The sequence below is a fragment of the Aulonocara stuartgranti genome, assembly GCF_965226115.1.
Source record: "Aulonocara stuartgranti genome assembly, chromosome: 7".
Classification (NCBI taxonomy): Eukaryota; Metazoa; Chordata; class Actinopteri; order Cichliformes; family Cichlidae; genus Aulonocara; species Aulonocara stuartgranti.
Window position 1 is genome coordinate 47,656,993 of NC_138945.1, and position 136,001 is coordinate 47,792,993.

At 39.4% G+C, this 136,001-nt stretch overlaps 4 protein-coding genes and 1 long non-coding RNA gene across 16 annotated transcripts; all 5 read left to right on the top strand.

The window, feature by feature from the left end:
- The first annotated feature begins 3,689 nt into the window (after nucleotides 1-3,689).
- On the top strand, nucleotides 3,690-62,252 carry LOC309711658. 10 transcript variants are annotated; one of them, XR_014278051.1, is made up of 10 exons: nucleotides 3,690-3,920; nucleotides 7,869-7,896; nucleotides 8,359-8,484; nucleotides 13,985-14,219; nucleotides 41,412-41,488; nucleotides 54,427-54,602; nucleotides 55,384-55,641; nucleotides 59,102-59,177; nucleotides 59,734-59,767; nucleotides 61,267-62,252. It is a non-coding gene; the product is annotated as an uncharacterized lncRNA (long non-coding RNA). The 10 variants fall into 10 exon arrangements; XR_014278053.1 differs by lacking the exon at nucleotides 3,690-3,920 and adding an exon at nucleotides 4,845-5,039; XR_014278054.1 differs by lacking the exon at nucleotides 3,690-3,920 and adding an exon at nucleotides 7,239-7,353.
- Nucleotides 62,253-63,041: 789 nt separating this feature from the next.
- Nucleotides 63,042-81,427, top strand: hsd17b12a (hydroxysteroid (17-beta) dehydrogenase 12a). Its single transcript, XM_082542471.1, has 11 exons — nucleotides 63,042-63,370; nucleotides 72,607-72,653; nucleotides 73,885-73,960; nucleotides 75,712-75,819; nucleotides 76,690-76,754; nucleotides 76,949-76,993; nucleotides 77,419-77,453; nucleotides 78,312-78,393; nucleotides 78,565-78,630; nucleotides 79,341-79,490; nucleotides 79,636-81,427. The coding sequence occupies exons 1-11, from the start codon at nucleotides 63,067-63,069 to the stop codon at nucleotides 79,774-79,776; spliced, it is 1,119 nt and encodes a 372-aa protein (XP_082398597.1). The 5' UTR covers nucleotides 63,042-63,066; the 3' UTR covers nucleotides 79,777-81,427.
- Nucleotides 81,428-82,200: 773 nt separating this feature from the next.
- On the top strand, nucleotides 82,201-93,158 carry alkbh3 (alkB homolog 3, alpha-ketoglutarate dependent dioxygenase). Its single transcript, XM_082538946.1, has 10 exons — nucleotides 82,201-82,301; nucleotides 84,403-84,488; nucleotides 84,696-84,805; nucleotides 84,901-84,935; nucleotides 85,073-85,120; nucleotides 85,794-85,897; nucleotides 88,339-88,427; nucleotides 88,675-88,884; nucleotides 89,245-89,343; nucleotides 91,749-93,158. The coding sequence occupies exons 2-10, from the start codon at nucleotides 84,413-84,415 to the stop codon at nucleotides 91,866-91,868; spliced, it is 891 nt and encodes a 296-aa protein (XP_082395072.1). The 5' UTR covers nucleotides 82,201-82,301; nucleotides 84,403-84,412; the 3' UTR covers nucleotides 91,869-93,158.
- A 15,806-nt stretch (nucleotides 93,159-108,964) lies between these two features.
- Nucleotides 108,965-110,517, top strand: cUnh11orf96 (chromosome Un C11orf96 homolog). The gene has a single exon (XM_082541832.1). The coding sequence runs from the start codon at nucleotides 109,312-109,314 to the stop codon at nucleotides 109,690-109,692; it is 381 nt and encodes a 126-aa protein (XP_082397958.1). The 5' UTR covers nucleotides 108,965-109,311; the 3' UTR covers nucleotides 109,693-110,517.
- Nucleotides 110,518-117,286: 6,769 nt separating this feature from the next.
- On the top strand, nucleotides 117,287-131,356 carry ticrr (TopBP1-interacting, checkpoint, and replication regulator). 3 transcript variants are annotated; one of them, XM_082541068.1, is made up of 21 exons: nucleotides 117,287-118,347; nucleotides 119,498-119,735; nucleotides 120,051-120,283; nucleotides 120,969-121,203; nucleotides 121,579-121,717; nucleotides 121,882-122,006; nucleotides 122,185-122,388; nucleotides 123,125-123,270; nucleotides 123,531-123,631; nucleotides 123,750-123,843; nucleotides 124,187-124,269; nucleotides 124,607-124,837; nucleotides 125,048-125,135; nucleotides 125,935-126,007; nucleotides 126,351-126,482; nucleotides 126,608-126,698; nucleotides 126,805-126,863; nucleotides 127,256-127,530; nucleotides 127,666-129,808; nucleotides 130,143-130,271; nucleotides 130,558-131,356. In XM_082541068.1, the coding sequence occupies exons 1-21, from the start codon at nucleotides 117,673-117,675 to the stop codon at nucleotides 130,671-130,673; spliced, it is 5,610 nt and encodes a 1,869-aa protein (XP_082397194.1). In that variant the 5' UTR covers nucleotides 117,287-117,672; the 3' UTR covers nucleotides 130,674-131,356. The 3 variants fall into 3 exon arrangements, with proteins under 3 accessions (XP_082397194.1, XP_082397196.1, XP_082397195.1); XM_082541070.1 differs by having other exon boundaries at nucleotides 130,561-131,356; XM_082541069.1 differs by having other exon boundaries at nucleotides 130,146-130,271.
- Nucleotides 131,357-136,001: the final 4,645 nt, after the last annotated feature.

Genomic DNA, 136,001 nt, shown 5'->3' on the forward strand with positions numbered 1-136,001 from the left:
TGCCTAGCGTTATGTGTGTGTGTTTGTGGTGGTGGTGTGTGTGTGTGACAGAGAGAGTGAGAGTGTGGGAGGGGGGTGTTCTATAAATAGCACTATAACTCTGCTTCCATTGACATCATTTAGGCAGGAGAGATGGAAAAATAAATAGGTGGCAGGGAAGGGAGGGGAGCAGAGGGTGCTTAATCTGGGCTTGAAATTCAAACAAAACCTGGCCAGCCATCCCTGTGTACACACTCTCAACAAAAAATGGTTCTACACAGTAAACATGGAAATGCATCTTCTGGTCTAGACTCTCCTTTGATTTTGGGCTTCATTAAGTTTTTGAACGAATCATTAGAACCAGAAACTTGAACTGCCGTCACCCAAATGTTACATGGATTGTATGCTACCAACCATCTGCTTGGACCTGGCAAAATAAATAAATAAATTGCGATATATATATATATATTTTTAGATCCTTATTTTTCTCTTAATTTCACTTCAAATTCATACTCCTTTATACATTATCTTCATTTTTTATTTATGTTTAGGGCATTTTTTTTAGACAGACTTATATCAAGCCGTCTTTCTATATTTGTGATGGTTGCAGTGCCTAAAGCATTGCAACCATCTTGCTAAGAATCTTTTGCAGCCCTCTTTTTTTCCATGTGCATGCTTGCTTTCATCTCCAGGGCCCAATAGTAAACATCAGATCAAAACACCGACTGTTTCCTAGAGAGACTGCAGCCCCCAAGTTGAAATGGAAAGCCATGAGACATCAAACAAATTAAAAGGACCTGTGTGTATACAATGGATACACAGCCATATACACACATAAGATCCAAGTGGAAAAGATGAGGGGCCATCACACACCCAAAGCTGATGTTTTTGGAAGGTATTATTGTTGACATGCCCTAAAAGGGGACAAGGCGGAGGGTTGAAGCTTTATAGGCTACAGTGAGAGAGTGGTCTTTTCATTTTGCTCAAGACTAACATTTCCTCTCAAACAGCCTGAGTCGTGTGTTTATGTTATTATGGAGGAGGAAAGGACAGCACACCGTTTTTTCCATGATTGGAGTGTCTTAGTCACACCCAGGATCACTCTCTGTCTTTCTATCACTGTCGTCAGCCTTGGCACTGACCCCTGAGTGCTGCGTGACTTCCACTGGTGCTGATGACGTCTTCTGTGATACATTTCTCCCCATGTGGGTTCCTCAACATGTCCTGTGATTACACATATCTGAGCCCCACATCCTGTACCTGTGACAATACTTCTTTCCATGTTGTTTCATTTTGGATTTCTTATTGGATAATGAAAGGAAACATTTCATGCGCACAGAGGTTGAAGGTTAGGTGCAGCTACAGAACCTCCAGAGCAAAGATTCTTAACCTCCTATAAGACCCGAGCTCTTCCATTGCATACATTTGTAATTTATCTTTGATATTTGGGCATATTGGGACCCAATGAATGTAAAAACAAAGAATTACTAGATTTTTGTTTTTAAGAAAAATGAGAGCCACATATGAGGATATTCGTTTAAAATTTTGATAGAACAGTGGAAGTATAATGTCCTCGTAAGTGGATATCAGGCCCTTCCAAAATCTTGTATTTTGGTCTAGACAACCCAAAATGTCATGTCCACATATATGGACGCCAGGTCCTAGGAGGTTAAGGACACTTAAGATGACCTATGTTTTCTTGATAAACCATTAATCTGCCATTTCTTTTTGGTAGTAACTTAAGCTGCTTAATGACACATTCACAAATTTAGGTGAAGATATAAAATCTTTCTTCCCTGTTGAAGATTACATACCTCACCTTCCTCCTCCCAAATAGCACTTACACCTTTTTTTTTTTTTTTTTTTTAGAATATTTGGCACACGATTTCTCACAGGATAAACCTAAGAATTGTAGTGTTAAATTGTTACAGTGTTTGAATTATGTGCTTCTCAGTTCAAGATGATGAATCATAAGGTCTAATTCAGTTGTGATAGTGAAGTATTTTAGCCATGGTCTCTTGGTTTGCCTCTTTTTCTACCTCTTGTCATCACATTCTCTCTCGTTCGTTTTTTCCTTCTCTTTCATGCTGACTTACTGAAGGCTGCGTGAATGGCAGAACAACCTTTCAGAGGAGACATGAGTCTAAAAATTCTTAAACATCATCTGTTTGCATTTGTGTGCTTTATAGCCACGCATGTGTCATTGACGCAAAAGTTGGCAATTACTTTTGATATCCTTAATGTTGTATAATGACAACAAAGATAGCAGCTTGTTGTCAAAACTTACTGGAATTTCTACTGATGCTTAATGGAAATGTTGTTTTTGCCCTCTGTGCTGGTTAAAATGTCCCACTGAAAACAGGACAGTACCCTTTAGAGATCCAGCATCTTAAAGGACCTGTTAAGTGCTGACAGTAACAACTGTCCTGTGGTTGCAGGCATACATTAAGAATTTAAGCCAAAGTTAAAACAGTGAAAACAATCAGTCCTATTTTAAAAGGAGTTGCCTAATTACATTGCTAAGTGTCCCAACAGGCTGTAAAATTATTGTTAGTGAGACCTGTTTGTCTCTCTCTCTATCTGTCTTTCTGCATGGTGTTCCGTCCTTGGGCCTCGAGAGCTGCAGGTTAAATGGGGAAAAGGTTGTCAACATAGTCAGCTTGAGGCTGGAGGATATATTTAGACTGGAAAGACCAGAGGAAGGCAGGGAGAGACAGACAGGCAACAAGGAGGGAGAAATTCATTTTTGACCCACTTTCTGAAGCTGTTACTACCTGTATATCTTCTGAATCATTTGTATTTGAATCAGTGTTCTGCTTATTTGTGCTGTAATTTATCCATGCCTATTTGTGTATTTGCGGCAACAGTGGCTAATAAGGGTATATGAAATTCAGTTTGAATTAGAGTTCGTTTTTTGTGTCTCTCCCTCCCCACTGTTTAGCACTCAGACATGAGGTGCCGGGTCTAGCGCTCAGCCCCAGTCATGGTGGTGAATGGGGGTAAAAATCTTCGAATAAAACATGCTGGTACATCTCATCCACACCTACCCACCAACCCCCCACCCCAAACGCCCCAACCCCAAACACTCATAAGCCCCACCCCTCTCTTCTTGCCAGCTGAATTAATCTGATACTATTTTTGAAAGACAGTGTTTCTAAGGGATACCTAATGACGCAATGACGTCAATGCAGGTCAATAGCACACTGCTGGAGAAGAGGACCAGGGAGGAGGAGAGAGAGAGAGAGAGAGAGAGAGGCACAGAGAAATGGAGAGGGGGAGAGAGAAAGGAGTGGAAGAGAGGTGCTTTCAGATCTCGTTGTCGAAACACCCAAGACAGTTCCCAGTGTTTTTACACTGACTGTTTTTCTCCTCCTGAATCATTTATTCATTTTTTATATACTTATTTTTTTTTGAAATTCCAATAACTGCACGAGCTTTCAGTCGGGCTTACCCTGCACCATTCATGCTTTCCGTCCCTGTCTGGAAGTAATTCACACACGCAGACCAACGCACGCCTACGCATAGACAGTAAGAAAAAAAAAAGAGTATTTGGCGTGAGGTGAATCGTGTGGCGCGCCTCCCCGAATGCGTGAAGTCCCCCTGATTTGGCGGGCTATTTCTATAATCAGGCGCACATTTGTAACTCTGTGCTCTTCCCCTCCTGTCCGGCTACCACCGCCACCTTTACATTTCCAAACCCCTCACCCCTCCCCGAGACCATCCATCCAAACCCACCGTTCTTTTGAGCAGGGTCCTTGAATCTTGAATGCAAACACCAAATATTTTACCCTCCGACAACAACAGGGAGAGGACGCGCAACGGACTGACTTTCTCCATCCTGGCGAAGGAGGAGAGACTGTAGGCTGCCCTGTCCCCCTTTCTGCTCAAATCATGTATTCAAACAGAGTTTATAAAGACACAGAAAGCAAGAAATATTGCAGGTAAGTTTTTTCTGTTATTTGTTGCGCGAAACCCAATTCGTGGGCAGCTAGTTAGGGAAGTTTTTAGCCTGACCGTGCTTGGATATTTTGGGACTTAGTCACCCCCATCATAACCGGTTGATCTGAAGACAAAGGTAACAGCATTCTCACGAGACGTTCTGTAGTGGCAGGGAACGCCATCCAAAGTGAGGTTCGCCTTCACTGGGACTCAAAAAAAAAAGACCGCAATGTTATGCAGATCATTTAAGAGGACGTATTCATTGTTGCCTATCCGTTTACATGCTGCTTGTAGTCGTGAATGTTTGCCTGCTAAAGCTTAACCTCACCACTTGTCTTTATTCCCTGCAAAGGGGATACTCAGCGCGACTTTTTTTAAGGGTCATTGCAGGGGATGCCGTTTGGTGTCTGCGCACTGATAACTTTGGGAACGTTCAGAATAGGGTATTAAAAATAGCAGTGAGACGTTTTTTTTTTTGTTTTTTTTGGTTGTGTCTGTGTGTGCATACTGGCAGCAGATGGGATTTTGCAAACACTCAAAGAGAGCGGGCTGCGGTAATGCGTAGGAGTATTCACGTGTTGGGGATCCTCTGCTTCAGGCTGCCTGATCTACTGAGATGCCTAGTAACTACTAAGAGATAGACAGAGAGGGAAACTTTGGGAAAAAACACTTTTTCCCCCAAGGCTGTGTTTACATAATCTGTATATATTTATGGATTTTTCTTTTACGGCCTCAACAACGGCGTTCTCCCCCGTCGTGACAAAGAAGTAGAACTGCATGCTTATAGGTTATGCGTCCTTAGTCCTCCACTTGTAAACAACTTTCTGCAGCGGACTTGCGTCAGCCCACACGTGTCGCCAGCTGCCTCGGAGGTACATGCTGTCTTGTTTTCTTTCATGGCCGCGATATAACCGCATTTGTTAGTCCCGTGAGTCTCAAAATGCTACTTGCATTCGCCGGAGCAACATAAGGTGGCGTCGTTATAAAACTCAAGTCTGGGAGGGAAGTTAGAAGATTCAGCAGAACAGGCAGGTTGAGCTGCCCTCACATGGCTCAAACAGCGACTGAGCTGTTCAGCACCACGGAGAGCTCCCTGTTCGTTTACGCACTCACATCCTAAGGTAAATTAGAAACTGTGGTCCAAAATGTTTAATGACGTGAAAATAAACGCATAAGGCTGTTTTATTTTCTATAGTTTGTTATTACTTCTTTGATGCTGTGAAAACGAATATTTTAAAGTTGTGCCAATGCGGAGAGGTTGTTACAGGTTGATGATAAGTTTACCTCGTACAAAAAGCGGTAATCGGAAACTGAATCAGTAAGTATTTTGTGTAACATTTGGCTTCAAGTCAGCACCACTTCACCTACGTTCATTTGTGTACACATTTTGAATATCCTTGACAAAAACTTGCCACAGTTACTCTGTGGTTTCAGACTGTCATAGATCACAGTTCTCTGGATGCCACACCATCGGTGCCAGGACTTTTATTTCTTCTGGTTGCCGTAGATAGTTCTTTATATCCTTGACTTTATGGTTGAACTCGTTGGCATGCGGGGGGGAGGAAATGACTCAACGAAAACTGCTTAGAAGCAGCTAATCGCCTCGAGTGGCTAAAGCCGCTGCACAGTACTGTTCTTTTGCCTTAAAGGTCGTTTAAAAGTGAATCTTTTGTACTTTGTGCAGGTGTGGCCGGTAAAATTGAGAAATCCATTTGACAGACTTGGTGTACAAAGATCTTTGTGTGGTTTTTGCAGAAGGCACGCCTCCTGCCTGTGTCGGAGTAGTTGTGATAGTGAAAGGAACAGAAGGATGAGCAGTACCTTCTCGTTGTGATGTGAACTCGGACAAAAAGTGTGTTGTGTCTTGGTTTTCGCTGGAGTCAGGAGTGCCGGTTTTTTTTTTTAATGTTTTATTTTTTTTTTTAATTTTTTTTTTTGGAAGGGTGGAGGGGGTAGACAAAGTTTGGGTTAAAATTAAAGGAGGTTCTCTGGTTGGGTTTGTCGACACCACGCGGTGATCACCGTGCACTGCGCTGGCAAACCTTGGCTTCATCTCCCACTGACACTGCTTATTCCTTGATTGAATGATTGTAGACCACTGTATGTGCTCATACGTGCTTGCATGTAGTGTAGCCAATGTTTGTTTTGTGTGAGCTAAATCAGATATTTACTTGCTGTGTCATGTTTTATACTCATACATTTGTGATAAGAGCCAAAGAGACTACAAAATACGCAAAGAATAAAACTCCTTTTTTCATTTTTTGATTACTCGGGGTGCATTTTTGTCATCTCGGTATTCAGGATATCCTAAATCCCTTCTCTGAGCGTGTCCCTATACATGCATTCGCCAGCAGTCACGGACATACAGTTGGCCTACAGGCAGGGATAAAAATAGCACAAACCGATGCGACGGGCGCAGCCCTTTTCTCTTTCAGAGCCGACTTTTCTAGGTAGCTGCCACTCAGTTGGTACTCACTGCCTTCATTTCTAAAACCCTAGCACCATCCACCATAGGCCAGCCCGCCCCATCGGATAAAGTCTCGTGAATGTCCACGCGGCATGAGTGCAGATGGACGGCCTGGTGCGCGTAAAGAGGGTCTTACAGTAAAGATGTTATAGATACAGAAGAGGGCTGGGAGAGAGATTGAGCATACTGTGGAGGGAGGTTTGTTTGTACACCTTTGCACCGACAAGTGTGCGCTCCCGGGGGTTTGTTCCGTGGGCGAGCGGGGTCTGGTGCGTGGGCACGACCGGTGGAAAACAGGAGATTAAGGTTGTGTTTTCCTCTCCTTTGCTGTAGAGATACGGGTGTTTTGCCCGCCAAATGCACTGGATGCTGGGATATAAATTCTCCAAGACCAAAACAGCACCGACACTTGGTGTGTGGGGAGGGGGGGGGGGGGGGGGAGACATGGGTGGGAGGAGGGTGGCTGGAAAGCCAGATGCTTAGAGGAGGGTTTTCACCAAGAGATAACCTACTCTAAAGCTGCAGTTTCCACGAGTCCATACCATATTACCCACCAGTATATCCTCGTGTTTTATCACTCATATTTTTTCCTTCCACATGGCAAATTTTCGAAGAGAGCTGATGACAGAAAGGCAGCCTTTAATCAGACTCTCCGGGCTGTAAAGTGAGAGAATCTGAACGTGACGTCAATGCCTAGTAACTGACGCAGCCCTTAGAAAAAAGAAAAGAAAAAAAAGGCTTTTTATTTATTATTTTTCGTCTTCTCGTCAGCAAAGCTTAATTATTAAATATAAGAGTGCTATGTCGTATGTCGACTAAAAGAAAAAATAAAATCCTTCAGGGACCGCCGGGCAGTCCGTGCTGATCAGCATTTGGACCTATTTAGCGTTCATGAGTTTCAGCTGCTGAAGTGACACTGGGACGAGAAGATTCTGAAGAGGGCGACAAGACATCAAATATTGTCGATGGTAATGGCAGCGTCGACGAGTTCCAGATTTCAGTTGTTAGGTGCTGAAAGTGGCGTGTTTTAAGGAAGAGACGGACGTGGTGGTGCTGTTGAAGGCACGCTGGGTTGAGAGGGGGGGGGGGGGGGAAAGGAAAAAAAAATCACTGCAATGATGCAACGGAGGGGACTCGGGGATCTTTGCAGAGTTGGAGAAGCAAAATTAATTTCCATTACATGCTCTTCACGTAAAGATCCCAAGCAGTGCCTTTTTTGTGGGTGTTTTTTTTTCTTCTCCTTCCTTGTACTGTGACCTAAAAATAGCATCATAGTTTTGATCGTGCGCCAGAAATAGACAGACGGGTATCACTTGTATAAAAAGGAGGCGATCCTGAGCAAACTTGGACGTGCCACTGTAAGCCTACATAACAACAAATGGAGGACTTAATCTGTTGCATTTCTACCAGACTCTTGTTGCGGCTTCTTCTTTTTTCCCCTCCCTTTACTAAAATCTCAATTCTTGTCTTTCTCTTTCTGCAGTGTCGAACAAGGACGTGACTGCAAACTGGTGAGTGAGACGTTTGCACACACACTTATTTAATTCCGTGTACTTTTTGTTGTGTGGTAATTGCTTGTGCATGCTGCCGAGTGTCTGTGCGGTTTCTATTCCTCCAATTTTGCCTTACACTTTGGCTCATGCACAAAAAATAAAAAATAAAACTTACAAAAAAACAACCCCTTAACTTACGGTCCTACGCATGGATTTTGCTGGCATGCTTTACTAGCCATGTTTGATTGTAGAGCCGAAGCAACCCTTCCTGCAGAGTAGGAATCACCCCTTTTAGTAAATAAGCTAGTGCAAAAACTCCCTTTGTCTATTGGCGCTGTTGAGTCTCTATCACATATTTATTTTATTCCCTCCCATCTCTATGCTTAACCGCGAAAGCGAGGGGAACCCTTCTCTGATGAGCGCTTAAGGACGCCTTTCCCCCCGTCTTCTCCCCCCCCCCCCCCCCTTTTTTTTTAAAAGAGGAATCTTACTGACAGAAAAGCGACGCTGGAAGAGGAAGAGGAGGGAGTGATGTGAAGGAGCTGTTGCTGCAGCAGAGACCAGGCACACCGCATGGGGAAACCCGGGAGCTGTCCAGCAGCAATGGTGCTGAAACCACACCAAGTGGCAGTAGTGGGCTGTTGCTGGTGTGCTTCACTGTATGTGCGTTTGTATGGATGCGTGTGTGTGTTAAGGGGGCTTGTTGGTGTTGATCCCGGCAGCCAGAAGCTTTGTTTACTCCTGTTTGGAAACCAGGAGCTCGTATACTGAGCGAATCATCTGTCCTGGAAAGAGTATTGAAGCACCCCACCTTATCTAAGTTGCCCAAATCTACTAATGAGGGACACTCGCAGCCGCCACCCCCCCCCCCCCCCCCCCCCAAAAGAAAGATGTTTCTAATACAGTTCCTCCCGCCTGTATAGTTTGAACTGGCTCGACGGATGCCATGGGCAGAGAGAAGGAGAGAAAGAGGTACAGCCGGACTGACTTGGATCAGCTCTTCTCCTGCTGGCGTCAGCCTCGTGATTTCCTGGCGTGCCAGTCAAAATCATAAAGGATATATTCTCGCATCTCGCATCCCTACCAATCCAGCGGTTTGAACTGAAAGAGTTTGCAGTGCTCTTAAGAGCAGTTGCGAAATAGCTGAGGGTTTTCTGTGGGTTTTTTTTTCTTTCTTTCTTTTTGAGAGCTCTTCCCACGATAACTTTTCATCCCGGCGAGGGCTTCTATCAGAGCCATCTACTCCACGACAAATTGTGAAGGAATCAGCCCGTTTTGTTTAAGGTAGCTGTGTTAAATTAGCGAACGGAAAGATCACAACAAGGCTACAGGCGTCTGCACAGCTCTGCAGCCCGACTGGGGACTCGACGAGCGCGCTCACCCCGAGTCTGTGCACGACTTTGGCCAATTTCCTCAGTACATTTGCATTCTGGCTAAAGAGCTACAGTGGATTAAAACGAGCAAACAAACAAAAAAATAACAAAACAGATAAAAATCAACCAGCCACCGGTATTTGTCATACAAAAATCCCGTTCACCTGCGATACACTGCTCCACCTCTCCAAACCCCCCAAAAAGAAATTCTCATCAATTCTGTCGTTCTTCTTCGGGCAAAACCCGCAAATACGCACTCGAGGGACCATATTTTGCTCAATAATTCAACGCCAAGAGTGTAATTTCGGTGAAAAAAACACGGATTCCCGAGTCGTGACTGCTAAAGTGAGTAATGTGCGCGTTGGCTGCGTCAAGAGAGGCAGTCACTGTGCAGTGCAGACGGTGGGGGAGAATCGTGACTGACTGGGTTGCAAATGAAAAGACCACCCAATAAAAAAATATCTACACCGGGAGGAGGGGAGGGTGGGGGTAGGGGTGGGGTAGAGGGCGCATGGCGAGAGGGAAGAGGATAGGAGTCTGGGGTTGGATTTGCACTAACCATTGCCCCCCCCCCCGACATTCCAAATACCTCCTTTCTCCATAAGCGTGTGATTAGTGTGTGCTTGCTGGGATGCTGGGAGCCAAGTTGAATGCAGACCAGTGTCATCAGTGATAGTGGGGCGGTGAAAATATGAGGGGGGTATACAGTAACTTCCAGGTGCATGGAGTTGAGGGGGTTATGTAGAAAGGGGGGTGGGAAGGGGGTGCACTGAAAGCTGCAACTTAGAAAAAACAAATTAAACATGGAACTTTTCCAGAGAAAAGAGGTAAGTTGTTCTTTTCATTTTATTTGTCCTTCCTCTAAAACGAAGATCATTAAAGATTCTTTCAACTTTTTGTATGTGTGAGGACGAGTGGTTTACGGTCGTGATTAACTCTTTGACTCCTGACGCCATGCTCAGCAACGTGTTGTTGTTTTTGTTAAGTTAAACATTTGTTGCTGTGTGAGCTGTGAACTACTGCAGTGAATCGCATGCCATATGGTTAATGTCATGTTCGCTTCCCACCTGTAAATGACTGAAGGATCGTAGGGACTGAATTTGTTACACGGAGACCCCCGTGTCGGTTTTTGCAGTGGTACCCTCCGGTGAACTCTGTAGGTGACCATGAGTCGCCTCAGATGCTACTTGCTAAGATGTGACGCGATGTAGAGGGCTGTACAAAGCTTGTTCGCACTTGTCCAAAGTCCGGTTGCTATTATTGTTAGCTTTGTTTTTGTACCATATTTTCGTTTGTGTGCATTCCCTCATTATTTTGTATACAGCTTGTAGCTGGCGCGTAAGGAAAGTCCAGGATGCCTTTACTTCTGATGAGGTGAAAATAGCTAATTTCTGTTGTCACGTGTCATGTTTATTATTATCGTCAGCGTTTGATACGTTTGTTATTTATCACACTATAAAACGCGTGGAGCGACGGTTGTTTTCGCAGTCTCGTTAGAGGCTCTGCAAACGCAAAAAGGCTGAAAAATAGAAACTGCTAACACTGACATAGTCGCATCAGAGTCGTAGATCCTAATATAAATGCATATATCCAAAGTATAAACTCTGCCATAGACCACAATTTGGTTAGCCATCTTTTTTTTCCTTTCTTTTTTTTTTTTTTTTTTTTTCAAAAAGGGGGGTCCCTATATGAGCGAGAAGCCGATTGGCTGATGACGAGGTTTAGTTTGCTCCAATAAGATCCCTCCCTGCTCTCTATTTATTGCCAGCAGTTTACAGCCTTGCTCCCTCCTCACCAAGCGCTCTGGAGCGGCTGCAGAGCGCCAGCGCTTCACTATAGGGAGACACACCACGGACCAGGGAATATAATACAGAGCACACTGACAACAAAACGCATCGATGCACAGCTCCCGTGGATCACACGGGCTTTGCACATCCGAGCGTTTGGATAAAAAATAATTATAGCAAATAGGAGAAAATATGAAAGAAACAGAGTAAGAGGGGAAGGGGAGAGGAGAAAGGATTGGTTGAGAGACGAGAAGGGAGATAGAGGAGGATTTAAATTGGAGGAGTGGGGAATCAGAGCGAAAGGACCTTGGACAGCTCTCAGTTGCAGCAACCGCCTTGGCATCCGGAGACCCCCCTCTTTCCACTGTCTTTCTTCCTTCCATCCTTTCTCTTCCTAATGTGTGTGTGTGTGTGTGTGTGTGTGTGTGTGTGTGTGTGTGTGTGTGTGTGCGCGTGCATGTTGGAAGGATACACTCGCCTCGGGTTTCCGAAGGCTGGAGATATAATCAACCGAGTCGGGATGGGAGATAAATTCACGGAAGCAGAGAGCAGAGGTGTCACGGAGTCTCCGTAGGACGGCAGCAGCAGTAGCAGCAGCAGATAATGTCCTTCACGAATCTTTTTGCGGTCTGGGCTTGCTGTTCATAACTATTAATCTGGGAAGCCCTTACCCCAAAAAGCATTTGCGGAGGGCGCAATCGCCGCGCCGAGACACCGACATCAGAAGACAGCACTCTGGAATTTTACAATCTTTCCTTTTAAGGGACTTCTTTTATTTTTTCTACTCAGATTTTCCTTTTGGTTCATATTTGTCTTTATTTACTCTTATCGTTTTTATCATTGCCACGGCTGTGGGGTTTTTGTTATGTTTGTTTTTTCAGCCCTAAGTGTGTCCTTTTTTCGTAGTCAACAGTTTTCTTCTTTGTTAGAAATTGTGTCGAAGCTCTGCAGCCACGTCGCACCCAAGTTTTCTTCAAACTCTTGCGTGCCTTTGTGCTCATAAAACAAAATAAATAATACAGTTTTGGTAACAAACATTTCGGCGGACCCCAAACTTCGAGCAGTGTAACATCAAGTCATTATTTCAGCCAAACACACCCAAACCCAACCCCGTCGACCACGCTGAACAAGTGACAGCAGGCCCAGCAGTGCAGAGTGTAAACATGGGGAGACCCTTGCAAGTTGCACGTGGAGGTGTGTGTGTGTGTGTGTGTGTGTGTGTGTGTGTGTGTGTGTGTGTTCTGGAGGGTGTGGTGCTTGGACGTCACTGAACCCCTAACTCCCTTCAAAAAAGAAACTGTGGGAAACATTCAAACACACACACACACACACACACACACACACACACACACACACACACCTGTAAGCAAAGTGCATATGCAAGGGATTCCCCAACAAGACCATCCAAACTGGCAGATGGAGAGGAATAAGGAACAGCTGCATCCCTGTCTCATACACGTAGTTACTCTGTGTGTGTAGCGTCCGTGAACATTCAAACAGCCTCCTCTTTAACACACACACACACACACACACACACACACACACACTGAAAATGCACGTGTCTCCCTCACAGTTTTGTGAATAGTAGTTAATCCACCTCAAGCATCGCCCACCACTGTTCCCCTGTCAACGTTCCCCACAAAGAGCACACAGAGAGCCGGCCACGAACACGTCCTTCCAGTACGAACCAACAGATTACAAAATAAAAAATAAAAAAGATGAAAAAGATCAACTTTAGTCTCGTCAGCTTAGCGATTGGGTCATTATACTACCAACTTCAGTAGCACGAAACTATGGCTCATGAAGCTTCGTGTGAATGCAGTAAGTGGTTTCTGCAGCAAAAGTAGTCATGCCGATGAAAATAAAAGCAAGACATGAGCACCAGCTCTTTCAGAAGACACAGTAAAAAGAACGAAAGGAGATTCAATTCATTTTAGGGCGGAGAAGAAAAAACACACGCGACTTTGTGCCCTGTTTCCTCTCTGCTGTCCCATCACAGGTAAAGGGAATGAAAAGTGTGAATGATCAAAATCAAGTGTACTAATGATCCTAATAAATAAACATTTCCGCGTATTTGCAGTACAGATCCACAGAGCAGCAAGTGTAACCCTAGGATGGAAAAAACGGTTGGCTAAATGTGCTGAGTCCCACTCACGCTGACAGGAAAATATAGTTTCAAAAAACGAGGAAAAAAGTGTAGTTCAGGGAACAAAAACGACTTAATCACAAAGCGCTCAGTTGCGGCCCCGTGTCTTTTGGCTAAAAACGCAGAGTTCCCAGAAAAATGAACTGAGATGGGGGTGGGGGGGAGGAAAAAAAGTTCGTGACGTACTAGATAACCCACCGTGTAAAAATACATTTCCCAGAACATGTTTCTAATTTCGAGAGTGACGTTTGACCCAACTCTTGAGCAACGCATAGATCTCAACGAGGCACTCTTTAGATAATCCAAATTATCTAAAGAGTGTAAAACATAGAGCAGGGATTAATGAACTGGCAATAAAGTGTAAGAAAGCATAAACACGTATTGAAACGACCACAGAGATTACGTAAAACAAAAAAGCGTGACCTCTGACCCTCGGACTCGCCTTCCGTTTTTCTGCCTTAATAGCCATAATGATAAAAAGCCACACCTGTCTACAAGAATACGGGGCACTGGCTTGTCTCCTGCTTTCTGGGTGGGGATGTGAATGAAAACTTATCTTGGCACCTTTCAAAGGTGGCTTAATTACTGAATATTTACTGCGAGGATTCGCGTCATTTCAGCGCGTAAAAGCGGTTTTCTCAATGGTTTGTGGTGGTGCGTCTGATGATAAGTTGCCCCCCCCTCCCTCCCCCCGTCCCCAAATCCCCCGTTCACATTATGTCTTCCGTCTGTCCCTTTAGGCCTGCGAACTTTTAGACGATTAAGTCTCACCATGTGCGCTTTGTCCATTTGTCTTGCAGGAGAGAACAATGACAACATGAGTGAAGATGGAAACGGGGTGACTTAGGAGCTCAGGTGGACTTGACTGCTGCTGCTGGAGCCTTCAGCTGGGCGCCGGTGAGAAAAGGTGACCTACGATTTGGATGTATGCACCGAGGATCGACTGAAAGAGGGACCGACCGATCGACCTTCCTTCCTCCCCCTTTCCTCTGTCCTCCCTCACCTTCTCTCTCTCTCTTCTCCATCTTGAGACAGGTAATTGCACGGGCTGAAATGTGTTTGAGGATGACGTCAAACACAAATCACCCTTCAAATTGTGTTTTGCGTAAGGCTCGTAATGACAGCTCGGTGCATGTGAGCAAGAGTTGTGTTTGTGTAGGGTCTCGTGCTTCTAGATTTCTATCATTTATATGTTAAAGTTATCATGGAGCTTTAAGTCAAATGGAAAATAATTGCCGTGATCTTGTGATTTATTGAGAAGCTGGAAGTAGCACAATGTAAATTTGCACTATACATCTGCATTGTACTTTGTGTATTAGTGAGTTAGTGGTTTTTCGTGTTTTAGTTTTTGCTTTTTTTCTGTTTAATCTGTCACACGGGTCCGTCGTGCTTTTTAGCTATATCACCTCTATATGTGCAATAGTATGAAAGAAGCCCATGCGCAAGTTTTAGCTGTCAGTCTGATGTTGTAATTGTCGAGTTCACGTGGTTTCAAGAGAACCGATTAGATACTCAGTGGTATTTGTGGTATGGGTTTCACAGTTGGATGTCAAAGTATATGATGAGCATTTGCTTGTTTGTAATTTCTTTTATTTTGTTTTCTATCATAATCTATATTGGAGTTGGTGTGAGCGTGGGTGTGCTTTAATCCTGTCTATAACTTGCACTGTATCTGGCTCATACTGTATGTTTTTGGCACCAGAAGATGTAAATTCTTACCTGCTATGTCACCTCTCATTGTGAGTCATCATATCGTACACAGTTCAGGCAAAACCTTGGCGTCATGTTAGATTTACTTGCCTTTGTGATAACTCTGTAAAGAGGGGGGCAAAAAAGTGTCATCCAGCTTCTGAAAATCCATTGTTATTGTTGAAGTTATTATAAGTTATTATATGTTCCCACTGTAAACTGAAAAATGAGATCAAGTTAAATGTTATGGAGAATACAATCATGTCTGATCATGTGTAATGACTGGTGTTTGCCCTCTGGGTAAATTAGTTCTTCCCCATGGGGAACCTATGGAAAGCTTTATTTTTTCATCTCTGTTATATAACAGATGGTGTATTCAGGTGTTCCACAACTTTTTAGACAGGAAGTGGTAGTTCAAGATTGAGAAATATGCTGTAACTGTCAAAATAATAATATGGCTGTTTAGCAGGTGTAAGTGTGTGTGTGTGAGGATAAAAACCTGAAAATATGATTTTCACACAGCTTAAAGTAGCACAACAATTAGTTTCACAGCGCATTGCAAATTTGAATTTCTTACAGCTGTTTCTTTAGCCTGATATTAGTACAAAATTGTCATAATTTCTTCGTGTTCAGTAAATGATCATGGCTCTGAAAGTTAGGGAATTTCATGTGGGATACGTGTGTGTGTGTGTGTGTCTGTTTAGTCAGAAAGACATCTTGGTTTTTATTTGAACATATTTTGAAATTTCCATCTCCAGTACTTTTGCCTCCATACAGCAAACCTGTATGAAATAATTTATCATAATAATCTGCAAAATACACTATTTCTTTGGTGGAAAAATGTTGACACATAACACCAAGTCTAGTAAGTTGCTGTTGCAATTTTCTAATGCTGTGACCACAGCAGAACTCCACTTACCAGTAGTTTCCATTTGGGCGGTGTCAGAAATCTCACAGAAAAATCTCAAAAGCAAATACACCTGTGGTGATGATCAGACAGATTTGTGGGAAAATATCTCTATTTGAAATCTAGGCAAACAAACCAGTTAACTGATAACTTATGGCCTCAGAGTTCTCGTCACACCAAATTAGAATAAGGGAACGTCTGAAAAATATAAGCATCATTTTCTCTGAAAATTGGCATGTTCTTTTTCTTATTTTTAATCACACCACAAAACCATTTGATGTCTTAGCTCAGTGTCGTATGATGCTGTTGGGACTGTAGCCGTATCAAACTGTATGCTGACATTGCTTCCCCCCTCTTGTGCACAGAGAATCAGAATAATGTTTCAAACAGTAAATCACCACGATGGAAAAGTAAATTGGTAGGGGTAACAACTGGCAATGAAAAAATGTGATTGTGTTCATGCTGTGGAGTGTAACATAATTTGTCATGTGATTGTCACTGAATGTGTCCATTGTTTTAAAAAAACACAAGCCAAAAATCTCATCGCATTTTAAAAACTGTATACATATCAACTACAGGTCAAAATACACACTCTGCTGTGATCATATACTCATAATTTAATAGTCTACTCACCTTCATAAGAGTCACGTGATATATTTTACCTGAAATGAGTGGTGAGCATTTTTTCCTGACATCATCCCACCTGTGTATGACAAATCACAGCATGTTCCTAAATTTCCTCTTGTAATCTTTTCTGTTGTTAGCTACCAGTGCGGAGCTATATTTAGGGGGATGACGTCATGGTTAAAAGTGAGACCAAAGGGCTTTGAAGACATGTGCTACAAAAAAGAGGGAGTTATGTTAAACTCCGGATGCTAATAACACATCGGGTGTGTGCTTCATTATAGCTTCTCATCAAAAACAGATAATAAGCATTTATCCTTGAGGATTATCCCATGGACAGCAGCATCCATTTGGTTTCAGCAGTCTTGAAAACCACATGTGGATGCACTCAAAATTTATGTGGATTGACTCAATAGGCTAAGCTATCGTTCAGGGCTTTATCACAGACTGCATTTTATTTTTAGTGTAACCTCAATATTTGCCGTCAATCAACTATTTGAAATACAAACACTAAAGGTAGTCATGTAACAGAACTAAACAACAACAAATGGTTTTTTTTTTTCATGACTTTTGTTTTTATCCTTCTATCTTTTTTTGCAGGGGGATTCATTCATAATTTTCATCATTCGTTTCGCAAGCAGGAAAAATAACCACGTCCGTTTCATATATCTATCAAATCTGTTTTATTCACAAGCGCTGTAAATGGCAGCACGTTTGTTCTGTCTACCTTATGCTGGACTGAAGCCATATCAATCTCACCTTTGAACATGGATGAGTTATCTCTGTTTATTTGTGTTTCTGTGGTTAAAGATTGTAGCTTCTCTGAACAAGGCTTGTGCAGCTCCACATTTTCCTTGATGGGAATGTTCATAGTGGAAAGACCAAAATCCCCGAATGACATTAATTGATGCTAATAAAGAGTGTATGCCAAAGCCTTCCACTGTATATTTTCTATCACTGTCTCATAGTTTCTTAGAAAATGGTAAAAACCCAATGAGTGACATGTTTGCACTAAGCGACACACTCCTTCAGGATGAGGAAAGTGGCTACTGTAGTAAAGTTTGAGTCAGTCCTGCAAAGGCATCCCCTATGCGAGGAATATTGCATTTAGCAAAATGGTTTGTGTTTCAGTCTTGAAATGGAAATAGTCACCAAATAAATTTTTTTGCTATTCTATGCCAATTAATATTTGTTTTGGAGAATGAGAATAGATGGTTTACATTGAGTGCTTTTGTCTAGGCTACAGAAGCTTAGTGCTTCTGATACCTTTGATTTTGTTGATGCTATTGTTGATGTTTATTATGGTTATAATAATAAGCATGGATAAAGTTCGAGGGCAATTGCGGCAACACAAAAATGAACTTTTAATATGAAACAGAAAATGATTCTCAGTCTGCGCAAGCTGTGCGATTTATTGACCTGTCCATCCATCTGTTGGGCTGCTAAGTTTTTTAAGATCACTATGTGAGCAGTGACAACTTCAGTGCATAGTTTATAACGCTTTATTTTAGAACTCAGTCAAATGTAGCACTGATATAAGTCACTAACCTAACCTACTATCCCCAGCTAATGGTTAAATTTGCATCCATTAGAGAGAAAAAAGGTTTCATAGGAATTTTTTATGCTTTCTTAAAAATGACAGGTGTATGTAGTCTTAAAACATGCGCATATGTTTTTACCATGTAACATCCTACAGTTACGTTCCCCACTCAGGAGGTGTAATAGTGCAAGAGACTGCCACGGACATCACTGAACTATCACCATTATGCTACATTAGTGGAAAAACCCCAGATCCTCCTTTAGATACTATTCTAATGGAATTTGGAATTTGAATTAAAAACAGAGCTCCTTAGTTAATACCTTCAAAATCAAATTAAACTTCATTCATTCTAATGCTTATTCATATATTTTTGTACGAGGCATATGGAGTCTTTTTTTGTGTGTGTCACACGTATGATTGTGTTGTGTTGTAGTGGTATTAGACGCAAGTCTTCCACAGCTTTAAAACACTGAGAGCTGACGTGATGAACACTGATCATGTCTTTAAAATACAGTGTGCAGCTGGGGCCTTGGCATATATGTGCATATTACTTTGACATGCATTAAGTGCCATATTCATAAACAGTGACCAAGCACACACCACACGGGAGAGCTTCCTCCCCCAGCAGGGCTGTTCTACCATCCACACAACTCAGGAATGGCTGAGAAAAGCTCAGGGGATTACTTGACCTTCAAACTCCCTAGTCCCAGTCCAGTTGAACAAATGATCGACCCAAAATGACCACAGGACACCCTAAGAACTCTTGTGTTTCTGCCCTGATAAGTCTATTTTGAGTCATCCCATATGTAGAGTATGTTAACATATGTCAGTTACAATTACTGTTGTTGTTGCTGTGACCAAGTCAGTTTTTCTCATAAATTAATCACAAATTAATCAAGGTATCTCCTTCTGTTCTTTGTCAGTCTACTAACATTAATGTAATTCAAAAGTTGTACTTGGCAGATGTATTTGTGCAGATCCAAGTGACCGAGGCGACAGTCTAAACCACTGCGCCACTGAGTCCCAACCAGTTGTGCTGTCAAATCTGCTGCTGGTATCTTTTTTGTTTTTCTTTGAACTATTACTTACAGATAAAATCGGTGTATTTCAGCAAATCCAAAAGGGGGAATTAGCTGTTGTAATAATTAACTCCACAAGAAAATCATAAAAGCACAACTCATCAGAAGCTCGTATTGGCCCCTTTGGTGCAAATAACTTCTTATATGGTTACCATTCTCTTAATTCAGCTTTCTAAAATTTTTGACTACTCTTCCAAAATCCCTTCAGTTGCAAGATGTTTCTTTGAAAGTATTGCTCATTTCAGCAAGATTGAACAAAGAACATAATTGTTGTTGTTTTTTTTAACCTTTTCTATTTTTCCTTTGATGGATGCTTTTGTGTGTTTAGGATCATTATCTCAGTAAAAGCCTCACTTTTGCTTCGACTTTGCTTCAACTTCAACTTTCAGACATCAAGTGCTCTGTGTATTTTGTATGATACAGAATTCATAGATGAGTCAGTGACTGCAAGCTGCTCAGGGACAATGAAACAAATGCAAAGGCATGACTCTGTTGTGTAAAAACCCATATTGACTTCCTTTATTTAGCTAGAGCACATTAATCCGATTAATCCGGGGCGATCGTGGCTCAAGAGTTGGGAGTTCGTCTTGTAATCGGAAGGTTGCCGGTTCGAGCCCTGGCTTGGACAGTCTCGGTCGTTGTGTCCTTGGGCAAGACACTTCACCCGTTGCCTACTGGTGGTGGTCAGAGGGCCCGGTGGCGCCAGTGTCCGGCAGCCTCTCCTCTGTCAGTGCGCCCCAGGGTGGCTGTGGCTACAATGTAGCTTGCCATCACCAGTGTGTGAATGGGTGGATGACTGGATGTGTAAAGCGCTTTGGGGTCCTTAGGGACTAGTAAGGCGCTATATAAATACAGGCCATTTACCATAATCCAAAAGTAACGGTCTTTGTCTAGATGTTCGTGAGAAAACTAGTTTTATCTGATACACTTTGACACAAATAGTTGCCAAAGATTTAAGTGCAGATCCTGTGATGGAAACTATGGGGCTCTAAGAAAGTCTGCTCTTGAGCTGCATGTGCAGGAGTGGCCGGTCATGAACAAAGTGACAGTCACTGCAGCATTAGCACAGAATTAAATACTGTGCTGGTGTTGGCCAGTCAGTGTTGAGTGTTGAAATTCATTCAGTTTTACTAATTAAATTCAGGTTGTAACTGAACAGTTTATAGCTGCCAGAAGAAGAAAACATTTTTTTTGTAGATCAATCTTATATCAATATGTTGGCTAAAATTCTCTACAAAATCCATTTTTCCCATATATCCAACTGGTGACTTTTTCTCTCTTTTTTGTTGAGAAAAAAGAAAAAAATCCCTGCTTGTCATGCAAAACTAAAAAACAAACAAACAAACAAACAACGAGTCCACCCATGGTGATGGTGATGAACCTTGGCATACTGACAAGTATCTATCTAAGAAAACATGCATAACAAAGTGATAATAATCCTCCCTTCAAGTGAAATTTCGCTACAGGGCTTAACTTTTTTTTCATGGGTTCACAATTATAGTGTGTTTGATTGTTTGTCCCATTTCATTAATTTTTGCGATGCGTTATCCATTTTTTAGGTAACTATTCATATGAATAAAATGTAAAAATAAATCTAAACTTCAATATTATAAACCTTAAATAGAAGTAGCGTGAGTTTAACGGGGACCTTCAAGAGACAACACAGAAATGAGCCCTTTCTGCATAATTGATGCTTTTGTGTATTTTGTTTGTCTTCTAATAATGGCTGAATATTTTTGTCTGGCTCGCTGCAGTGTGTGTCTCACTGTGTAGAGCAAAGTCTTTTGGTGCTTCTGGAGATCTTGGTGTGATGATGCTGAGAACCGGATGGTTCAGCATTTGAATGGGGAGGAGAAAGTGTGATTTTGGCTCTGTGTGTGTGTGTAATGGGGGGAGTGTATCGTCACCACCACTGCTGGCCGTGACTCACAGCGCACAATGCTTTTCGCTTCTCTCTCGAGCCCTTTATTTATTTTTAGCTGAGCAACGTTTTATACGCCCGAGCTGTAGGCCTGCACACAAGATGAAACACACATGTGATGCAGAACATACATTAATTTATCCACACCAAGATACCACAGTGTGTGTGCATTTTGTACTTCTTTTTTTTTTGCATTGATATCTGAGCCTGATGAGCTTTGCTGTTAATCACATTACTTGTATGATAATTATTTCAGCCTGTGAACAGACACTGGAGTATGGCTACAATGGATTATCTTGAATATGAAATGAATTCTTCAGATTATAATTGCAGATTGAGTGTATGCATTGATTTGGAAATCTTCAGGTTAAAAGTCTTCTCAATTTCTTACAAACACCAGCCTATATTTAGTTAAAAAGTTTAAGTAGTTGTATTCTGGTTCTCATTAAATTATAGACATTAAATGGCTGTTGTAGCAGAACCCTAAATATGTGGAAGTGTTCAACCTGCACATTACTACATTAGTTGTATGTGGCTGCACACTGGGTTAATGTGCGTGTCTCAATTAAAATGTCACCATTATGTACAGATTAAGTATCTATCTGTAATAATGTATAAATGTGTGTCAGCATGGAAAGATCATACACAAACCTCAAATTTGTACCTCCGTGCTCTTTAAGTAAATACAGTCAAGTACGTACTCACATATCTGGACATAATAACAATAAAAAAAAACTTCTGGTCCTTAAATTTAGGCAATTAAACTGGTTCTTAAATAGCGCTCTTCTACTCCACTTGAGCACTCAAAGTACTTTATACAACATGTCTCATTCACCCGTTCACACACGCATTCATAAAAACACTGTTTTTCTACAAGAGCTTTCTAACCTTAACACACATTCACACTCCGATGAACGCATTAGGGAGCAACTCAGGGTTTAGTATCTTGCCCAAGGATACTTTGGCATACAGAGTGGTGCAGCCACCAACAACCAGCCTTCTGATTTGTAGATGATCTGCTGAGCGGCAGCCACTGCATCGACAAACTGTCTCATCTGAGTTGACCAACACATGACATACCACATTATTTCATGTAATTGGCAAAAAAAATTAAGAGAAAAGGTGCATCCTTACCACTACCATCGGAATTAAGACAGTAAGGAGAAGCTTGTAGTGATCTTAGAAAGACTGGAAATACATCAGCAATGAAGGATATTAGAGGAGCAATTGTTGCTTTCTCTCAATCTGGGAGGATTTATCTGGTCATTTTCAAATGATCTGATGTCCATCATTCTGCAGTGAAAAAGATTATTCAGAAGTAGGAAACATTCAGACAGTTGCCAATCTTGCCAAGAGTGTACATCCCAACAAATTCAAGGTCCCAAGGTCAGACTGTGAAATGCTCAGAGAGACTACAAAAAAGCAAGAGCAACATCTCAGTTAGCATTTTAAATGATAAAGTCATGATGGTATACTAAAAAAAAAATGAACAAGTATGCCTTGTTTGGATCTTTTCTCTCTAAAAAAGTGGCTTAGGTTTGCAAAGCAGAATCTAAATAAACCACAAGACTAGAACAATGTCCCTAAGACAGAAGAGACTAAGTGGAGCTGTTTGGCCATAGTACCCAATTAAAACCAAATCAACACAAACACCTCAGATCAACTGTCACGCAGGATGAATGGTTTGGGCTTGTAGTGAGGCCATCTGTCCGATAGCTAAAGTTTAACCAAAACTGGGCCATGCAACAGGACAATGATTCCAAGAACATCAGGTACAACAGAATAGCTGAGAAAAAGAGTATAAAATGCTGCAATGGCCCAGTCAAAGGACAGACCTTAACCTCAGAGCTAGTTGTCGGACACAGAAGTTGACAGTTCCTCTCTGTGTATTTTTGAAGTCCACAACGAAACTGCAAATGCCCTCATGAAAGTGGTCAGAAAGAGAGTTCAGGATAATATTCTAAAGGCATAGGAAACAATACCTTCAGCCTCTGGCTCTACTGAGGAATTTCAGAGATGCGTAAGGAGGCAACCTTGAAGTGGACTTTAGCCAAATTTAGAACAAGTAAATATTGCTAAAGATGGGCAGTAGAGGAACCTCTTAATCACAATCATGTATGTGTTCATTTTCACCACTATATATAAATTCACATATTTTATGATTCCATGTATCTTACAGCAGTACATTATCACAGCACAGCAGAGCACAGTAAAGCTGGTCACTTTTCTGAGGAGGTAGAGGTATCCAGCTTGCCTCCTGCAGTGCATTATTTAAGAGCTCACTATAGCTACTCCTTCTAGTTATAGTAGTGCCTTAAAAAAGTGCATATGCTTATGAAAAATACCATATTTTGGTAGGCAAAACAAAAAATATGTTACAGTCCTATTTGGCTCTACAAACCTTCATATTGCTTTAGTTCCTTATTCCGTATTATGCGAAGTTGCAGAGGTAGGAATTAATTAGATTATGTCAAATTAAAAGCAAAGTAAATTACAAAATGATTCAAAATAAAAATGGCAGCTTTTATGTGGTGTAAGAAGTGTCAGTTTTGGATTAGATAAGTTGCTCTGGATAACCTATATCTCATCATTATCGGTCAATTCCCATATGTGCAGGTAATCAGAATACAGGACAGGTGTGGAAGACCAGTGCCGGTGATTGCATGTGATTACACTGCTGACCATGAATGACATATAAAAGGTTTGAGGGTTTAGGGACATTAGAAAAAGACATATCATCTCATCTGGTAGCTACACCGATGCTACCTGTAACTGTCATCTAGTCCATCCCGTCCCTTATCACCATCCTTTCTACTTTGATCTGATTTACAGTTTCATACTGCTTTCCTTTCTTATCCTTTTTTTCTCCATGTTTTCAAGTTTTTGCCTGTATCCCTCATCTCTTCTGCTCCTGTTTCCAAGTTTCCATCTCACTTGTGATTCCCCTCTCTCCCCCTTCCCTCTCATCTGTCTCTGTCTCTCCCTCTCTTTATCCTTCTCTCTCATTCACTCCATCTCTCTCAGGGGCCTGAAATGAGGATTGACAGAGGGGAAATCCTGACTGACTGAAACCCAGCAGATGAGTTCTTCTCTTCTCTTCTCTTCTTTCTTTTTTTTTTTTTACCTCCCACCCCTTCGCTTTCTGCTCTTCCATTTCTCCACCCTGAATGCCTGCTACTTTGTCTCTCTCGTCTCCTTCACACCCGTGTCCTTCATCTCCTCACCCCGTGCAGCTAATTGTTCCTGATCCAGCCTTGGCTTCTTGGATTAAGGTACATACATACTCCCCCTAAAAACAAAAACAAAAAACAAACAACAAAAAAAGAACATGTTTTTAGTTGTAAGGTCAACGCTGTCATCCTGTTAATCAAAATCAAACATTTTTGTATCATCACCAGATACGTGTCTCAAACAAAGTAACAAACAGACACTAGAAAAAGGAGAGATATTAGGGAATGGACTACATTGACAAATCACACCCTCTTTTTTTGAAAACATTAAAATTATACTCAGGGCTAATTTTTACCAGGTACAACTGTACAACCTAAAGCAATCCAATGCCATAACCTGTTTTACAGAGCTCATTGTTCAGTTAGCAGTGGGGCATTGTTGACTGCCAAGTTTAAACGTGGTAATCTAGTGAAACACGATCATTTTGCCTTTCCATTTATATGTGATTAGAAACTTGTTGTATGTGTGTTTGATGTACATGACCTTTGTCCTGAAAGACTTCTGTATCAGTAAAAACAAATTACAGGCATCTGAACATCGAGGCATGTTTAAAAAACTGGCCACAAGCTGTATGTTACAATATTTAAGACAGTGCATAACTGAACTGTGGTGACAGATGGAATAGCGTTAGGAAAATTCTCAATATTTGAATTACACAGGTTTACCTCAATGATGGAGATATTACACACTGTGAGCACGTCAGTCCTGTTTGTGAATATGTTATCATGAAATCAGGCCAGTGTTTAAAGATGTGTTACTGTTTTTAAAATGATATGCTTAGCGATCATCATTATGAAAAAACCTCAGATGTCCATCTCATTGGACTTTTACACTTGCTCTGGCCTTCCTTTGTTCAGTAACTTTTATACCTTGACAATACTTTCATAAGAAAGATCCATTATTTTAATCCTTTTAATCCTGTTTTGAAGCTAAACAATTTGTTAAGTTGCTTTTGTTCCTAAACTGAAACAAAATAAGGTGAAAAATATCTATCTCCTGTTTTCTGGTTGGATAACTTTTTGAGGTTGACTTCCAGTTGGAAGTTAACTTGTTTTCTGTATTGAAGTGTCTATGCCAAAGGTCTTTGGTTTTGTACTCTACAATTCAGAGACTAGAAATAAACCATGGTCTTCAAATAGCAGACTGAAATGTGTCATTTAACTAGACACTGAATGAACGCTTTTAGCACACTTTTGATATTTTTTTTAGCAAAACAAACAAGCTTTATTATTTGTCACGTAAAGTATCATGCAGAGTACAATGTGTAGTGAAATGCTCTTGCAGACAGGCTACAGATGTAGCTGTGCCATTCCAGGGCTTTCTGGTTAGCATGAGGGGTCTAGCCAGGACCCTTACTGGGTACTGGGTGGGAATCAAACTTGCGACTCCTGCTCCAAAGATGTGTAGTCTTACCACTACACTATCTAGCATGCATAACTGTAAACTGAATGCATTTTAGTTTTGCACTGTCTGACATATAAACTAATTTTCTATGTCAGTTATATGTCAGTTTATATGTGCATTGATGATGCTATATTTTCTTAAAGAGCTTTAAGAAAAGTAAGACCCTCTCTCTCTCTCTTTGCTACTAAATCCATGGAAAGTTGAAATTGCCTTAGCATCATGGTTTGATGACATCATAGAAAAACAGCAAAACATTTAACTGACCAAAACATTGGCTTGAAGGGCTGGTTACTCCAGTTTGCTCTGTGTGTATTCACTACAAAGGATTCGTATTTGAACAAGACTGGATTGTAATATGATCTCATCCTATGTATATACACAATCAGAAATCTGCATTTTGTTTTCATCGCTCTTGCTAAATTTCAAATAAAAACAAAAACCCCAAAAAGGTGACACAAGAGGTGATTAAAGTCTAAATATTTTAAATGAGTATTAGGCTACGTTCAGACTGCACGGCGAAAGCGCATCAAATCTGACTTTTTTGACCCTATGTGACCCATATCCGATCATGGTATGACAGTTTGAACAACACAAATCCGATATTTTCAAATCCGACCTAGGTCACTTTCGTATATCGTACCAAATCCGATAGATATCTGATGTTTTAGAAAGCAACTGCTGTTTGAATGGTCATGTCGCATTAAATCCATCTTTTACGTCACTGACACAAGACAGCTGCCAATTATCAGCGCCAGAGAAGACAAACGAGAAAGCATGGCGGCAATTGTTAAAGCACAGGCTCTCTTTTTTTCTCTGTGTCCTTCTTTCTCTAATTAATTTGTCAAAATTCTGTCGGTTACGACTGTGCAGACACTGATAGACTGCTGCAACAACACCTACAAGCTCTGTAGCTGCCATTTTTACTTCCGTAAACAGAGTGTGTTGTGTGTGACGTCTTCTTTTGTGCATGCGGCCCGCTTTAAGGGCCATGAACCGTTCACACTAGAGCGCGTTTGCTGTCACATTTTATTTGTAGCGTGAACAACCAGACAAAAAAAAATCGGAGTTGATCAAAAAATCGGAATTGAGCATTAAGACCTGCAGTGTGAACGTAGCCTTTGTTTAGCAAGTTTGTACTATGAGAGAGATTGTATTTGAATCTCACAAATTTCTTGCATATGTATATTTCTATTTAATTTTTTTTTCTTTTTTTCGTAGGTGTATCTTATTAGCTCAACTTACAATACCATGGGAGGATAGGCTAGCAATTTTAAACCAGCAAAACAAAGCAAAGTACCTGGACTTGATAGGTGAAGCTGTCATCAAAGGGTGCCATGCAAACATTTTTCCCATTGAAATGGGCTGCTGAGGTCCTATGCAACATCCATACTTTCTGCAAAAGCTCTCCTTGCAACTGAAGCACTTAAAGAAAGTCATTTAGGGAAATAGCCTAACCGCCTTTTGAAGAGTACAGGTTAAGGAGCGAAATGCTATGAACCTGAGATACCTGCTGATGATGCAGAAGGGTCCTCAGCATACAGGAAGCTCCAACAATCCTCCCACCAAGTGACATCAAGGAAATCTTGCTATGGTCTAGCTCCACCATATTTTGTAGCTACAAAGACGTCAGCTTGTAGCAATGCATTGTCAATGTTTATCTCACTTGCATTCTTGTGACCACGGGGAAAGGCCCACTGGCAGTGGGGGAAGACCCACAGACATCTGTGAAAAAACAGAAAACAGCTCAGAAAGGCAGCAGGCAATAGTGTTAGAGTTAGCACTCTGCATGAGTAAACTACAAGTACTAAAGAAAGAGAATAAGGCTAGGCAGATTGGGGGTATTACTCTGCCAGAATGGACAGACCATGTAGCCAAAAACCCGGAAAGCAGCGTAAGAACTACAAAACTAAACTGGGCAAAAGAGGTACGTGAGGTAAAACGAAGTTGCTCCAGCTATGGCAGAATATTTAAGCATCAGACTTCACCAACTGCAGCAATGCAAAGGACCCAGACGGCAATCTCTGAGTATATGAGTTATGCTTGTCAGTCAGTGGAGGACCTGAGCCAGGAGGCACACCACAGTGCTCTGGCCCTCTGGCAACTCATGTTGCTCAAACAAGGAATGTGAATGGAGAGAGTGTAGTGGTAGCACATGATGATCTCTTCAGAAACATTCCACTGGTGGAATATCCTTACCAGTTACCAAGGCTAAAGCCACACATCCAGTTTAACATAGCAGGATTTACTATGGACAAAGTGAGACCAGTTGTGAAAAAAGCCCAAGCAGGGTTCACCCCTGGACCATCAGGGACCTCATATAAGATCTACAAGAACTATCCTCAGCTGAAAAGTTTATACAAACCCTTACACACACTCTGGAAAAAGAGGAAAGAGCTCAACCTCTGGACACTTGCTGAGGGCTGCTTTGTACCTAAAGGGAAGATGTCAGTTGGGATTGAAGCGTTTCAAGAGAATTCACTACTGGATGGTGAGGGGGAAATATTCTGGTCCACTGTTGCTAAAAGACTGACATCTTATTTGTTCAATAATGAATACATTGATCTTAGTGCCCAGAAAGCAGGAGTTAGGGTATTCTAGTTGTATGGAGCATGCATCAGTGATTGGCTAGATTAATAAGAAAGCAAAGAGTAACAACACTAAACTCTCTAATGTATGGCTGGATCCAGTGAAAGCATTACCTGAATGTAATCCAACAGCTCGTTCAACCTGCATTAGAGAACTATCTAATACCACCAGAGATAGTGCAGCTTGTAATGTTATACATGAATAGATTGAAGATGAGGTTCGCTGTGGAAAACTTTACCTTTAAGTGACATAGGCTGGAGAAGGGCATCATAGCAGGATGTACAATTTCTGTTGTCCTGTTTGCAATGACTCTACTGCTAGTGGCAGGTGGATAAATGGCCTGTATTTATATAGCGCTTTACTAGTCCCTAAGGACCCCAAAGCGCTTTACACATCCAGTCATCCACCCATTCACACTCACACACTGGTGATGGCAGCTACATTGTAGCCACAGCCACCCTGGGGCGCACTGACAGAGGCGAGGCTGCCGGACACTGGCGCCACCGGGCCCTCTGACCACCACCAGTAGGCAACGGGTGAAGTGTCTTGCCCAAGGACACAACGACCGAGACTGTCCAAGCCGGGGCTCGAACCGGCAACCTTCCGATTACAAGGCGAACTCCCAACTCTTGAGCCACGATCGCCCTTGAGCCACGATAAGGTAAAGAGTTCCTAAATCAGAGGACAGCACAAGACATCCTGCCTGTCAAGTGTTCTTAGACAATCTAACTGTGATGACTTCATCATTCCAGGGCAACACAGTGGATCCTGAGTGCACTGGAGAAGATGGCAACATGGACATGGGTGGAATTTAAACAGGAGAAATCCAGAAGCATCCTTAATGGAAAATGGGCAAGAAACACTTTCAGTAACCTTCAGAGATTCTAACAACTCAAGAGCAAGGGATCCAATGTCTTGGGAAGAATTATGATAGCTCCCTGAAGGACACCGGCAATCCCAGGGATGCCAAATCTCAGTTAAGTACTTCGCTCAAATCAATTAACAACAGCCTGCTGCTTGACAGTTCAAGGTTTGGTGCTTTCAGTATGACATCATACCCAGACTACAATGGCTATTCCTACTGTATGCCTTCCCCATGCCACAATTGGAAGCAAAGGAAAGGCTGTGCAGCAAATTTCTGAGAAAATGGTTGGGCATTCTAATTCCCTTTAGCTTGGTAAACCTGTAAAGCACTTAAAAGCCATTACCAGTTTCATCACTGGTGGAAGAATTCAAAGCCACCAAGGCAAGAGCAGTGGGTACACTCCTCCCATCAAAAGACGAGAATGTCCAACAGGCCAACAAATCTATTGGATGCAGCAGGAAGTGGAAGTCACAAGAAGCAGTATTGGAGCCAGAAGCATACTGGAAGCCCCAAGAAATCATCAGTGTGGTCTGTGAAGGTTGCTTGGGTGCAGAGGCAGCAGAAGATGACTGCCGGGTGAAGGCGATAGGGCTTGCATCTCCAGGCTTTTGGATGCAGTGGGACCAAGCACTTGCTGGACTAATGTCCTGGAAAGAACTTCTTACCATGCACCATGGCTGATCTACCAACTCCAAGCAATTTAAAGATCTGGGGGAAGGAGGAAAGCTCATCATGCCTGCAATGTGGCGCAGTACTGTGCACACTGAGCCACATCTTGGGAGGATGTCCAAAAGCACCGGGAGAGAGGACATGACAAGGTTCCAACAGAAATCACCAAATAGGTGGGCTTCCAGAAAGCTATAGCCCACAAGAACCGGGTACCTCCTTGTGTAGCCATCCATTTTCACCTTCAAGGCAACCAGGCTCCCAGGACAAATACAACAGCCACGAAGAGGGGGGAAAAGCTAGTGAACCTGAGATACCTGCTGATGATGCAGAAAGGTTCTCAACATAGAGGAAACTCAAACTATCCTCCCACCAAGGGACACCAAGGAAATCTTCCAATATAACTCCACCATATTTTTGGAGCTCCTACAGTATCAGCTTGTACCAATGCATCTTTGATTTTTATCCAACTTATGTTTCCCCATAGACATGGGGCAACAACAAGCCTTAGAACTCTGGGTCTGTGGACCAGATTGTGTTCTGAGAAGGATGGAATGTATATATAGTATGAAACCAACAGTACAGAACTAGAAAAAATCTGAATAAAAATGTTCTTGGTCTTGCCTTTTTTAATCTAAAAATAATAATTTTGCCAAACAAATGAAAATATTCAATTCTTTCTGGTTGTATCCAACTATTCAAAAACAGACATTAATCTATTAAAAATGTGAGATGAGGTGCTGGTTGTACAGCTGCTGTTATTGTGTATATATTTATTTATATTTAGATTTCTTCATACATTCTTATATAGTTCTATATTGTGTATTGTGTATTTTGTTGTACAGTTATTTTATTTTCAACTTTAATTTATATATTTATCTTTATCTTATTCTTCCCAGTTAAATTTACCCTTCATTCTAATTTGTGTTGTACAGTTATTTCATTTTTAACCTTAATTTATATTTTATTCCTTCCTAGTTAAATTTACCCTTTTTAATTTTTCATATTTATTTCCTATCTTATTCATAGCCTTTTCCTTTTTTGTTTTCTTTAGGTCACGAGCAGTTGTCCAAGCATTTCACTACATATCGTACTGTGTATGACTGTGTACGTGACAAATAAAATTTGAATTTGAATTTGGTTCTGTGACTATTCTGCAATCTTCTTTTTTTTCTCAGTTTTAATAAATACCATAATGTTAATCGCAACAATCATCTTTTACAATTTATTTATTTATTTTATTTTTTATAAAATACTAATTATTATTTCAATTATGTGACATGGTGAGTCAGAAAGCTCAAATCATCATACAATTTGCAAGCTTTAAATACAGATTAACACTGGCGGTTGCAGAGGTTATGGCCAGTGTACCGACCATGTGTATGGATGATGTTAATTTCCAACACCCATCCCTTGATAGGCATTAACTCATGTAACAGTCTGAAATGTATTTTCTATAATACTAGATTAAAGCAAGTACCTACAAAAGAAAAAATAAAACACAGCACACAAACAGAAAGAGTTTTCTATATGAAAGAGTTCGTATAGCTAGCTTTTATTTATTTATTTTTTTAAATTTATTTATTTTTTTATTTTTTTATTTTTGCCTGTCCCGTTTGGCTCTTTTGCCATCAGAATTATTGTCTAAAGGCAAAGAAAGATGCCCAACGGATTTACTTTACCAAATTGACCATCCCAGCCTTGCCGTAATGGTCCATTTGATTCACCTTTTATTGTTTATTTTATTTTCACTTGCTGAATATGGGACAGACTTGACTGAGGGAAAGAAGGGGAGAAAGAAAGAGGGAAAGAGAAACAGCTGAGAAGAGGGACGGGGGAGAAGGGCAAAAGACACAAACCAACAGAATGGGCAGAGAAAAAAAATGCATATATCAATCACCTGGATCACCTGTTGAGAAAGAAAAAAGAAAACAAGCAGAAGAAAACAAGAGTAATAGAATAAACAACATCACAATGATATATGGGAATATGACAGTAAATACTAAATATTAAACATTATTGTGCAGCACATAAGATCAACAGAACACAGTGTGCTTTGAGGTAGGAGCCAAAAAGGGTGTAGTTTGTGGGTGTGATCACCCGTGTGTACACCTGTGAGCATGGACGCGCTTGTTTTTTTAAAGGTTCCTTCATGTAATGATCTGCTAGAGGGTGTGGGGGGGCCACAGCCCCGTCCTCCAGGGCATGAAGCAGGTATGGAGGAGATCAAAACTCCAGACATCCAGAGGCCTCCAGAACACAAGAGACCAAGGAAGACCAACAAAGGGGCAGCCGCGCCACTGTCCCAGAAAGAGCTGAGGAGAGTCCCAGATGAGGGCTCACTGAGCAGCCGCGGAGCAGAAGCCAGGGGGAGTTGCAGTGACGCGCCCGTGAGCTCCGCTGGCAGCCAGCTGTGCCTGAGTGACCGAGCCCCAGGCCAAGAGGCCGGGGGCACCCCACCTCCGAAGTGGCCCGAGCGAGCCCCAGGCTCCAGGCCCCGATAAGCGGCCGCCAAGGAGTGAGCCGGTGTGTACCTGGACGCACATCCCCAGACACAAAGAACCACCAACGCACCGATGTCTGAGGGAGTCCGCCACTGGCAGGGGAAGTGGTGGTGGGGGGAGATAGGCCTCCAAACCTTGGAGGGCCTGAGATGTCCCCAGAGAGGTGGCGCCTGACACCCAACCTGACATATAGACACAGACATACAGGCACACACAGATACAAACATCCATTCCCACCCTCATGCTCTCATATGCACTTACTCCACACTCAACCAACGTGGAGACAGACATAAAGAGACGCTGTACACACGATCACACTCCCCAAGCGTACTCTACGAACCGGGTCTAGGTACCCTTGCCCCTGGATGGGGGAACTGCACCCAGACCCAGGTGGTGTTACCCTTTTCCCTGCGGTGGGGGGAGGCAGACCGCCCCGACTCCGCAGCAGCAGGGAGGCCCCACACTCCAGACCGCAGTCGGACGGCCAACTCCTCCTCCTAGCCCCCCCGCTCCAGCAGGCCGCAGAGAATGGGGGTGAGAGAAGACTCCAAACCTCCCTCCACCCGCTCATTGTAGTGTTGATGCATGTGTGTTCTGAGGTGCATTTAAAACCCAGGAGGGCATGGAGCTACCTGCCAGAGAGCAGCAGGTAAGCGCATGGTCCCTCCTGCTAGCCCTCAATGTCTACGTGTATTTAACATTGAGAGGTGGGCAACGACGCCAGGGGTGGGGTGTACACCCTGATGGTAATTTGGATTCCGTGTATCGTGCCCACCCCCAAGATCCTATATGTATGTGTAATGAGAGTGTGAGTAATGTGAATGTCTAAGTTGTGGGATAAAATTGAGCCAGAGGCAGCCGGAAGGGGGGGGGTAGCCTCCTCTGCACCCTGGTGACATACCCCTACTCCAAGGCCCTGCATGTGTGGGTGGTTGTGGTGGAGCGGGAAGAGGGAGGCAGCTGGAGATGGGGAGGGAAGGAAGGGAGGGGCAAGTGACCCCTCCCTGGGGCCAGCTCCCCCGCTGACCCCAGTAGGCACCCCCATACTCCACGACCCGCCAGGGAAAGGGGGCCCAGGCCCATCCAGACCGGGGCCCAGTGCAGGAGCGCCTCCCGGCCCCACAGAGCCCGGGACAGTCCACCCAACCCCACCACAGAGAAAACTGCACCCACCCCACCATCCACTCATCTTCCAGACTACACAGCAAAATCTCCAGTGTTAAATTAACACTGGAGAGTGTCTATATGGGTCCACACCTCTGAGTGTTAAATACAACACTGTTGAGTGTTAAATTAACACTTTTGACAGTGTTATATGTTTAAAAGTAACCTAGTCAGTTTTGAAGATTAGCAATGGCTAACACTGAGCAGTGCTGATTTCCTAACACTGGAATATTTCTAACATTTTGAGTTATTTTCCAGTGTTAGGAAATCAGCACTGCTCAGTGTTAGCCATTGCTAATCTTCAAAACTGACTAGGTTACTTTTAAACATATAACACTGTCAAAAGTGTTAATTTAACACTCAACAGTGTTGTATTTAACACTCAGAGGTGTGGACCCATATAGACACTCTCCAGTGTTAATTTAACACTGGAGATTTTGCTGTGTACATAAGACAAAAAACACCCAGGCTGAGATCTTCCTCCACCTCTCCTGTATCTCCCCCTCCTGCAGAGAGAGTTCCTGAAGAGAGGAAAGCTCCTGCAAGATGTGACAACCTCCCCCAAGATGTGACAACCTCCCCCACCAGTTGAAGAGCCCCCCAGGTGGATCGACGCACCGGCGGCACCCTGCGCCAGGGCTGGGCCCCCATGCACCCACCCGCCCACAACCCCGGCAACACACCAACCAGGACCCAAGCCCCCGAGGCCCAGCCAGGGCCCCAGCCCAGAGACGGAGCGCCCCCAGAACCTCACGCCCATCCCGGACCCACCCAGGGGCAGCCAGGCTACCAGGTCAGTAACCCACGTCCGTCAGCACAGACCCTCCCCTAGCCCCGCTGCACGCAGCCACGAGGAAACAGTCACCTGAGAGCCAACAGAGCCCCTAATTGGCCATGACCGCTACCCTAGGTATAGCTAGCTTTTAGCTGGGACTTCACTGTTATACAGAAAGTTTTAAGAAGCTGCTTTGAACTGGCAGGTAGCCAGTAGGAAATGCACTTTGTATAAATGAAGTGTCTAACGCTACACTTTCTCCATCATGTATATTTTAGGTGTTAATGACAGTTTACATAAGTCATAAAAGCATTAAATTGTCAGCACTATGTATTTTATGTACAGTCTTAAATAAGTTAAGTAAGTAATAAGTAAGATTCAACTTGGAGTAATTAAAAAAAAATTCAAAATTGAAAATCTTAAGTCATAGAACATGTTATTAGATACACCTTTCTAGTACTGGGTTGGACCCTTTTTACCTTCAAAAATCCTTAATCCTTCATGACATAGACTCAACAAAGTGCTGGAAACATTTCTCAGAAATTTAGTTACATATTGACACGGTGGCATCGCACAGCTGCTGCAGATTTTTCAGCTACACATAGATGATGTGACCCTCCTGTTCCTCGACATCACAGAGGTGCTCAATTAGACTGAGATCTGATGACTGTAGAGGTCATTTGAGTACAGTGAACTCACCATCATGGTCGGGAAAGGCACTTGTTGGGGTTTTCTGCTTCTGCTACTGTAGTCAAGCTGCTTTGCGGTTTGAAATATTGCATGCTCAGAGATCCTCCTCTGCATACGTTGATCATCACGAGTGATCAATTTAGTTACTGTCAGTTTGAAACACTCTGGCCACTCTCCTCCAATCTCTGACATCAACAAGGCATTTTCTGTTTGTCAGTCTGAAATATTGAGATTGAGAGTCCATCTGGCACCAGCAACCATGCCATTTCATTTTTAAAGTCACTTAAATTACCTTTGTTCCCCATTTTGATGCCATTTATTTGGCTGATTAGATAATCGACTTAATGTACAGGTGAACATACTTACCTAACAAAGTGGCTAGTGAGTGTATGTGCAGTGATGAAATCTAAATTCTACCTTGGCCAGGCCTTTGATAGCCTGATTATTGATCGCTGTGACTGTTTTAATTACATATGGTCATGCTTGGGACCAAGAGGGTATACAGCATGAACTATTAAGAACAGTTGCATGAATGAAAGCTACATGAAATTATATGCAGTGTCTTGCAAACAAGTTTGGAGACTTGCCCTAACATTTCTACTTAGCTGTTTTCAGGTAAACCATCCTTATTAGGGAGACCAAAATACCTATAATTCATATCTTTAATTATCACCTTTAATGTGAATGTGTCATGTTATAACTTCCATCTAAACTGTGCAGATTGGTTTCTAAGACACCTCAATGATCAATGTGAACTACCATTACCATATACAAAGCTGAACCATTTATAGAATATAAATAGTTACAACTATCAGATATTAGCTATAAGTTAACTGTTTTTTATATCGAGTCTCCTCAACAACAAAAAAATCACAATAAAAAACATTCATATTTAACTGATGTGTCACTTAACTGGCCTTGTGATCACTTCTGTCTGTCAGGCAATTAATATCTTGTTGTTAAAATATTTTCTCTTTCTTCTTACATATCATAAAAAGATAATGGGCTTCAAAGTGTGTTGCAAGAGACGACTGTTCATTTCTCACACCCTGCCAGCAGTTTTTTTTTTTTTAACCATGACTGTTCTTTATTTGTATGGCTGACGATACTCTGATTTTGAGTTATTGGTAGATTTGTTAGAATATGTTCAAAATGTACAAAAACCCCAAGAGCTATTCATAATAAATATAATACATTTTTATATCTCTATAAATATTCAGTTATTCTGTGATATTTTATCTCTTTGTGAGCTGATGACACTGATTCTGTTTTGTTATTAATTATTATTATTAGCTATTTTACAGATTAAGTAACATCCCTTAAGGATATCGTTCCACTGTGTGCATCTCCCGAAGTCTGCACTTGCCTATTAATATTGTTGTGACTTTTAGAAACTGTATATACAGTGGGGCAAAAAAGTATTTAGTCAGCCACCGATTGTGCAAGTTCCCCCACCTAAAATGATGACAGAGGTCAGTAATTTGCACCAGAGGTACACTTCAACTGTGAGAGACAGAATGTGAAAAAAAAATCCATGAATCCACATGGTAGGATTTGTAAAGAATTTATTCGTAAATCAGGGTGGAAAATAAGTATTTGGTCAATAACAAAAATACAACTCAATACTTTGTAACATAACCTTTGTTGGCAATAACAGAGGTCAAACGTTTACTATAGGTCTTTACCAGGTTTGCACACACAGTAGCTGGTATTTTGGCCCATTCCTCCATGCAGATCTTCTCGAGAGCAGTGATGTTTTGGGGCTGTCGCCGAGCAACACGGACTTTCAACTCCCGCCACAGATTTTCTATGGGGTTGAGGTCTGGAGACTGGCTAGGCCACTCCAGGACTTTCAAATGCTTCTTACGGAGCCACTCCTTTGTTGCCCGGGCGGTGTGTTTTGGATCATTGTCATGTTGGAAGACCCAGCCTCGTTTCATCTTCAAAGTTCTCACTGATGGAAGGAGGTTTTGGCTCAAAATCTCACGATACATGGCCCCATTCATTCTGTCCTTAACACGGATCAGTCGTCCTGTCCCCTTGGCAGAAAAACAGCTCCATAGCATGATGTTTCCACCCCCATGCTTCACAGTAAGTATGGTGTTCTTGGGATGCAACTCAGTATTCTTCTTCCTCCAAACACGACGAGTTGAGTTTATACCAAAAAGTTCTACTTTGGTTTCATCTGACCACATGACATTCTCCCAATCCTCTGCTGTATCATCCATGTGCTCTCTGGCAAACTTCAGACGGGCCTGGACATGCACTGGCTTCAGCAGCGGAACACGTCTGGCACTGCGGGATTTGATTCCCTGCCGTTGTAGTGTGTTACTGATGGTGACCTTTGTTACTTTGGTCCCAGCTCTCTGCAGGTCATTCACCAGGTCCCCCCGTGTGGTTCTGGGATCTTTGCTCACCGTTCTCATGATCATTTTGACCCCACGGGATGAGATCTTGCGTGGAGCCCCAGATCGAGGGAGATTATCAGTGGTCTTGTATGTCTTCCATTTTCTGATGATTGCTCCCACAGTTGATTTTTTCACACCAAGCTGCTTGCCTATTGTAGATTCACTCTTCCCAGTCTGGTGCAGGTCTACAATACTTTTCCTGGTGTCCTTCGAAAGCTCTTTGGTCATGGTCATGGTGGAGTTTGGAGTCTGACTGTTTGAGGCTGTGGACAGGTGTCTTTTATACAGATGATGAGTTCAAACAGGTGCCATTCATACAGGTAACGAGTGGGGGACAGAAAAGCTTCTTACAGAAGACGTTACAGGTCTGTGAGAGCCAGAGATTTTCCTTGTTTGAGGTGACCAAATACTTATTTTCCACCCTGATTTACGAATAAATTCTTTACAAATCCTACCATGTGAATTCATGGATTTTTTTTTCACATTCTGTCTCTCACAGTTGAAGTGTACCTCTGGTGCAAATTACTGACCTCTGTCATAATTTTAAGTGGGGGAACTTGCACAATCGGTGGCTGACTAAATACTTTTTTGCCCCACTGTAAAAGATGGAGATAGTACTGTGCCATCACCCATTGGTTTTTGGACCCTACAGTTTTAAGACTTTGTTTTATTGTAGCCAGAACTTACCCTTCTGAAACACTGGTTGGAGTGAGATCAGCAAGGTTCAATAGCAATACATTCATTGAAAATATGAGTTTAATGCAGAGGCACACAAGTCTGCCAATTAGTGCGAAGTAACAATGTAGCAAAATGCAAGTGTTTCATTCAATAAAAGTGAAGCATAAACTTCTTGTACAGGCTTTACTACTCAGCAAGCCATTTTATTTTTTTTAAGAAAGTTTCCATTAAAAATCCTCTAAAGGGTCCCATCACAATCATCACAGAGGTCCAGTTCAATGACCCATGGACCTACAGCTGTGTGTTAGCAACTTATCAATTAAAGGAGGTACACCCATAAATTTGTGTCCTAATTGTGTCTGTGCTACTATGCTATAAACAGACTTTTTTTTCCCATGGGAGTCTGTGAGGGCTGACTTGAATTGGAAGGCAGCTTCAAGTGAAGACTCAAACAACTGCAGATTTTGGCGCTTTTCTGTTGGCCTCATCTTTTTGTGCCACAGGTTGCTATTTTGTCTTAAGTGAGGATGAGGATGAAATTCTGGGACTGTAATCTGTAAATGTCAAAAGTTACACACGCTCCAGTATTAGAGGTGTTCTCTTTGCTGTGATATGTTTGTGGCTTTGGTGCTGAAATTGTTTTGTTTTTTTTAAACATTTTTATTCTCTTCATGTTAGAATGCTAAAATAGTTTTTAAATTACTCATGGATCTAAAATATAACATTTAATAAAAATATTTGCCTTCTTTTACCTTTGTTGACTTACAAAAATAGAGGTAATCAGGTGTGCTATTGTTTTGAGTTCTGTGGTTGAACTTTTGGTTTGAGCTGTCTAAAATTTACTGTTCCATCAAAGCATTATGAGTAAATCCACAAAGTGTTTGGTTTTCTAAATTTGTCAATCGTATGCAGTACTTTGGATGCTATGGCAACCATCCAGCTGTTTCAGCTTCCCTACTGATGTCATCCACATTTTTACATGGTTATGCCACTTGAGCCTTGAAAGACAAGACAAGCTTTTACACTTACAAATATTACATTATCATTATTTTGCAACTCTACTGAGACTTTTCCTCCCCTTGTCATAAGCTTTTTCATTATGTATTGAGTCTGGAGTAGTAAGATTTCATTTGTTATATGGTTTAATATGAGTTGAAATGAGAAGTCCAAACACGCTGTCATGTTTTTATCTCTTTAACACAATTTCTAATTACTGTAAATGCGCTTCATGCTGATTCACTTTTCAAGTATTGTTTCATAGAGTTATATGACATTGTGAGAGTTCTCAGGTTATTTTCCCGGGCTATGTGTGGGTATCGATACTATCTTCTTCAGCTGAGGTGTGTAAATCTCCTGTCATCTGACTCACAGGTGGAACTATTAAGGGACTAATAGTGGGACTATTTCCTGTGTTTTGATTTCCTGTTTAGAGTGTTGCACAAATTTTAAATCCACAGTATTCCCTGATCAGGATAGTTTAAGGATTAAATGTAATCCCAGGAAGTTGATTCTCTTCACGCGGACGCAGCATTTTCAGTTGCAGAAACGTTTTGCCAAGTGACCTCTTCAGTCTCAGCTGACTGCAGGTTTTCCCAACCTGACCAACAGTATATTTGCAAAATGACTGAAACTAGCAGACTGACTAACAATGGGCCGTGAGCTCAGTGAAACTGAAACTGTCATGATGTCCAAAACATCATGACCACTGATCAATGGCCATGAGTGCCATTCGCAGAGTTGGGGAATGGCTGTAGTTCCAGCATTGTAAGATGGTGAACTCAACTGAACTCTTTCAGGAATGGTTGTTCTCTTTTCCCGTTTTAGCATCTTACAATGCTGCACACCCATTCCCTAATTACCCCCCTTCATGACATTTTGTATATTAACGATCATGAAACAGAACTCACAGCCCATTAGTAGGCAATGGTGTTAGTTTTGGTCATTATGCCAATATACTTTTTATAAGGCTGGAGAAAGCTGCAGTCAGCTGCGACTGAAGAAGCCTCTTGGATGAGTGACGAAATGGTTTCGCCACTGAAACTGCGGCGTCCAGATGAGCAGAATCAATTTTCTGTGATTTCCTTACCTGGATGATTGAGTGTGAATCAAGACCTTGGCTGTAATATTGTGTCTTTAGTTTAGGCTATAACCTTCAAGCCCCTTCTCACACATGTACGATACCTGCGTATGCAAACACCTCACATGATCATGTAAAGTTATGCCAGGTACTTGTTTCAGTAAGCATAAGGGGTACCCAAGATATGTGTTTGATTAGTCTATGTTAATGTATGTCCCAGTTAGAGTACATAAATAACATGCTCCTCATATGAAGCAGCTCTCTTGCTCAAATCCTTGATCATCATGGCACAGACTCTTGGTCAGCATTTGCTTTCTTACAGCTAACAAGCAAAAGAAAAACACCCTTTTCTGGAAAATAAAAACAACTCCTTTTTTGGATTAGGCTCATCTAAAAAATGTGGAAAATACTCTTGTTGTTTTTTTACAGCTGATTATTTTGATAAAAGAAGGGCAATTTGAGCCTTTGTTACCTTTGAGAACCATGATAAAACTATTAATTTGACAGTAATGTCTATTAAATTTAAGGTTGTTTGGTATAAAGTTGGCATATTTTTAAAAAGACGTGTGGCTCTGTGTAGACATTTATCCATGTAATAGTAAAGGACAAAAAGGCACAGTTTAGATCACCTCGCCTGCATGTCCTGTAGCCGCCTTTCCACCACCTTGTTCCACCCTTCTGTCTGGTTAGGGGAGCACTGAGCGACACTTTTACTGACAATGTATTTGACTTTGAATCTGAGGCTTTTATCTGTTGTCTAGCCTCACCTAACCAACACAGATCTGCTTTTTTTGTCAAGTGAGTCAAAAAAATTGCTTGTCCAAATAGGTGGTCATGAAAAGTGATTCAGCAAAGTAGGAAGGAGGGAGGAACACATGCACTCAGACAAAAACACACATGCACTCAGACAAAAACACACACACACACACCAGTGCATGTCCGGAGGACGTCAACAGCACTCTGAGGGTGTCTCTGTGGCTTCATAGACAGAGATGAATAAAGCATCACAGCATACAATCCATTTAATTCTCACACAGACGCACGCAAATGCACAAATATAAATAGACAAAATTTCACATCCGAGCCTTTCTTCCTCTAACCCATGCAAACACTTACGTCAGCGGGTTAAATTATTCCTTGAAATATTTCACTGATGCTGTCCCATCAATGGGCATACATGCACATGCACATGCACACATGCATATGTACAGACAGGAGCTATTAATGGTTTTCCTGTTTTGCAGCTGTTACTTTGAGGACTGAACTGTCGATGAGACAAAACAACTTTTAATAGAGTAACTTCACTTTACTTTTTAATTTAGTCAGTTCAAACTATAAAGTCAAACTATAGCTTAGTCTCATACCTCAACTTTATTTAAATAAATATTTCTTTTCTCTTTTTTCTTTTTTCCAAAACAGGAGATGTTCACGAACAAGTTGAATCAGACGTGATAACAAACTGTTCCTCACTTTGTCTTCACAGTTAATGGATGACGGTAAACACACACACACACACACACACACACACACACACACACACACACACACACACTACTCTCTCGCAAGTGTTTGCATATGTCAGGAATACACAATTTCACAAGTAAATTCTCACTCGTATACTGATGCTTTTGTACAGTTACTGACTCACTCTCACACTCTCTCTTCTACTTGATCTCTCGTCATCATCCCTCTCACTGCACGCACACGCACACACACACACACACACATTTATTAATAAATCTGCTGAAGTACTATCTTGTTTATTTTTTCCCAACATGTAACGTAGTCTAAAACAGTAACAGTGAACAAGCGGACTTTTAACATTATCATTCATTCATGAACACAGGTATGCACAAATAACCATGTTTAAAAAAAACTAAATATTATCATTTGCTTTTAATCATAAATAATTAAATATCTTATTTTAATTAAATCACACTGTCATATTATTTCAGTCAGTATTTATTTGGTTTTGTAACATGGGGCGATGAAATTATTATTTAAATTATTTTTTTAGTGATTATCATATAATAAATAAATAAATAAAAATTTAACCGTGTTCTAACTACCAAATAACATTATTTTTGGAATTTGTGGAAAAAGCAATTTAGGTCTGATGCAACTTAAAGAAGCAGCATGTGAGTGTGAAGAGAAACACTAATCAGAGAGTTTTACAATAATGCAGATGGTAAACCATTTTGTGAAAGTAGTGATCCCTTATAGCTTACAGCTTTGAAAAATTCAAAGATTTAATTTTTATGAAATTAAAAGTTAAATAAAAGTGTTTGAGGTAAGGATAAGAAAAAAGATTAAGCAGTGTGTGTGTGTGTGTGTGTGTGTATGTGTGTGTGTGTATGTGGCTGAAGGTGGGGGTGGATCATTTTAAACCACATGTAGCCAAATAAATACGCTTTTTAAAATGTATGCTTGTATTTTCTCATAACTATAACTTCTCTTCTTACAAACAAGAAAGCACAGATGCAGACAAACATGACAAAATATGTAGCTGCTGTTTTATTGTTTAATCTTTCTATTAATAACAACTCATCCAGAAACTACAGTCCTTTCATCAACTGTTTCAGATCCATTGTATTGTAATTCATGTGTTGTCTGATGTATTTAACATTTTGAATGTGAGTTTACTTATATACTGAGTCCACATGAGGCCTTTTCCTTCAGAGACTACAAAATTATATTTGCCTCAAAAAACACTATCAGTAGCTACAGCAACACACAGAATATTTCATTAAAACTCCCTCACTGACACTTGCAACAAAAATTAGAGGCTCCTGACTGAGTTTTCTTCTGGGTACATTTTATCTCAAAACTTAAAGGACTAATGCATAAAAACAACATATGACTTTTTCTTATAGTTATAATGGTTCTAAAAAATATTTGGGAAGAGAAAAAAAAAACAGAACTAGAAATTGCTGCAATTTTTTAACATTTAAGACATTTTGAACTTTGCCTTTTCATGGGTTTTACCACGTGTGCACCACGTATCAAAATGTATAATTAGTCAAGGTAAACCTAGAAGAAAATATAGAACTTTAAGGTGAATTTATTAGCAGCAAATCTTAATCTTTGATTTTAAGTTTTGTTTGGGCAGGATAATTTCTGCTCTTGTAGCAGGTTATGTCCTCCATTACTGTAAATGTTGCTTTGTGGGACACATAATTTTTTCAGTAGTAGGCCCAAGAGCAGGCAACAGAGACAGTTAATATACATTCAAGATTTATTGGAAATTCACTTACCTGCCACCGCACAGATGTAACCAGCATTATTTGTTCTGGAGGTATAAGTTCAGCTGGAACAATGTGAAAGATTTTAAAAGCCATTAGTGTCATATCAGGAAACAAAGGCCACAGGCCTTAGCCAAACAAATTTAGGATCAATTCTTGTAAAATTTTTATAAATAATATGTCTGAACGACATAAAAATATTATTCTCTGAAACATTCAATTTGAAATAATTCACAGTCTAACTTTAAATGAGGCCTCGACTAAAGTTCAATCAAAGCCTAAAAATTATGTGCATTGAAATCCTATGGAGCTAAAGAATGAGGCACCACGAGGCTCACTGATCGCTAACTCTCAAAATGTTCCTGTCTTGAGCCTCTTGAGGAACGTGTTAACATATGAGAGGTACAGGTTAATGTTACTAGAAGCAACAAAGTAAATATATGGGAAAAATAATTTTGAGAAAAGTATTGTTTTAAGGAGGACTTGACCTACCTTGATCACTTTTCACTCAGATAATAACACAAGACCTTACTGCAATACGATGATTTCAGTATATTTAAATGTTTTCTTTATTCTAAACATTTAGAGTTAATACAAATTGGTTTGTGTTTTATGTAGAAGACTGTAATTGCAATCTAGAAGAAGACTCACCGTTAGACTGAAGGAATTTAGAGGATTTAGAGAAAAGGGTAACTGTGCACATACTGTGGGGTGAATATCGAGACATACACCTAGACTGACTATGAAATTTAACATCTTCAAGGTCACTTGTGTAAAGTCGCAGTTAAAACCAAAAATATATTTTTCTCAATTATATCTAGGAGTCTTAATCTTCCTAAATCAGTTTTACAATAGTTTTATTGAAATTACTTACATTTTTAATAAACTTTGAGAATGACCGATTGCATAGTGGCAAATACATATACAGGCACACACACACACAAAAACACACACATAAATCAGTTTATAAATTTTGTTAATAAATTTATTTAGTAAACACAAGTAGTAACTAGTAACAGAAATGAAGGTTTAGATAAGCAGTTCATGAAGGTTCTCACTAAATTTAGACTCACCCACTGAGGGGAAAATTGTATTATTCAATTACTGCGTGTATCTAAACGGTAGACAGAAAAGTGGTCAACAGGAGACCAAATAAGAGTAGTTATAGCAGCAAATTATATGTGAACCTAACTCCAGCTTCCTGCGTACACTTTACAGATTTGCCCATTAAAGACAGCCGTTTTTACAGGAAAATCTGAAAAACAAACTGTTTTTTTTTCCTTTTTTGCTCTGAAACAGCATGCTATTTGAAGTTTATGCAGTCACCTTTGAAAGAGTTTTATAACCACAGAGGTCAACAAGGATTCTCGGTTCAAAACCAGCAGTAAACATTAAAACATGGTTGTGTTGTCCACAGGGAAGAGTAAAACTTAAATCTACACGATGTAGTTCTTCTCAAAGCCAGGTATGCATACACTCATTACAGCTTGAAAGAGAAAGAAATACAAAAATATTGTCACATTTTACACCAAGCTTTTTTGATTAAATGGTTTTTTGCACAGAATGTTACAATTACCTCACTAATAGACATTTATTTGTGTATAAAAACAACATAATTTTGATTGAAAATCATTAAAAAAAAGCTTGAGCTGACAAACTGCATCACAGTTTCACTAAGCCTAGAGCAAACAAGCAGTGAGTCAGCATAGGAAATAATGGTGTAAGTAATATAAATTAAAATATATTTTAAAAAACCCCAACTCTTTTCAACTTATCGGATCTTTATAACATATGAGGATCATAGTACGAGCAGTGTGACTTGAATTGTCCAGACATGTACAGTATTCTTAATCTGCTGTCTTAATTTGCCATTAGGATGTGAGTCAGACAATATCAGGAAGATTTAAGGTCTTACTTCAGGAAAAAGGGCTGGGAATTTGATCTCCAAGATCATCATTACTCCTTTTAGTCATTTTAGCTAAAATGCATAACTAAAATCAGTATAATTTTATTTAGTCTAAGTTGTAAGGAAGTTAATGGATCAAATCTATTTTTTTTTTTCACAGTTTGCTCTCATACCTATACTGTTGATGGTCTGCAATAGCATTTTAACATATATTTGGAATTTGATTCTTGGATGGGTCTAAGGTGCACACAAGCAAAGAAGAAATCAACAGTGTCACCAAAAACCTCATTAAAATCTTTACAGGTTCCTACAAAAGTTCAGCTTACAGATCATAGCAATGAGACAAGAACATAAAAAGCACTGCACGTACTTCTACACTATGAAAGAAAATGCAGAAATGATTCTGTAAGTATACAGATGATCTTTTCTCAGCCTGAGATGACTCAGACAAAACTAAATAACTTTTTTCTTTCTCTCTGTCACAAGCCTGTACAATCTTAAACGGTGTCCACATACTATGTGCGGATGCCTTTGATCTGGAGCTGCCTGTTTTTTGTTTGTTTTTCTTATTGTTCTTTTAAGAGGAAGCTACTTGTGGATGTTGTGGGCACATATTTCCTTTGATTTTACTCACGAGTGTATATTGTGTTAAACTGTACAAAGTGTCCAAAATGTGCTTCTTGGGTATTCGTCACATTGTCAGGACACTTTAATTGATAAAAAGTCAAAATGGTGCATTTAAAATAGCGCAAACATCTTGGTGGCCATGTTTACTATTTCCTCTAGTTTAAGATAAAAATCTATTAGTAAAACATATAATTTCTTTTAGTTGGTTAACAACAGTGCTGACCCTAATCCAACAGTCCACACTGGCTGCTATATTGTTTATGGGATGTGTTAGAAATTTAACTTTATACTTTAAATTTGAAGCTCGGACAGGATTAAGATGAAAGCAGACAAGAAGGAAAACGACAATGGGACAAAGTTATACTTGCAAAGCCTAAAAATGTTTTGAGATTCTAATAAAAAGTTCATGTCACAGATCAAAACAAGAGAAAATGTATATGCTGGACAATGTATTTTTTTAAATAAACGAGTACAAATGCATACAGTTGAGTACAAATAATCTTACAAATAAATTTACTTAGAAAAGGCAATTTTCCTTCACTTCTATATCTTCGTCACTTTGGTGGAAAGTACAATTATGTTCACCTGCTCCGCTTTTCCTGTTATTTTCATTTCAAGAGGTCAGAGCTAAGCTTGTAAACTAACGAGTTTTAATGGACTCTTGTGTGCTTAGAGACTTCTGAGTGGTTTTGTCTGCTTACTTGGAAAAAGATTTCTTTGCTTTTATTGACAGGTAACATTCAATTGTTCAGTGAACTTGTAAACAAACTTCTTCTCATCACACTATCAGGAAACTCTTTAATTTGTCGAAAGTCAAAAAATAAAATATAAAATAAAATATAACATTTATAGATAAACTGGAACAACTATGATTGCCTTTAATTGGAAGTAAATTTTAGAAACTTAATTGATCAAATTCCCAGTCTTCCCAAGCACGTTTGCTCCACTATGCTCTCTCCACAGGACAGAGCAGATGTCCATTTACACTAAACGTCCACTCATGTGGCTTGTCGTAATGTAAATAATATAGAAAGAGTAATTTTAGGGTCACCAGATGTGTAGTTACCAAAGCTTTATACCTGTAGACCTTCTCACAGGTATGAACACTGAGTTGCTGGGACACAAAAGCTAATTTACACATTATAATGATGATACAGGAACAAGAGAATTTGAAGATACTTGCACAATGAATTTATTTAAACAAAAGAGTACAAAAAATGTAAAATACAAAAACTGATTCTTAAAAAGAATCTTCTCAGGCTGACCTGATTCAAAGAATACAAGGGTACGTTTTAAAAAGTGTATTTACTTTGGCTACGTGTGGTTTAAAATGATCCTCCAGCCACACACACACACGCACAAACGCACACACACGAAATGCTGCCTTTCCATTTTCCATTTATCACTCATAAAATCTCAAACGTCATATGTGGAAATGTCCCTGCCCTGCAGCTGCTCTCTGTTTGTTCTTGTTCTTGTTGTTTTTCTTTTCTTTTCTTGTTTTTCATACGTTTCCTTCCTTTGGATGTTTTTAGCACTACTTTACTTCGTAAACAAGGTAATTTACTCAGGGCATAAATGTGAGTTCTTATGTACTGAGGGTTTGACACTGGTTGCCTCAAGCCCACCTGATTATGGTGAGTTATGAACTTTTTTGAGTGTCAAAAAGAAAAAAGATTTTTCAAATAACTTAAATATTCTGTCTGTCAAACTAAGACATATATTTATTTTTCTGTCTAATTTAGCTTCTACTTTTCCTTAATTCAGTTTAATGTAGAACTTGGACAGGAGAGAGAAAACCAAAAAAATAAAACTGAGTAACCAACCTTTTTTGTGTTTAGAACCATTGGTTTTAGTTTCATGTAGTCATTCAGTGTAGTTATTGGTTGTAGTCTGAACACAGCAGCAGTGATAAACAGGGTGCATGAATGATGACGTATATACATTCTTTTAGCTCATTTATTTTTCTTGTGTAAATGCAGTTTTTCCTGTTTTGATGATGATGTTTTGATGCATTTAGTCTTTTTTGTACTGTCTCCCTGACATGAAAATTCAAGTACAGTGTAGCTCTAGAAAAATAAACAGGATCAGCTGATCATCACAGATCACCCAAGAGCCTCCCCACAAGGTTTTAGGATACTAATGTGCAGGTTTAATTTTATGACTAACCTGGTTAGATTCTTCCAGCCATACCCCCTCCATACTTTGAACTAAATGATCCAGAAAGATGTGCTCTAAGTTGTGATACTAAACAGTGCATAAACAGGGGGGAAAACTGGACAGGAGACTAAAATAAGAAGGATTCAGGGTTTGTGTTTCCTTGACTAAAAGCTGTGTTACACAGATACACTGATTACAATTAAAGAAAACCACTAAAAAAGCATGTTAAAAGCAGTATAATACAACTGTCAGCTCAATTTATGACACACATGAAAAAAAGAGTAAAAAAAAAAAACAGAAACTAAGCTTTGACTGTGTTTCAACAAATCTAGTCACAAAGAATGTGATAAATTATACTGGAAACAACTGAATTAAAAGATTAAGACATGCGGCTAAATACTTTGACCATATAGTGTACATGACATTGTCAGGATACTTATTTAAGAAAAAAGCATAGAATTGAAATAGTCCTCTCGTTTACTACTTTCATTAATTCTAGATTTTAAAAAAATGCAATAAAACAAAACAAATTAGATTCAAATTATTTAGAGATCACTTTTGGAAAACCATCACATCAAATCCACTGTCTTTTCCCAGTATGCCACTCCACTACAGTCTTTCCACAGGATCAGAGCAGTGCTAAACTCATATGTGTCTTACTTAGTGGTGTGCATCAGTAATTCAACATTATAATTTAAATTTGCAGCGTGTAACCAAACTGACAAATTGCAAAGCCTGTGCTTTATTATTTTAGATTTTAACATAACTTATTAAAACAAAGGAGTAAACATAAATACAAACAATCTTCAAAGTAATTTTTCTTCACTTGCATGTGTACTTCACCTTTGCATAAATTCTAATTGTGTGACTGTCTTCAAGTGCTCATCTTGTCTTATTATTTTCATTTTTCAAGAGACTGAAGCTAAATTTGCAAACTAAAGAGTTTTAATGGAGTCTTGTGTACTTAGAGACTTCTGAATGGTTATGTGCAGATTTTTGTCTTTGCTTTTCCCAACAGATGACATTCAATGAACTTGTAAACAAAGCTCCTCAGCTGTTGGGCACTCAAATGTATAAATAAAAGAAATCTAATTACATTTAGGCAAAACTGGAATGTGGAAAATGAACAGATTAAATCCACTGTCTTTTCCCAGCATATTCACTACACTAGTTTTTCCACAGCACTAAACAGTATTGCATTTAATCCAGCAGTCCAGACTTACAGCTTGTTTACTGTTGATTGTTTATGGTATCTTTTTAACTTTAAAGTTACAGTTTGGAAAAGAGTACGATGCAAGCAGGTAAAGAAGAAAACAAAAGTTTAAACAAACTTTGAAAGCAAACCTGCTTAAAGGTTCATCTCACATATGATAATGTTTAGATAAAAACGGAGAAAAAATTCAGTTAATTTATTAAATAGAAATGAATACAAAGAATCTTAGAGATAATTCTGTTCTCAGAAGCTCCAATTTTCCTTCACTTCCACATCCTTTTCCCTTATGTGAAAAGTGTAATTGTGGGGAACTCTTCAGCTGCTTCAGCAGTCCTGTTATTTTCTTTTCTAATAAGGCTGGAGCTAAATTTGTAAGCTAAAGAGTTTTAATGGATCCTTCTGTACCTGAATGCGTCTCAATGGTTTTGTTTGCTTTCTTGGAAATTGTTTTCTTTGCTTTTATCTATAGGTAACATTAAGTCACTTAGCAAACTTGTAAACAGAGCTCTTCTCTTTTTGGACACTCATCACACACGAGTACAATTAAATCAAATCAAATCAAATCAAATCACTTTTTATTGTCACATCACATGTGCAGGCACACTGGCACAGCACATGCGAGTGAAATTCTTGTGTGCGAGCCCCACAAGCAACAGAGATGTGCAAACACAACAACACAAACGAGCAAAATACAAGAATGGCCAACCTGAAACTAATAAATATATGTACAATATATAATAGTGTATGCATTTCTGGATGTGTATACTAAATATTTTCCTACGTGTGTGTGTGTGTGTGTGTGTGTGTGTGTGTGTGTGTGTGTGTGTGTGTGTGTATACACATTTTTACAAATTAAATAGTAAAAAAATAAAATAAAATAATAATAATAATAATAATAATAAAATATATAAAATATACAGAGTTGAATATGTGCAAAACAAGTGGCATTTATATACAGTGTGGAGTGCATAATGTTGAAGTTCCAGTAGTGAAGCTGAGGTGTCTATGACGTGTTCAGCAGTCTGATGGCCTGATGGAAAAAGCTGTCTCTTAGTCTGCTGGTACGGGACCGGATGCTGCAGAACCTCCTTCCTGATGGAAGCAGTCTGAACAGTTTATGGCTGGGGTGACTGGAGTCCTTGATGATCCTCCCCGCTTTCCTCAGGCACCGCTTCCTGTAGATGTCTTGGAGGGAGGGAAGCTCACCTCCAATTATCCGTTCAGCATCATCACGTGTGCGACCTCCAGTAGTTTAAGATCTAATTTATACATAAAATAAAACAAATGCGATTATGTTTAGCTGTAGCTGGAGTAAAATGTAAGCAGACAAAGACAACATGCATTTTTACATGTATTCTGCTTACAGGGAGGGCCTCAGCTTTCCATCTATCACTATCACATGATTTCAGATTGAATAAAAATGAATGTCCTTGGTCTGCAGCTGCTCTTTGCTCTCTCTTTATCCTGGTTCTTGTTTTTAGAGGTGGCACCAAAACTTTGAGCAAATGTTTTTGGTTTTGAACAGCAAAGTTTTTGAATGTTGGACCTGTTATTGTGCAGATATGGACAGATGTGTTCTGTGCTGTTAATGACAGATCAACCTTTGCTCAACATTCAGTGCTGATCAAATGTTTTGCTACTGCACGTACATCACATTGTCATGACATACTTTAGTTTGTTGAGTCAAAAGGTTTTTCATCTGTCTCACAGCTCCATAGAGCTGATGAATCCCATTTTTAGGCAATAATATTTTCATAATTTTCATAATTTCCTCTTTTTAATATATATTTTAGATGCTATGAAAAGTCACAAATACTCACACTACCTTTACTAAAAGGGGCATTTTGCTATTTTATATGTGAATTCACAACATACTGACTGTTTGACATAACTTTAAGCTCATCTGATTGTAGGAAAACTGTTGAACGTAATAACGAATACAGGATTTTTAAACAACTTTATATTTTGTCTCTAATGTAGTTAAGTGTCTCTAACTCTCATTAATTGCTGGCTTGGGTATAAGTCAGAAAAAAATAAACAAAACAACAGCAGCTATCCAAACTTAGGAAAAGCAAACCCTCTTGTGTCCTAATCATCTTGATAGGACATGGTCACTGTAGGGCCTCCTGTACTGTTTCAGCATCATTAGTCATTTGCGTTCATGAATAACCTGTTTAGATCATTTTATACTGCTGTGATTTAGGATTTTTACACTTCACTGTGCAAATTTCATGCTGTTTTAATCTAAAACTTCAGTCCTATGCTTACTTACCTACTTCGGAATACCGAGTTTCATCATGTCTTCTTTATGGATTAACTGAAGGCTGACATGATGATTTGAGTTACACCATTCAAAGCCATGTTGAGGAAAATTTGTAAATCTTTTTTTATACAATAGCATCTTTTTTTACCTGCTATGGTACATACTTCAGTATTTTTCTTTGTCAATTTTTAAAAATGTTTTCAGTTTCTTACTTAACTATGAAACCATATGCAACACAGCTTAATACTTTTTCTTCGTTGTGTATATTTTCCTAACTGTGATTCTCTGTCGAGGCTTGTGCATTCTACACATGTAGCTAAATCCATAACTGTTTTAATGGATGAGTATGTTGATATTTTATTATTTTATTTTGGGGGTTTTTTCTCTCTCTCTCTCTCACACACACACTCACACACACACACACACATACACACAAAAAAAGAACGTAGATATCAACTTTAAAGTAATTTCATGCAGCTAGTCATTGGTTGGCTATAACTTAGCATGCAGACTTATTCATCCACTATCTGGAAGGTTGATGGTTCAATCCCCTGCTCAGTCTACAAGATGCTGGTCCCCAGAAAACTGCACATTGATATATCTTCAGTGTGTATGACAGAAAAATATGAAATAAGTTCTATGGGAGTACTGTTTGTAGTTTATAAAGTTTTTTGGGGGGTAGATTAAAGGTCTAGAAAGGACATTGCAAGAAATTGTAATCAACTTTCCATTTCCACACTACCATGGGATTAAGAACCACACAATATTTATTTGGTTTTACAAAAGAGGTAAGAGTTACTTCAGCTGTACCCTGTGTTGGCTCTTTCAAGCAAGTTAATTTAATACTGGTGCCTGACTGTGGGACTGTTAACAATCACCAGGAGTGCAGAAACTTTTCTGTCATGAATACAAAGATTCAGTGCTTAATGTGCTGAGATCAAACAGGGAGGAGTGTTATTTCCTTTAAGATCTTATATGCTCTTACTTGTTTGTGGAGATTTTTATGATTTAAAGGATTAGAAACAAAGGAACAGATGTACGTCAGTGTTGCGGCTTCAAACTTCAAGTCAAATTGTAATACCTGATTTTCTACAGGAAGCTTGTCTCAGTGTGGATGGAGAAAGAAACAACATAATTTCACACCTCATTCAGCTAAAAGGTTGTTTTAAATGTTCTGTGAGTCCCTTGTTTGATTTTATCCTTTTTAATCTGCCTACTGAAAACAATTTCTTGTTTTCTGAATTCAGTCACATCACATGTGATACTGTAAGATTAACAACGACTATTAAATTAAAAACAGAAACAGAGCAGAAACTCTAATGTCATAGAGACAAAATTAGAGTCCTTGCTTTTTTATTTGACCTCTATTGAGACCCGATGCTCGGCAGCCATTTTGCTGCAAACACTCTATGGCTTGGTAGTCAGGCATATGAGAGGTTGGAGGATAAAAACCTCCTCTTGTGTCATTATTGTGGTTGTTTTCCATATCTCCATGTATCTTGTTTCCATATCTAGATGTAAGAGGGGGGGGGTTTTCCCTAGCAAAATTGGCTATAAAAGCCTGTCATAAGCAGTGTAGCCTCCTCTAGTCTGACAGAAAATGGCTGACTGTACAGCTGAAAGCACAGAGCTTCTGAGAAGCAGAGCAGTACTCCTGCATCTCTGCTTTTATGGCAAGGATGTTCCAAAAAAGGTTGACATCAAACACTCAGAAATTAGAAATGATGGCATTTTAGATAACAGATGTTATGAAAGAGGAAAATTTGTGGTCATCTTTTTGAAAAGTACTACAGTTATATTAATATTGGTTTTACATTACAATACACAGAACATCAAGCAACATGCACATGCAGTGAGTGTGTGTCTGTCATAAAAGAGACAATAAAACTATGAGGATCTATACGCACAGACGCGCACACACTCACAGACATCCTTGAAGGTTCACACTGAGACCTTAAAAATTAAATGGAGACGCTCATTTTAAAGAAAATATTAATTGTAGTAAACGTAAAAAAACAAAACAAAAAAACCCCATTATCAGTCTTAATCCACAGATACAAGCTAGGATTATATTTTATTATTATTATTTTGCTGTTCTAGGTTTAAGAAAAAGCATGAATAAAATGTATATATATCAAAAACAAGAAAAAAAACATAAAAGATCTGTATATAGTTGATATATGATACTATAAAATCTTCAACACACAAAACCATACTGAGTTTTGTGTGATGGGGTTCAACTACAACATGTACACATGCAAACAGAAGCAATGTCAGCAGGTGAGAGGTGTACAATCGTCAGTTTGGAGTAAAAAACAAAAACGATATCTACATGATGTGCTTTAAATATTTGTAGTGATCACTGGCTATGGTTTGTGAATTACACAGCGCTTATTATAATTCATCATTGTTGTGTGTGTGCATCTGTATTTCCTTGCTGAAACTAATAAAAATCATCACATAGACTGACTGTGCATGTCAGTTGGTGTGTGTCTGCAATTGTATTCATCTGCTACTACATGACTATTTTGTGTAACTCACATACTATATAAAGTTACTGTCACATTTACTCAATACTTAGTGTGTGTGTGTGTGTGTGTGTGTGTGTGTGTGTGTGTGTGTGTGTGTGTGTGTGTGTGTGTGTGTGTCACTATAACATAGCAGCAGATGCAAAATCAGTCCTGCTTAGAAGGCGAACTGTGAGCGGCCTGTCCTGTAGGCTGGAGGGCTTGAAAAAAGCAGGACACCCACTATTTGTGTCCCACACCAACAAAGAGTCCCAGCCCTGTTATCCTGGCTGACTGTTTTACCATTAATTACAGTCCCAACACCGAGCACTGATTAAATAGGAAAGCTATACTTTTTTTTTTTTTTGCATGTTTATTTTCCACTGCTTGATATATGTTTATGGCATCTTAGCTGTAGCCTGGTCATTTGCTGCACATAATTTGGGGTCAGTATGTGTGGATGTTCCCAACAGTGTGTGCACGAGATTTATCTTTAATCTTTGTGTGTATTATTAGGTCAAAAAGAAAGAAAATGGAAACTAACACGACCAATGACAGAAAAGAAGAAAAGGTTAGAAAACAAAAGCTCTTGGATCCAGCAGGGTGGGAGCAGCAGCTGGACGGGCAACACTCAGATCAAGCAACACTTTTGTTTCCATCAGCACCGCCTGAAATTCCAGAAAGTCAAACAGGTTTAAGTAAGACACATCCACACCCCCTGCACTCAGAACCAGTCAGAGTGGCCTAATCCTGGGGCAAAGTAAACAGGGTGTGACCTGTGATTGCTCTAGTATGAATGAAATCTTTTCTTATTGAATGTGAAGTTATAATTTTTGAAGAAACTACATTTCTCAAAATCTAAAGTCATTTCTTTCCACCACAAACTCAGAAAACAATTATCTCAGTTTCAAAAATTAGAAAATCAAGGCAAACCCTAAATACATTTGGCAAGTTTGCACAGGTACAGGTGGAAAACAAATTGCAAAAACAAGCAAAAAAGGTGGAGCAAGGAAAGGAAAAGAGCCCAGTCAAGTTCCAACAGGCACAGCAGGAATAATCTCAGTTAAAAAAAACCCATCTATAGCAATGAACCAACCAGTTTATGTCAGTAAATGCAGGGAAATTATGCTTCCGCTTAAGTACACCTCCAAGAACCAGTTTTAAACCACCTTTTAGACTACGTCAGCATATTTGAGACTCTTTAAAGCTGCAGAAAGAGAGAGACTTAGTCATGATTAAGCAGGTAGATAAATTGTATTCCAGCTCTTAAGTAGCTTCTGGAACATAAGGCGAAAACACTACCCCGGCCTAATGTGACCTAAGGTGACATCGCTGATTATGGAGTTTGTTTGTTTGTTTGTTTGTTTGTTTGTTTTATTTCTTGTTAGTAAAACTTTGTTATTTTAAGACATTCTATCAGCTATTGATAAATTAAATCTCATACTAATTCTCTGATTATCAAACCAATGTCAGGGGTTGCTGAGTGGATGTGGAGAAAAGGACTCAAACGCAGGACTCACGGTGAAGATTCAGGGTGTTTATTGTGAGGGACGAATGACGAAAACAGGAGATGGCTGACTGACTGAATAACTGAATGAACGGCTGACTGATCTGAACTTGGAAGGCAAACATGGGTCATAGACAGCAGTGACAACATCAATGACGCGACGCCGACCAGGAGACAACTGAGGACTTAAATACACTGGCTGAACAATGACTGATAGGTGACAGGTGAGTGAGCAGCTGAACACAATTGAACTAATGATGCATGGAATAAGAACTAGAACATAATGCACACAGAGTAACGTAACACAAAACAGGAAGTGGAACGTACAGAGGATAAACAGTGAACATGAACTGAAAATACTGGGTCAACGACCCAGAAACCCTGACAACCAATTCTTTAGGGACCCCATAAAGGAACTTTGGATCCTGAATTGGGGAAGAGTTTTGAATTCCAGAATACCAAATCGGAGTTCTTTATCTTTCAACCACAAGAAAATATAAAAATTTGTATGTCGCCAGAATTTTAAACTCTATATTGAAGACTTAGGACATGAAAACAATGGGAAGACCACTTAAAAAAACAGAGAAGTTCAGCTTTCTAGGAAAAACGGCACTAAAGTCCCTTTAACATTGAAAACATGCGCTGGGTAAATCTCTGCCCTACAGGATTAAGTATTTTCGACAAAATTTGTAAAAATGTCTTGACAAGAAATGATCCGAAGGGTTTTTTTGAGTCTGTACCGATGCTTCTGTGTCTGGATTTAAGCTTAATGATTGCTTACACAGTCAACCACCAGTTTATAAGGTACGGCAAGGAAAGACTAACACACTCTGATACAGTTTGAATTCATTTCCCAAAAATATCTTATGAGGACTGTAAAAACTTTGATATTTGTAATAAAAATTGTTAAATGGAAAAAAGCGATATTGTGTTATACTGATGGACGGTTCTGTTTATTGATGTCAATAGGGTGGACAAAATAATGGAAACATCTTTCAGTATAATGCAATACAATACAGGATAAAGCTGAATCTAAACCTCTCTAAAACCAATCTTTCATTTTAAACCATTTTAAACCTTCAATCACTTTTTGTTGTACTGATTTTATTTACTGATTTATTGTAGGACTGTTGTATCATAATACCAAGGATTATTAATTTATTTTAATTTTGAAGGTTAGTGGCAAGGTTTGCAGAGAGACACCTTTAGAAACTGGCTGAATAAAAAAAATATGTCTAAATCTTCATCATATTGAAGTATTCTTCTAAAGGCAAATATGAGACAATCTGAGAGCCTAAATTAACATATATATGTACTTACTGGAGACCTAAATACCTCACATATGAAGTATTTAGAAATTCTACTGCAGGGTCAGCACCTAACTCAGAGGTTATTGTGCCTTGGCGCACACTTGGTGCCAGGTGGCTTGCTGTCCTGTGCGTCATTTTGAAAATTCCTCACAGCAGATACAGTAAGAGCTGGTGAAGTGGCAAAATGGCATTTTGAGATATCGTACTGATGTTGTAAACGTCTGAAATGTCAAGCAGCAGATTAAATGTAAAAAGTTGTGTAATTTGAATGTAAATTTGAAACTGCTTTTAATGCAGATGTAAAACTGCTAATGCCAAACTTAAAAAAAATACATTTTATTTTAACTCCTTTAAATTTTGCTCACATGGTGGTATTGCTTTCTAATTTACTAGATTCTGTGTGCGTGTATGTGTATGTGTGTGCATGTTTATGTGTGTGTGTGTGTGTGTGTGTGTGTACAGAAATTCTGTTTCTGATCACTTTCGTATATAGCTACTAAATGTAAAATTGTGCACAGTGTGTGTAAGAATGACTTCATGCACATGAATGTCAATGCCTTCAAAAACGTGAGCGTCAATAGTTGTCCGTGTGTGTGTAGGAAATTGCGTTTGTCTAAATGTCTTTCTGAGCACCTACGTAGATATATTCCAAGTGTGTGCAACATAATACACATTAACCCACTCATTCCCACAGAGCTGGACATGAAAAAGTAACACTTCTAATAAAATTGTTAATGTAGAATTGCAGGAAGATACCCACACACATGCACACACACTTCTAACAGCTGGAAATGGTGTGTGTGGAAATGAAGTGGTGTGTGTGTGTGTGTGTGTGTGTGTGTGTGTGTGTGTGTGTGTGTGTGTGTGTGAAATAGACAAAGCTGAGAGAGACAAATATTTAAACATATAACAGTAATAAATATATAATATTATATTAATTAAACACTAACTTTACCTGTGTGTGGGACTATGAGGCGTTCATCTATGAACAAAACTGTGACACGTATGACACATAAACGTGAAGCTTATTTTAAGGTAACCTTATTTTAAGGTTATGGTAAAAACTAGTTTGTGGTGCCGTCAAGGTGGACGGTGGTTTTAGAGTGTAAGTGGGTAAAATGTGATCAGCTTAGCCTCTGAAAATATGTCAGAATGAGCGTGTAGCTGTGTGGTGAGGAGAGACTGGCTGAAAGTTAAACATGAGCAATGCTTTGTGGTTTGGATTTTTTTAAAGGCAAAATTGAAACTGTAAACATGCAGAAGGATCCCCAGACATAGACACACGCACGCCTAACGGCTCCAATCTGTGTGTGTGTGTGTGTATGTAACCACAGCAGAAAAAGCTTAGATAGACAAATATTCAAACTTATAACCTTATATTTAATAATCCTTGGGTACAACTTTACAATTTAGGAAACACTAATTTTAGTTGTGTGTTGCACTACGAGGCATTTCTGAACATTGCTGAACAAAACTGAGACGTGTGATGCATAAATGTGAAGCTTATTTTAAGGTGGTTTGTGGTGCTGTAGTGTCAAAGTGGACTGTAGTTTTGGGGTGTGCATAAGTAAAATGTGGTCAGTGTAGGCTCTGAAAATGTGTGAGAAAGAGTGTGTGACATGCGTGACGCATAAATGTGTAGCTTATTTTTTTCTCTTTTTTGATATCTGAGAGAAAACTATTTTATGACAAACACTTTTTACAGAGCTTTGGGTAGAAATTAGCTGCTGTTCTGTTCATTTTAATGTGTTTGTAATGAAGGAGAGTCATTATTATCCAGGGTGATTTTTGCGTGCGTGCGTGTGTGTGTGTGTGTGTGTGTGTGTGTGTGTGTGTGTGTGTGTGTGTGTGTGTGTGGGGGTGTGTGGTAAATTAGCAGTTTATATGTTCAGGGATGCTTTTTGTAGTTTAAAAGCTATATGTTTCAGGAGGTGCAGGGTGTGATGCTGTGAGTGTGTGTGTGTGCATATGTGAGAGTGGGAGTGCAGACACTGTACGTCTGTGTGTCTCCATGTTGTGGACATGCAGGATTCAGAGTTGTGTGTGTTTCTGTGCTCAGTTTCAAAATGGACATTTTTTTCTTTTCTTTTCATTTGTCTGTAATAGTAAGACTTTGATTCGATGGTATAGACAGGAATAAATATTAAATGTGGAATGTTTGGATTCCTTCTTATAAATATGTTTGCTTGCCCATGCGATTGTGTGTGTGTGTGTGTGTGTGTGTGTGTGTGTGTGTGTGTGTGTGTGTGTGTGTGTGTGTGTGCCATTGTTTAATGTGTGTGCTTGAGCATGTTTCACTTAGAAAAAAAAGACTCCACTGTATGTACAGTGACAGTAAATGTAATAGTTTGTAATATGATGTCTTTTCTTGCAGAACAATGAGATACACACATGGACAGGAGGCTGAACATGCTCATGGGTGGCTCTTCAGCTGGACACACACATGGCAGGTGATTATGTGTTGTATATGTTATCTTATAAAAACAGGAGTAAATGTATGTCCTGTCAAACTGCATGCATTTTAAAATAATCTATCCATAAGCCTGTCCTTAGAAACTGTTTATTAGCTAACAGAGGGAAACTGTAAATACTATAATTTCATTAGAAACAGCTGATTTTACCTTTTTTAAAACGTTGGGGCACAAGCAAAAGCAAACGTCTCTACTCTCAAGACTGTTAAAATATACTGTGAAGTATGGTTTTATATTTTAGTGTGTATATTATGCTAAAATTGCTTAAATTGTAAATGCAAAGAAACGACCCAGATGAGTCATATTTGCTGTGATGTTTCAGTCGTCAGTCATTTATAAAATATATGAAAATACGAGTTGCTTAAGATTGTTAGACTGCTTTGTTATGTTTGATGAAAATAAAATTTGACTCTCTCTCTCTCTCTCTCTGTGTGTGTGTGTGTGTGTGTGTGTGTGTGTGTGTGTGTGTGTGTGTGTGTGTGTGTGTGTGTGTGTACATATGTATTTGCCACTATGCTATCGGTCATTCTCAAAGATCCTGTGACCTTGTTACCGCCGTCGGACCGCAGGTATGTAAGAAATCAAAACATGTAAAACTTAATTATAATAGTTGGTAATGATATTGTAGAGAAGTTGCACTGAATTTGTGTCTCTTGTCATATATTTTTAAGGCTTTGAATATGACTCTCGGGGCAGATATTTGTGAATGGAGTGATCAGATTTTAGAGACCGTTTGCGTCTTCTATAAGTCCTGAGTGTTGCCACTTTCACGGAAAACATTGGGGGCATGTAAAAGGAGAATTACGCCCCATTTTGCTGTGCTGTGTTGCTGGAAGGCTTGTGATAAAAGTTGTGTTTCGGGCTGAAATAAACGTGCTGCTTTACAGACGTTATATTGTCAGGTAAAGAGGCACAAATGGGACAGGGAGTAGTCGCTGTGGGGTGGACAGCTGTGCGTAAATGGCATCCCAGGACTAGTCTGGTCATGTCTGGTAAATGTATGTCTGATGACAGACGTGGATCGACCTGTGTAGAGCAGAGGTCAGTTGTTTACTTTTATGAAGCTTTGTTCCCGTTGAAGGACGCTCTCTGTGCGTCTTAGGCCGTGCGCATTTCAGCACCACGGAGGTGGACAGCAACGCACAAAGGGCTCAGAATTAAAGGAAACCTCGACACATTGTTTGAGTCTCTTCTAAATTCTGGTCAGTGCTATTTAAATATAAAGTGAAATACTGCTAGAAGAAATATTTCATATTTTAAATGCTACTTATATTCATGTTAAAATATGAAATGAAAGGCTCCTAGCTTCAGCAGCGACCGTCGATGTCTCTTTTAATACTTTGTCAACGTCACTCGTTACTCTGAACTTTGTGTCGTTATGGATTTTTTAAATATATATATATATATATATATATACCTCTTAATTTCTAGCAATTGTTACTACCCTTATAATTCATGTTTCATAATCAATTTAGGAATATTGCAGATTACATCTGGACAAACTAATGCTGAAGGGAAGGGAAGAAAATATTGTGAGAGTAAAAACGGATTTGTGGTGCTGTGAAGCCAAAGTGCACAGTGGCTTTAGGGTGTGTGGGGGTAAAATGTGGTTAGCATAGGCTCTGATCATGTGTGCGAAAGACTGTGTGCCAGTGTGGTGAGAGGAGCGGGGCAGAAACTTAAACATGGGCAGTGCTTTGTGTTGTGCGACTTAGATGAGAGGTGCTAAGGGTTATCGATACTGGGTGGGGTGGGTACAATTTTCATGTACACAAAATAAAACCCTTGAAATAGGAACAAGCCGAAGCTGTGGTTATATTTGTGATTACGTGACAAGCTGGTAGAAACATACAAATAAAAACATGCTTGTACCTTTTGGTATATTTAATATTAAATGTGCCAAAATAATCCAACATCGTGCACGTGAAGAGTCGGTGGGGAAACTGATATGCAAATGTGTGTGGTTCACTTTCTCTGCGTGTTTAAAGTCTTACAGATACAGACACGTGTGAACATTTTCACGGGGAAATTGTGCACGTCTAAATCCTAACTTTTTCCCTCTTTTTAGCTATTGGACTGCGAGGACGTGGCCGTGACGTGACTGTGGACTTTCAAAACATCTGATAGACCGTGTGCCTGTGTATGTGTGTGTGTGTGTGTGTGTGTGTGTGTGTGTGTGTGTGTGTGTGTGTGTGTGTGTGTGTGTCATTAGTAAAAATAAATAAAATTATATATATTTTTGAAATCCATTTAAAGACAATGTGATGCTACTATCTTTCTTACATAAATTGTGCCAGGGAAATGTAATTTCCCTGGCACAATTAAACATTAAGTCTATTGTTTTAATGTTAAGAAATTGCCTGCATATATTTGTTGAATAAACAGCCTTATGTCAGAGCCTGTGTGTTGATTATTATGTATTATTATTTAATTCAGCTATGTGATATTGGCTGTGTTGAGGTTGCAGGATGTAAATCGGTATTAAAAAATATTTTAAACATGTGTTTTTTAAAGATTACTTTGTAAAAGATGAGAATTTAACACGACATTTGTAAATGTATTTTATGTCTGCTGTATGTAAGGGTGATTGAGAGACAGCTAGTCACTATACTCTTAATTTTACCCTGTTTGAAGCTGTTACACAACTTGCTGCTCCTTCTCGTCAGTGTCACGTTGACTTCGATCTCTTCTCTTCTGTCAAAGAATACGAGCAGCTGCATTATGTCTACAAGCAAACAATCTTATTCGTATACTTTTGTCCCTCTGCTGAGTACATGACAGCCCTCGTTTTGTCTCGCAGACCTTTTATTTGTCACAATTTTACGTTTAATTTGCGTGTGTGTGAGAGAGAGAGGAAGCATGGCGGCAGATGGGTGTGCTGGAGACTCCAAAAGCTGCTGCAAATAGCCTTTCGGGGTCGGAGTTGGGGAAACAGAGCACATACTGCCGAGCTTAAAATCATGGCAGTCTGTTCTTGTGAAACATCTGGACTCTGTAAGCATGACTGGCTCATTTGTGTGTATGAAAATGTAGACAAAACAATAAAATAAAGCGACGGAACATTCACACGACTGTCTCAATGTTTATGTAACGCGCGCACACACATCTCATCCTTGCTCAATGTTTTGGATGATGGGGAACTTACTACGATCGGGCAATCTCGCGAGAGTGTGGCTAACAAGAGTGTGGTTGGGCATTGTAGTCTTCCCTTTTGGGGAGCACATTTTTGCATGTTACGACAGAAATGTCTGTGACGGAGTTATCTGGAACAAAGAGTTTAATCGGGGCACCAAAAAACCCTTCGCCGCACTTATCTCTGCATATTTAGTAGTTATCAGCAGTGTGATGCAAACAGAATACCTAAAATAGATGACTAACTCGGATCTAGCTAGGAACAGGCTGACCTCACTGATTGGCAATCACTTCAGCCAATAAAGCATGTCCAAATGCTCTCCATTGGGCGGGAGGACGCGCACATTTTTCACCAATGAGAGCATCCTTTCATTCATAAAGTGGTGTGGGCAGTTTTTTTTCGCAGGCGTGGGTTTGGAGGGTTTCATAATCCTGACTGAAACCGTCAAACCTGTTCTGGTGAGAGCCAATACCTGACTCAGGATGGGAGCTGCCGTAATGTTTGTCCAATCACTCCTCATCCCGGTCTCCCTTTGACCCACCCCATTTCATACAGAAAATCGAATGAATGGGGGAAGCTCTGCTTTTGACTGACGCGCAAAGCAGCCTATAGAGGGGCTGGATCAGTCGACGGGCACCTACTGCAGGCAGTGAGGAACAGGGAAGGGCGGTGCAGAGTAGGAGGTGGGCGGTGCACTTTAAATCAGGCTAGACAAGTGTTGGGGGAGTGTGTGTGATGCTACAACCTCCTTATAAAGGGACTCTCTCACGTTGTGGCTTGGAAATTAGAGCACATTGCCTAAAATTGAGGTCTCCACATACACACTCACACACACACGCAGAGTCACCGAGAGCCGCTGCCGTGAACTGGATGAACGTTGAGGAAATGATCAGCTGGGCCGAAACGCCTCTCTTCTGGGTCGGTGCATTCACTGTGGCCTCCCTGACGCTGTGGTTGCTCTACAGGCTGCTCACAGGCTTTAGGATCTGGGTTTTGGGAAATGGACAGCTGCTGTCTCCGAAGCTAGGCAAATGGGCAGGTGAGTAGGGTCACATCAATTTCCAAGCCACCTACAGCACATTCACGGTCACGAAGAGGGCAGCTCAGAAGTAGGCAGGTGGACTCTGCTCGAGCACCAGAATGAGGTTATTGAGCGCAAACTTGACTTTGGCACACAAAAAACTGCGTTCTGCGTTTTTTCTTTTTTTGTGGATTCATTCAAGGGGAAGTTGGTGTTGCGTAACAGGCGCAGGTAAGCAGCTGATTGACTGAGAAGATAATTGTCCTTATTACCTCCAACTGTTTTCATTTCTTCTCACGTCAAACACAGCACACAGTCTCCTGCCAAGGGCTCCAGTCAGCGTTTTCAAAGCACATTTGGAACGGTGCGGGGATGCCCCACATTGGTGAGCCAGGAGCCAAATTGCGCAGGCTATGCGCACTTTTCACAGAGCTGTTTTATGTGGGTGAGCTCTTAGCCGGAGCACTACTGAACCACATTAACCCATCCGCATGATGTAGGACAAACCCATATGCTTAATTAAAACGTGACCTACATCTAGATCATCTTGCATGTCATTTTCAGTGGTTTACCGGTAATTCTTGAAACGTGCCTGAAAAATGTGTTCCCCTTCCACAGCATATTTATACTGGCGGCATTTTTTGTATTTCTCATGTCGCCGGTTTCTCACTAATCAGGTCTTCTTGTCCTGTCCTTCGGTTTGCCTTGCAAACCTTTCTCATAAGATTAATGTGTCATTATTGGATTTGACTGTATAATTTACACTAAAAAAACGTTTTTGTCAAAACGGAAGTGACTTCGGAGTCATACCTAAGTGCGTTATGGTTTGATAGAGACTTGTCTCATAGGAATCGCCCTGCCATGGCTTGACCCACTTCTCTAGTCCCTGTTTGGAGAAGACTGCTGCGTCTGGAGCGTCTTGCTGCGCAGTTTGGCAGGCGCTCTCTTTCGCGTCGGGATAGGTGGATATTCTACCCCCTTCCTCTCCAAAAGCCAGGCGGATAATATAAATGCTTGTTTTCCTTTTTCTTTCAGTCACACAGATGTTTATCTGTACATTGTGGCGCACTTCTTGACGAAACCGTCAGTTTTGTAAAATGTATGTTTAATTGAGGCCCTTTGCGCCATTAGAGGGGCTGAAATGTATGACGCAAAGGTAGGGCGGTAGGATGCCTTTAAGAACGACTAATGCACGTTTTTAAGTGATTCTGATGGAATATGCGGAGGAATGTCGGTGCACACCGATGAGTCATGCGCTTGTTCATCGCTTCGTCATCCTTTGGCCATATAGGAATGCCACCTTCACGTCATCCCACCCACCCACAGTATGTTATCAAGTGCAGCACTAAACTTCGCATTAATCTTTTTCCTGCATTTTTATTTACCTCGAATGTTTCATTATACAGTTTTATTCTAGCACAGCCCATTTTGTGTGCGTTTCAAATAAATGTGATCTTCGTTATTTGTAAAGCTCCTGAGTTAGGGGCGTAAAGGATGCTCTAAACTAGAAGATTACATGGATCTTTTTTTTTTTTTTTTTTTTTTTTTTTTGGGAAAGGATTCTTACGGAACTTTCCCACTCCGTCACATTTGTTCTTCTCTTACGCTTTACGTAAGATGTGAACATGCCACTCCCTGAAACCAATTGGTGCCACCAGTCTGACAAGTCTGGCGTACGTTTCCAATCACAACGGTCGGAGATGGCAGGACGAAAACAGGTGTGCGCGTTAGGAGAGGTGGGGGCATGTGTGATCGGGATGAGGCGTGCGCCTCCGCCGGTTACACCAGATGTGCGGGTTTGGCCAGTTTAGGCAGTGGTCTGGTTTCTTTAACGCATGCACGATACATCGTTTTACTACCGGTCCCCACCTTTCAGAGATCCTTGTTGCAACAAGTCCTCCTTCTTCCAGCTATTGGATAGTGTGGGAAATCGCTATTTATTTATACCCTTTGCAGTTGGGCAGCATGAATTTAATCTGTAGTGCTGTTCAGTTTTAGTTTCCTACAAGAACAATATGTCCTCTGAATTTATAACTTTTATCATTTTAGAGAATTTAGAGTTTCTATTTACTAATGACAGTGAATATTCCGTCTGTCATATACAGTTTCTTTGTCTAAGAACACATTTGAAACTGAACTGAAGTATTTGATCAGAAATGCAATTTAAACGTATAGCTTCTTAAACGTATGTGAAGTTGTATTTGGTGGGGGAGGGGGTCATTGTACTTTAGATGCATATTTCTAGAACGGGCTTGCTTTCTATAAAAATCTCAGAGGAGGCGACTAGTATTTCCTGCTGAAACGAGTTTCAACGTTTGAAGGTAGGTTTAGGTGAAGAACTTGCTTCGCTTTCTATTCAGATATTAGTTTGTAAGGTTTTGTTTCCTCGTAATCACTGTACACGCTGTCTGTGTTGGGCTAAAACTCTGCTGCTCTCATATGCAGAGCAGAGCAGGGATTTCTCAGGAGTTCCTCTGCCAGTGGTTTTCCCCTTAGTGGATGGGACTCCTAGTGGCTGAACAGCAGCGCTGCAGTATGAGTCAAGGCGGCTTCCCCAGCCCCTCTATTGCACTGTTTTCACATACTCACCCTCCCCATCCCCTGCCAGTCTGAACCATCTCTACAGCTCAGTTCTGTTAAAGATATTCAGCTAAAGAATGGCAGCTCTCTAAAAGACATTTGAAATTTACATTTAATTGCCCTTTTATTTATTTTTATTTAGCAGCTTTTTAAGATTATTTGTGGATTCATGGGGGGGTATATTGCACAAATCTGCCTTTCAGGCATTTGATAACAGTTTAAAGGATTTAATATTTGGTGGTATAATGTTATCAAATTGTTTAGCATTTAGCATTGCTTTCAGTTCCAGTAGGGAAGCTTTCCAGTCTAACATGCAGCAGCCCTCGGTTTTCTGGTTTTTCTGCTCCGTGCTCCCTCCTCCAGTCTTAGCCCCCAGCATCCTGTATTATGTAAGGGAGCCGGTGTCGGTCCTGTTGCATGTGTGTAGATACAGGGAAATAAACTGAACCAAAGACATGGCCCCCCCCCCCCCCCTTCCTTTTTTGTTAAAGCAAAGGTGGGGGGCATAGTGATGTTACATGTGCCCTGGAATCCACCCCTCCGGCCCTGTTCCCCCAATTCCCTTGACAGCAGAGTTTATTGAGGAAAATGGTCCCATTATATAAGAAGGATGCAGCCATTCATCAGCTCAGCACATGAGTGACAATGGCTTGGGTCAGCACTTATGCAAGAATTTTGCTCAGTTCGGCTCAGAGAATAAACCAGGGATTGCGAGTTTATCAACAGACCCAGCAGGCAAACCAGAGTTTCAGTGCTGATTATTATGGGAGAGTAATCTTCAGTGCATTTTTTGTGAATAGACATAAGGCTTCATTCATGTTTAAAAAAAAACAAACAAAAAAACATCCACATGTGTGAATGAAAGCCAGCTTTGTGTGTGTGCGTTTCAACTGAGGCAGGGTCTCCACTTTATCCTTGTGAATGTGCCTTCCCTTACTGCTTTGTGTGAGTGTGGGCGGAGAGGAGAACACTGCTGTTCATGTGATGAACACGCTCTGTGACACGTGCCTGAGCCAGGGATGTTGGGTTAAAAAAAAAAAAGAGGGGGGGCAGAGAAAAATCTTCCTCATCTCAACCCCCCCACCTCACTTCATTTCACCCATCTCCCCATACAGCAAGTGGGTCTGTTTATAGCTACAGTATATTCCTCTGAGTATGTTGGCTTCAGTTTTATTTTTGTTTCACAATTCTGCATCACTTGAACATTAATGTATTGGGGTTTCAATAACTGAGGCTCATAGAAGAGCAGTTAAACATCTGATCCTTTCTTTGTATATTATCTGTATTTTGGATCCATTTGCGACTAAATTCTGACAGTTGTATTCTTGCATGATTGTTTGGCGTCTCTAGAACTTAGACAACTTTACTACAAATTTGTCTGTTGCTCCACTAAACATTTCTGCTTTCAAACTGCCACTTAAAGCCCTTAAGCTTTAAAAAACTAGCAGAAATCCCTCCAAATGTTAAAATATGAATGAATTACATTTATTTGGCTGCAGTGTTTCTAGCTGAAGCTCCAGCACCTTCCAGATTACTGACATTTTAAGACATGCACACATAACCAAGATGTAGAACAGTTCAGCAACTGTCATCTGAAAGCGCCGTAACTGGACCAGCAACATATTTCTTGTTGCTGGTTTTACTGCCTCGTGTCAGGTTACATCAGTAATTTGGTTGCGAGCCAACATGCCAGCGAGGCAGTTTGTTCAGTTTTAAGTGTCTGTTGAAATGAACTGCTAACATTTTGGGTGTCATTCTTTCTGGGTTGTACCTATGCACAATAATGTACTGTATAAAGTTTTAAAAAGGCCCAAAACATCATAAAAGACACCTCACATCCTGGCCACTCCCTGTTCGAACTGTTGCCCTCAGGCAGACGGTACAGGGCAATCAGAGCAAGGACTAACAGACTCAAACACAGTTGTTATCCAACTGCAATAACACATCTGAATACTACAAAAAAATGTCCATCACGCCACTCTTGTGTTAATCTATGCACGGTCTGAAGCATGTGTGTGGGAATGTATGTGAATGTTTTACTGTTAAATCTTATTAGTATTTTAAGTATTCGATCTATTTTATTTATTGAATTTTATTGTTTTATTTATATTTTGATATTGCTAGGGATGATGCAATGATTGGGGACCATTCTTAATTTCGTTGTTCTCATGACAATAAAGATTCTGATTCTGAAGATGGGTACATAACTAACTGCTACATTTACACTTGTTTTAAAGATGTAATCAAGCATACAAGTGGTTGAAAGTTATCATTTTTCTTTTTTTAGTAAGTAATAGAAGCATGGGTGTAATTCACTTTAGTTCTGTACAGCATGCTATTTCATTGTCCTTGTACCAATGGACTAATACCATTAAACACATGCTTTACGCTTTGTCTGAAAGGTGAAAACAAATCTCCTTACTGAACACACTGCACATTCCATCCTTGCCTTAGCAGCACACGGTCAAAGAGCAAAGTTTTTCCAGCTCAGAAATCATCTAGTCTCAAACCAAGTACTTGTGTGAAAAGAAATAGATTTTTAAACAAGGCATGTGACTGAAGGTGGGAGAGGGGGACAGGACTATTTTTTTTGCTCTGTACCCAAATATAGATGCTGCTTCTATCTTTGGCAGCTCTGAAATACACATTCTCTTCTCTGTCTCACACCCACCCTCCCCTCATCTCTTCTCCCTGTTCAAGCTTATTTTATATCAACCATGTGACTTGCCTCCCCTGCTATTTAAAGCTGTGTGGGTGGGGGGCTGGAGAATAGGGGGGGAGGGGTATTTTGGTTAAGGGATGTAGACTTTGGAGGAAGGGGTGGGTTTGTCTTTGGCTCTTCTGCTGCATCCCTCCCTCCGTCCCCCCCCTTTTTTTTTTTTTGGGAGACATAGGAGGGGCTGCTCGTTGATAGGCAAGTTTAGGGTGCGACAGATTACATAACAGTACGTAACAGGAGTGGGGCATACAAGGACCGCAGTCTCTCCTCACTGAGAATCTTAATTGGGGGTTTGGTGTTGGTGGCGGGGAGGGTTCTGGGGAGTTTATAGAATTATTTTAGTTTTGCCCTCCTGTCTGTAAGTTCATTTTTCTGAGATGAAATAAGACTACACCATGCGGGTAAACACCCCTAAAAACTAATTATTTTACTCTCATTGTGCCAGTGAATGATCGGTATATTAATAAAGATTGGATGTTGTGTCTTTGTCCTTTAACAGCTGCTTACCCTCTCATATAACAGCTCATGCAATGCAGGTTAGTCTAAACCGAAGATCCTTTAAATATCATGAGATGAAGACATTGTGCTCTTTGTCTGCCGCTCACCATATCCTTTTTGTTTTATTTATTTTCCCCCTAGCCTGCAGTGCTTTAGTTGGTGTTGGGGCTTCAGTTGGAGAGATCGGGATGCAGCAGCAGCCTGGCTGTTGTGACAATGGTTGTGGGGGATCTTGTTGGTATTCAGGTGTTGCGGCAGGCAAGCAGGCAGCTCCCAGACAAGGCAGTGGAGGCGCTGCTATTTTTACTCCTCCTGCTGCTTTTTTTAGACCCTCGAAATAGTGAGCAGGCAGTGGCAGGGCTGCTCCACTGCTGAAGAGGGAGGGAGGGAGACGGAAAAGGCTGGGGGGATGTCAATACCTCAGGACATGTTGTGCAGCACTAAGCACAGCAGAGCTGCAGTGCAAACGCGCCCCCGTCAGGGCGCATCAAAGCCTACATGATGGACCAGTTTTCTCTGAGGTGTTGAAATGGGGTGGGGTGGGGGAAGACACACTGGGGGGGACTGGGTTCAGAGCTGAATGAGAAGCAGTGGTGCACACACAATGGTGCCAGCGTGTGGCGTCAGTGTTACGGTCACTCACGTGCTTGCTTGCGTAGATCCTTCCTTGCGAAATTGCATCTGTGTGTCACTTTTGTTCACGTAAGAGCGATTCTCTCCTGCTGGGAGGCCACTGGCACATGGGTGTCACTGACTGAACTGTGTCTTTTGAACATTGTGTTCTCCGTACATAATTCCATACTTGTAAGTTTCAGGTTATGCAGCTTAGCTCCACTTATGATGGCTCAAACACAAAATCTCTTAAAACCAGAAGAACCGTGTCGTCATCCCACTGTACTAGCTTCCCCATTCTTCACACGGGTGAAGACGCACACGTACACACATTTGACTGTCACTCAGTCCTAGGAAATGATTATTGAGAAAATGGTCCTATTATATAATGGGTGGGAGGAGTATAGTCATTCATAAGTGCAGCACGAGGACTTGGAGAGTGCGGCGAGGGGGCATAAGGCCTGGGGAAAGTGTGCAGGGTGGACTTGGTTGTCTGATGCACTGTGGAAAATCACAATTCACAGTATGGTGACCTTAAAGAGTTCTGATGAGTTCTGAGTATTTTTCTCTTTCATTGTTGACTTTAGTATAAAACAGTTTTGTTTGTTTTTTTTGTTTGTTTTTTTTTTTGTTCCCACTTTCCTGTACAGCAAACAAATCACATCACCATTATAAACTTTAGGTTTCCACTCTCTAATTGTCACTCCAGAATCATTGCTCATCAAATGGAAGATGGGCCAAATGGGTTTTAAGGGCAGGAAAAAAAAATGTTAAAGGTTTTTGTATTCTTGAAATGCTTGATATTCATAACCTGAGCGCATGTATCTAAGTGATAGATCAGATGAGTAATGTCATGTTGCAAAAGATGATGCATTTGTAAGGCATGCAAATGTATTCTTGCACAGGATCTTCTTTCAGGTTAAAGTTCAAGCAGCGTTGATGCGTACGCATTTCTGCTGCATTTTTGATGCATTCCTGCATACAAGTGTAATCCGCAGGTTAGTCATGCAAGAAAATGATATTCGTGTCCCAGCTGCCCATCTGTGGGGTGAATTTTCCCCAGTGTACTGAAACTCAACTGGTTCATCTAGTACTTTGGTTTCAGCTGTCATTCTTGTCATTCTTGGTTTCATGGCTTATCAGTTTGTCGTCCTTTTTTTTCCCCCCCCTTTTTAGTCAGGGCTTTTCCTCAAATGTTGATGCAAGTTGTTTCAGAAAAAGCTTTCTCTCTCCGTTACCTCCAGCAACCTTGTGACTCCAGCTGTGCTCATTTCTGTCATCTAAAATGTTTCACACTCATCTTTGTTTGAGTTCATTATACTTGAACAGATGAGAGCTAAGATCAAAACTCGCATGAAGGTCATCAGGAAAGAGGCTGCTGATCCAGTTCTCGCTAAGCACGTCTCATGGAAGGATGATGTTTTCACTTACTGTTATATTGTGCGTTTATGGCTTTATTTAAAAGAATAAGGCCTGTAGCTCACAGGAAATAAACCCCATCTGTTTCAGAATGTACCACAAAATATATTTTTATAGACATTTTTACCTTGCAGCGGCTGTCTTGTTGCCTTTTTAAGCTGCCACCTGCATCTGCATCAAGAGCCTGATTTGGTACATCCCATGCCCATTGAAGCTTTTCTGCTAGGAGCATTTCATTCGTAACATAGGGGGGACGTTTAAAAATAACCAGGGATCCTGCTCTCTTTTTCACTTCCGACTTTGTGCTACTCTCTCTCACTCCTTTCACTCCCCTTTATCCCCTCTACCCTCCCCATCTCCCTCTCCTCCACCGCAATCCCTATTCCGTGTCTTTCTCCTTCACTCAGTCGCTCTCTTGCTTCGCTCCTGTTCTATTTTTAGCCACCCCTAGGATCCCTCCTCTCCCTCCCCACCACTGCCACTCTCCCTACCCCACTTCCCCCTCCTCTTTCTCCTGCTCTATGTTCGTCATCGCTCCCTCCTCTCTGCATCCCCTCTCTCATCTTGTCTTTTTTTTCCAGCTCTTTGCCAGAGAATGTCCTATGCCTCCATTAATCTTTCATCATGCCTTCCTATTATATTAATGATTTACAACTATGTGCTTGTATATTTGTAAGTACCCCTCACACTCTCACAGCCTTTTTTTTTTTTTTTTTTTTTTTTTTTTTTCTCTCCCTTCTCCCCACAATCCTCTATCAGTCAAGCAGAGGCTGGGGTTGATGGGCAGTGAAGGTTTAAAAATAACCGTTTGCTTTGCAAGGTGAGGGAAAACTCACTCTGAACATCAGCCTCAATCTCTGCATTGTGGTCTCCTTGTGTTTTTGGCATTTCTTCATTAATTTTTTTTTTTTTTGTCTTGTATTTTTTTTTTTTTTTGTTAATCCTCTCTGCTGTTACCAAACAATTTCATTTTTGCTGCTTTCACCTACAATTTGCAATATATGCACCCCTTGTGCATATACTCTTAATTTGAAAATCGGTGAGTATTTAAGTCAAAATGGACTTGACTTATCGGAAAAGCTGTCGTCATAGAACTTAAAGCAAGGCCTCCCTAAACGGCAGGTGAATAGTATTGTAGGGCGTGTCTGCCACATAAATCAGACTTATGTACATGTCGTTCAGAGATTGACATGCAGAGATGACGTCCGATAAGATGGTGACAGACTGACTCCGTTTTGCAGTCACCTGCTGCTTCTGATGATGAATTGTGGCTCATTCAATTTAGTTTACCTAGATTGGGGAACTAGTTATTTCAGTCCTGAAGTCTTCCTCATTATTTGAATACAATTCAATTTGACCCCGGCCTTGCTGTGTCACTGTCTCAAGAGAATCTGTACTGAATCCTGGCTTCTCTGTTTCTCTACAGTTGTGACAGGAGCCACAGATGGAATCGGGAAATCCTATGCGGAGGAGGTGAGGCTCCCGAACCCTTATTTATTTCATTTCTTTCACTGAAAATCTATGACTCATGCACGTGTGTGTGTGTGTGTGTGTGTGTGTGTGTGTATATAGATATACACCATGTACACTCGTAGGGGAGAGCTCTTAAAGGCCTATTAACATGTAAAAGTCCTCCCTCTCTCACACACACACACACACACACACACACACACACACACCTCTCTTATTGGTGCTTGTACAAGGTAACAGCCACACGTTGAATAGGGGCTACCCTGCCATGTGTCTTCGCACATAACAGAGTGGGAGATCCGGCTGTATCATGGTCATGTAGAGCCTTTGACTCATACTGTTAGGGCTACAATGTGTCTTGTTGTTTGTCATGCAGTGATGGGCAGCATTTTGTTCCTTAAATGTTTAGGTATATTGGTAATTGTGCACAAGCACTTGATAGAAATGCTACTTTATTTGTGTATCGGTTCAAAATAATGAGATTCACACCAGATTCAGTCAAAGGGCTCGACCTGTGCTATAGAAGCAACAAACAACATAAGTGGTCAACAGGACAAAGATCTGAATTGTCACAATCGCTAGTCTAAAGCCTTTTTAGTTGGAAGGATTTCCACAACACAGTTGACAGAACAAATGTGTTCATATATGAAAGTTTGAGTCTTTGTACTGGATACTTTTTGCATTATTTTTGTATGCTGGGTTTCCTTCTTTGAAAAATTATTGTATTGTAAAACACAAATTTGCCTTCTAAGCTTTGTGTGGTACACAGTTGTAGTCACAGCAGTCCAAATTACTGCTGTTTAAAGGCTGTTCCGACCTGATTTGTTATCTGAACTTTTGGAAACTCTGTGGGTTCTTCAGCTGAAAACCTTTTGCTCATGGTTGAAGTTCTGATCACCAGCAACAATCCTCCACCTTAAATTTATTTAAAGCAAGGTTGTGTACTCTGCACATGTTTGTGTGCCAAGAAATCACTGTGCGCAGTGAAAGTGGTTTTACAAACAGAATTTCCAGAGAGTGACATTTAAAAAGCTGCTGTGGAAGCAATGATGACAGGTTTGAGAAGATGATCTTGAATGGAAGAATATAATAGACTAACAAAATCTGTTGCATTCATCTGCAATGCTACAGAACAAACATTTACAGCTAATGGCTTGTTACCTACTGTGACATTGTCCTCTGTGTGTTGAAAGTATGGTTGAACTTGTGTCACTAACTGTTTTTTGTGCTCTAGTTGGCTCGTCGAGGATTTGCCATGATGTTGATCAGTCGTTCTCAGGAGAAGCTGGATGATGTGGCCAGGTCAATTGGTAAGCGTGCATAAAAGCGTGCGTGTGTGTATTTGTCTCTTCAACCTGTTCAGGGTTGAGAGCACAGCGAGTGGGATGATGAGGATGCGTGTATGACAGCGCAGTGCTGCCTAACGGGCCGTCAGCTACAGGATTTCCGTTCCTCAAGTGTTTAGATATTGAAAATGAGGAGTTGGACTTTAGCCAGAAAGTTTACTTATTTTAAAACAAAAAGATCTGAAATGTTTCACTTTGTTGGGGAAGGTACTAGTGTGCATATTCAAAAGAATTTGTTTTACAGACTGTAGCATTGTTGAGAGCAGTTTCACTATTTAGATTTGTTCTCCAAATCCCGCTATTTCACGCTTTGTGCACCCTGCCAACTCAAGGTTTACTCTGCTACAACACTGACCAACTTGTAAGCGAACAGAGCAGGGTGTGTTTTATTTCCTTTGTGGATTAAGGCTGACGGGTCAAATATCTGGCCTGATTGAGGAAACTCTCAAACGTATTCCTGTTGCAATATGTTTCACACGGATGAGGTTTCCCCATATTTGAGTACATGATGAATGGTAAATGAGTGTCCGTATGATTTTGGGTGTGGGTGGATAAAAACTTTTGTCCTCTCCTATTTTGTCCAGTTGCCAGATCTAAACAGAGAGCCCCACCCCCTTTGCTGTTTAATGGTGTCCTCTCTGCAACTCTCTCTTTCCATGTCTCTGACGTCTCCCACAGCGCAATTTCCCCTGTCGTGCTTAAAGTCCACAGAGGGGGCTGATGGGTAGTCACGAGCAGGGTGCAGCGTGCCAAACTCTGGCACTCCTCCCTCACGATTAATCTGACAAAAATGTCCCTCCTTAACATGTAACCAAGACAACCCACCCTGTCCCACCTATCGTCATGGGTTTTTTTTTTTTCTTCTTCCTCTCCTCACTGCAGTCATTTCATTTGACTCTCGATGGCACTCATCAACCACGTCAAATTACTTATCCCGTTCAGCAATCAGTGAATTAATATTTGTGCTTCATCACCACATCACCAGCCGCATTTAGCAATCTCACTGACAGTAGCTATGATGGCTAATGATGATCTGAAGTCGATAAACATTTTTCAGAGAGGCCCTCTGCTTCTTTTTTTTTTTTCTTTTTTTTTTTCTCTTCCCCCTGTAAATCTCGTCTCAAGTCTGACTGCACACACACTGACACACTACTGGTTTTGGCCAAGGCACATCAGAGGAATTTTCCTCTTGTAACTCCCTTGGCCGCCTATCAGCTAAACGAGTCTTTGGACAAAATTCTAATTGCAGCAGGCACGTCAAACATGACGAAGGAATGGGGGGGAGGGTGCATGACGGAGGGGGAGACCAGCAGGCTGGTTTGTTGGTGCACAGTGCCCTCTGCAGTTGATCTGTCACAGAGTGGTTTCATGCTGCTATCTACGTTCATTTGAAGGTTTTGAGACACAGAGCTGCACTGTTGTTGAGCCGTGTAATGAGCTTTTAAACAAAGTCCTGGATCATTTGTGAGACATAATATGAATATTTGACGTGAAGGCATCACCCACTTGCATGAATGCTTTTAAACAAAACCTAAGTCATGCATCCTCCTTGCCTTTTTTTTTTAAAACTTGTTGTCACACAATTTGTTCAATACAACTTGGATTTTTTTTTTTTTTTTTTTTTTTTTTTTAATGGTTTTGGGTTCTGGGGGGTTATGCTTCCATTCCTAAATATCACTAACTATGAATAACTGAAACGTGTGTCTGCTTCACAGAGGAGCAGTTTAAAGTGGAGACCAGGACTATTGCTGTTGACTTTGGCAAGACTGACATCTACTCGAAGATTGAGGAAGGTCTGGCTGGTCTGGAGATTGGAGTTCTTGGTAAGGGCTGACTGCAGCTTTTCTTCTTCTTTACCTTTTGATGAGGACAGCATTAAGAGGCTTCCTTGATCTTCACTTTACTGTAGACAACTTCACACGGCTTCTCTTTAGATGTCAACAAAAAAATGGACATTCCCCTATCATATACATTCAGTCATCATAAATTGCTTCCTTAGCATGTGGGTGCGATGTTTATCAAGCCGTGCTTATTATAGAATTTGAACTTGATATTGAAGATTTTGGTGAAGGCAGATGTTTCATACTTACGTTCTGCATGTGCGAATCAAATAAAAATGAAGTTGGTCTGAACTTCTTCTGAAGAGCAGGTTTAGGCACTTTTTTTTTTTTTTTAGTTTAACATTAAGGGCAAAGCTGGCGACTTGTACTTGCTTTTCAGTCATGTTTAGCGGTGTTGGGTCATCTTCAGCATAGTTTCATAATAATTTAGTCAAGGACTCGTTTCATATATTCCACCTTTCTTTTGTTTGTCCTGAGATTAATCTTCATGTGTTTCATAAAACAAGTGTTTTCAAACTGAATTTCTCAAGGCATGTTACATATTTATAGATGCACTCTTGGTTCAGCTGTTGCTTCTTTTTTTTTTTCTTTATTGCTTAGGCTCCAGAATTCACACTGTCATTTTCAGCTTTACATTTAAGGAACCCTTTGTTCTTTTTATGATACCAGTTGTGCTCTACTGGTTACAAGGTGTGGCTGTGTCTACTGTGGAGTTGAATGCCCGTTTCTACCTTTTTTGCTTTTGCTGCCACCTAGTGGTGAATAATTGAGGTGGTTCCAGTTCTCCAGCTATATGTAATTGAATTAAAATAGCAGAATAATTGATGATTGCTCCCCTTTTGTCATTAACAGTTAACAATGTTGGTGTGTCTTACCCCTACCCGGAGTACTACCTCCACATTCCTGATCTGGATAATGTGAGTAATCTTTACTTAAAGATGGGAACTTTCAGTTATTGCATGTTTTCTGTGATTGCAAGTGTAAAGTCCCGATATTTTTAGTCTTTCCTGCTCGTTTAAGACATACTAAGTATTTGTCTCTACAACTAAGAGCAGGCAATCAACACAAATGGTGCTTTTTTTTTTTTTGCTTTTTTTTTTTTTTTTTTTAGTTCATCACAAATATGATCAACGTCAACATGACCTCAGTATGCCAGGTAAGTGTGTTTCTGTCTGAAAAAAAATTCCGAATGGATTGAGCCCAGTGATTGCAAACTACATACACTTATGCATGTACTTGGTGTTTTGGGGTTTGTTTGTTTTGGCTTGGATTAGTTTTTGTATGGCTCAGGCTTTATTTCCCCCTGTTGTCATTGTTCTCCATTTTCATTTTCCTCTTCTGCTGTTCCTACCATGGTACCTGCAGTGTCTCAGTTGTTCCCAAAGCAACGGTGAACTACACCAACGCTGTCTGTGCTCACCACCCACGCATCTCTCTCTCTCTCTCTCTCTATTTCTCTCTCCCTACTTTTAGACTTTTATTTAAAAAGAAATACTATCCTCTGTTTTGCCCCCCCCCCCCCCCCCCTTCTAAGTTGTCATTGTCTCTGATTTTTCACTGAACTTGTGTTATTATTTTTAGATGACCCGTCTTGTGCTACCAAGAATGTGTGAGAGGTGAGTTATATGATGGGGCTTCCATGTTTTGCGACATTACTGCAGTCAAAATATTCCTGTAGTAAATGATGGATGGTGGCACCGAGCTACTCAGGGAATCTTTATATTTAACAACACCCCTCCACCCTTTTCTTTTAGAGCAGTATTTAGGAGATGACTGTAACAAAAGATGGCTTTTTTTAGGGGGGGGGGACAAGAAATCTTCACCTAGCATTTTCCATGACTGCATCTCTTTCCCTCTCCTTTGTTCGCAATGCTGACAAGCTTTCAATTCACACAAAGTGCTCTTCCCACCCGATTGGCTGCTGCGTTCCCATGTGATTCCTGCCAGCCAATGGTAGTGCAGGCACATTTGGTGCCGTGTGAGGCTGGAGCGTCTCCACTACATCACTGCAGCAACCGGCTGCCATGGCAACGCAAACAGCCACTACCACACTGTTTTAGTGTGTGTGTGTGTGTGTGTGTGTGTGTGTGTGTGTGTGTGGTATCACTTTGTAATTGTCGGTGCAATAAGCATGCATAGACACAGGGCTTCCACGGGTAAAAATCTTATTCTGTGGATTTGATGATTAAAAATAAGGTCTTAAAGTGTAGCCATTGATCTGTGATCAATGTTTCAGGAAAGCTTTTTAATGTAGGATTGTCATGATACTGAAATTCCAGGTTTGACTTAGGCTTTGTTTGCTTGTTTGTTTTGATGTGGCAAATATGCAAGTAAAAATCAACCCTGTAATGTGTAATTTTAAGTGATGATTGTTCCTGGAACTTGATGATCTCTATGTGCTGTAGCCCAAAAAGAGCCATCTTCATTTCACATACAAAATAAGTTCAACATTTACCTTCCTGTGCTTTCCCCAGGTCCAAAGGTGTTATCCTAAACATCTCCTCTGCCAGTGGCATGTACCCATTGCCTCTGCTCACTGTCTACTCTGCAACTAAGGTATGTACAGTGTGTTTGGCACTTCTAAAGAGGCAAGACTTCTTTTCTAGGAAATGAGAAGATAAAAAAAAAAAAAAAAAAGGTTGTGTTCTTTTTTTTTTTTTTTTTTTTTTTGTTTGTTTGTATATTTTGGACTGTCTTAGTAATTTTGGCGATCTTTCATTCGTGCAGGCGTTTGTGGATTTCTTCTCTCGTGGCCTTCAGGAGGAGTACAGACGTCAGGGGATCCTCATCCAGGTAAGTAGAGTCTGAGAAACATGACAATCATTGAAGCCTGGATATGAGTCTATGATCTATGAGAGACTAACTAGGAGCTTTCATTATTTGTCAGCGTGTGTGCACATTAACTTTTAAAAATGTTGTACAAAATCATGTAAAGGTCATTAAAAGCTTTTCTGAACTTCACTCTTTTGGACACAAAGTAAAGACTGGAGTGGCTGTTAGACCAAAGTCAGTCAGCCCTATTCTTGAAACAGAATCTTGCAAGTTTTGGAAATCTTAATGCACTTAGGTTTTTAATAACAAAGTTAAACATCTTTTTTCAAAGAGTCTTCATTGAAGGAGTAATGAAATGAACACACAGAAGTGTTCTGCTTTTAATGAGAAGCATTTTTTTTTTTTTTAAACCTGATGTTCCACATAAAGCTGGTTTGTTCTGTTTTTAGAACTCTGTAGTCTTCACTCATGTGCCACCTTGTGGTTGGACCAGGTATAGGAGTTTAAGTATAACACAAAGTTCAGGGTCTGCCTTTTGTTTTTTCCTTGCATTCCAAATCATCACTTTACAGCAAAGATTTTGTCTTTTGGGTTAAAGAGCATGTTACATATTAAATATGGCTTACCCGAAGTTAGTTTAGCTTTCGTGATTTAAACAGTCTGCTGGGAGTGCTTTGCATATTTTCTAAGCTTGCTGCATCTTTTTTTTTTTTTTTTTCTTGCTCCTGCAGAGCGTGCTCCCCTTCTTTGTGGTCACTAAAATGACTCGTATCAAGAAACCCACCTTGGACAAGCCCACCCCAGAGCGCTATGTAGCAGCTGAGCTCACCACTGTGGGTCTGCAAAGCCAGACCAATGGCTACTTCCCTCATGCTGTCATGGTAAGAGATGGCAACCTCAACAAAATTAGTAATGTTGATAGATGTGCAAAATGTTGGGGCCCAAATGAATAATTCTTATTGAAAAGCTTGAATGCTGAACACATTTTAAAGTTGCAGTTTAAATTCATTTTAATTGTGAATCCAGGGCTGGGTGACCACCAAGCTGGTTCCAACCAGCATTGTTATCTTCCTGGGAGCCACAATGAACCGCCTGCAGCGTACGGGATACCTGCAGAGGAGGAAACTGCGAGAGCAGAAGAACGGACAGAGTTTGAAAACTGAATAGGACTGTGGCTGATGACGCTGCCAGCAGCCACATTGTTGTGACCCACTGCAGCATTTAAGGAAGAGGGGAATGTGTATGATTTATCCGCCAGGGTTGCCTGAGATTTCACCTTTTGTGCCTACAGTAAATTTGCACATCAGGGCACGTGTGGCTCTGACTAAAACTGCAACCTTCTATCCTTATATTTATCTGGGCAGACATGACCAAAGAAGCTTGGAAGTGAAATGAGGATAAAATGCTGCTTTTGGAAAAGGACATTGATATTAGTCACTGACACTGATGGTGGAAATGATACAGCCAAAAACAGAGGGATTTGTTAACCCTGCTGTTGTAAGCAGTGGAAAATGGTGGTGGGCATCTTTTTATATACATTTATAGGCTACACCAATCAGCCACAACATTAAAACGACTTGCTGAAAATTGATTAGGTATATCTTGTGCTGTTAAAACTGCTCCAGACTGTCTGCATGGACATGGGACCACTGAATTGTTTGCAGCAGATTATTTGGTGCTGTGGGTTGAGGACTGGTGCGTCTGTGTCAGTCTTTCTGGCATAAACCACGAATGCTCATTCAGATAAGGATCTGGGGAATTTGAAGGCTGAGTCTATATCCTGGATTCTGCTGTATTCCTTGAACTTTTCCTGAGCAGGTTTATGTATTATGGCAGGACGCACAGTCTTGCTTTAGGGGCCTTAGGGGTATGTTCGGTCTGCATAAATGTTTAAAATTTATATTGTGGAAAAATAATCAAATTTATTCACCTTACTTGGTGGTTTAAATGTTGTGGCTGAACGGTATTTATGATCTATTTATTTTATATTTGTATGAACACAGAAGCCAAACTCTGACTTTAAAAAAAAAACAACAAATTTTTAACTTAGTTCTATTTACAAATTGAGCTGTTAAATGATGGCAGTGCCTGCTTTCTGTTGTGCCAGTTTATTTGCACCACTGAGCTCATCTTATGTTGCCTCCTTTTCTTTCTTTCTTTTTTTTTTTTTTTTTTTTTTTTCTGATTGAATGTTTAAAATGACACTTTGTGGTGGGTTTTTAATTGCATCAGTGTACTATTTGTTGTAAGCCAAAGCATCTGATGGTTAACTGCCTTTCTTCTGGCATTAATGATGGAAATGGTCTGATTTTGTGAACGGGTGCTTAATGATTCCATTTATTATGAAAGGATGTTAACTGGTGCTACGTCCAAAGGAACTACTGAATTGTTCTTTTTCTTACTACTCTAATCAGTTTTTTGTTGTTATTTTGTTTTTTTTGTTTGTCTGTTTTTTCCACTGGTTTTTTTTTTTCCTTTTTTTTTTTTTTTAAATCTGATTATGTTGGATAGATCATTAATTGTGTGGCAAATTTACATCCAGTTAGAGTTGAAATGACAAAGTGGAACATTTTTTTTTACATGAAGACTGGTTCACATGACACCAAATGTTGGCTGTGAAAATGGGGGAACTGTTTCTCTTTATTTCCCAAATCAGTCCCCCATATTGAGCTGTACCTCAACTAAGTGGCTTTTCTAGCGCCATTCATTTCATAGAGATCCAAACTGGAATATTTACATCAAAATGCACTGTTTACATTTATCTTGCCGATTGCAACTTGTCTTTTCTACTGTTTGTTAATAAAAGCTTTAGCAGATAGCACAGTGTCTTGCCTGGTGTTTGGTCTTGCAGATTTTTAACGACTTTAAAAATCTGTGATAAGAAATCACAATATAAAAGTCTTTATTTCTTGATGTAGCAAATTTAATTTCCAGACTTGGGGAAATTCAGTTTAATTATATAGCACCAAATAACAAGTTATTAGCAATTGTTAAATAATATTACAAAGAGAAACCCTACAATCATATTACCAAATATGTGCTCCCTATGAGCAAATTCTTAATATGATTAGAGGAAAGAATGGACCCTGGAAAAATCATGTGCCAGTAACTTAAGTTCAGGAACACGGATCTGTTGGAGGCATGCAACGGGAATCCCTGTAAGGAGAATGAAAAGTGGACAGGCTCAGAATATCCTGGAAAGTCTAATGCCTAAAGCATAGTCCCCTAATCAAGCCTTATCCTAAAAACATTTTGAAGCCCAATCTTATTAAGCTTGAAAAGGGAAGCTTATTAATTGACAACTGTCTTGCCTTCACCTGCACCATTTGGATATTCTAATGAATGATGGTCACTAATTAAAATGATTTATTTAAATTGTTAATTCTCACTGTCTAGAAACGTTCATTGTGTCCATGTGTTAATATACGTTCACTTTTTATGTGTTCTACAAAAATGTATTATTAGTTTTATTCGTGACATAGTTCACATTAAATTGTGCTAAAAATATATTTTAAAAAAAGAGCGGGAGAGAGGAGAGCTAGAGACGGAACTATAGTTTCACATCTCGGTTCCAGGTAGGATTTATTTTCCCTGTTACACTCTTGCCATGGCTGACAGCGCTACAGCTTAAATAAAAAAAAAAAACACCCATCTTCTCTTAGTTCTGTAGATATGCTTTAGCGACCACTTGGGTAAGTCATTCAAGTTTTTTTTCCCAACATTAGTTAGTCCTGGTATTTTCTTACGAAGTATGACATTTAAAAAGTGTTATTTAAAGTAACTTTTTGTTACGTATACTGAGCACCAAGCTAATCAAGTATTTCAGTTAAGAATAGCCAGTTTACTATCGAAATTATCCTTTAACTAAAAGGGACAGAAATTATTTCGTTTAATTATCGAACAATTTATTAAAAGCTGCTTTGTTCAATTTGATGGCTGCATATTTTATTCTCAGAAACCTTAAGATTCTACGACAAATCCAACAAATTGTGCTTTTCATTAGGCACAGAGGGAAAAGAACGTAGTACAACTACCACTCGAACAAAATATATAACTCACAACATCTGATTACGCATCACAAAGGACTGCAGATCTGAGCAGCACTCCACGCACTCACATAAAGGGAAAAAAAACTGCATGCAGGGGTAGACATTGATAAGACATTAGTAGGAGTGCCATTCTCCGTTCGACTTATAGAGTAGTATTTGGATAGTGGCAGAGTGGATTTTAAATAAAATTATGAAGACGTGATTGAAATTTAGATTTTTTGGATTGTGGTAACTATACAGAAATTACAGCCATTTTTTATACAAAGTTGCTCAGAGGTTAAAAGGTAATTGGACAAATGGATGATAAGCAGTTTCAGGGCCAGGTGAAGTCTGTTCTCTCATCTCATGATGGACTAAGAAGATAACATTTCTGGAGTTGTTTCCTTGCTTGCATATGATGTCTTTATTCTGGAACTCTCAATATGTGGTGTGAAAGAGTGATGCAAGTGTAGAAAATTCTCACAGAGGTAGGTCTATGGATCTCAGTCAATGGTGTACTTAGAGTCTACAGTCCAGAGTCACCTTCATGAATGTAAATTTACAACAAGGTGTAAATCACTGGTTACACGTAAAAACAAGATCAGGCTTTGTCCAAAAACATCTAAAACAGCTTTCACACTTAAGCTAAAAAGAATTCTGCGAACACATAAAAGCAATCTTAACCAGAATGACGGGAACAGAAGAAGAGAAGTAACTCACGATTATAAGCATAACACATTATCTGTAAAACATTGTGGAGATAATGTTATTGTGTGGGCATGTATGGTTGCCACTGTAACCGGGTCACTAGTGTTTATTGTTAATGTGACTGCTGGTACATATAGCAAGATGAATTGTGAAGTGTACAGGACTATACTCTCTGCTCATGTTCAGCCAAATGCGGCAAAACTGGTCAGGACTTGCAAATGTATGATGAGCCAAAATAACCCGCAAAAGCAACCCAAGAGTTTTTCAAGGAAAAGAAATTAAATATTCTTCAAAAGCTGAGTTAGTCAGTCACCTGACACTTGGAGGAAACTTTAAATTACTGATGACAAAGGTGAAGACTGGGAGACCCACAACCAAGCAGCAATTGAAGGTGGCTCTCAAAGGCTGTGGGTTCTAGACTTAAGACAGTCATTAACTATAAAGCAGTATTAAAAACAGTCCTTATGTTTACAATTGTATTAATTTATCCAATTAATTTTGGGGGGCTATATATACGAAAAACATTTAAAAAGCTATAACTCCTAAATTTTTAATGCTGTATTTTTGTTAAGCCCCTTGAATTAAAGAAGGAAATCTTGATAGATGAACTGAACTCCAGTGTGGTGTTGTACAGGTGGGAGAATATTGTCCAAATACTTCTGGTTGTAAAAGATCTTTATCAGTTCTGATATTGACTCTTCATGATTTGTTTTTGTCTCATTATCTCACAGTGTTGAAACTGCTGAATAGAATAAAGGCTCACATGCGTGAAAACGTTCCACTGTCAAATGTTTGACATTCCCGTTTTGCAGTGTACAGCTGTCAAAAAAAACATGCCAGCATTGACTAAAAAGCTTGATAAGCTTGAGATTAGAGTCAGGTAGCTAAGATAATCTAGAACTGGTTCTTAGTTAGGAACTGTTCTCGATTCTTCCCTAATGTCAGTTTGTGTGAATTCCTTTTTATGATATGGCGTGTACAGAGCCAGTTTCTGTGTTCAAATAAAGAAATCCTATAGTTGTGAATGAATCTGTTTCTCTTCTTTCTCACATCATAGACTTGATGTGATGTCAGATAAGCGTCAGCGTGCCAGAGTTCAGGGCTGCTGGGCGAAACGACTGCCAAAACACTCAAGTCCAACAGGTAAATCAAAGTGTAGTGTGTACTGTGAAATGCAGGATTTGCATGCTTTTGCCAGCTCAGGTCATTCATAGAGGTAGATAAAAAATATATATATATAAGGAATTTTCTTCCTCTCTTATGAAATACAGTTATGTGTTTAAATAAGTGTGATAAATTGGGCTGACATTTACGTAGGAAACAAGATTTTTATTCTGTTTTTTTAAACAGGTGCAGGCCCAAATTGCAATGAATCCAAAAATGCCAACGTGGCCTCTGGTTCTTGGGGTTTTGGGCCTCAGAAAACAACTAAAACCTTTGAGTTTCTCCAGCCCTCCCAGGTAGACTGTCCACGTGAAGAAGTCAAAATGAGTCTTTGCTGCCAATAAAAATGAATGTGAGGATACTACTTTTTTTTTTTTTTCCTTTATTGCAGCCAATTAGAGATGTGCCACCAGAGAAGATGATAGAGTAAGTTACTAATTTCAATCTTTACTTCCACAGCTTTGTTTTTATGACAGATAACGTTTTTAATCACACAATTTTTAAGGTGGCTTAGTGAGTCCTCTACTACATACTTTTAACGTGATTCATTTTGTTCTGGTCAGACAGGCAGGTGATTTTGAGATCAGCCATGGACCATCAGGGGTGTCCAGGTGTGTAAAAAACAATTAAATGGAAAATAGCTGAATGTGTGTTTATTGAACATTGCACAAATCAGTGCCTGAGTTTTAAATCCACTAGGTGGCAGTGGTCGCATAATAAATATGCTTTTTCTTAATAAAAGTCATGCTTTTTACTTTATGGTCCCCAGTAAAACACATAAAATGAGCTTTGTTTTTAATAATTAAGTATATTTCATAACTTGTGCTTTATTATATAGTGGAAGGTACAATTAGGCTATTTTCACATAGATTTTTAGCATGTCAATTTTGATTTTATTGTTATTAGAAAAATCTGATTTACAGAGAGACAATGTTATTGTAGTCTGTATTTTGTTACCGAGGTTCAGTTTGAATTTTAGCAGGTCATTTTGTGAGCTTAACAGAATGGTTGTAGTGGATAATAAACCAAAAGTAACTGTCAGTCATTTGATTTTGCTATTTGATCTGGATGTTGAAAAATTTTACTATTTTACACAAGAGCCTTTTCCCTGTGTATTTAAGGTTACACGTTCATATTGTTAAGGAGGAATTTTATGCCTTACAGAAATAATTGGAATGCCCAGACTTTAAACTCTTAGAAAACCAGGGTAAAGTACATACTGTATACTCTTACTTTATGTTTATGGGGATTTAGTCTGTGTCTATTTATCTTTCATCTGTCGAGGCTGCGGCTGCTGCCTGGATTTCTCTCCCCAGAAGAGGCCGACTGGATGTTCAGTAAGCTGCTTGCAGAGCTTCCATGGTCCCAAAAGACCAACTACAGACAAGGTGAGCACTGGTTTCTTAACAGTGTAAACTAGGTGAAATGTGAGTTTGTGGTTTGTAGAGAGGAGCGTAAAGAAGGATTCCCCACTGCAGGAAGTTTGCTGTTGGATTCAGGTTTGTTCCTGTTTCATGTATGTGCAGTGGTGACCTTTTAAAACAGTTTTCGGTACATGTATTTTAAAAGTACTTAAAGATCTCTAAATAATAACAGAATACTTTTTGTTGGCAATAGATTTGGGTAATTGTTTAATATACTCTTTTTTTAAAATTATAGCTTTTTAATGCAAAGTTTTCCAAATCCAACTAGGTGCCTTGCTCATGTGGTAATTTGTGTATGAACTTTATTTTGAAAAAAAAGCTGACACTGAGAACACTCACATTGTATTCCATATACGGTGACAGACGATATACAGGGGAATGTGCTGAGATGAAGCCAGACTTTGCCTCACAATCGTCCTTTTCTCTCAGCTGGCTCTTGTCCATCTTTTGTGCAATTCTGCAGTAGCTACACAGCAAACAAACAGAATGATGAAGACAAGTGGTCATGATTTCCAAACACTCACCACAGACACAGGGTGTGAAATCATCAATGTTTGGGTTAAGGAAGAGTGGAAAAAGAAGTGGTGGCTGGCTCTTTAATGTATCACCACTCCTTCATTTATCCTGCCCTGCTTTAAAACAACCTTTAAATGCACTGACTCAGTTTTTCCGATCATTTGGTCTCACAACTTTGAAATGGATACTTTGAATGGGTTTGGCTTTTGCTTATCTTTCTGGCATTTGAGAGTTGATAAATAATAATGTAATAATGTAATAATTCAGCACCATAAAAAGCAATGGCTGCTCAAGCAGTTTGTTTTGGTTTCACCGTATTCTGATACCAGACGGCTGGCCAAAATACACCGAAGGCAAAAAATTGTTTCTTGGAAGAGAACTATTGGTTTCCCAAGAAAGGGAGGTACACTCAGACCCACAGAGGAAGACAGAGAAATTGGATTTAGATGTTTACGTGACCCCTGTTAGAAAACCAGTGACAAAACAGGCGATTATTGTACATGTTTGTTAGACACTGAAAGAAAATCCAGTAAGAACAAATTTGTCAGTTTTCTGCCCTGACTGAATTGCCTTCATCAAATTACTGACGCAATATAGAGATTGATTTGATGGTTTACTCTATGAAACTGTCCACAGGCAGAGGTCTGGATTGGGGTTTGAGTGGTTGAGTGTTTTATACTCAAAAGACCAATCCATCCATTTCTGCAGTTTATCTGGGTCTGGGTTGTTGTGGACATCAGTCTAAACAGAAACACCCAGACCTCCCTCTTTCTGGCCACATCCTACAGCTCTTTAGGGAGAATACCAAGATGTTCCCAAGCCAGCCAAGAGGTGTAATCTCTCCAGTGTCTCCTGGGTCTGCCTTCTCCCTCACCTATAAGGTACCCATAAGGCATCCTGGTCAGATGCCCATCTCAAATGGCTCCTTTAGATGTGGAGGATCAGCAGCTCTACTCCAAGACACTCTTGAAGGGCCGAGCCCCCCACTCTATCCCTAGAGCTGAGCAAAGCCACGCTATGGAAGCTTGTTTCTACAAGTGTACCCACCCCTGCCTCTCACTAAGGTGCAACTCCAGAGTGAAACAGAATCCATCCCCTCTCCAGGAGACTGGTTGTAATTGTGTGTTCAGGCAAGCCTTACCATATCTAGCCAGTATCTCTCCACCTGAAGCGGTAGCTTAGACTTCTTCGTGTTCATGGGAGGTGGTGTTCCATATACCCAAAGCCCGTTTCAGCAAGTTTGAATCAGACCGCCAAGTCCCCCGCTTTTGACTGCCACCTGATTGCCTCCACAAATCACCACATCATTGTGGTGGAGGGGTTTGTGTACTCTGGTGATCCTAGGTCCCATATTGTTAGGGCATTTTGTCCCTGGTAGGGTCTCCCAAGGCAAATTGGTTCTAGATGAAGGGACAGACGAAGTGCGATTCACAAGACCTTTATGTAGGAAAAACCAGTGGGCCAGTGTACCACACTCAGATTAGGGTTAACGGAGCCAGACCCAAGGGTGGGCCTTGTCAATGAGCATCTGATGGTTGGGAATTAGCCTGCAGTGCTGGTCAGGCTCAGCTCAAAAGAGCCACATGGACACATTTCCTGTGGACCAACCACATGCAGGAGGGACCGTAGGGGCCCGGTACAGTGTGCATCAGATAAAATTTCTGTTATTAACCCGGAAATACTAGCACAGCTCTTTTATTTAAGCTTTCAAATAACCACGTTATTTTTTTGTGTGTGTGTGCACTAAGACTGGGTATCAAATATCAGCAGATTTTAAATATTCACAGAAATGTGTCCCCCACTGTGCAATACCAAAAAAAACTTTTGTCTCTTGTTTAATCTGGGCAATTTCCTGATCTGTTTGGATGTGTGCGTGTATTCTGGTCCAGGTGAAGCATACGAGGAACCCAGGCTGACCTGCTGGTATGGAGAGCTCCCATATACCTATGCTCGCTCCACAATGGCTGCAAACATGCAGGTTTGACAACTGTAACAAAAATGTGACAGAATTTTTTTTTTTCACACAATCTCTGGCAAAGTCTTTGGTTTGTAGTCTAATTGTAGGGAGAATAAAAATTGATCTAAACAGAGTGAAATATTTGCTTTTGTTATATTATTTTAACATTGAGTCTTTCATTTTCCTCATTCATCATTCTGTTTTTCTATCCTTTTGTCATACATTCATTTGCTGAACTCTGCGTATTGTTCTTGCTTTTTCCTCCAAGTGGCATCCATTGCTGGTAAACCTTTGCAAGGCAGTGGAGCATGCGACTGGATGTAGCTTCAACTCCCTGTTGTGTAACTTGTATCGGGATGGCCATGACAGCATTGGCTGGCACAGTGACGACGAAGCCTCATTGGGTCCCAAGCCAACTATTGCTTCTCTTAGTCTGGGCGACACCAGAGTCTTCAGTCTCCGCAAGCAGCCTCCACCGGTGAGTTAGCTCACTGGGTTTCATTCTTAACTATAATAAAAACAAGATGAAAGTATTCTGGTAAGATGAGATCGTCTCACAACTAACTTAACTTGTGAAGAAAGGCAAGACGAGTTGGGAAGTGATCCAATCAGAAGTAATCTCCTTGTGCATTAAAGTTAGATGGACACATTTGATCTGCCTCAGGAAACAGTACAACTTGGGAGGAAGAGTGAAGCAGATTAATGGACACATTTCACATTCGATGCCCAAAAAAATGAGATGCTTTGCAAACTGTGTGAAGCAAAGCATCAGCATTAGGTGTTTGCATATAGACTGAAGATTAACCTTTGGACTGCACTGTGTGTTTTTGTCCTTTAGGAGGAGAAGGGTGACTACACTTACGTGGAGCGGATTCGGATTCCTCTGAGTCATGGCACACTTCTGCTGATGGAAGGAGCCACACAGGACGACTGGCAGGTAGGCTCCACCAGGCAGGCAATAAAGTTAAGCCTTGATTACGCTCTCCAAGCCCGCTAAGGTTTGCTTAGGGCTGAGTGATGTAAACTTTGTCATCAAAAAGTGAGTGTGAGTGTAATAGTAATCGCTACTAAGCTGCTGGGTCTTCAGTGAGTATGACCAAAGCTTTATTCAAAGAGAGTCCAGCTACAGGATAGATTCAGGCAGAAATTAAGGTGCCGGGTCATTCGCACTACACCAGGGGTGTCTCAAGGGCCAGTTTCCTGCAGGTTTTAGATTTGTCCTTGATCCAAAACAGCTGATTTAAATGGTTAAGCATGTCTTGAAGTTCTCCAGAAGCTGCTAATGAACTCATCATTTGATTCAGGTGTGTTGACCCAGGGTGAGATCTAAAACCTGCAGGACACAGGCCCCTGAGGCCTGGAGTTCGATACCCCTGCACTACACGTTGCCAGATTTATTTGTTAGCTAACTCACATTACATATTAGAAATCAACTATACACATATTATGAGTTGGTTCCTGTGTTCCATTTGTAAGGATAAAGTGCAGAAAAATGAAAATATAAAACTCACATATTATTACTTCAATGTTTGGCTTAGCTGTTGGACCTAATTAACCTGCTTGGTAACAATGATTTTATCCATTATACTATATTTACTGTCAAAATGAACAACATACATCTTCAGATAACAGAAGAACACTGATAGTTTGTTTTTAAGGTTCTTTTCAGCCTGTTTTACATATAGTTTTGTACTGTGATGCTTTTGTAAAATATCTTTCTTGCACAAACTAAGTTATTATTAAAACAGCAACCTTGAAAAAAACACTTCCAATGAAACACTGGACATTCACACTGAATAGTCTCCTTGCTGTTGTGCGATAGAGGAGTGTTAGTGCTTCTGACTCACCATGTGAGCATATAGATGTGTGGTGAAGGCAGTCAGGTTCCTCTTGCCTGGACAACCAGTAACAAGGATGAATGGAGAGGCCTGGAGAGAAGAGTAAGGCTTCAACCTAATGAGAGTCTTCTTTCTTTTCTTTTCTTTTTTTTTACGATCAAAGTCAGAGCAGCCAGATTTATATGAGTGCAAGGCTCTTGTGTATGTAACAGAGAGAGTAGCTGGGTTCTGTTGAAAATAACTGGATCACACTCAGGTATGAGAATGAGTTATTACAGCATATTACAGCTGCTTGAATTTCATTATGGCCAAATCTGTTTGCAGAGCAGGTAAAATGGGCCATGCTGTTTAGGTATCTTTTTAAACTTTGTTCAAGGATGCATAGCAAAACATAGACGCTTGGAGAGACGCTCACACTTGGCTCTTAATTCCTATGAAAGCAATAAGGACACTTTCATATTTTCACTGGACTATACAGAGTTGTGTGGAGAAAAAAAATTCCACCTGGCTGTACATATATAAAACGGTTTATTACATAAGCAAATTTAAACAAGTTTTGTCCACCGCTAGAGGAATTCAATGATCAAAACAATACCACTGATATAAATCAGGACGGGCTCCAAATGGAGCTATCCTCAACTTTCCACTACACAATGTTCACTTACTAAAAACTAAGTGAGGTGAGAGAGTGAGAGATACAAGTTGGGGCAAGGAGATGAAAAAGGTTTGAGCTGAAAGAAGGAGAGGATAAGGTCACAGGTGTTTTATGACGACACCCTCCTGAGTAACTTAACAGGGGCTTCATTACTCTCTTTCAAGAAAAAGATCACTTCAGACATTAATTCTATCTCCATTATTGCAGTCATGGTTGGCCTAACAAAACCATCTGGTTCACGGAGCAAGGTTTAGAAGTGGTGGCTAAATATTTAACTAAACCCATCAGTCCTGCTAAAGTACTTCACGTGTTTGAAAATGGATACAGGAATCATTCTGTGTTTACGTAGCTCTTTTTTTCTTTTCACACTGTTGTGTATAAGCAAACCTTGCACCTCCTTCTCAGATTTTGATGGAGGTGTAGTGGTGTTTCTGCACTTGTGTGTGTCGTTGAGTCCACAAGCTGCACAAAATGTATGAAGGCCATTATTTTCTTGTGCAAAAGGTAGTAGTGCTGGCTTTGCACAGGTGAATAAATCGGACTTTTCCATGTCTGATGGTGTTTCTCCGGACTGTATACTTGTGTTGTTGTTCGTTTGTTTTCTCAGATTTGTCTATTATCACTTTACACTCTTTTTTTCTACATAGAACAAAATATAGCTGGCCTAGCTCATGGCTATTCATACATTTCTTTCTTTTGATTCTAGTGGAAAATTTGTAGATGTTGCCCATTAATAGAAACTTAATAGAGCAATACTTGCCCAAGATTGTTAATTGCTCATTTATTCTTTCATAAAAATGTAGTGTAACTTTTAAATATGTTGCTTATGAGTCTCTCTGTTCCCACCAGCATCAAGTGGCTAAAGAGTACCATGACAGGGGCCCACGCATCAACTTGACCTTCAGAACTATCTACCCGGAGCCAGAGGGCCAGAGGCCGGGTACCAAAATGCGATTCACAGCCAAGTGACTGTAAATCTTCCTCAGAGTCGGGTACTTGAAGCTGAAGAAACTCTGATTCTACATTTCAAACAGAGTGCTAGATCTGAGGTGTGAACGGCTCTGCTTGGATTTCCAGACTGTGTAAGTGATTATTAATATCAGTGTTGTGAGCAGTCAAGATTATCTGATATTAGTATTATATCAGAAGAGCCAAATGGCCCCTTTTACAACAATAACAGCCACACCAGCCCTGTGAATGAGAACAAGTTCCAACAACATCCATCTCTTTGGTCTGAATATTGCTTTGGTGAGTTACGTACGTTTATTTGATTTAACTTGACCTTTTGTTCAATTTTCATTTGAGCCACATTTTTTAGGCTGAGTTTTAGTTTGAAGCCAAAATGTGTGATGTCAATAGTACCATGTTATTGAAAAGTTTGTCCTAAAGCAAGATCTGAGTACTCACTGTAAGGAAATGTCCTTTAAGTAAATTTACTTAAAGCTTTCTATCTTTGGAGCTTTTTATAAAGAGCTACCACAAAAAGAGAAGAATGAAGTAAAGTGGCCACAACCACTGAAATGCATTTTATTTTTCTTTTGAATAAAAGTTAATGAGTCTCTTAAAGAGCGAGTTCATTTTGCATTGTTGCTGAAACATGTTCAAAGTCAAGGGAACACTACAATGTTAGATTCTGGAATTTATTTATTCAAATGAATGTATATTTGGTAATAAATCACTGGGGATTGCTGGAAACCTCAACTGTTCCTTTCTCTGTTGTATGTTGTGGTTCAGCTTGTTTGGTTAAAAACTCTGAGTTTGTTCACATAGAGATGACGGAAACTGGGTTTTCCATTTCAGAAAAAAGACAGATCAGGTCAAAATAAAATCTGTACATTCTCCTTCTTTATAGGACTGACTGCACTGACATTAAGGCAGCTGTCAGGTTGTCAGCAGTTCCTCCACAATGAATCATTTACCCTGCATTAGTGTAGCAGTCATATATCTGTAGGAAACTTTAGACATATAAGACACTGAGCAGTGATCAGTCTTTTTTTTTTCATTTTATGAATTCTTGGAGTTTATTGAAATAACTGATCGGTTAAAGTTTGGGAACCAAAACTTGTGTTTCCCATCTCAGAGTTAATCAGGTCAGGAGTTTACAGGTGGACCCAAAGTTTGTTAAAATGTTTATGCATGTGTGCTATTCGTTGATGGTTCTCATATCAGCACCTGCTCCTGCTTTTGAATGAACATAAGTTCTAAAACCTGCAAACTACACTTCTTCTTTGGTAAATAAAAAAAAACTTACAGGCCCTTTTTTGTTGTTTGTTGTGTTTTCTGTCTGTCAGGTTCTGTCCTGGTTAATTTTACGGTCTCTCAATATTCACGTCTCTGGAAACCTGGTTCGGATTAGGTTCACTTCTACCCTTGTACCATCTACCATCCGTTGCACTTGTCAAAGGCCAAGAATGCATCTACTTTTCACAGTCATAAAACCACTATGATGGAGCATGTCTATTCTACATAAAAAAAAATTTTAGACACAGCATCTGTAACATTTCTGTTCATTTTTTCAGATACATGAATGCTACCTTGATGAGGAATTGCTTTTGTGTCTTTGTATTCGATGAAAGCATCCAAAAAGAGAAGAGGCATTAAAAACATGGTCATGCAAATGATACAGGTATCTCAAATGCATTACACAAGGCAGATTCACATAGCCAAGGATGCACCAAGCAGCACACAGGGAAATGGTATGCTGCCATCCATGTCACTTTTTGGAATTGTTGGCAAAGTCCTAAAGCTAAAAGTTTGACCCTGTGTGGTTACAGCTCTTACTGAGCTTTCTGTATACTTAAGCTATCTTCCTGATTTTTTTTGTTTGGACATAAAACTACTATAATAATAAATTAGGGATACATTCTGTGTATTAACATTTTACTAGTAACTTTTTATGGAAGGATTGTTGTCCTGTTGTTGAATGAGAAGGCCCAAACACAGGACACAGAAGCAGGTTGAACATAAACTGATAATAGATAATAGTGAGCCTTTTTTGGCCGACTCAATGAATCCACAAGTGTAGCCCAAGAATCGTGAGAAAAAAAGGAGATGACAAAGCAGATTCTCACAAAGGGAAAGAGTTTGTACATCCTCATTTCCTCTCCACACATCTTGGTGTGGCCCACCAGACATGGAGGCATGCAAGCAGTGGAGGTGAAGGAGAATTATCCTTTATCCCTTTAAAGCCAAATATCTCCCCCATATACATACATGCACACATAAAAATGAAGACCAAGGAAATTAAGAAAAGCCTTGTTGATATATAAAGTTGTATTTATACAATGAAACACTGACAGAAACAGGCCACAGGTAGAAACAAAGAAGACAGACTGCAGACAGAGAAGATACAAGGCCGCGGTGAAAAGAAAGGGGGTTAAAGTTCTGGTAACACATAAGGAGAAGCGATTTCCGAAGAAGCACAAGAAGTGAACATTAGAAAGACAAATGCAGACTAGAAAAATAAAAGCCTTAGAAACACAGAATATCAACAGAATCAAAACAGCAACCAAACCTCCACGAACAGTAAGAGAAACACACGTGGACAACAGTCACACATGGACGATCATAATTTTACTTAGGCAGACTCAAAGTCCTGAGCTGTAATGAAAAGTTTGTCATGTAAATATTCTGGAATCTGAGCATGGTGTTTGCAAAATACAGTGAACAAGAAAGATGGTGCTCCAGGGCTGAGAAATTATGTAACCAGTGTTTTCATTATATCTAAAAAAAATTGTGATAAATGTATTTAATGGAAAATTCTTAATCAGTTTATAGTGTGGCTGTAATACGATCATGTGCTACGGTGTACAGACAATGCCTCAGGGCAGTTTTTGGTGTGTTGCTTTGTTTTTTGTCCATTTAGGTCAAACTCAATAGATGGAAAGAGCAAAGAGCTTCAGTTAAACTGGCTTTCTTCTTTGACTGTGGTCAAGACAGGTTATTTGACTGTGTATACATCCACAGAGAGGAGTGTCTCTGCAGTCAGAGTCGTTCAGGTTGATAGTCCACATTCTTTAATTGATCAAAGCTTAAAAATAAACCTACAACTAAGGATCCATTTGAACAGTTGTAACCGAGTCTCTGGGTGATTCCTAGTGATATATAATATGTGTGTGTAAATTTAGATATTAGGTCACTGGCCATGTAACCTCAACTTGTTGGTGCAAGACCAATCATACCAGCCACTCTCTGTATAGTGTATTAATAGCTGTTTGTGTGGTATGGATTGCTCAAATCTAAAAGTTCAACATAGCAAACTGATCCCTTGGTAAACACATATACAAGTATGATTTAACTATTCTAGCTGCGAGGAAATAGAAAGCCTGTTCAGATACTAAAGAATCGCATAGCAGGTCTGAAGTGCTACCTCTGACGAAAAAAAGCTGGTAAAAACAAACTGTCCTGCAGATCCAGTAAGGTCTGTGAAGACTCTAACAGCCAAGATAGCTGCAAAGAAAAAATCCAAGAAAGAGATAAAATAAAATGGATTCAATGATTGATGATAAACCAATCATTATGTAATCAGCTGGCTACATACAAAGTAAGGTATCTACTACTCAGCAGAGTTGGTTCAGTCTTGACAAAGCTTCATGTTTTAAAGTACAAGTTAGTGAGATATGTTTTGATTAATGTAATGCGTTGAGTAACTTCCCTGTGATTAGCTGATTAATCTAATCAGCTAATCACAGAGAAGTTACTCAACGCATTTAGGCATGTAGTCAAGATCAAAACAACCTTAGTATCAGAATGGGTAAGAAAGAAGATTTTAAGAGACTTAACATCCTGTTATTGGTGAATATTTCTGCTGATCTGTTGGGATTCCCACACAGTCAACTCTTGGGTTTACAGAGAATGATCTTAAGACGGGAAAATATCCAGTGAGTGGCAGTCTATGGGTGAAAATACTTTGCTAATGCCAGAGGTGAGAGGAGAATGGCTAAACTGAGTTAATAGGAAGGTAACATTAACTCAAATAACCACTCTTTGCAAGCAAGGCATGCAAAAGAGCAAATGCATACTGCTATCAAGTCAATATAAATGATTCCAGCTCCTTGTTGATCTGTGTCATAAAGAATTAAAGTAGCTCTGAAAGTAAAATGGGATACAACACAGTATCGGCGAGGCGTAACTGCAGACAGAGAAGTGTGTTATGTCACTTAGGATTATTGAAAACTTTTGTGAGTTGTATTTTATCATACCAGTTCCAGTTTATTAAGATGCTGCTGTTTTGTTTAGTCCTGATTTATTTGATAAAAATCTTTAATTTATGCATTTATTGTTCCCTTCACAAATTTTATATGACTAACAAAATGGCATCTCTACAAGAACAATTTAGTTCAAAGGTAGATTCTGATTTACCTTTTTAAAAAAAAACATCTTTAAGATTTTAATATTTACCTTCACATATGCTGCATGTATGAAAGTTATTTTAACAACTTAATACACTTTAAACACTTGGCACTGCTAAATTGCTGCAAAGACTCATGGTAAACATGTCTCTCTTTTTTTACCCACAAACAGGTGCTCACCTTCACTAATAATTTAAAGTATTTGGTGCAGCTAAGTGGTTGAGGGATGTGAATGGTAGGGAAGATGGACACTAAAAAATCAAATCTGTCAACCACCAGAAGAGTTCACAGGGATGCGATATTTGATTTTCTGTTTCAGATTGGGCCGTATTCAAGCACATTTAGCATTTACTACATTAAAAAAAAGAAAAGATTAGATTTCAGGTTTTGAACAGCCCTGTGGGATATAGTCACTGACACTGTAAACTCCCTGCAGCGCTCACTTAACTCAATTTTCCATGTACCTTTGCATCAGTACAGCACCTACGGTAACCATGACAACTTCCTTGATGGTCTAAACTGTCTGTAATGCCTCTCTGGAAGACTGAAGATTTTGAGAGAGTTAATGAGGGAGACCCTCACTTGTAACAGAGTGAATGTTACAAGTTGTATAACGGGTCCTAGGAAATGTAGCATGCTGTGCCCAAATTTCAGTGCCTGCTTAAAGTTGGGACTAAAGAGGCACAGAACATTTTGTATGTGACAGAAACATCACGTTGTTAGAAGGTTTGGGCTGAACACTGTTTGGTAATGTTCCAGATCACAGCCCATTTCCTGTAGCAAATCCTGCACCTGCTTCCCAATTCCTGGCTGCCTTCTAATTGCTCTGAAGATTTACATCTGTAATAATCAGAATCAAGAAATTAAGTAGAAGAATTTTTTATATGAACATTGTTGCTAATATTGTATAACAGCATTTTTCAATGTTTTATTAAAAACTTAAATAAATCATAATGCACTGATTTTTAGATGATTAAACATTGAAAACTTTGTATGGTGTTTCCATGTTCTCCCTGGGCCTGTTTGAAATCCCTCCAGGTACCCCAGCTTCCTCCCACAATCCTGACATACATTCATGTTAACTGACTATTCTAAACTGGCTGAAGGTGTAAATGTGGGCATCAATGATTGTCCGTCTCTCTGTGTTGGCTCTGTAACAGGTTGGTGACCTGTCTACTTTTGACTTTATGATACCTGGGATAAACTCCAGTCCATGTGAGATCCTTAAATGTAAAAGCATTTAAGAAAGTTGATGGATGGAGCATAAAATACTAAAAGGCATCAAATTCAAATGTCCGGCTCTTGAAATATGCACTAAATTCTGAATTCGATACAAACAAATCTTTGCAAATCTTTGAAAGAAGGATGACAATAGCCTGGGAAAGTTCTGTAATGCTAAAAAAAAAAACCCCACACACACACCTGGAAAATCTCAATGTTCATTAGCTTAGTTACAGGAGAAAGTTTAATATTAATTAAAATTTGATTTTAAAAAGTCTTTTGGGAAAAGCTAAATACATAATCCCAATGTTAAACACACAGTTGGCGATATCATCACCTACATTACATTAATATAAGTAAAGATTGAGAGTATGATAAAACATGTCTGTATGATACATGCAAATCTACACCAAAAAAAAAAATGGGGCATTAGCTGGACTGGAAAAACATATCCTCCCACTTTTTAAAAAAATCAACAGCTTAGACACTGCAGAAGCCAAACTTTACCTACATCTTGGTAGTGTGCAACGTTTCAATCCCACCCCCTCGTCATCAGACAATAATACACAGGCCATCAGTGGTAAATCATGTTGTTAGTCATGTAATCACATCACATGGACATGATAACCAATCAAAGTCATTTCTCATTAGTATCAAAGAGTTGACAGATAAATAATCATTATAAACCTCTGTGGCGACAGTCTGAAAGTTCATCAGGCTGTACACCTGAAGCATCATCCATTAAAAAAGAAAAAAACATTAATTAACATTATTTTGTGTATTTTTTTTATATAGTACTCAGCAATTTTTCTTTTTATATCCAATTAAATAATGATAAATGAAACTTCATTACATATAAGCAAGACTCATGTGGTTCCCTGTGAAGTAATGGGTTGACTCAGGTAGCTCTTTTGGTCTAAACCTGGTCAAGTGCTAAGACAAAGGCCTCCTAAATAAGAGCCAACAACCCACTCACCCTTGTCTGAATTCAGTGTGCTTCTCCAGGATCCATATCTTGGTTGAAGCTTCTTGGTTTTTGTTTCATATGAGTCTTTACACTTAGATCGCTTACTCACAAAAAGGTGTTGATTCATGATAGGCTGCTCTGTCTATGCTCCTGACTCTAACTATGGCCACACACTGTGAACAGACACAAGTGTCAAATAATAAACTTCTTCCAAACACTGTCACAGATAGAATGAGGTGTTCAGTCAATCAAGGGGATCTCAAAGTACAGCCGTTTCTCCTCTGGGTTGAAAAGATTCATCTGGGATCATCTGGGAGCCTGTCTAGGTCTTATAACCCCTGATAACCTCCCAGGTGAGATGCTCAAGGTGCTGTTAATCTGAAAATTCTGAGGCAGACTCAGGACCTATTTATGTTAGCTGATTTAGGAGTACCTCTACATCTCCCCCACCCTGAGAAGATCTGTAGGAAGTGAGGAAGGGAAGACATAACACGCCTGCCCCCAGTGACCCAGACCCAGATTAGTGGTGGAAAACTGACAGATGGATGGATAATGTACCTAATTAACAAAATTCTAATTAAAACTTATCATCTCCCTATATCTTCCTGTAACAGCAACACTCTAAATCTGCCTTGTAACAATTGGCATTTTCCAGGTTGCTTAGAAAGGAAACTGGAATGTAACACAATAGCTAAGGACAAAGCTGCCTGGCATTCCTGTTAGCCACTGTTTGCTTGTTCCAGATCCTGACACCTGTTGTGCAGAGCTGGAAACATTTGGATTTACAGGAGTTGCATCAGAACCACTGTTCCTGCTAAATCCTTTTATCTCTCCATGTAGCCACTGGAGCCACTTTGTGGATCACACTCAATTAGGCCATACTCCAAAGCTGTTCGTGTTCATGATGTTTACTGCTGCTGGTGCAGCCACCAGCCTCACATCAGCAGGCAGTTGTTAAATCTTCTCTAATTGCAAAGCTTTGAATAGGCTGTGTGACTTATAAGCCTCTGACAGGAAATCCACTGGGGAATATATATCCATGTAAACTAAGTACAGATGCCGTGTTACATAATGTTATAATTAAGTTACTAAGCAGCTTCCATAATGAATCTTAGGTAACGCCACTGTGCCCAAGTAAAGCTTCACTGAGGGCTGTACATTATGAACACCAGTTACAGTCAATAGTACAATTTAGCATGAATTCCCCACCCCACCATGACTTTTGATGCCCTTTAATGTGTTCTCTGTAAGAAGGGGCAGAAATTACTCAATTCTGCAATGATTGTTTTATTACAGCAGCAGAATGCATTTAGAGTTTGGTATCTGTATTCAAATCCATCTCTATAAAATTGAGGGGTAAAGAGTAACTATACACCCCCATAGGTTACTGTTGCAGGACGGGGTTAAATAGGACAGCAACAACACCGACATATACAAGCTTGAGATGGGAAATTTTACAACCAAAAAAGACTGTCCAGTTGTGCAGTTGTGTTGTGTTGGAATATGATTTGAAGAAAGTCAGAGATGTTTTGTTTTTATAACATAAGGCAACTAATCGCCTGGCTTAACTAGCTTACACTTTTCATTCCATATAACTACAGTCAGTAACTACATTTGTAGTCTCATAAAGAACCAAAACATTAGTGTTTGTATAGTTTTGATGCTTTTCGTGTTTTTGTTTGAGTGTGCTGCTGCTAACTTTAATAAGAGAATCGGTTACATGGAAAAAGAAAAGGGTAAGTACCAGCAGTGACCAACCTGTTATGTCTATTATGGGGAGGTTACATGTGTTTGATCAGTATAAACCCTAAACTTTGAGTTAAACACAATGCCATGGAGATATATAGAGTCAATTTAAAAGAGAATACTCCAGGAGCTTCTGTGAATGCCAGTGACAACTCAGCACTGGAGACCAGGTTATTATTGGTTTCCCAGACACTGGACACTTACCAAGTCCTTTCTCACAGGGGACTCCTGGGTTGTTGCAGAGCCTTTACCTTACACTACAAATTCCCTTAAGAGGGTCACTGCAGTGAATTGCAAAAGGTGAAACTTTTAACATTAAGTATCTCTTTATTAAAAGTCTACTGGGCTGACATAGTAAGCATTAATATAGCTTGAGAACCCCAAGCATAGGGAGAAGATGTACACTCAACAAAAGATTTGAACCCAGGACCCACTTACTGTGAGGCAATAGTTCCAACCACTGAGTCACCACGCTGGTTTATTTGGGTTAAAAAGCTTTCCACAGACCATCCTTGTGGACTGTATTGTTGGCTTAATATAAAATGTTGCACTGTGTGAGGAGATGAATTAACCTTGCTCTTGACCTTTGTTCTTTCTCTAACATGATAAACACAGAGGACAAGCCCAGAAAAACTGGGGCTTTCCATCATTTTTGGTTAAAAACATCGAAACATTTCACATGTCAGTTCTTCATGTTTTCATTTCAGTGGCTTGTGCCAGATTTGGAATGGTGGAAAACATGACCTCATCTTGTACTAATTTGTCTCTCCCGCTGTTTTCAGTATCTGCCCCCTGGCCCGTGAAGTCACGTCTTTCCTGTGTGAGTTTTAGAAGCAGGCGCTAATGTCTCATGTTAACAGATGCATCGTCAGTGGCATCTTATAACTGATTGTAATGCATCACCAACGTGCTAACGCTGCACAGACTTCACAGTGGTGTATACAGTCCATCCATTACAAGTGATCATACACGTGAATCCACTGACAGTAGCTTATTATCAACAGATCCAGAGTACACTGGACACAAAGTAGGCGCACCTTAACTCGGGAATCAGAAGGATGGAAAGCAGGACATAACCTCTGAACAGCTATAGGAGGAAAATTCTTGAAAAGCCCTCAAGGTGGACGTACCAAGAATGAAGCCAGGGGTCTTCGCTGTATTTGACCTTTATGTGTCCTTGATGAAGCTGTTTTGATTTGTACCACTAGCTCGCTGTCAGAATGTGCATGAGTGAGCCAGTAGGGCAATTGATATTCAGATGTTTAACTTCCACTATTAAAAAAGACTTACACTTTTTAGCAAAAGCTTAAAGTGGATTTAAACTTTGCAAATGTAACCTGGAACGCATCTCTTCCTCTAATAAAAGTGCAAACACAAGAATACAACAAAAACTATCTTTTACCTGCAAGACTTACGGCATAATGTGTCTGTGGGTGCACGTGACTGCAGCATAAACAGACACGGTGTTCCTGCATGTGAATTCTTCCCAGTCTCAAGTCTCAGTTTATAAATAACCGTGTTGTCCCTATGAAGTCTTACGGAGTTGGTCTCCAGAGAGGGAGGGAAAGGGGACCAGTCCAAGGGCTAGAAAAAGAGTGGCTTGATTTTTACTAGCAGTTTTGGTAAACAGTACTAAACCCACGTCGCTTTATAAGACTACACTGGGGGTTACAGAGGGAGTCCTCTACCACATATTGCACTTGTTTTAAATGTGTAAATATTAAAAGCTAACAGTAGCCTTTGCTGGGATGGTTAACCTTGCTTATCTTAAACAGGGAAATAGTTACCCTAGCTCTTTCCAAATGTTAGCAATGTACCTCGGAGCAACTGTAATAGTAACATGTTTAAATATACTGTATATCTTCATTTTGTTAGCTCAGTTTGGTAAATCCATTTGGTCAGCATGTTTCAGTTTCAGGCATGCAGGCACGCTATGTGCTGTTACGTTAGTGTTTTGTTTCATGTAGTAGTTAATAATCTCTTCTTAATAATAAAGATATTTTAAATGTGCATGGTTATTGTTCTTTGTGAAGAACAAGAAACGAAGTAAAGTATTTGAGTTTTGCAGCTTGACTTGACTTTGCTGCTTCCCTCCTTTCTCCAGCTCACTGACATTTTGTGGTGGGTACAGGAGGATTTGCATGTTCAGGAATGTGGCCTGTGGAGTGTACCTCCCCTTTTGAACTTGTATTTCTGAGTAATGGGTTTCATGCTCGCTCTCGCTCTTTAAATTCTGTTAAAGTATGCTAGATTGCAATGGCTCGTTTTTATTAGTGAAATATTTAACATATTTAATCAATAGCTTAAAATCATATTGTTGCATTTGTCTTTTGGCCAATGGATTTTTTAAAAATGTATTTAGTGTTGGACATAGAGATTTCTACAACAGAGTATTAGGGCAACAAGACCAAATATATTCTTGATCATTTTGAGAATAAAGACAAAAATCTATTTTCAGAAAAAAGGCAAAATGTGGAGTTTTGCATCCTTTTTATTATAAGAGGCTGTAACCATTGATAAACCATAACGATCATATGTATCTACATCTGTATGTATATTAACTTCTCCTTAACAGGTGGGCCACTCTGAATGTGAAACTTAATGCTAACATTATCACACATACAGCAATTACTAACAATTACATGATTTTTTTTTAATCTATAAAAAAATGCCAGTTTGTATCCTTGACAGAATTTAGTTTGACTCATTGCTAAATATAGAATAAAGAATTTGAAAAAGCTCTGCAGGCCTGAATATTATATGGAACTAAATGGCAAGCACCAAAAAAACAAAGAAAAAAAATGTAAACTCTCTATATGTTTCATGCAGATAGTATTTCCTTTTTACTTTACTAAACCCATCAACCAAAAGAAGCACTGCACTGCAGAGCTCACTGATGGACACAACAGTAATATTTACATTGCCACACTACAAGTGGAAAATGAGACATTCATAACAGGTCAAGGGTGAAACAGCTGGTGAGTGCAGTTTGTTACAACAAGGCAAAAATAAATAAACTTTTAATGATATTTATGTTTTTTTTATTATATTGTTCTCTTTTCTGAGCTTTAATGTGTTTCCTTTGCTTTTGTGCACTTCTATTTTCTCTCTTAATAATAATAATAATATTAATAATAATAATAATACATTTTATTTAAGAAAGGGCCTTTCAAAACACTCAAGGACAATGTACACAAGCAATAACAGCAACAAACATAACAATTTACAGAATAATAAGGATAAAATGTTGAGCAAATACATAAAATAAATTAAAGTAGCAGGATGGAAAATTTATGTGGAATGGGCTAATGTGAACTGATCTATCCCTGACATTTGAACACACTTGCAATTCTTGTTACCAGTGTACACATATAAACACCTTTTGTCAGTCTGTCTCTTGTGACCCTGCAGACAGAACTCGTGCAAAGGGATCTAGGGCAGTATGTCCTAAAATATCTGACAGACTATTTTAAATTGCCTATACACCACTGAAAAAATGCAAACTAAAATAAATAAGGTTAAGAGGTGCTACGCCACCAATTCTGTGAAGTTGTGCAAAATCAAACGGATTATCTAGCTTGATGCTAATGCTAGCCTCCTAACAATAACATTGTACAAACTAGATATTTGGCACATAAGACAATTGTATGATGAGAACACCAGCTCACTGAAGTGTAGGTTAATTCACTAGGGAATGCAAATATCTGTACAAATTTTCACAACAATTAATGTGTAGTTTGTAATATTTTTTCTACAAGAACCAAAGACAGTCCAAAATTTAATATCCTACCAGTAGCCTGGTTAATAACAATGTCGCCTCCAAAGTATAAGTTAGTGGCTTTTATTTGTCCGTACAACTGCTTCTTGTCTGGGTTGGATCAAAAATGTAAACACTGTTCATGCCTGGGTGTTTCTGGCAGCTGTTTGTGCTTAATAACGCAAATATATTTTTTGTTTCGGGTTACGTCTGTAGTTGTATATCCGATAGTTATACATTCGATATATTAGATTGCCATAGTGTGCCATACACTTATGTGTATAATAATCATACTATTAGTGACTTAATCCATGACTTACATTTAGCTTTGTAATTCTAACCAACACATATTCATAACAAACATGTAGACTCACACATTCCCTAATGTATCATGTGATGGAAGTTAAACCATGTTTCCTAACAGGACTCTGATATTTATACACACATTGCATCACAGATTTAATACTATTTAATAGTAACCAAATACCAGTTAGGTTGTAGAGGTGCTATTTGTTGCTAACAAGCGCTTCAGAAAGGGCACTGCCGATCTTACAGATTTTCATTAATATGCAATCTATTACTTGTTAAGGTCTGTTTAGCAACAAAAAACATTCTTTACTTCCTAGTCAACTGTGAGGTTGAAAAAAGGGCTATAAAGCTACAGACTAGAAGACCTGAAAATAATTGCACTGTAAAAACAAATAGGTGAGTTAAATATAACTTAAAATTATTGAATGGCTTCAATATTGAGCAATAATTTTTTCTACATAAATCATTGCAAAGTCATTTGACAGTGTTGTTGTTAAACCTTTTCTGTAGGTCCTCCCTTTTACGGATAAATTATTATTATTATTATTTTTGTATAGACCCCTAGCCCCCATTTTTTCATATTGCCTCATTAGCAAATACATCCAGAAAATCACAAGAAACAGACTTCCCATCTCATGTAAATGAAATGCACTGATGCATCGTGACTGCACGATAGTAATTTTGAAATGTTTCTACAAACACAAACTTGTCCAAAAAGTCTGAAATAATATTTTAAAGAAGTGTTTCTAAATGCTTTCATTTTCAAGCTATAAAAAGATAAATGGAGAAAATCAGATAATATTCTAGCCAAAACATTGGCCTTACTCTTATCTCTTCTATTCAGTTTAAACTCTTTAATTATCAGATTAAAAAACAAGTCCAGGAGAAAAAGGTTTTCATACTATTGTTTTTGCCAAACTCTGTCCTTGTGTACAGCACGTGCAGCACTGTCTGGGTCTTTTAGAAAAAACATATAATCCCCAAGGACATACAAACCAGCTCTTGGCCTACTTGGTTCATCCACAGTACACAGTCATTCCCTGCAAACGTGTCATAAAACACGTACGCTAAAGCAAATGAAAAATCAACTGTGCAGCATATGTTTATGCATCAACTATCCCATATCACAAACATTTACGTCTTAACTGTCCTCTAATGTCATTTGAAAAAAGTGGTTTGATACTGGTGTGCCTTAGATACACTCAAAACAGAGAAAACAGGTGTTTGCACATTCACATATGCATCTGACACACATATGCACTCTTCAAGATTATGACTCCAAAGTGTAAGCATGAGAAATAGGATGACCTCGTTGCCCACAAACTCCCCTGAAGTGTCATTGAAGGAATGCATGACGAAATGAGGGGGGCTGTTTTAAGCTGTACTGTCACTCCTGGAAACTCCACAAGGATGGCAAAGGAAAGCCCATGAGGTCAGCCCTTGAAATGCAAAGAACTTGTCACCTCAGTGAGGCTGATACTACGATGCCTAATGTGCAATATGCTGTGGGTGATACTAAATACTAAGTAATAATAAGTAAATGACATTTAGCTTTAACCATACGTTTTATTGTGTTTTTGTTGCTTTGCCCACTGTAAGGCATGTTTTATAAATAACCCTAATCACAATCCCAGATTCATTATGTTCAAGAGCCATACATTGAATATAGCGACTATTTACCAAATGCCAAAATATTTTTGGCATCCCTGAAGAGACAGCACAATAACTGAGCAGACACACCTCACAAATCATCACAGAAGTAGATAGAAAAAAACATTATATCAAACACATCTAAACCCATATGACTATTGATATCTACTTTAAGTAATTTGTCTGTTCACTGAACAGAACCATCACTCTGTATCTGTCCTTGATTTTGCTCATGACATTGCTGTATGCAATAGTAGTTGCAACCTGCATGAAGCATCCCAGCAGAGAGAGTTCAGAGTGACTTAGTATGAATTAAACATAACAGAAGTCACTGCATCTGTTTTGTTGTGATATTTGCCATATGAGCACTAACAGTGTGTGGGATTTTTTTCTGACTAAGTTGTTCTGACTAAGCTGAAGTGCACTTCAGTGTCTTTTTTAATCCTCTGTCTTCCACATGAGGTCATTGAACCACTCATTGGCTATAGGAACATCTATATGGATGATGATGTGACAAATGCCTGCTGCTGTCTTTTCCTTTCTTTTTCTGATGTGAGAAATTCTGTCAATGATTTATTCAGAATAGTCAGAAATAGAGTAGATGACTAAGTCGGTGATTTTCATTTTTCACAGGAGAAATTGAGAACTTGCCTCTACATAGGTACACGTATTTCTGTTTGATCAGGTGACATCTGACCTGTGTCACATGTGGAAGAAAAATATTTGTCAGCTACAGTGTGACCACGGCAGTCTCCACCAGCCCTGGCCTGCCAGCGTCAGCACTGACACTGATATATTTAGTCATTACAGTTACAGTCAAGATGACGTAATTGGGATGATGCTGGGGCTGCTGATCAGTCTGTGCTGTTTTATGCTTGTGTTTGTTTACTAATCGACAGTGACGTTTACTACATGTCATGCTGAGAAAACTGTATCCATTTTTCTGGATCCAAAATTTATACTCCCTGAACTTAAAAGCCTACACCCATTGAATATGTTTCATTTACAGCACACTCGTAGTAATCTTAGTCAAAATCTAAAATGCAGTTTTAACCTTAAATCAGCAGCTGTAATTTTAGTTGTTGGAGTCATTGCTAAACTTGAAATTGGAGCAGGTGCATTCACTGACTAACCTCCCCATTTTCTCCCAGTGCAGTAATAGCTGATGCCACAAATATAAAACAGTATGTAAAAAGATCAATATAATGAACTTTCAGTGACATCTTACCCTCAAAGTACGATTTTATGTATATACTACTACATCTGTTTAGACTTTTGAGGCAGACACATCTGCATTTGCAACTAAAACATAATTTTGGAACAATATTTTGAACAATATCAAATAATAAATTTGATTTGTGTTGTTGCAAATTATTTATTTATTTATTGAATATTTTTACTATATATTAATATTGTAAAAATTAAAATAATTGTACATTCACAACAAAAATTAGGGGCTTTAAATATTTTAATGTGAAATTCTTGGTCGATTTTGAATCATGTAATACTGCACTGCATTTTTTTTCTGTATGTTATTGCATTAAAATGCAAATAAACATAATTTATTATTAGCCTTCACTGCATGCAGAAAAATTCACAGACACACACAGTGCCACAACATGCCAAGATGCCAAATGTCTCATGGGAGTGCTGTCTAATACCAACAGTGATTCCAGTAATCTTTGAAAGTTTTTAGATTAAATTAATCTGGAGCAAATTGTTGTTTTATTTTGTGCCATAAAGTAAAATCCAAAGTTGCTCCTCCTTGTGGCTCATAACACCAAAAGCTGCTTATTTCAGGTTTACCTGCTCCATGCTTTGGCCATTTGTTGCAAGTCCTCTCGAACTGAATTTGAGTTCCCTCAGGTGCTTCTGTTTTCTTCACACACAATGCATGTGGCCCAGATAAGTTTTTCTGCTGGTTGTTGTACATGTAGACTGTTTTATGCATTTGCAGATGCCACTGGGTAAGAAATGAGATTGTTGTGCCAACACAGGGACAGTTATAAGTCACACTACTTGCCTCTCCTACAGTCATGTTTACATATGAACCCTGCAAGCATCGCTGCCAGATGTGTTTCTGCTCAGATGGGTCAGATGAAGGGCAGCTGAACCCCTTTGTTAAGCACAAACTATTACATAATATATTATGATGGTGTATAGAGGCATTTATCAAACACAATAAAATGAGTCTGTTACATTTCAGGTGTCAGTTGTTTTTATTAAATGGGAATAATGTGCAGAAAAATAAAGCCTCATATTTTTAATCACAATTTTAGTTTTTAGTGCCATCTTGTCTTTAAAGATATTCTGATTTTAGTTGTTCAGTTTTTCCTGCAATCTTACTTACTGAGTTTATTATTTGTTTTATCTCTTTTTGATTTTTCTAATAATTTTCTGTGGGGTTTCTTTTTTTTCATTCAGTTGCATCTTCTGTTTTTACCTGTTGTAAACAAGGCCTCGACTTCAGTGCATCTCTGAGTTTAGATTATTACCGTGTGTCTTTTTATTATTTATTTAATGCTGACCTAGGAAACAAATTTCATTCTTTTATGTTTTTGACATCATGAATGACATGAAATGAATACTGAGATGGATATTTACTGAATGAATGTGTGAATCTGGTAAATAAATAGAAGCTTCTTTGGCCAGGTATAATCTAACTCTGGTGTCTTGTGGCATTCCCTTAAATACAGGAGACTGAAATAGATTTCTAGCTAAAAACAAAAACAACAGCCTGAGCCACTGTGGCAAATCTTATGGCTTCTGAGTCTCCTACTCTCAACCTTTGGTTTGGTTTCTTTCAAATGACTCTGTTTCTGTATCAAGTATCTTTCTCATCTTCTCTGTGTCTATGAACCCCACTTACAAAACCTTAAAAGCCCCCTACACAGAGATTCACTTCTCACATGTTTATTTTGAGGGACTGACTGCTACAGAAACTGGAAACATGACTGGAGGAAAGGAGAGGAGTAGGAGGAACCTGGCAAATAGAGAGTAGGGAGGGAAGGAGAGAGAGAGGCTGAGTGGGTAGTGAGGAGCTATAAAAGAGAATGCTGGAGCTGTCTGTGGCATTAGCCTCAGCAGACTCAGAGTCTCACACACACACAAAACGAGGAAGAGTGGAATCAACAGGCAACAGCAGAGTTGAAACACACTGAGTGCTGAAGAGCAGAAGCTGACCAGAGTAGTTTCAAAGCAGCTGTATCTTCAAGAATACTACAGTGTACTTGGACTTGGAGCTTTCTGGAGTGTTTGTTTGGCTGAACTTTGGACTGACTACTGCTTTGTTGCTCCTGAGAAAGAGTCTCTTCGTTTAAACTGGAAACAGCACAGAGACAAACTGTCCGCAGAGAAGTATTCAAGCTTTCACTTATAGAGCCTTCAGTTTCACTGGACTCCTGTTCTACCATGGCTGCTGTACGTCAAATGGTTATGGAGGCCTCTGGCTACCATGTCCTGCCAGCTCACCTTATGGCATCAGCTATGGAGGAGTTTCCCCAGCAATTGCCCGTCCCAAAGGGCCCAGCAAAGGGCAAGAGCCGCTCCCGTCGACCTCGCGAGGCTCGCTTCAAAACACAGCCCGTCACCTTCGCTGAGATCCAAGAGGTAGAAGAAGAAGGCTCCTCGCCCCTGGAGGAGGAAAGGGCACGGCGCTCCTTCTTGCAGTCACTGGAAAACCTGCGGCGGAGCACACAGACCCTCCACTGCCCACCTGCTGCCCATCACAGCTGCACCCCTACACCCACACAGGCCAGCCTGGACTCCAGCGACTCCGACTCCACCCAGTGAGGGCAGAGACATGACCTTCTCCCGGCTCCCACGTTCTTCGCTTTGCCTTGACCCCGTTTTGAACTTAGGTCAACTGAACTGAACCAAAGTGGCCTGTCTGCCAGGCTGCCTGTGTGTAAACTGCTGCTCTTCATTCAAAAGCCTGCCTTTTAAAAAATACTAACATGCCAACACAAAGTATAGAGCTTAAAGATGCACTTACAGCATATCTGTAATGAGCTCTACCACAGGCTGGTTACACTGTTCCACAGATATGACGAGTGTAAAAGTAACAGTGTTGAGCGCATCACTCTTCATACGTATTCCTTTTTTACAGTAGTCTGATAAAAACTTGAAGGATGAAAGATAGATGGTATTTTCCCATTTTAAAGCTGTATTTTTTTTTTTTTTTGTTTGAATCCATATTTTTCTACTTGAGTCACCATAGAAAGAACTCTTAAAAGGTTTTAGTATTGTGACTTACAAGGCTGTAAATACTTTGACTAAGCAAAATGCCCAGCATCGAAAGTGACCTGGCTGTCACTGGAGTAGTAGAGTACCACTGACAAAGCTTTGTCAAGAGTTTGAGCTCTTGTTTTCCAGCTTCGGTTCATGTGCAAAAACATACTTTCTGCATACATGTCTTTATTTATTCCCTTATTTTGTTCATAACCAAGTGGAGCTGTAGATGTAATATTATTTTATTGTTCTTTCTGACTTCTAAAGTCACCTCGACTTTCAATGAAAAATATAACCTTTATACTTGTTTTTTTGATTGTTTTACTTTATACATATATGTTTGTCGTATGTACCTATAAATAAATATTTTCAAATATTTTGAACCATTTTCTGTTTTCCTTTCTTTGTATATTCCTGTTTGGGAAGGATTATCATAGAAAAAAAAAAAAACTTCAGAAGTTAACAGTTATGACTTTTGATATGATTAGGACTACAGCAAACTCATAGCCTACATAGATTTAACTGGTTTTCCATTACCAGTGTTATTGTTAAGATAAACTTTTGCCTGACTCGCTTGTAAACACACTTGTCAACACATGACCAATGGCTTTAAAGGTGACGCAGTGTCAGTAATGTTGGGTAATGTTGGGTTTCTAACAGCAACGCACAGAGAGCCACTGCAGCCAGTTGTGTCATGGAGTGACACGGACTAGAGATGAGACAGTAAGTGGGCAGCAGTTACATGATAGTGTAGGATTTACTCACTAATTTTCTTGTTATGAGTGAAAACACAAAAACACTTTCCTTACCCTGCCAGTAGTATTCATGCTGCCTAGTAGCCACCAACTGTCTTTTCTATTGGATTTGTGTACCGGTACTTGGATTTGGCTCACAAAATAAATTTAATCTCCCATGTTTATCCTAATGAAGTAACATGTCAGCAAGTGCAAAAATATGTCCTATTAACATGCTTTTAATTGTTGCTGTACAATTAAACTATCTTTGTTTCTCACACTTGGTATTGGTAGATTGTTGGAAAAGTAACAAATACTGCAATACAGATTTTGTATATTTTACAATAACACCTACACTCTCATCTTTTAGTTCAAGACTCAGAGAAAGAGCACTTGCTACAGCAGGCCAAAAAAGCATCTTGAACTTACAAGCCGTAACATCCCTGACCCTGTTGCTGCTTCTGACGTAAAGCAAAGCACAACTGCGCTTTTCTTTACAAAAAACAACAACAAACAGCCAGTTCCAGTTATCCAGCCAAAGTGGACATGGATAAAGACCAGCCGGTAGCACATAAAAGGTCTCCAGAGCTCTTTCCCCATCCTTTACCCAAACACACTCATTAGTCATTGTTTTTCAAGTGCTTGTGGAGCTGTTGTAGTTAACCACATACACAGCACACTGTTTGACGACGCAGCTCTGGAAACAGCTGAGTCACGGAGATATTGTCTGGTTTGAAAAATAGAGAGAGAGAGAAGAAAATCACATTTGTCATCTAATGCCGGAGTGACAGATTGATTCAGTCCATGCCTCCTCTTCCTGCCCTCTTTCTTCAGCAACCCAGTTTTTATTTTGCAGAGGAGCTGAGGGAGTGTTCAAGAGCATCACTGAAACAAAACCTTGCATGTGAAATCTTCTTTTAGTAATTAGTTTCACTGTCTGACTGCAAGACAGATTGCTCGGTGCTTTAAAGGAAGACGGATTACAACGACTGATGACTGATTTTTAAAGTTTTAAAGTGTCTGACAAATGTCCAGGGACCAGCAGTCCACTTTTTGCCTCAAAATAAAAAGTTTTAAAGGGCGTTTGAACAACGAAGGGTTGCCATTCTTGGTCTGGGCACTGCACTCAAATCCATCAAGGGCGAACTCTTCCCCCTTTTAAAGATCTGGACAAAAGAGCAAACCTAGCACTGAAAGCAGTCAGTTAAGCATGAAAAACAACATGAAACCACTGTTAAAGAGTCCAAACTGGGGTAGTGTGACCCTGTGAAGTGCATGATGTCTTTGTAAACAACTTGATAGCAGCTAAAATAGCATAAAGGGGCAATCATCTGATAAATGAATATGTAGAACATGGAACAAACTGTATAGATGCTCTGTTTTGTCAGTTAACGAACTAGATAGCCTGTAAGGAATAAAAGAAAAACTGAGAGGAAGCTGAAAAGATATAATCTTGTTCAGTGTCATTTTCCTGTTAATGTTGGTGGAATACCAAGCTCCTTGAAAGGCGACATCACTGTTTAAAATACACCACTGTCTGGAGCTGCTGTCTTCATTCTTCTGCTGCTTTGCTGACACTTACATTTATTCAAATGCAAAGGAGCTTGTATAAATACATGCATACAAAAAAAAGTACATGCATGCCTGGACTATTGCAAAATAAGAAAGAAATGTGCTGTATTGTAAGCTAAAAGTAGATTCAATGTTTTAATCTAAATATTCTGCTCCTTAAGTAAAATATGCACCTTGTACCTATTTTTCACAAGTTTGTTTAGAGTTCTGGTTTTAAACATTTTATTATTGTAAAATCTGAAGTGTATGTACAATATTCTGAAGAACAGAGGACTGAAAATTAAATATTTTAACATGGACAACTCTACTTCATGTGATCATTTTTTAAGTTTTAAGGTAAAAATAAATTTAACAAAAATAAGGTTTTAAACCTTTAATGTCGTGAGTATTGAATCATTAGAGCGCTGAATAATGGAAACAACTAATCCACTGCTTTTATGTTACCCAGCTAAATAAACCTTTTGAAAAATTGTTCACTTTTAGGTGAAAAGTCACTCTAGGTATTGCATTACAACCAGCTATGTTATCTGTTTTTTATTATTCTTTTTGGTTTGCACATAACTATCTAAACATGTGAAAGCCTTTATATTATGAAATATGTCCTTTTATTTATTTGAGATATGTCTTAATTAGGCGTATATTCACATATCTGGGGAAACCATCTGAAGGCCACATTATTGCAAAATGTTCCAAAAACAAGAATAAAACGTTCCATGATCATGATAACTATTTGACTTGTATTTATTGGAGTTTTTTTTTTTTTTTAGGGTCACAGGGACTTGCATGTTAGCAGGGTTGTTCTAGTGGTGTGTACCGAGAGCTCGGCATAAATAGCTGGTACAATATTTGCTCTGGAACAAGAGTCCTCTCTCCCAAGTTCAAAGCATCTGCTGAGTGATTCCACCCACAGCTGAGAACATTATGACAAGCAGCACGTTCATGCCTTTGTCTGTTTGTACAGTGTCTGTCTCACCCTAATTTTTATGAAGCTGTTGACATTTATAGCCATGGATGTATGATGGTCACTTGTCTGGTTGTTGTCTAAAAAAGCACACAGTGAGGTCCAGACTTAGTTGATAAATATTTAAAGCCTTTCATTAAAAAAAATAAAATAAAATCTAAGGCTATAAGCAAACAAAATTCATGACTGGTTAAATTAAAAAAATTTAAAAAGTTGGCATTAATAGCAAATTTTCCTCTACTATCAGATAAAAGTGTCATGATGGCAAATTAGCATTGAACAAGGAGTTCTTAATTTAACAGATGGACCACAGATGAAATGACAAAATATGCACATCACGCTGTAGCTTGTAGAACCATCTTTACCATCTTGAAGCGTTCAGTTTCTGTATGTATTAATCGGTTTCTCACATCATTGTGAACGAATTTGGGCCCACTCTTCTTTACAGTGTAGCTTCAGTTAAGATTATTTAGGTTTGTGGCAATTTTATTTATGTACAATTCCAGCAGAGGATTTCAGTCAGGTTGAAATTCAGACTTTGATCTTGATTCTGTTCTTTTTCAGCCATTCTGTTATAGATTGCTGGTGTGCCTGGGATATTAGTGCTGTTGAACGTCCCAGTTTTGACAATCTGCATGACCCAATTTTGGACAGATGGCCTTGAACTCTAAAATGTTTTAGCATACAGAGGAATTCATGGTTGACTCACTGACCACAAGGTGTCCAAGTCCTGTGGCTACAAAATAAGCTAAAATCATCACCCCTCCACCACTGACTTGACATTCTGTATAAGGTGATATTCTGATATGCTGTGTTTTGTTTTCCCCATATATAGTGCTGTGCTTAATGGCCAAAAAGCTCCACTGTGGTCTGGTCTGTGCAAAGGACATCGTTCCAAAAGTTTTGTGTTTTGTTCGGATGCAACTTTGTAAACTGTGCTGTCATGTTCTTTTCAGAAATAAGAGGGTTTTCTCCTGGAAACCCTTCCACACAAGACGTACTGTACTTGTTCAGTCTTTTTATAATTGTGCTGTCATGAATTTTAACATTTTACATTTTAACTGAAGCTTGTAGAATCTGAGCTGGTGCTGTAGCTTGAAATTTTAACACTTTATTTTTGAGCACAGCACGGACCGTGGGACCTGAGAGATGCATCTGGATCTTAGGTGGTCCATCTACCATTCACTGAAGCCTCATCAGAAATCACTGTCGGGTCACATCATTGTCAGAAAACCATTCTTAAAGAATGGAAATGAAGAGAAAGGGTAAGGTATGCTAAATTGCACAAAACTGTAATGAAAATCAATGGCAGCAGGTCTACAGCTGCCTGTCTTGATTTGAAAGTGTGTTTCAGGCAGCTGGGGTGTTAGTGATCTTGTCAACACTGATTGAATTTTGAAAATAGAAAATAGATTTTGATTGATCACGCAGTAGTGTCAGGGCTCTGTGTGCGGGCAGGTGGAGGCGAGGACCCAAACGCAGGACTCGTGAAGGCAAATTTCAACAGAAAACCACAGCTTCATTGCTGGCAGAGAACAAAACATGAATAGAACAATGAATACTGGAACGGGGAAAACCCCCACGCACACACAGAATCTGAGGGTACAACACAACAATGAGCAAGGACAAACACAGGGCTAATATACACAGGGACGTAGTGAGGGAATGGAAAACAGGAGGGAGACACAGCTGGAAGAAATTAGACTAACGAGACAGGGGAGCAGTAAAACTGAACACACTGACAACAGATTGGGACTATCAAAATAAAACTGGAAACATGAAACAGATCACAAAGACGCAGACTTAACACTACACTAAATCTGCAATAATATCAATAATCAAAACAGTCTCACTAAATAATCAGAACATAAATCATAATTCAGAAAAAACACCAAAACCCAAGAAACAGAAAGAGCTGGGTCAAACTGATCCAGAACCGTGACAAGTAGCATCTGGAAAGCATCTAATTTACAACCTAAAGAAGTTTTGAAGAATAAAGATGGTAATACAAAATATTGACTCACATTCAAGAAATCTCCCCAGCTATTTGCCACTTTCAGTACACGCAAAATATAGAGAAATGGGGCCTCAAGACTTTTACACAGTTTTGCACCTAAAAAAAACAGAAGTCATTGTGTCAAAATGCCATGTTCAGAATGATATACATTTTACTGGCATTTGAGGATTTATAAATGTATTCAAGATTTTAATGTTACAGTTGGAGTTTTCATTAACTTACACATAGGTAGCTTTAGAAAATGTACATAGCAGAATATTTATATGTAATATTTACATCCAAAATGTAAAGGAATAGAAGCAGGGCACCACATGTCGCTTCTGGACTTGCATTTTATTAAAGCAGCTGCATTCATCTTGTCTCATGACTTAGGAAGGAGGCAGTCACAGAAAAGGTACAAAGAAAGCAGGGTCCAAGGCATTATTCTCCCTCTATTTCAAAGCTTCATTTCTAAGCTCTTCATCTCCCCCTGCTGCTGAAAAGAGCTGATTACTGATGCAACGCAGAAGGTGACCCACATATCACTTCACCCAGTGTCCTTTTCCCTTAAATCTGTTGTCTGAAAAACAAAGACACATAGAACATAGATAGATAGATAGATAGATAGATAGATAGATAGATAGATAGATAGATAGATAGATAGATAGATAGATAGATAGCATTACCAGGCCAACTCTTGCTCTCTTTTTCCTTAAAAAAAGAGAGCAAAAAAGAGAGAAAATTTTAGCACATCTCTTAAATTATAAGAAATAAATGTGTAAAATCGCAGGAAAAGTGTATCTTACCTAATTACTCTGCTGTGTATTACATTTGGTATCTTTCCATCTACTGACTACTTTGTAGTAGTGGCTGATTCAGTTTACAATATAAGCAACACTGGTTACCATGACATTCTGATTTCCTGCCATAGTCCTGTTACATTGTAATTATAATCCAGAATACAATGGAATTTAGCATTTGAATAATAAACTGACAGTTTTAAATAAATTATTTGTAATGAAGAAATTTAAAATTCTATTCTTGGGAATTCTTCTCAAAAACTTTTTTAAAACCTTCTATTACATCCAACATGTAGGAAAGGATTGCATTATTTTTATTTTAGTTATTCATATTAAGACCATTCAATATTAGGCTAACTGTAAATGTCAATATGAAGAGTCCTGGAGTCCTTTTTGGCAATATATGAATTAAGTTTGATTGTATGATCGTAATGATCATAATGCAAATACGATCATAATGATAATGATAACGGGTTAGTTTGATTAACTTTTCTTGATTTGTTCTTGTTGTAGATATGATGGGTTGTAACAGTCATATGTGGATGAGTTTTATGTGATTATTCATGTGATTATTATTAGTAGTAGTAGTAGATGTATGTGTATGAAAGCACATGGTAAATGGCCTGTATTTGTATAGCGCTTTACTAGGACCCCAAAGCGCTTTACACATTCAGTCATCCACCCATTCACGCACCCATTCACACACTGGTGATGGCAAGCTACATTGTTGGTATGCTTCGGTTGAACTTTGTTTCTGTATACAACAGTTTTGATAAAAAGACAGAGCTGTTAACGTTTGCACTGTGCCTGTGTTTATAGAGAGCCAGTTCAAGTATTGAATTTCCCTGATGCATCCTTGGAGATTTGTGACGCGTTAGCAGGAGCAGGTTTAAAAGTTAAATACAAGCGTCGCCTGTCAATCATTTATTCCTGCCTTTTCTTGCGTCACACTTCATGAAGTACAGTTCAGATGTGAGTGATGGAAAATATTGACCAATGAATAGTTAAATGAGACTTTTGACGCGTTTTAAGCTTCACTTTGGACCAATGACAATTGTGTTGTCGTAGGCTTAACCAATCAAAATTCAGGGGAGGCGTTTCATTCAAGGAGCGCGAACGGTTAAGGGGCTACGAGAAAATGGCGAATATGGAGTTTGGGTTTGCGGGTTACACTATATTGATACTTTAAGCACTTTTAAAAACCTGTAAATACGATAAGTGTGTTGCTTTTATGCCTTATCCGAGCGATAAACTTGTATGGCATACTGAAGCTGATTTTTACTTAACATTAATGTGAGTCGTTTCAGCAAGCGTTATCATAGTTAGCTAGCGGAATGAGGTTAGCACAGAAACATAATGTTAGTTAACGTCAACTTCCTTTAGTTAAGGTCGTTGACGTCTGCATTTATTACATTTGATTAATACTGCCTATCGCTGAATTTGGGGATCTGTGGGCACTCTGCGTCTGCAGTTCACGGTATGGCTTTACATAATTTGGTTTTTGTTATCGATGTGGATTATGGAGATCACGATTCGGGCGATCAAATGGATGTCAGGGGTCATTTCGTGAAACGAGGAATATTAAACATTCTCTTACATTTCGGCTACAAATATGGATTTGAGAAAGTGCGATGGGGTTACAAGTTCTTTGACTCCAAGACTGCCCGCAACGCCAGTCTCATATCAAGAGTATCTGATTTCAAGGAGCTTCGGCACAAAATATTTGAGGACTTTGAGAAAGAGTTTGAAGCCAAATTTGATGTGAAGGAGAAAGCGTGCCCATCTCAACAGAAACAACGATCAAATCACTCGGTTTCGGTTCAAAATGCACTTAAAGAAACCCTATTGGACTTCCAGTGGGACAGACCAGACATCACGTCTCCTACTAAACTGTCCTTAAGGCCCAGGAAGTCGAGTCGTGGAGGAAGACCCAGTGTGTCTCATGAAGATGACATTTTAACTAACGAGAGGAATGTGGTGTTTATTGTCTCGCAGTGTCCACTTTCAAGGGCGCAGCTCGTGGACTACCTGTCTTTGAGAGACAATAGCCTTCCTACAGATGTGACAGACCACGTTATAGCCAAAGGACTTCAGGATATGCTGGTTCAGAGACAAGTTGTCCTCCACTGGATTGACTGTAGATCACACGTCCAGGTGAGTACAGTAGTGTTCAAAAGAGCATAACCAAACCACTGTCCAGTATCCGCATCTGACAATAGTTGCCACAGTTAATACACTGCTACCAGCAAAGTGACAATGTTTTGAGTATACAGATGTCATACCTCAAGTTTAATAACAATAATGTAAATGTTATAATCTACAAGTTAGACATACTAACAATAAATTTCAGGGCTCATAGTGCAGACTATATGATTTTATGTTAGTAGTACTTTTGATACCAGAAAACAATCTACTTGATAATAATTCTACAAAAAGATCCCTTGCAAGCAATTTATGTAGTAGAAAATGCAATTTTACGAAGTATTTTGAACTACAGAATACTATATAATCAATTAATCAACATATATAAAGCTAGCATAAATGTTCAATTATCTTAACTATCATCAACCTAAATTTAAACTGATGATTAATACCATGGATCTAACCTAGTAGTGTCTGCTCTTCACCAGTCTAATGTAGTACATTACTGTAAAGTGTAGCACAGTACTGCAAACTGACTGGTTCAGCATGTACCAAAGTCCCTAGAATTTTCATAAAAAAATTATACCCACACAAGGATATTCACAACACCAATTCACTCACTTACATAATTTTGCACACCTCCAATGTCTGATTTAACAAAACAACTATTTGAGTTATAACATAGCCCATGAGATTTACATTTTCAGCTGATCAAATATTACTTGGTTAGCAGTTCTTCTATTTTAAAATAATGTCTCATCTTCCTCTTCTGTCTTTTCTCTTTATATATATATATATCTTTTTCTGAGTGAACTTATCACACATAGACATTTTTTTTTCCATCATGGAAAATGCCATCACTGCACCTTTAGACAGATTGTGATCCAAACTCCACAGAAACAGCTTTGTTTGTTGTGATGTTAGTGGTTTTGAGATTAGTTATTCTGTTTCTACTCACTCCTATTCTGTAAAGTTAGTCTGATGCTTAAGTGCTGTGACCACAACTTCATTGACTAATGCATATGAGCACATGACATGGATGGGAATGAAAAAAGTTTATGCTTAGGATGCAGTGTTACTATTAAATTGTTTATCGGGCTTAATTATTCATTAATTGAACATCTGCTTTGATACCTGTCTGTAACTATGTGTGTTATTGCAGGTTATGAGGTGTGAGGACTATTTTGGCTGTGACAAGCTGTCTGAGGTCCTAGCTCAGATGGATGGCAGAATAATCCCTGTGGTTGCACTGCTGAACCTTTGTAGCGCTCAACAGCCCAACTCAGGATTCATGAGGGAGTCTTTTGCATTCAAGTCCAGCATTGGATACCTGTTGTCTTCTGAACAACACTACCGCCTGGCTTTTCCTGTTATAGGAGGTGTCCTGCAGTGGCAGCAAGGTTAGTAGCCAGAGGAGATCTCTTCAACAAACTAAAAGCATTCATGATTATTACCAAATATCCCTCTGTGCAGAAGCACAATGTTTTTGTGCTTGAATTAAACATTGGGTGTAAGCATATCTACATCCAGATGATGGAAAAGTAGTTGCAATTCTTACGGCAAAACAAGCAATTAATTATTTTAACGGCGTATTAACATGCAGTAAATAATGTGGCAACTGATGTGAGCTAAAAGGAGTTTATCTTTAACATGCTTAATTTCAAAGCTGAGAATAGCCTGCAAAAATTCACTTGTGATAATTTTCACTAAACCAGGTGAAGTGACACAGAGCTGTGGTGTCATGATGGAGCCAGTGACTCGAAGACAGAAGCTTCTCCCAGAATCTGTCAAAATGTCCTTAAAAGAAGTTCTGAAAGGCTGGGATGCTTCATCACTGATGCAGACCTCCACAGAGTCGTGGGTGATTCATGGTTCCAGTAGTGGTGACCAGGGAGCTGGTGCATTCCAGCATCTCTTAATGGATCTATCTACTCATGCTCTGCACGTGGTGAGACTCGAAACACAATGGTTCTGTTTTACACAATTTGTAAAAAAAAAAAATTTCTCAGTTTTTTTTTTTTTTTGGCCGTGCTGATTCTGATTGTGTAAAGTTGTGCAGATGAAAACACCAACACTATAATCCAGATTCAGCCTTTCAGAGCTTTTGAGTAAAGGTTGGTTTAGATGGATAGGTTTGGACTGTCATTTTTGCATTGCAAAATCTGTGGTTTCCACAGAATGAGATTGTTTTTGTGGCTGTAGCAAGACTTTGCATGCTGACCTGCTTGTGAACACATGTATGTGTATAAAAGGACCCGAACCTATGCTTTGTTTAATGAATTAATACAAAATATATGTACTTGGTCACAATAAATAACCAGGTAATATTAAGCTGCCAATAAGTTCCCTTAAGATCTACTGTTGCCCACTGCATTTCACTATGCAGGTAGAATGTGTCTGATTTCCAAAAGACATATGTTTTGCATTGAGGTTGCCACATGATAAACCTGATCAGAAGCTGATCAGAAAGCTTAGAATTGTTGTTATTGAAAATGTTGTCCATGTGCAATTGTAAAAAGCTGAATCTTCATCTTGTACTGTCTTATACTCTATACTGTACTGTATGCATTTATTGATCTGCTTATTTTCTTCTTCTTTTTTGTTTTTCTCTCTCGGTCTTCTTGTTACCCCAGCTTGCTGAGGTGAATGACAATGGGCTTCTGTGCTCGGCTGTGCTCTCTCCACTATCATACTCTACAGCTCTGCTCTCCATTCTCCAGCCTGTAATTGCGCAGTCTAACCAGCGACTGACCACTGAAGTCATTACCCCTGCCTTGTCTGAAACCTCTGCTGACCTTCCAGACATTGTGAACAGTGTTCTGGGAGTAGTGTATGACATCATGAAGCAGGATGGTGATAGTGTTAATGGTAGGAATAGGATCAAGGCTGTTTGATATCATGTCCACTCATTTATTTAGTGTTTTTTCAAGAGAGTATTACATGATGTTTTAACTGTAAAATATCTTTTAAATATATATTTTTGAAACTGTCTGTAAATGTATTAATAAATGCAAAAAGAAAGTAAATCCACAATCCATTAATTTCATCATTATGGGTTAATGGGTGTACAATTGACAATCTTAATACTTTTAAACTAATAATATTTTTAAGAAAAGATCAAAATCAAGTTCTATATCAATCTAATTTTAATCTTGTTTATCTTATCTGTCAAATATTGGAAATGTTATTTTCAGTATCTGCATTTTTAGGTTGTTGACATTGTTGTGATTGTTTATTTCTAAGACCAGTTAAAGGAGAATCCCATTCCTGAGTGGGCTCAGCAGGAATTCAGCCACAGTCCACCAGCACCAAACATGTTGGAGACTTGGTTCTCTCAGTCAGACTATTCTGGAGTGAGCTCTCATTTAATGGAGTCCATGAGGTACAAGAACTCAAAAATCTCATATTTTCTGTTATAGCGCTTTTGAAAAGCTTATCTATGTATCAAGTTATTAAATAGTGTAGCTTTTGTATAATATTTCAACATAGAATAATAAAAAGCCTATAAGCCTTTGGTTATAATGTCCTCCTCACACTGTTGAACAGGTTGCTACATGCAGTACCGGAGGAGAGAGAAGATGAGAACTTACCTGCACTGCAGCAGGAACTCCTTAGTGGTCTGGCTGAAATATACCAATCATCCCAGGACTCAGAAAAGAGGGGAAAGAAATGTAAGCGAATATCTTAATTTTTTCCCCTTTTTTTGTGAAGATCACAAACTGTGGATAATCATAAAACTCTAATTTTAAGATTATCCAAAACACTAATATCATTTTAATGTTTTTCTCATACATAGTCATGAACGTCAGATTTTTTTTTTCCTAAATAATTTCTTGTCGATATCTATAGGTGGCACCCACCGCACACCAGTAAAACAGAAGATGAAGACCATGAGTCGTTCCTTGCAGATGCTAAATGTGGCACGCTTGAATGTAAAAGCCCAAAAGAACCAGGCTGAGTCTGAGCAGCTTGGAACTGAGGGTAGGGAAGCAGACAGAACAGGGAAGAGACGGTCAAGTGACAGGAACAAACCTGGAGTAGCAAATGTGATCAGTACGTGCACCTTTTCTGTTAAACCTTACTATACTCTTCGACTCCAATGTTCACTTTTATTGAGTTTGTTGTATGAAATTGTCTCTGCAAGAAAGAAAATGTATACATTTCCCAAAATTTCAGTTGAACTACTTACTTTACTACCTACTTGCTTGTGTTACAAAGCTTTGTGCAGCCTGTTATGAAAATACTATTTCTCTTTTATTTTTAAGATAAAACCTAAGCTAGCATCATTTTCCGGGTGATGCGATAATATTTTTTATTGAGACTATTAGATCTCAGTAGTTTTTTAAACTGTAGGTCACTGTATATTGGAGCTCTCTGAGACAGAACTTTTTAGTGAGTGTTTCTTGATTATGTCTGATCACTGGTTTTCCTCATCCAAGGCCCAATACTGCTTGTAGTATTTGCTTCATTTCAGGAAAATAAGTCATCTTATAATAAGTATCTTTGTCCTTGAGGGAGACACTGAATCCCACTTTGCTCCTAGTGCACCAATAGATTAAATATGCACAAATGAAAAGTTCTTATATCTTTACCAGATGAAGAGATTGTGCTTTTGAGATTGGAGTTCCTAAATTTTTTAACTCCCTCCGTAATGACTTAAGAACTGATTTTTGGCTTTTAATTTGAACCGATTTTTCATTTTTCTTTTTAGTCTTATTATGAAACACTTTATAATGATTTTTTTTCTTACTTCGAATAGTCAAGTAATGTATCTTCTCCCTTCTCCTAGGTTTTAAGAGTGAGTCAGAACTGCTGTCCCATCTGAAGTCCAGTTATGAGAAGTTTATGGCAGAGAGAGAGGAGTCTGTCTTTATGGGTGTTCAGCAGCTTGTTTCTTCTGTAAAGGCCTTCCTTGCAGCAGAATCAGATTGGGAGGTGAGACAGACGATGCTTCTAAATGAATAATAGATACAGAAAAACTTACATTTTGATTTCAGTAAAATAAATGCTATATTTTGGTTAAATCACCTGATGAAAACTTCATTACAATATGCAAGATGTTCACTTTAGGTCGAAGAATGCAAAATGCTGATAGAAGATGGAAGAATCTTTGAAATATCATGGAAATATAATGCATAAACTAGGCCAGTGGGGGATCTGAACTGTGATTATGAAGTTCTATGTTTTCTTTTTAGGCAAAGACCTCCTTCCTTGTTCAACAGCATCTCCTCAAGACCAGCAAGTCAATCAGACAACTCTATGGAACGGCTGCTGATGTTGATAGTAAAGTCAGGGAGTGAGTGGTTTCCAAGTTTTACCTTGGGGACAACCTGTGTCTCCATCTGTCTGAATAATAAAGTTTCTGTTCAAGTCATTAATATTTAGCTGTCAGTAACACAGTCTGTTTATTCTAGGTGCCAGCTGCAAGTGGTGCTAAGGCTGGAGCTGTGCAGACTTTTCTCCACAGAGCAGTCAGACTCACTGGATGTTGGTCAGATGGCAGAGGAGGTAAGATGATCATGGCTTAGACTTTTATGCAGTGAGGTCTCCTTTGTAATTAATACAAACATGGAAAAGGCTGTGACTACAATGTATATGATTTTTTTTCAAGCAGAGCAATACCTTCTACCATCATGATGATTTTAAAAAAAGCTCTTTATTTAAAGGTGACTATTGTTCGAGCTATTGGACTGACACAGTATGTGCCATTAATTGTGGCAGTAATCTGAATATAAAACAGTATTTCCAGTTATATTGAAATGTTCTGTCTTTTGATACACTTTTTGTCAGTCACTTTAAATTGAGTGAAATTTAACTTTAATTCATGTAAAATACAATCCCTGTGCTTCAGGTGGCTGAAATGCTTCGAATAATCTCCCTGACCAGAGACCCAGTTTTCCTAACGAGGTTCCTTCAAGATGAAGTCATGCCAGGGTAAGGCTTCAGAAATAATTTTTTTTATTGTATTTTCAAAATAAGCAATACAACTATTTTTCCTGCTGAAAGACAAAGCAGCATTAAATAACTTTTGTTCAAGTCAAGAATAAAGTCATAAATAAAAGTGCCTCAGATGAATTGAATTTCTGTAATTTTGTAGGGATATTTAATGATTATACTTTTACGCAAAAAAAGCTAAGCCAAGGTTGGCTTACTGCATCACACAAAACATGTTTTGTTTTGGGATTTGTTTGTTTTTTGTATGATTTCAAATGAGCCAGTTTCTCACTTGCAGTTGTAAGAATCTAACAATAGTGTTTTTGGATTGTGGCAGGTTCCTGACCGCAATCCCCAGAGTGCTTGCAGAAATCTACCACAGTCTGGGCACACAGCTCCCTGAAGTTTTGCTGGCAGTCTTGCCTCCAGACTTCTTCAGTGATGACTCGGTAGTCAAGGACAGCATTTCTCCTTCAGCCTCTTCACTTCCCCTGTCTGCACAGTGCCTGGTTTCAGATGACAAAGATGGACTACAGGACCTGCGGAACCGCTCAGGCAACAAAAAGAGGTGAGGAGGATGTTTAAAAGACTCTTCTATTATAGACAATCTGGGAGGACTTTAAATTACAAATAATCTTAGATGCTACAATAAGAAGTGGCATTTGAGTGAAATATTTTGTTTTCATTTCACTGGACTGGAATCATAATCAAGTATTTTTAAAGTGCCCAGAAGTATGCACAGAATGTAATGGGGGTTTTGTTTTTGTTTGTTTGTTAGGAGTGGGATGCTGACTCGCCATCGCAGCATGACAGAATCATCACAGAGTCTTCGGCAAATAGAGATCCCCAAAAAGGCTACAAGAGCTGTAAGATAAACACTTCTGCTGTCTCTACTTAATATAAAACCTTGATCAACTTTCTGAACCAACTGTCTGAACCTCTCTAATTGCAGAGTTGACCTGTCTGAAATAGAAAAAAATCCCAATAATTTTTTGATTCATTTTAATCCATGCCTTTGTGAAAACATGCTTTTCATGCAGTTAGCAGTGTGTGCTACTCTGCTTCTTTGTTGGGCTTTAAATAGCCAAAATTAAAAAAAAAAAAAAATTCACAATGCTGAATTAATCTGAGCCTTTTCTTGAACAAAGTCCTCATCTTTTGAGCATTATGGTATGTCCTTTTGGGTGTCATGTTCGCTCATGGTCGAGTTTTCATTAGGGTTTTTTGTTGTCAGTTATTCTTTTATCTCGCTCACACTCCTAATGTACAGCTGTTTTTAGCTGCAGTACCCCAAGCACATGTGCTGCTGTTTCCACCTATGCTTTGTCCACCAACACGACATGATTAATTGCATTCTAGCCACATGAATGGTTTGGCGCACTGCTGTTTAAGACACTGGATTGTCGTGTTTCGTGTCGAGTTCTCTCCACTTTATATTGACCACGTCTTGTATTTCAATTGAGGAAAACTATCTTTATCATTTTATCACCCAGCCTTATGGCCATTGAGAGAAATGTTGTGGATGTTACTTGGACTGTCTGATTTGTTAAACTGTATTTTTGGTGAAGATAGCCACCCACTATAAACAATGGTGGTGTAATTTGCTCATAATTTTCTTTATCTCATCCACCTGATTTCTGCTTCTTTTTTTTTTCTTTTTTTTAGTCGAAATCAAAGGGTCGTGTATCTTTGGATAAACCGGTTGAGGAATCACATCCCGCAAAACAGGAAACACAAGGTATGTCCTTTTGTTACCGGTACATCTTTCTTGATCACGTATAACTTGCCTATTCCACCCTCAAAACTATTCCCAGATCACATGTTAACCAACCAACCCAGTGGCATCACATTGAGTACAGACACAATATGGTATTAAACATGTTCTAAAAACTTTAACTTTATGCACTTATTTCTTAAATCCAGCTCCACAGACAGTGTTAAATCTAGATCAGTTTTTGAGAGCAGGGCTCCTTGGTGTAAATTAGCCTGGTTACATGTATTGTTTCATGCACACTAATACCTCTTGACATTAAAAAAAAAAAAAGATGAGTGTTAAACACCTAGATTGTGCTAATTCTCAGAGGTGACCAAGGTTAGAAGAAACCTCTTCAACCAAGAGATTGTTTCCCCTTCAAAGAAAGCCAAGCTACAAAGGAGCTGCTCTGTGTCTGCTGTGGAAGGAGTGAAACGCAAGCGATCCCATGAACCTGAAGGTAGAAGAATGCACTGTTATAGATTAATTTAAATACGTAATGTAATAATTGTCCATGACTTCCTGTCACAGTTATTCCTATTTTTAAACTACTTTAATGTTTTCCAAATATTTTTTTGTGTTCAGAGAGGCACAGGCTTCTTACCAAAAAAGTGTGTGAGACTCCCCTCCACAAGCAAGTGTCTAGTCGTCTACTACACAGGCAGAAAATTGGAAGGTATGTTTCTGTTAATGCAATTAATATTTTTACTTGCCATACCTTTATTTTAAATTTAATCAGACCTGAAGTACGTAGTAACTCAGGTTATTTATTTTTTGTGAAGAAAACCTGTCCTAACTGAGGAGTGCATTGTGGAAGAATCACCAGTGAAACCTTCAGAAGGTATTTTGCTAATACCAAGTTGTTGTTGTTGTTTTGTTTTTCTACTTAAATAACATTTACACAAATGCATGATTTATAATTGTATATGTATGTAAACTAAGTCAGTTTTATATATACAATTTCACCTTGTGCTTTTTCTTTATACCTGGTTCTTTTCTTGATTAAAGACAGCAGGAATTCTGAGTAAAAAATATTTACATATATATTTGAATATTTAATTTAACAGAAATAACTTCAAAGATCCACAATAATTTTGTGTGTATCAATTAGACAGTCTGTTTTGTATCGTTTTGCTGCTTTGGATATTTTCGTAAGATTGTAATTTTACACAACTCACACTTTCCATATAGACCATAAACTCAATACATCATTGTCCTTTGGTTCTGTGTTAGATCTAAGAAGGAGCCCAAGAATAAAGAAGTTCGCTCGGAGACACTCAAGCACTTTCTATTCAAGTTCTCAGCCTCGTTCCCGCAACCTGGACCAGGCTCTCTCTGCATCCCAGCTTAGTCTGAGTGATGGCAAAATATGTGGGGTTAATGTAAAAACAGTTCGGTCTCCCATGCGTCTTCTTTTTGGAGCTGCTGAGTCTCCCAGTCATTCTAACCAGTCAGGTGCAACCAGGCCCAGCAGGTCACGGTTATCCACAGACTCAAGCGTCTTTGAGGTAACTTCTCAATTTAATAATCAGTGTGTCATCCTAATGTGCTGCAATTTGAGATGATTACTAAAGATCAGCTTTTTTCAAGTGTGTTCATGTGATCTGAGAGCAAATTCTAAAACGTATTTTTTATCTTTTTAGACTCCAGACAAAACCGCAAAATCACCCAACAAACGAGGGAGGGCCAGTATTGCAAACACGACTCCAAAAACACCTAGGACTCCTCAGACCCCTAAATCCCCCAAGACCCCACCTTCCACCAGTACACATGTTTTGTCACTTGCAGAGAGTCCTGAGGTAGCTAGCACTAGTGGACTTGGTATGTCTCTGAGGGGCACTCCTTTCAGATCTCCAGCCAAAAAGCCTTTTGTTCCAGAGACACCTACAAAGCAAAACCCCATAAGGAGCCCTCTGAAGGGTATTCTCAGGACTCCAGTCAAGGCTTTGATTGAAGGATGCACCTCTACTGATTTACATCTGATCCACAGCCCAATTTCCAGGACTCCCAGGAAGAGTGTCACGTGGTCTCCCTCTCCACAGAAATGTAGGATAGTGGAGAAGAGTGCTAATTTTAAAGTGCCACAGTCACCGAGTATTACATCTCACAGTTCTCTGAGACTGGTGACATCCAGTAAGTTCAGCAGTCCTGTCAAAAGCACAAACACTAAAAGAGACATTTTCAAGACCCCAGAAAAGACGTGTCAGGTACACCTAGTAAGAGTATCAGAAAATGTGCATAGTAGCTGTTTGACTCCAGAACAAAATCGAGAGTCTTCTGTAAAACCTCACTCCAGTTTTAAAACACCAGGAAAAGGTGATGCTGTTCTGGTTGAACCTCAAGCTAAAACCACACCCCCACCAGAACACCACCTTTCCACTCACCCGGACACTACAAGTCAAAATAAAACGCCTAGTCCAACTCACCAAATGGTTACTCGTTCTGGGCGAACTCCAGGTAAAAGTTCAAACACTGCTTCACCATATAATCCTGAAGTTTCACCACTTTTAGATGCCACTCTTTCAGATAGCTCAGATGCCTCAGCAAAGTCTCCACCAAAGCTCTTAACAAGAAGAAAGTCTGGTCAAGGGGGTAAAACAACTACACGTGTGTTAAGGTCCCAGTCTAATGAGAGTTTGCAGTCAGACCCAAAGGAAGAGGCGCAGACTAAGGCCTCGCAGTCCACTGCAAGTGACGCTAGTTCTCATACCGATTCTCAGCAATCTTCTCATGGTACCTCTGGAACCACAGATGATGATAGCATTGACATAGTTGATGCAGCCATTGTAAAAACAGAGTTTAGCGGAGGTCTCAAGATGAACATTAGCTTTACACGGAAGCCTTCACTGTCAAGTGAAGACTTTGTGTCAAACACTGTCTCTGCTAAACCACGTGTCCCATCCCATAACACACCAAGCCGGAGTTACGGCTTCCGTCAGACACCTGATCGGCAGCAGAGGGAGGCTGCTGCTCGTTTAGGATACGGAAATGATTCACCTCGATTTTCAACCCCTAGAGGCTCAGCAAGACATGGCCGCCAAAAGGGCGCAAGTACGCCAAATCCTCTTACCTACCAAGTAGAACTGGAAATGCAAAAATCAGGACTTCCCAAGCTAAAAATTAAACGCACAGATTCCACGAATGCAGGAGAGTTTGTCTCAGATGGAAGTCCTCGATCAGGAGCGCAAAGCCCTGTAGTAGGTGTGAAACCTCAGTTTGAAAGCCCCTTGGCCTTATTTTCCAAATACCGAGATCCCGGATGCATGTCACCATCTGTCTGTGCTCATGTAACCCCAGCCAAGGGCACACCCGGGAAAGGTGGAAGCGTCCAGACTTACATCTGCCAGTCTTACACACCTACGCACCATCCTGCCTTGTCACCAGTAACTGCAGAGACTGTCCCCCTGACTCCTTCACCTCAAAGTGCTGGTAAAGTGACCCCAGAAAACCTTAACAGCTGGCCTCGCAGGAAAAGAGCTCAGATTAGTGTGTTAGGAGGCAAAGATCGTGGCCTGAAGGGGGAGCCTCAGCTTGAGGAGCTCCTGGAGGAGGCTGAACTTGGAGTTAGTAGGTTGCGGGACATTGAGGATACTGATGAGCCTTTGGACAACAAAGCTAAATCATTAGCTCTGACTTCCAAACAATCCCCTCCAGTTGGATCAGATGTGTCTCCTCTTTCTCCACTGGAAGAGTTGTACTGGATGGAAAAGCTGGCTGAGTGCACGGACTCTCACAGGGCTGAAAACGAAACCGGCTGGGCATCTCAAAATGAAGATGGCATATCAGGTAAGCCATGGTTTATTTTTGTATTGTATGCTTTAAATATATAAGTTTTGTGTTCTAAATTTTTGAGATTATGCATGGAGAGTTGCAACTGATTTATAGTTTAATTTAATGATTTATTTAGTGAGTAATTTAGTGGTTTTATTGGATAAACAAATTTCAGCGATTTAAAAGGTCTTTCATTTGATTTATGAGCCTGAGCTTCAGTATTTCAATTAGAATATTTACTCTTTTCATTGCTTATTTATTACAGAGAATTTAGTGATCACACTGTTTTGTTTTTTAAATGATTGCATGAAATCCATCACAAAGTGTCTGATTTTGCCATTTTCTGCAGCAGTGACTCCTCCCAGCTCAAAGGTGCGAAAGCCAGTGTCTGCCAGTGGTATTTTGGCCCTTACCCAGTCCCCATTGTTGTTCAAGGGCAAAACAGGTTCTGCCAGTAAGAGAACACCAAATTTTAGAGGTAAGTTGTACATTGTTATAAAACCTTTTTGTTTTTTGTATTTATTGTTCAAGGCACCATCTATTTTCATTACTCTCACATTTTCAATATGCCGTAAAGGCTCTTCTGTTGTCTTTTCAGTAGGATTTTATCGGCTCATTCTTTTCAAGGATTTTAGTTCATGAGCCACAGGCAACCTAATTTGATTTAAAGTGGGACTGACCAGAAAAGCATTGTGTCATAACTCATAAAACATCTCTTTTCCTAAAATATATGGCAAACTGTATTCTTTCCATAATGTTTTCAGAAGAAGCTGCATCAGAGAGGACAGAAATTGATGGAGTGGACCTGTCTCCCTTCAGCCAACCAAAGAAGCGCTCAAACACAGGAAAGACCTACAGCAGGAAGAGACTAATTCACTGAGTTACAAAGGAAAGTGGCCAACAAAGCAGAAAGTTTGTCCATTCTATGCTTAACTCTGAAGCTGAGCCTTTTGATGACAGATCTGAAACAGGTCTTTAAAGCACCACTTGAAAATGTTTTTTTTTACATGAAAAAATGTTCCATTCAATCAGCTCTCTCGGCACTTTTGATCTGGACATTTTCTCTTCCAACCCGTGGGATAGGTTAAGACTTTGGTTTCAAACCGAGCTGAAAGTTGTGCCATTTTGCCAAGACTTTAAAACTTGCCTTTTCTGTTCCTTTAGTCATTTTAAAATACCCACTTGGGTGTTTCTGAAGCTAAAACCTAGAAAACAGGTTTGCATTACATATCATTGTTCAACATGTGTAATTAATTATTTTATAATCAATTCAGAGCTTTTAATTTGCTGTTGTAAATATGTTCTTGTGTATTTATTAGTTGTATACTTTTTTTAAAAAAAATAAAAGGAACAATTTTAACAGTTTGTAAATAAGTTGCTAAAGTCTTGTAAATAAATATAAATTTCTTAATGATTTGGAAGCTACATATGTATTTTGTGTCTTGTACCTTCTTATCATTTGAGTATTTGCAGGATATAGTCAACCTATTCAGTGAGACAAACTAAAACCTTACCGAACTTTACTCTGCAGGCTTCATTGTCTTTGACTGTCACCATAATAAATAATTTTATCAGCTGCCAGCAAATAAAAGCAAACCTGGTGTTATCTCTTAAGTTTCAAAGGTCACTGCTCTAAAACCATAAAACTGAGGGGTACAAAAAGTAAGGAAGAATGTTCTAATAAATCTATATAATTGACTTCATTTTGTAATCATCTTCTCAGGAGTATATGTTGGTGTGAATGTTTTTTTGTTTTTTTTAATCCTCTGTTAATTGAAATGCTTCGTTAGCTCCTGCAAAGCCCCATAAATGGCACACTTCTTCGTCCTGTTTGTGTAGCAGTTCAGATAGCTACCACAAGTAGAAAGTACACTCCACTAGCTTGATCAGCTGTGGCTCAGGGTCCTAGTGTTAAAGTAATTGTGTGCAAAATACTGCCCCTGATGCATCTAACAGATTGGTATTTGTGTGCATGTGTTAGCTGTTAAGGCACGGAACAAAGCTGTATGAACGTGTGTGAAAGGACAAATGTGGTCTGTGTACCAGATGGTTTACTATTTATTTGCTCCTGAAACATTTCCCGTGTTGGCACGTTGAGTGTTACAAAAGAAAAAAAATCTATTTCTTGTCTTGGCTGTGGTTTTGAAAGCTGGACCCTTTCACTAGTAAAATTCTGAGTATTACTATAACGAATGAGGTCAGAATTCCCTTTGACTGTTTCAGTTTTATGGCCCTTGCTCTGCCACACGTCTGACTTAGCGGTTTATTGTTAATAAGTAACAATTTACTTTTCCTATTGCGTCAAGACAGTATGTCTCGTGTAACCAGGCTTTTCTTTAATGCTGAAAGTGAAGCGTCGTGTATATCAATGTGTTTACAGGGCGGCCCTTAGCGGCTGGAAACACAGTGAGATGGACCAAGGCAAGTGTAGTGGAACAAAAAGTATTCATTTGCTATACAGCTCTCCTTACAACAATTTACTCGTCGAGCTTCTTCACAGTACAATATCAACCCTCCCACGACAACCGGCAGCCTTAAATATGTTCAGCTGTCACAGACTAACCCATTCTTCCACTCAGGTAAATTCTCAAATCCCAACCTTCCACCACAGTATACAATATCTCAATTAGAATAAATAAATACATAAATATATTTCACATTTTTATATTAATAAACATTTCACACTTTAATTTTACACCAAACCCAATATTATAAAAAAAAAAAAAAAAAAAACAAGCACAAAAAGATTCACCACTCTCTCTTTACCAATGGTCTCTCCCGGAACCTTTAAATGGTGTCTGGACCCCTGGGGAAGCGTTTGCCCAAACACCTAGAGGACACAGGCAAGAAAGGTGAGTAATTATATCTTACCAACTCTTATTTGCACCACTTTTATTCCTAGATTTCACACCCACACATTTGCATTAGTTTTCTTTACTGGTAAGCCTTAATCACAATCTCAGTCACCATGCTTTTCTCCTCACAGACAACCACCACATTCCTTCATTCCTTGACGAGGAGCAGCTGTGCAGGATCTGAAACAAGGCTACCAACTGATTTTAAAATTCCCAATAAATAGTCAATAAATAATTAAACTTCTTGTGTGCAAATGTTTTACTGTGCAAATCCATGCTTGCATTGCAATGCTAAATAAAGTGCTTGATAAGGTGCTTTTAATAAAGTGAAAGGTGTGCTCTAAAGTGCTATTCAAAGGAGCTTGCAAAGAAAGTGCTATACAGATAATATAATATAAATGACTGTAGTAAGGGAGTCCTCTTCCTTACACTCACACAATGTTAAGTCAGTAGTTGTGTCTCTCAGCCGTGCAGAGCTGAGCAAAGGTTGGTATTCCTTCACATAGCAGCCACATACGTTCTTTGATGTAGTTTTCGGGGCCATGACTCAACTGCAGCTTTCTGCTCGTGCCAGGAATGGTGGATTGTTTTGAGCTCTGTACTCTAGCCAGACTTCTCCGCAGCATGAACATTTTTGCACTGTGTCTTGGTGCATTCATATAACCCCTACTTGTAGAAGACTCATTTCTCCCTCTCTCCCACACACAGCTGCTGCCACATGCTTTTTTTTTTTTATGTGAATGGGACAGGCCTCGTCGACTTTCCATGGAAGAAAGTCAGTTTTGGAGGGAAGGACTGCTTGAGGCACCTTTGTCTTAAGTAGTCTTTTTTTTATGTTAGATTAGGATTAGATTTTTTTTTCTTTTTAATCCGAATAATTATGTGAAATTTTGTGTGCTTATGTGTTGATGTAAAAAGTCTCAGTTACTTTCATTCTGTTTCAGTCTTAGCAGTAAACTCCATGTCAGGTGAATAGGCTTATATGCAATCAATCTACCACTGTAGTTTTATTTTTTGTTGTTGTTTTTTAAATTAGATTTTTTTCCCCCTTTTTAATCCTGGAGGTAGTTCAATTCAACACAGAAGTACTGCCAGCTTTGTTCCTCTCTAATGGAGGAGTTGTTCTAAATACATCATGGTGCTGTAAACTAATAAATGATCCCATAAGGAAGCTATGTGAACTTTGGTCCCAGTACAGTATGACCACTATTTCGTTTATAATCCAGAGATTACTGAATTATCTTGAGTAAGTAGCTCAGAGTGAATGTAAAAACGGGCTTCCTCTTTCTGACTGTAGCATGAATAGTGTGTGACACAGATCTGATTTCCATTTCCAAATATTCAAAGACTCACTAAAAAAAAAAATTATATACAAAAATACCACTAGTTGACAGTTTTGTTTTGGAGACAAAATGTATATATTTTGCTTCCAAGGAGCTAAACTTTCTTGCAGTTGCAGTTAAGCCATAGTTTTCCAGGCTTTCTAAAGGCCTTTTAAAGTTTTGTTGTTTTTTTTATATTGGCTGCTTTATTTATTATCAATCCAGTCTTTGTACTTGACTATTTTCAGAAGAATTGTTGCTGCTGTTCTTATTCTTCTCCTTTATTAAGCCACTTAACATCAAAGCATAAAAACGCACCTAATTCAAGGGATAAATCAGTATTGTCTACACATACCAGACAGCCAAATTTAGATTGTCATTTGACATTTTGTCACTAACAACCAGGTCACAAAACATTTTGTTCCCATTTATTTGCTTGAATATATGAAAATTAGCACAAATTACTCAGTTTGACAGGCAGAAAAAATATTTGTGTGCTAACACAATGAAATCCAAAGAGCTATTAGCTAAAAACCTGGAATATCTCAGCCTAGTGTGCACTGTGCCTTTAAAAAACTCGAGGTAACTGGACAAGTGGAGCACAAAAGAACATGTGATCGGCTTTAACGAAACAATCTACAGCTGATGAACTGTATCTGAAAGTCATGTCCTTATAGAAATAGGAGGGAAATCCAACAAAAACATGGCACAGGACCTGAGAGATGCACCCGGCTCTTCAGTTGATTAATCTTTTGTTGAAGCCTCATAAGAAATGGCCTCAGTTGAAGGGTGGCTGTCAACAAGCCAATGTTAAGGGAAGGAAACATGGAAAAAATGCTGAGGCATGGCAAATTGCACACAAACTTGTACAGTGGTGGAAATTAGTGGCAACATTCTTATGGAATGATCCACGTTTCATCTAAACTGGATGATTAGTTTGGAAAGAGTAACCATCTAAAAATCAACAGCACCTACCTCCAAATGGGGCCATTTTGCAGAAAATCAGTGATCACAATGCATTTTTAGTCATATCTGGTTTCAGAAGTGACCCAGGAGACAATGGGGGGAAAGGGGGAAAAACAGCCAATAGCACTTTTTAAGCACCAGTTACAGTTTTATTTTAACCACTTTTTCTAAAGAATGTTGGCTGTAGACTGATCTTGGTAATAAAATGTCTGTGGGAAGTTGCTCATAGTGTGTATGCACACAGATATGTCACTATGTCAGATCGCTTAGCAGTGAAGAAATGGAAACTGAACTGAGGTCTGGGATTTTAAGGTCAGTGTTGCCATTTTTTTCCATTCATACTTCCACCAGACGAATTCATCTCAGATTCCACGTGAAGAAAAACTGAACATTTTCCCTGTAAGTCACTCTTGACGCATCGCCATGAGGAAGTTGCAGTGAGGTTTTTGCTGGTTTGTTTGTTTTTTAATGGTAGACTGTGAGTGGCTGGAGTAACCTTGTAATCTTATTCCAGACAAAGGCGTTCTGGCTGCTTCTTGTCCTCCGGGTTGAATGAAGAGCGGAGGGAGCGCATCTTGTGTTTGTGTGTGTATGTGTTTGGGGGTTGTGGAGTAGTACTTGGGGTGATGTGAGGCGTTTCAGTGCTGCAGCCCTATTCACCGATGTCCTTCAGTATTCACACCACGCACCGCTCCAACACGGTCAAGTTAGCCCATATAAGCGTGTGTGACTTCCTGCACAGAGCAGATTCCGCCCTTATGGAGAGCTTGTTTTTTTTTTTCTCTCGCGACATTTGGGTATGCAAGTAAAAATGACATGGGAATAAATGCATGCACGGTGTTTTAGTTGTACATCTGCATTATCTGTCAGGCCCATAGCTGCAATTAAACTGCACAAGACGAGGCAAAAATACCGTCCAAATTCTGATTTGGCGTGCACTGTGACTTGAGGTTCGCTATAATTTTACCTGCTGATGCTTCCTTCATCACTGTGTTGGATTTGGTCGTTAAATAAAATAATTGGTCGTTAAATAGCTGCTGTCTGCACAGCACACAGTCGGTTGTA

What these genes read in the sequence shown, in the direction of transcription:
- hsd17b12a (XM_082542471.1), top strand. Translation starts at nt 63,067, where the DNA reads ATGCTACAACCTCCTTATAAAGGGACTCTCTCACGTTGTGGCTTGGAA. An exon ending in GAAGCTAGGCAAATGGGCAG is followed by an intron (nt 63,371 to 72,606) that starts GTGAGTAGGGTC and finishes GTTTCTCTACAG; the next exon opens with TTGTGACAGGAGCCACAGAT. An exon ending in GGAAATCCTATGCGGAGGAG is followed by an intron (nt 72,654 to 73,884) that starts GTGAGGCTCCCG and finishes TTTGTGCTCTAG; the next exon opens with TTGGCTCGTCGAGGATTTGC.
- cUnh11orf96 (XM_082541832.1), top strand. Translation starts at nt 109,312, where the DNA reads ATGGCTGCTGTACGTCAAATGGTTATGGAGGCCTCTGGCTACCATGTC.
- alkbh3 (XM_082538946.1), top strand. Translation starts at nt 84,413, where the DNA reads ATGTCAGATAAGCGTCAGCGTGCCAGAGTTCAGGGCTGCTGGGCGAAA. An exon ending in AAAACACTCAAGTCCAACAG is followed by an intron (nt 84,489 to 84,695) that starts GTAAATCAAAGT and finishes TTTTTTAAACAG; the next exon opens with GTGCAGGCCCAAATTGCAAT. An exon ending in CCACACAGGACGACTGGCAG is followed by an intron (nt 89,344 to 91,748) that starts GTAGGCTCCACC and finishes TGTTCCCACCAG; the next exon opens with CATCAAGTGGCTAAAGAGTA.
- ticrr (XM_082541068.1), top strand. Translation starts at nt 117,673, where the DNA reads ATGGCTTTACATAATTTGGTTTTTGTTATCGATGTGGATTATGGAGAT. An exon ending in ACTGTAGATCACACGTCCAG is followed by an intron (nt 118,348 to 119,497) that starts GTGAGTACAGTA and finishes GTGTTATTGCAG; the next exon opens with GTTATGAGGTGTGAGGACTA. An exon ending in GGATGGTGATAGTGTTAATG is followed by an intron (nt 121,204 to 121,578) that starts GTAGGAATAGGA and finishes TTTATTTCTAAG; the next exon opens with ACCAGTTAAAGGAGAATCCC.